This window comes from Hyperoodon ampullatus (genome assembly GCF_949752795.1).
Source record: "Hyperoodon ampullatus genome assembly, chromosome: 2".
In the NCBI taxonomy this organism is placed as follows: Eukaryota; Metazoa; Chordata; class Mammalia; order Artiodactyla; family Ziphiidae; genus Hyperoodon; species Hyperoodon ampullatus.
This window is the reverse complement of record NC_136915.1, coordinates 97,380,806-97,523,485: the sequence shown is the minus strand read 5'-3', so window position 1 is coordinate 97,523,485 and position 142,680 is coordinate 97,380,806. Positions and strand designations below refer to the sequence as shown.

Genomic DNA, 142,680 nt, shown 5'->3' with positions numbered 1-142,680 from the left:
GTTAGTGATTTAAAAGTTATGGATCATTTAAAAGTATAAACTCAATCTCCTTTAAAATAGCCCTCGCCATTTAAATGAGAGTGAAAATATTCTTTGAGGAATGGCGGGGAAGGGGGGTGGTTGGCTAAGAAGATGTACTTTGTGTTGAAAAGTTGACGTTGTTGCATATGATCCACCGTAAATCGGTCCCTAATTTTCAAGATGTGTTCCGCAGGAGCCTGAATGAGTAATGATGAATATTACACATTCGGTTTACCAGAGTGTAAATGTAAGTAGTGAAAGGTTAAGTGATTTGCCCAAGGTCACTGAGTGAGCCAGTGGGAGGTAGCCAAAGAACCTGCCTTCACCTCCTAAGAATTGACTTGTAAATGTGTATCCATCGCCTGGAAATCATTCCTGGAGGCCCCTTCTGGTACTTCAGAATGATTGTTTTTTGAACATTTAGCTATTATTAATACAATTCGTTCCCCCACTAAATAAGTGCCTTCCAAGGTTGGGGTGGGGGGAGTGACTGGGGTCAAGTCACCTGGGCTTGAAGGGACCTTCTCCAGTGGACTTCCATGCAAATCTAGGCTAAACAAGGAACTACTGAGTCCCCAGTCCACTTCAGATTCCTTTTTTATGGAATAGGGATAATAATTTCTGTCCCTATTTCATAAAGTGATCATGAGGCTTAAGTGGTGTGAGGTATGTAAATGCTCACACTACACAAATATGAAATAATCTACTCATTACCGATGTCGACAACAATATGCATACAGAATACAACACAAGCAGAAAAGAATCAGAATAACACAGCAAAATCCACACATCCACCAACCAGCCTTGTTAAATTTTAATTCTTCCTTATTTGTCTCAAATCTATTCCTTAAAAACAAAATTAAAATGGCATATAAAATTGAGGCCCTGTGTGTGTAGTATTCCATCCTATTACAAAATATGATCCATCACAGTTTATTCACCTGCCAAAATACATTTGGGTTATTTCCATTTTATTTTTTTACTACTATGAGTAGAGCTGTTAAAAAAAACATTTTTTGTACAGGTTTTTGAGTGAAGTAAGTCTTTATTTCTAGGATAAATACCAAGAAGTAGGATTTCTAGATTATATGTCTAACTTTATGTGAAACTACCAAACTGTTTTCCAGAGTGGGCTTATCGTTTTGTTTTCTCACCAACAATGTATTCCAGGTGCTTTGCATCTTCTCCAGAACTTGGTATTGTCAGAGTTTTTTTAGCCATTCTAAAAGGTACGTGGTGGTACCTTATTGCCATTTTAATTTGCATCACCAATAGCTAATGATGTTGAACATTGTGTATGTGCTTATTTGCCATCTGTGTATCTTCTTTGGTGAAGTGGCTGTTCAAATACTTTGCCCATTTTTTAGTTGGGTTGTTTCTTACAACTGAGTTCTGAGAATTCTTTGTATATTCTGAATGCAAGTCCTTTGTTAGATATGTGATTTGCTAATATTTTCTCCAGTCTGTAGTTTGTCTTTTCGTTCTTTTAAGTGTCTTTTGCAGAGCAAAATTTTACATTTTTGTGAAGTCTAATTCATCTTTTTTTAAAAACAGATCATGATTTTGGCATCATGTCTGAGAACTCTTTGCCTTACCCTAGGTCACATGTATTTTCTCCTATGTTCTATCTTAAATGTTTATAGTTTATGCTTTCCATTTATATATTTTTGAGTTATTTTTTGTATAAGGTATGAAATTTAGGTCAAGGTTCTTTTTTTCTTCCTTCCTTCCTCCCTCCCTCCTTCTCCTCTCTCTCTTTCTTGGCATGTAGACGTCCAAATGTTCTAACAACATTTTTTGAAAAGACTATTCATTCTCCATTTAATTGCTTTTGCACTTTTGTAAAAAAAATCAGTTGGCCATATTTGTGTGAGTCTATTTCTGGACTGTCTGTCTAATCTATGTATCTATGCCTTTGCCAATACCACACTGTGTTGGAAACTGTAGCTTTAAAGTAAATCTTAAAATAGGTTGATATAATTCCTCCAACTTTAGTCATCTTCTTCAAAATTGTTTTAGCTATTCTAGTTCCTTTGCCTTTCAAAATAAATTTTAAGATCAGGTTGTCCATATCTTCAAAAAATTCTTCTGGGATTTTGATTAGAATTGCATTAAATCTACAGATCAATTTAGGCAAAACTGACATCATTTCCATGTTGCATTTTCCAATCCATAAACATGGCATGCCTCTCCATTAATTTAGGTATTTGATTTCTTTCATCAGCGTTTGAAGTTTTAAGCATACAGATCATGTACATGTTTTGGTAGATTTATTCCTGAGAATTTAATTGGCAGGGGGAGCCATTATAAATTATATAATTTTAAATTTAAGTTTCCTTTTGACAATTGTTAGTATGTAGAAATATGATTTTTTCTGTTGACCTTGTATCCTGTGACCTTTCTAAACTCACATTTTAGTTCCATGAGTTTTTTGTAGGTTCCTTAGGATTCTCCATGTAGACAATTACATTGTCTGCAAATAGGGAAGGTTTTACTTCTACCTTTATAACCTGTATGCCTTTTATTTATTTTCCTTGCCTTATTGCACTGGCTAGGACTTTCAGTATGATGTTGAATAGAAGTGGTGACAGTGGACATCATTGCATTGTTCCTGATCTTAGGGGAAAGTATTCAGCTTTTCACCATTTCGTATGATATTAGCTCTAGGTTTATTATAGATGCCCTTTATCAGCTTGTGGAAGTTCCTTTCTTCTTTTCTTTTTTAAAATTAATTAATTTATTCATTTATTTTTGGCTGTGTTGGGTCTTCGTTGCTGCACGCGGGCTTTCTCTAGTTGCAGTGAGCAGGGGCTACTCTTCGTTGTGGTGCGTGGGCTTCTAATTGTGGTTGCTTCTCTTGTTGTGGAGCACGGGCTCTAGGCACATGGGATTCAGTAGTTGTGGCACGTGGGCTCAGTAGTTGTGGCTTGCGGGCTCTAGAGTGCAGGCTCAGTAGTTGTGGCACACGGGCTTAGTTGCTCCATAGCGTGTGGGATCTTCCTGGACCAGGGATTGAACCCATGTCCCCTGCGTTGGCAGGCGGATTCTTAACCACTGTGCCACGAGGGAAGTCCGAAGTTCCTTTCTATTTCTAGTTTGCTGAGAGGTTTGTTTGTTTTTTTTTTTTTTTTGGTACGCGGGCCTCTCACTGTTGTGGCCTCTCCCGTTGCGGAGCACAGGCCCCGGACGCACAGGCTCAGCGGCCATGGCTCACGGGCCCAGCCGCTCTGCGGCACGCGGGATCCTCCCAGACCGGGGCACGAACCCGTGTCCCCTGCATCGGCAGGAGGACTCTCAACCACTGCGCCACCAGGGAAGCCCTGCTGAGAATTTTTAATCATGGATGGATGTTGAATTTTGTCAAATGCTTTTTCTGCATCAATTGATAATGATAATGTATTTTTTCTTCTTTGGACAATTATGACAAGTATGGTAGATTACACTGATATATTTTTTAGAATATTAAAAGGATATATAAATACATATATAAAAAATATATAATTTTAAAATAAAGTGTATGTATACACACATACGTACATATATATATATATATACACACACATACATACATACATACATACATTTATTTTTAGAGCAGTTTTAGGTTCACAGTAAAATTGAGCAGAAACTGCAGAGAATTCCCGCCTCCCTATCCCCTCCCTGCACGCAGCCTCTCCCATCATCAACATCCCAAATCAGTATGGTACATTTATTTGTAACAATCAATAAGTCAACACTGACATATCATTATCAACCAAAGTCCATAGTTTACATTAGGGTTTACTCTTTGTATTATATAGTCTATGGATTTTGACAAATGTATAATGACATGTATTCACTCTTATAGTATCATGCAGAATAATTTCACTACCCTAAAGATATCCTGTTTTACCTGTTTATCCCTCCCCTCCCACAACCAATCACTGATCTTCCTGCCTCCCTATTTTTGCTTTATCCAGAATATCATACAGTTGGAATCATTCATTATGTAGCCTTTTCAGATTGGCTTCTCTCACTTAGTAATATAAGTGAAATATATATAATAATACATAAGTTTCCTCTATGTCTTTTCATGACTTGATAGCTCATTTCTTTTTAGCGCTGAATAATAAGTCCATTGTCACAGTTTGTGTATCCATTCACCTACTGAAGAATATCTTGATTGCTTCCAAGTTTTGGCAGCTATGAATCAAGCTACGATAAATGTCCACGTGCAGGTTTTTGTGTGGATGTAAGTTTTCAACTCCTTTGGGCAAATACAGTTCAATTGCTGTATAGTATGTTTGCTTTTATAAGAAACTGCCAAACTATCTTCCAAAGTGGTTGTACCATTTTGCAGTCCCATCAACAATGAATGAGAGCTCCTGTTGCTCCACATCGTTGCCAGCATTTGGTGTTGTCAGTGTTTTGGATTTTAGCCATTCTAATAGGTGTATAGTGGTATCCCATTGTTGTTTTAATTTGCAATTTCCTAATGACATGTTATGTTGAGCCTCTATTCATATGCTTACTTGCCATCTGTATATCTTCTTTGGTGAAGTGTCTATTCAGATCTTTTCCCTATTTTTAAATCAGGTTGTTCATTTTCTTATTGTTGGCTTTTAAGTGTTCCTTGTATATTTTGGATAACAATACTTTATCAGATATGTCTTTTGCAAATTTTTTCTCCCAGTGTTTGGTTTGTCTTCTCATCCTCTTGACAGTGTTTTTTGCACAGCTTTTAAAAAGTTTTAAACTTTTTTTAAAGTTTTAAATTTTAATGAATTCTGACATCAATTTTTCCTTTCATGAGTCATGCCTTCGGTGTTGCATCTAAAATGACCTCACTAAACCCAAAGTCATCTAGGTTTTCTGCTATGTTATCTTCTAAATCTCATAGTTTTGCATTTTACATTTAGGTCTATAATCTCGAGTTAATTTTTGTGCAGAGTATAAAGTCTGTGTCTAGATTCATTTTTTTTGCACGTGGATGTCCAGTTGTTCCAGCACCATTTGTTGAACAGCCTATTTTTTCTCCATTGAATTGCCTTTGCTTCTTTGTCAAAGATCAAATGACTATATTTTTGTGGGTCTTGACTGATTTTTGAATACTGAATCAGTCAGCCTTGAATTTTTGGTCATGATGTGTTATTCTTTACATATATATATTCTATAATATATATGTGTATATTATATATTGTTGAATTCAATTTTTAAATTCTGTTGAGAATTTTTTTTTCTTTTTTGGCCATGCCAGTGCACGGCATGCAAGATCTTAGTTCCCTGACTAGGGATCGAACCTGGCTCCATGCAGCGGAAGCACCGAGTCCTAACCACTGGACCACCAGGGAATTCCCCTGTTGAGGATTTTTTTCATCTATGTTCATGAGGGCTATTGGTTTGTAGTTTTCTTTTTTGGACTCTCTTTGGTTTTGTTATCAAGGTAATGGTAGCCTCCTAAAATGAGTTGGAAAATGTTCCCTTCTCTTTTTGTTTTCTGGAGAGCTACTGCTTTTTAAAAAGCTGAAGCTGTATTGTGGCCAAATCGACTGTACATTCAAGGTAACATCACTCAGCATTTTAATCCATGAAATTTATTCCACAGCGGGTTTTTTTTTGTTTTTTGGGGAAAATTATGCCTGTTAGGAGTAGAGGCACCCTACAAAAGGAGACTGACCACTTGCCAAATTTCTGTCCTGAATAGTTTTTTGTTTCTGTGTTTATTTTAGATAATGTTGGGAGACCCTGAAGACTTTTTGGACTTCTGGTAAAATGACTTCTACTATTTGTAATCCTAATTCTGTTGGATTTAGATTTATAAACAATTTGTAAAGGCCTAATACATTTCCAAACCACTTAATCTTTGTACATACTTCAGAAGAAAATAGTTTATTTTAAGGGAAGAAATATATATATGTGTGTATATATGTATATATGTAAAAATCAATGGCTGTTATTGTAATGGAAAATACCAATGACAATTATTGTGTGAAACAGTGATTTAAATATTTCTATTTTTTTCTGGAACCAGTGACACAGAGAAAACATTCCTCCATAAACAAAGACATGAAAGTGAGTATTGCTGAGGGATATTGGTGATCAGCAAATACTTCTATTTGCCCTGAAAATCAGATGTATGAAGGGCCATAGTAGAAAATAAAATTGGAATGGCAGTTGGGGGTAAGGGCCTTAAGTGATAAGCCCTTAGACTTTATTGACTACTCACTCAGATTTTGAGCAGAAGAGGTGATAAAGAATAGAGGTTAAGGACCCAAGTGGAGTGAGACAGATCTGAGTTCCAAACCCAGTTCTGCCACTTAGTAGCTATGTTTCCTTTTCAAGAGACTTAATTTTCCTAAGCTTCTATTTTCTTATCTACAGAATGGGGTTAATGACAGTATCTACTATGAAGGGCTGTTATGAAGGTTAAATAAGGTAATATAAAGAGAGCCTGGTGCTGCCACATACCAAATATTCAATAAATATTCATTGCTATGTGATAGAACTGTGTTTCAGAACTATTAATCTGGCAGCAGTGTGTATAAGTGATATAAGTACAAGGCTTTCCTTTTTTTTTTTTTTTTTTTGGTACGCGGGCCTCTCACTGTTGTGGCCTCTCCCGTTGCGGAGCACAGGCCCTGGACGCGCAGGCTCAGCGGCCATGGCTCACGGGCCCAGCCGTTCCGCAGCATGTGGGATCTTCCCGGACCAGGGCACGAACCCATGTCCCTTGCATTGGCAGGCGGACTCTCAACCACTGCGCCACCAGGGAAGCCCAGCTTTCCTTCTTAAAACAGAACCAGAGCCTTCCAAGGTTTGTGCCAAGAATACTTCAGGAAGTTGAATCTCTAGGTGGAATGGCATGTCTCTGAAATTGAATTAGCAAGATTTAGAGGCTACGCTGACTGAAAGTCAGGGAAGAGGGAATCATGACTGCATTACTGTTTTCTATATTCCAGTGTACCCGTACACTGTGCTATTTTTAAGCACTGAAATTAAGGTATTTTTATTGGTGTAATACCATTATTTTAGACCTCGGTCAGCAGCTTTATTTACTCTTCTTAGGTCTTCTTCAAACCCTCCTTCCTTTTCCTGCTCTAACCTCCTCCTCATCACTAACCATAAACCATTACCATTTATCACCATAAACCCTCCAATCCCCTCCTTACCACCCAGTTCCAGTAACTCCCTACCTCTTCCAAACTTCTTCATCCTCCACTACGCTCTCTCAGCAAAAATGCTGATCGAGGACTAAAACGGAGGTGCCTTTGAAGTAGGAAAGCTCCCCATAGGGGATGGAGAAGAGTCAGACCCTCCTAGGGCCATCTCTTTTGGGCTCACAGGAGAGAAATCATTTTCAATCAGAGGAAGTAGTCCTGAAAACCCTATGGGTTGCTAAACTGGGCAGGAAAGTCTAGAAGCTCTTCCTAACCAGCTACATCATAGATGATGTGTATGGATATGTGTTGGGTAGGAGCAGTGAAGTTGCAGAAAGCAGCAGAGCCAGTAGTGGCCAGAGGATATTTTGTAGTTTGTTTACAATTTTTGTTTTTAAATGTGTTAAATAATATTTAGTTACATTAATATTTTTAAAGCTTTATAAATTCTAAACATGTAAAAAAATCCAGTATTTTGGCTTTGCAGGAAATTAAAGCAGAAAGATTAAAAATATAATTTTGCTCCAGTATTGTAACTACTCACTAAGAGAGGAATCAAAGATGGTTTTAAGTGTGAAAGACCATTGATGACAGGTATAAAAATAGGGAATGTCACATCAGGACTATCAAACATTGTCCTGTACTGTAAGATATGATGTCATGATCTGGATCCCAAACTGATTTCTTTCTTTTTCTTTCTTTCTTTTCTTTTCTTTCTTTCTTTCTTTCTTTTCTTTTCTTTCTTTCTTTCTTTCTTTCTCTAATTAGAGAGATTTTGTAGTTTTCCTTTGCTTTCCTTTGGTATCAGCACCAAGTACCAAAATATTGGATTTTATTTCATTACGTGTGCAGAATTCATAACATTTTTTAAAAATTAGTGAAACTGCTGCTAATTCACATGCCTCCAAGCAAAAACCCTCCTCTGTTGTTGCTTCCAATTTGCTTGTTGCAGAAAACCAGATGAATTAGTTAAAATTACTTTAGTGCAGACACCTGACTCAAACAGGCTTAAGCAGAAAAGGAAATTTGTTGCCTCCTGTAACTGAAACATCCAAGAGTTTTAGTCATGACTCATTCCAGGGGCCCAAATGATAACATCAGAACTGGATTCTTTCTCTGCCTCTGTCTCTGTCTATCTCTCCTCTGCTTTCCTCTCTATGTTGGTTTCATTTTCCAGCTGGATTCTCCCCCTTGATAGCCCAACAACATGTCTCGTCTTAACATCGTGACAACCTAGCAACCCCATAAGAGTTGCAGGCGAAGTTCTGGGTCGGGCTCTCAATAGCCCAGGTTGGCCCACATTCCCATTTCAAAATCAGTCACGGTGTGGCCAAGGGACTGGCCAGATCCTTGTATTCATTCTTGGACCTTGTGGGTAGTATCAGTCCTATCAAAACCACAAAACTGAAAGTTAGAGAGAACTAGGTTCCCCAAAGGAAAATCAGGGTGCTTTTGCCTAAATAAGAAAGAATAGTGAACAAGCAAAAACAAAGATGATCATTATATCAGATAACAAACCTGTTAGAACTGCACCTAGAATCATGGCAAATTGGCTCTAAGAGAAGATAGAAGAAGGTTTCCCATAAATAAAGTCCATGAACTCTGGTATGTAAACTTTGTGACATCTCTTTCAGTAGTTTCAAGTGATTTTTCAGAGCTGAGGGCATGGAGATGTTCTTCTGCAGAATCATCTTCTGTCAGCTCTTTAAGTGTGGGCACCTCTTAGGGTTTTATTCTCTGAATAATTAAGTTGTCACATAAATGATCTCTGGAGAAGATGAACTGTACCATAATCTGACAAGCTGTATTTCTCTCATTTGGGATTGTACCAGCAAATCATTAGGTTGTAAAGAGAAACTCACAGGGTATCTAAGCCACCTGGAGTACAGACAGAACAACCCTTAAGTGTAGAATTTAAGAACTAAAGGAATCTGGGATTGTTTTCCAGAATGCAGCTAATTTTCAAAATGAGATGTCAATTAAATAAATATCAACTGAACACTGTTCCATTACTGATTGCTTCCACAGTATTTATTTCCCCGTTTTTCCAACAGTAGTACCCAGATTTTGTATAAGGCAAGCCATTTATGGCCAAATGGTTTAAGTAAGATAAATCCCACCTCTGGTTTTAGAAGTAGGTTCTGATTGACTTATGGCACCATTTCTGGTCATAATAATTCATTCAAGGATGGGAATATGACCCAATTTAGGCCAGTTATACTCAATTCTTGAACATCTCTTTGAATGAATAAAAATCTCTCTCTTAATTGGATGTAAATCCACATGCACATAGCTTCAGGAACTATTGGCAGCCAACCTGCACCAGGAGGGGAGAGTTTGCTGAGGATGAAGCCAGTCTCAGGAAAAACTAGGAGAGAAAAACCAGGTCCTGGTCACATTATTTGAGTTGCTCGGTCAAGCCATGCTTGAAGCCATGTTACTTGTGGACTTTTTTGGTAATGTGCACCAATAAATTCCCTTCACTTTTTAAAGTAAGTTTGAGTAGAATTCTCTGTTTGTTACCTGTTATTCTAACACAAACCCCAACTGAATACAATTCTGATGCTAACCACCTGGAGGTAGTGTAAGACTACGCAGGTTTAAGGGCACGGGCCTCAGCAAGACTGCCCTTACTTCAGATGCCATCCACACTTTGAGAGTCCCCAGGTCACCCACACTTCTGACCAACTGGCAGAAATTCAGGGGTTCCCATTATCCCATCAGGTTCAATAATTCACAAGAATAAATCACAGAACCGAATGACTCAGGAAAGCACTGCACTTAACAATTACAGTTTTATTTAAAGGATACAACCAGGGCCAGCCAAATGAAGGGACACATAGGGTGAGGTCTGGGAGGGTCTTCAACATGGACCTCCCATATCTTCTCCCTGGGGAGCCAGGACGTGTCACCTTCCCAGCACACCCGTGTTCACCAACCAGGAACTCCTCTGAACCTCAGCATCAAGACATTTTATTGGGATTTCACTGGGAAGACATGACTGATTGGATCATTGGTCACATGATTGAACTCAGTCTCCAGCTATGTTAGAGATGTTTCCTCAAGCTCTCCCTCCCTGTTGTCCCCTCTGCCTCTGCATTAATTCAATCTCTCATCCGCTCTCACCTGAACTCTTAGTACAGCTTTTTAGTTACCATTCTTATTCCATGCCATTTTCCCACAGGTTTGGCTTCCTTACTCTGGCAGCTTCTCTGCCTTGATTAAGCCCCAGGGGAACAATAGGGGTGGGATTTCTTTGAGCCTATTTAACCTGCCAAGTTCGAAGACATTCTTGAAGATCCTCATTATCTGAAACAGAGAATATAATTAAGGGGAAATTTAGGTTGTTTCTCCTCACTATTCCCTCTCCCTCTTGCAAAATCTGCCTTTTTAAGGTTCATGTCATCTATCCATTCATCTTTTCTCCCTTCTGAATGCAATGATCTTCCAAACTCTTGGCCACTTTTCTCATTCTCTGAAGACCTGCAAGCACCTGGCTCATGGCCTTCCTGTCCCCTCAACTTCTGCCACTCTCCTGGGCAATTATAAAGTCCATGTGGCCTCTGAGCTTCCTATCCTCATTATCTCCAATCCAATGAATTTCTTCTCAACTCTGCATCATCCATAATCCTCTTCTGTTTTCATGCTACCATGTCTCCTTGGCTCTCGTATCAGCTCTTATGGCTTTAGACACAGTCTGTGTGCTCATGACTCCTAGCTATTCTTCCAGCTCAGACCTCTCTCTGAAATTCATACCTCCATATTCAGCTGCCTTTTCAGCATATCCCTTTATATGTCTCATACGCGGGCATCTCAAACTCAACTTCTCAAAACTTAGCTATTGCTCCTTTGAACTTCCTAGGACAAATCTACTGCATTTCAGCAAATGATACCATCAGCCATTCAGTTGTGCAATCTATCTTCCTCACCCCCTTTTATCCTATCAAGTCCTGTTCATTTTACCTCCAAGATATATCTTGAATCTGTTTACTTTTCACTATCCCCACTGCTGCCAACCCAGGCCAATGCATCATCCCTTTTCGCCTGGACGACTGCACTAGTGTCCATCAGGTCTCTCTCTGTTTGTTCTTGTACTCATTCAATCCATTCTTTACATAGCAAGCTTCATGAGGGTTTTTTTTTTAATTGCAATTTTTACCTTTATTCTCCTTAAAATCTTTTAGAGGCTTCATAGGATGATGTTCAAGATCTTTTGCATGTTCAACAAGGGCCTTGCGTGATCTGGTTCCCAAAGTCTTTCTAGCTTGCCTCCTGCCGCTCTCCCTTTTATTCACTGGGTCAGTCACACAGCCTTTCTCTCTTTTCTGAAGACGCCAAGCCCCCTCATGCCTCAGAGTATTTATACACACAGTCCCTTCTACTTTGAACGTTCTCCATGCCCTACTCCAATCTTCATCTACCCCTTATTGTGTGACAGACGCTGTGGCCTGAATAAAACACAACTCTCTTCCCTTAAGAGCTCATAGTTTAATAAGAGACCTACATGTAAGCAAAAAAAGAAAAAAATTCCACCACATTATAATAAATGCAATAGAAGTATGGTCAAAGGAAGAAATATTTATCTATCTCTGAGAGTTAGGAAAGGACATTTAAGTAGAAGAACCAGTATGTCCCAAGGACACAGGTAAGGACATGAGGAGATATAAGCTGTTTGGTGCTGCTGGTAAAGGTGAGGAGGTTGCAGGAGATGACGTGGATGCTGTGTTGAGGGGCTTGAATTTTATCCAGTACGCAAAGAGGGTGTCCCCTAGAAAGGATTCTACGTAGGAGAGACATGAATACATATCAACTACAGTGCTACCAAACTGGTAAGTAATGGGAGAGAAAGACATCAAAAGAAGGTGAAGGCAGAAAGTCAAGTAGGAGAATACTGTAATAGTCCTAGCCAGTGGTGATGGCAATTGGATTAAGGCGAAGGTAGTGATAATGGAGAAGAAGATGGAATGAAGATATTTCTAAGGGGTAGAATTGATAGGACTTGGTGACTGAACAAAACATGAATCCTTGCCCTTATGGAGCTTGCATTCTAGTGTGGAAGGCAGATAATACATCCAATAAACAAATGCAAAGCAACTGACAAAGGATTAATCTCCAAAATTTACAAGCAGCTCAATATCAAAAAACAAAAAACCTAATCCAAAAATGGGCAGAAGACCTAAATAGACATTTCTCCAAAGAAGGTATACAGATTGCCAACAAACACATGAAAGAATGCTCAACATCATTAATCATTAGAGAAATGTAAATCAAAACTACAATGAGATATCATCTCACACCAGTCAGAATGGCCATCATCAAAAAATCTACAAACAATAAATGCTGGAGAGGGTGTGGAGAAAAGGGAACCCTCTTGTACTGTTGGTGGGAATGTAAATTGATATAGCCACTATGGAGAACAGTATGGAGGCTCCTTAAGAAACTAAAAATAGAACTACCATACGACCCAGCAATCCCACTACTGGGCATATACCCTGAGAAAACCATAATTCAAAATGAGTCATGTACCACAATGTTCACTGCAGCTCTATTTACAATAGCCAGGACATGGAAGCAACCTAAGTATCCATCGACAGATGAATGGATAAAGAAGATGTGGCACATATATACAATGGAATATTACTCAGCCATAAAAAGAAACGAAACTGAGCTATTTGTAATGAGGTGGATAGACCTAGAGTCTCTCATACAGAGTGAAGTAAGTCAGAAAGAGAAAGACAAATACCGTATGCTAACACATATATATGGAATTTAAAAAAAAATGTCATGAAGAACCTAGGGGTAAAATGGGAATAAAGACACAGACCTACTTGAGAATGGACTTGAGGATATGGGGAGGGGGAAGGGTAAGCTGTGACAAAGCGAGAGAGTGGCATGGACATATATACACTACCAAACGTAAGGTAGATAGATAGTGGGAAGCAGCCGCAGAGCACAGGGAGATCAGCTCGGTGCTTTGTGACTGCCTGGAGGGGTGGGATGGGGAGGGTGGGAGGGAGGGAGATGCATGAGGGAAGGGATGTGGGAACAGATGTATATGTATGACTGATTCACTTTGTTATAAAGCAGAAACTAATAAAAATAATAATAATTAAAAAAAAAAAAACAAAGAAAACTTCAATAAATTCTGAAGATGGGCAAAAAAAAAAAAAAAAGAAGATGTGGCACATATATACAATGGAATATTACTCAGCCATAAAAAGAAACAAAATTGAGTTATTTGTAATGAGGTGGATGGACCTAGAATCTGTCATACAGAGTGAAGTAAGTCAGAAAGAGAAAAACAAATACCGTATTTTAACACATATATATGGAATCTAAGAAAAAAAAAGGGGGGGGTCATGAAGAACCTAGGGGCAGGATGGGAATAAAGACGTAGACTTACTAGAGAATGGACTTGAGGACACGGGGAGGGGGAAGGGTAAGCTGTGACAAAGTGAGAGAGTGGCATGGATATATATACACTACCAAATGTAAAATAGCTAGCTAGTGGGAAGCAGCCTCATAGCACAGGGAGACCAGCTTGGCACTTTGTGACCACCTAGAGGGGTGGGATAGGGCGGGTGGGAGGGAGACACAAGAGGGAGGGGATATGGGGACATATGTATATGTATAGCTGTTTCACTTTGTTATAAAGCAGAAACTAACACACCATTGTAAAGCAATTATACTCCAGTGAAGATGTTAAAAAATAAATAATTAAAAAAAACCCAAATGCATACATGATATCATCCCTTTAATGTTACAAGCTATGAAAGAAAATAGAGCAGAGTAAAATCCCAGCATATGAAGGAGTTATTTTAGATGAAGTAGTCCCTGTGAGGGGGTGACATTTGAACAGAGAAATGAGCCATGTGAATATCTGGAGAAAGAGTATTTTAAGCAGAGTGAACAGCAAGTGCAAATGTCCAGAGATGGGAATGTGCTTGTCATATGTTTGAGGAATAACAATGAGACTAGTGTGACTGAAGCACAAAAAAATGAAGGGGAGAATGGGAGAAGATAATGTCAAAATATAGCAAGAGACCTCGTAGATCATGGAAAAAACCTTGGGTTTTATTTTAAGTGTGATGTGAATCGTTGGAGGGTTTTTGAATAGGGGAATACCATATCCTAACTTATCCTGTAAAAGGATCACTCCCAAAAGACTATAGTGGGGGAAGTGTGGAAGCTGGGTAGCCAGTTACAAGGAAGGGATCTGTGTGAGAGATGATGGCAGTTTGGACTAGAGTAGTAGTGATCAAGTTAGTGAGAACTGATCAGATTTGGGATATATATATATATATACATTTTTAAACTTATTTATTTATTTATGGCTGTGTTGGGTCTTCATTGCTGCATGTGGGCTTTCTCTAGTTGCGGTGAGCAGGTGCTACACTTGATTGAGGCACACAGGCTCCTCACTGCAGTGGCTTCTTTTGTTGTGGAGCACAGCCTCTAGGCATGACAGCTTCAGTAGTTGTGGCACACGGACTTAGTTTCTCCACAGCATGTGGGATCTTCCCGGACCAGGGTTTGAACCCATGTCCCCTGCACTGGCAGGCAGATTCTTAACCATTGCGCCACCAGGGAAGCTCTGGGATATACTCTGAAGGCAGAGCTGATGCAATGTGATGATGGATTGAATGAGAGTAGTAGAAAAAGAGAGGAGTCAACAATAACCCCAATATTTCTGGCCTGAGCAACAGGCTGAATCACAGAGCCATTTACTGAGATGGAGAAGACTGAAGGGAATTAGGTTTGATAAACAGGGACTCAAGAGTTTGATTTCAGACATGTTTAGTTTGGAATACTGTTAGACTTCTAAGTAGTTATTGGAGATATGAGTCTGGAGTTCAGGGGAGAGGTTAAATCTATAGATATACATTTTTGGATTTATTGGCTTATAGGTGACATTTAAGATGATGGAATTGGTTAAGATTTTCTAAGATGAGTGTAAGCTAAAACTAAGTAGAAGTCCAAGGATGGAACACTAGAATACTCTAATACTTAAGGGTTGAGAAGAGAAAGAAGATCCAAGAAAGAGACTGAGAAGTGTCCAGTGAAGTGAAAAGAAAATCAGTAGAGGGTAGAAGCCAGGTAAAGATAGCCTTTCAGGAAAGAGGAAATGATCAACTGCTTAAATGCTGCTGTTAGGTCAAGTAAGTTGAGAATTGGATTTGGCAACACGAAGGTTATTGGTGACCTTGATAAGTCTAGGTGAGAGATGATGGTGGTTTAGACTAGAGTAGTAGTGATCAAGAGGGTAGAAGCCAGGTAAAGGTAGTCTCAGAAGAGTAGCGGGGATAAAAGACTCATAAAAGTTTTTAAGTATCGGGCTTCCCTGGTGGCACAGTGGTTGAGAGTCTGCCTGCCAATGCAGTGGACAGGGGTTCAATCCCTGGTCCGGGAGGATCCCACATGCCGTGGAGCAGCTAAGCCCATGTGCCACAACTGCTGAGCCTGTGCTCTGGAGCCCGTGAGCCACAACTACTGAGCCCACGTGCTGCAACTACTGAAGCCCACGTGCCTGTAGCCCATGCTCCACAGTGAGAGAAGCCACTGCAGTGAGAGGCCCGCGCACTGCAATGAGGAGTGGCCCCTGCTCGCTGCAACTAGAGAAAGCCCATGCGCAGCAACGAAGACCCAACACAGCCAAAAATAAATAAATAAAAATAATAAATAAATTTATAAAAAAAGTTTTTAAGTATCATAAAAGGTTAAGATGCAGTAGAAAGAAAGTGAGAAGATTCTCTATATAAAGGGGAGCAGAAAAGTAGTGTAGTAGCTGAAGAGACATATGCCATCAAGGGAGGGTTTCTTCAAGAAGGGAGGGAGGACTGGTGATGCAGGAGAGAGAGGAGAATAAGTGTGGAAGCAAAATTTTTGAGTAGGTGAGTTCTCTGGATATTTGAATATTTAGGCCTGGAGCTCAAGAGAGGGTAGAGGCTAGAGATACAAGTTTTGGAATGATTAAATTATATATGAAAGGGACAAATATGAGGGTGGATGAAATTAGGAAGAATGAAAAGCAGAAGCCAAGGTATAGTCCCAGGGTATCAAAAATTAGAGGGAATAAGGGGAGAACATCCAGTAAGGAATTCTGAGAAAGAATGTCCCCTATTTTCCAGTTATTTTTATGACCACAGCACATGGCATATTGTTTCACTTCTCATGCCTGTTAAAGCCTTTCCTTCCCTGGATTCACACCCATCTCTCACAGTGCTTTACAAAAATCTTCATTAGCAATTATTTCATTGCATTTACATTATATATCTGCTTCTTCCACCAACCTGAAGGCTCCCTCTGCCAAAAACTTTATCCATCTTCTCTTCTACAACTCTTAACATAATGTATAGTAGGTGCTAAATGAATGAGACATGGAGCAGGGGGAAGTTAATCCACAAATAGACTGTGTGATATATAAGCATCAGGAAGTGTGAATATGCCTTTTATGCCTTTCTGAAAGAAATATACATGTTGGAAGGAATTCATCAGTGAAGCTATCTGGAGTTTTCTTTGTAGAGAGGTTTTAAATGATTAATTCAATTCCTTTAAAATATAAAATATAGAATTTCCTGTTTGTTATTGTTTCAGTTTTGATAAGCTTTATTTTTCAATAAAATTTTCCACTTCATCTGAATTGCCAAATTTATTGGTATAAAGTTGTACCCTCTTATATTTTTAATGTCTATAGGACTTGTGGTGATGCCTTTTTTTTTTTTTTTTTTTGTGGTACGCGGGCCTCTCACTGTTGTGGCCTCTCCCATTGTGGAGCACAGGCTCTGGACACGCAGGCTCAGTGGCCATGGCTCACGGGTCTAGCCGCTCGGCGGCATGTGGGATCTTCCCAGACCGGGGCACAAACCCGCGTCCCCTGTTTCGGCAGACGGACTCTCAACCACTGCACCACCAGGGAAGCCCTATGCTCTTTTATTGCTGATATTAGTAATGTGTCCTCTTAAACTTTTCCTTGATTAGTCTTGCTAGGAGGTGATTAATTTTTTGTCTTTTTGGAGATTAATAAGTTTTGCCCTTGTTGATTTTCTCTCTTGTTTTTTTTTGCTTTCTATTTTATCAATTTCTGATTTATCTTTTTAAAATTAATTTATTAAGTTATTTATTTTTGGCTGTGTTGGGTCTTTGTTGCTACATGCGGGCTTTCTCTAGTTGCGGTGAGCGGGGGCTACTCTTCGTTGCAGTGCGTGGGCTTCTCATTGCAGTGGCTTCTCTTGTTGTGGAGAACGGGCTCTAGGCGCACGGGCTTCAGTAGTTGTGGCTCATGGGCTCAGTAGTTGTGGCTCACGGGCTCTAGAGCGCAGGCTCAGCAGTTGTGGCACACAGGCTTAGTTGCTCTGCAGCATGTGGGATCTTCCCGGACCAGGGCTTGAACCCATGTCCCCTGCATTGGCAGGCAGATTCTTAACCACTGCACCACCAGGGAAGTCCCTTTATTTTCTTTTTAAACTGTGTTTGCAAAAATTTCCTTTCTCTCAATTTCCCTCTGAGCTCTGAATCCTAACAGTAGTTCTCAAGCCAAAGTGTCCCGTTAGAGGAGTCCCAAGTCTGGAAGGAATGAGCCTGCATTATTACTCCACCATGCTCAGTGGTTAGGTAGGAGTAGGCTGTGGGAAATGTGGCCTCAGTTGTGAACACACTGGTGGATCCAGATCAGTATCTGGGTTCATCAGTTAACTATGCTATGCACAACAGGAAATCCAGTGGTACATTTTCAGAAACACCACAGTCCACTCCTTTGCCCCACTGATCTATACACTTCTTCTTGTTGGTTTGGGGAGAAGCTCCTCCATGGTTTCCATGGGCCTCTCTTCCTGACGAGAAACTTGCAAGAGGAAGGTTAGTGGAATGAACTATAGAAATTGGTCTGGAGGCCACAGTTGATACTCCTTCTCTCCCTTTTCCACTATCTACTCTAAATTCCCCTCACTCTCAGTTATCATCTTAGCAGGTCTTGGTGGCTTATGTGGTGGTGTAATCCAAACCTTTATTCCTGAGGGGACTGAGCTCCTAGTAACCATACCCTTCTTAGTCCAGAGTTGCTGCATGTGTTCACAGTTACAGTGGGACAAGGGAATATCAGGAGATGCCCAAGTGGATCACATGGATTCTGTAAAAAGCCGGGATACCTTCTCCTACTGATCAGGGTCAGTTATCCTTGTCATGATGGTGACTTCTCTTTTCACCTACTGGTCCCTGGAATAATGAGTCCAAAGTGCCCCAGCAGCAGTCATAGCTTACAGTTCAATAGGACCTTTGCTGTGTCCCTTAACAGGAGTGCAATCCCGTTGGGGACCAGTACCTCTAGCCCTATATATCCCAGATTTGTGGGTATGGGAAGCACAAAATCCTCTAGTGGGTCATGGTAGTAAAGGTAAATGGAGCTATTCCTGCATCCACTCCTTGGTTAGTGGACCCATGTATTTTTCCTACTGGGTTCATAAAGGCCTGGGATTTAATGTGTATAACATATCCTGAATGATAGCATTTTGTTTTTTCAGAGTTGCCTCTGAATGGCATTTCACTTGAGGCTTTAGAAAGCCATTCCAGCTCCTTATCAGGTCAGCTTTTTCTGGCTGGTGCGGTACTAGGTCATGGGTCCACTCTCGCACTTCTTTTACCATGAAGCAGTTGCCCTGGTTGGATGCTACGTTATGCAGGAGTCTGTGCCTGTGGATCAGACATTCCACAAACCCCAATTCAGTAACGTTGGCTAAGGATCTGTTGTTGGAAAGGAAAACCCATATCCAGAATAGCTATCTATCACTGTGAGAATGAAGCACTGGCCCCCCCAGAATGGAAGGGACTCAAAGTAGTCAACTTGTCACCAAGTAGCCAACTGTCTCCATGAGTAATAGTTCCATATTGGGGGCTCAGCATTGGTCTCTATTGCTGACATGTTGGACATTTAGGCATTAGTAGCTAGATCAGCCTTAAAAAGTTGGAGTCCATACTTTCTGGGCCCATATATAGCTTCTATCTCTACCACTGAAGCCACACCATTTATGTGCCTGTATTAGTTTCTTAGGGCTGCGTTAACAAAGTACCACAATTTGGTGATTTAAACAACAGAAATTTATTGTCTCACAATTCTGGAAGCTAGAAGTCTGAGACCAAGGTGTCAGTAGGCTTGGTTCCTTCTGAGGGCTGTGAGGGAAAATCTCTTCCATGCTTCTCCCCTAGCTTCTGGTGGTTTGCTGGCAATCTTTGGTGTTCCTTGGCTTCTCCTGCATCACCCTAATCTCTGTTTTTATCCTCACATGGCATTCCCTCTGCACATTTCTGTCTTCATATGGCCTTCTGTTTATAAGGATACCAGTCACATTGAATTAGGGGCCCATCCTACTCCAGTATGATGTCATTTTAACTAATTAAAACAGCAAGAACCCTATTTCCAAATGTCATATTTTGAGGTATTGGGGATTAGAACTTTAACGTATGAATTTGGGGGGGATACAATATAACCCACAATAGTGCCCATCAGGCTGGTTCCAAGGTAGCCAATGATTAAGGCTGGTAATGACAATTGCATGAGTTACTTTCTCTACTTCATTGTTTAGTACCTCTTCCTTAGTGGGTGCAAAATATGATACAAAAATCTTCACACTTCATGCCCACTCATGTATATTCACCCACAAGACTCTACCCTAGACCTTCTTGTCTTTGGTCTTCCAGTCTTTTTTCTTCTCGGCCCCTTACCAGTGGGCCAGGCCATTGACACATGCCCAAGAATCTATATATATTCTTACTTCAGTCTGCTTCTCCTTACACACAAACCAGATGACCAGGGACAATGCTTCTAACTCTACCCATTAGGAAGATTTTTCCTCTCCACTATTTTTCAAAGCTTCTCAAGTATGTGACTATAATGTAGCCACTATCTAACTTTGGCTTACACCCACATCTTAAGCTGACTCACCCATAAACCAAACTCAGGCTTTACCCCTCCTTCAGCTGGTCACGGTATTGGTGCAGTTGTGGTGGATGACATGGGGGTCTGGACTACCTGGTCATGCAGCTTACAAGTACCTCAGTTGTGCTTGAGCTCCATCTCAGATGCACCATTTCCATCTTACAATAAATGCTGCTGGGTCCATCTGAACACCAAAAGAACCCAGGCCGTAACAGGCAGTTTTCGGCACATGGCTACTTGGAGTCCCACAGTTAAGTGTTCGGTTTCTACCAAGGCCTAGTATCACATTAGTAGCTGTTTCTTAAAATGTATATAATTCTCTGCTGCAGATGGCATGGCCTTGCTCAAGTTCCAGGGACTGCATTGTGATTTTTCCACTGAGGCTTACCATAAGTTCTGTCTTAAGTCAGTTTGGGCTGTTATAACGAAATACCATAGACTTGGTGGCTTAAACAACAGACATTCATTTTTTCACAGTTCTAGAGGCTGGAAGTCTGAGATCAGGGTGCCAGCATGTTCAGGCTCTGGCAATCCCTCTTCCTGATTTGGAGACAGCCACCTTCTCATTCTCACTCTGTCCTCGAGGGGTGGGTGGAAAGTGCTCTCTGGTATCTCTTCTTCACCATCACATTGGGGGTTAAGGCTTCAACATAAGAATTGGGCAGGAGGGGCTTCCCTGGTGGCACAGTGGTTGAGAGTCCGCCGGCCGATGCAGGGGACATGGGTTCGTGCCCCGGTCCAGGAGGATCCCACATGCCACGGAGTGGCTGGGCCCGTGAGCCATGGCCGCTGAGCCTGTGCATCCAGAGCCTGTGCTCCGCAATGGGAGAGGCCACAACAGCGAGAGGCCCGCGTACCGCAAAAAAAAACAAAAAGAATTGGGCAGGAGGACAAATTCAGTCCATAACATTCCACCCCTGGCCCCCTAAAATTCATGTCATTCTTAAATGCAAAACGCATTCATTCCATCCCAATAGCCCCCAAAGTCTTAACTCACTCCAGTATCAACTTTAAAGTCTCATCTAAATATCATCTGAATCAGATATAGTGAGACTCAAGGTATGATTCATCCTGAGGCAAAATTCCTCTCCAGCTGTGAATCTGTAAAATCAGACAAGTTATGTGCTTCCAAAATACAATGGTGGGAGAGGCACAGGATAGACATTCCCATTCTAAAAGGGAGAAACAGGAAAGAAGGAAGGGGGGATGCGTCCTAAGCAAGTTCAAAATTTAGAAGAAAATTCCATTAGATCTTAAGGTTTGAGAATAATCCTCTGGCTCAATGCTCAGCCGTCCAGGTCCAGTGGGGTGGCAGCATCACCCCCAAGGCTTTGCTGGGTAGTCCCACTCCCAAGGCTTCAGGCGGAAGCCACCTGCCTGTCAAAACTGAGGCAGTGGCCCTGGTGATCATCTATCACTCTGTCCTGTCCAATTCAATAAATCTAACAGCCATCCTTCATTTTGCCCCATCTCTGTCCCCTTCAGTTCAAACTGGCAGTGCTTCTCCTCATGTAATCCCGTAAACTCCTTATCAAGTGATAATCTCATCACACCATTGGTATTTGAACATGCTTTCTCATTTTTTGCAATATGGATAGGCTGAGAATCTTCTAAATCAAGTTCTGGTTCCTCTTTGCTTAACAATTATTTCTTTAATTCATCTCTCTCCTTTCACATTTTACTGCTAGCAATCAGGTGAAACCAAGCCCCTCCTTCAATACTTTGCTTAGAAATCTCCTCAGCTAAATATCCAATTTTATCACTCAAATTCTACCTTCCACAAAACACTAGGACACAGTTCAGCCAAGTTCTTTACCATTTTATAACAGGGATCGCCTTTCCTCCAGTTTCCAATAACATATTCCTCATTTCCGTTTGAGATTTCACTAGATTTGCCCGTAATGTCCATATTTCTAGCATGTAACTTAAAATTATTCCAGCCTCTACCCATTACCCGGTTCCAAAGCTGCTTCCACATTTTTAGTTATTTGTTACAGCTGCACTCCACTGATAGTATCTCTATTAGTCAGGGTTCTCCAGAGAAACAGAACCAATACGAGTTAGATATAGATACAGATGTAGATTTATTATAAGGAATTGGCTCACATGATTAGAGAGGCTGAGAAGTCCCAAGAGCTGCAGTCAGCAAGCTGATGACTTAGGAGAACCAATGTTTAGTTCCAGTCTGAGTTCAAAGGCCTGAGAACCAGGACACCGATGGTATAAGTTCCAGTCTAGAAGTTGGCAGGCTCAAGATCCAAGAAGAGCTGATGTTTCGGTCCAAGTCTGAAGGCTAGAAAAGACCAACGTCCTAGCTATGCAGTCAGGCAGGAGGAATTCCCTTTTACTCAGCTTTTTTGTTCTACTCAGGTCTTCAATTGATTGAATGAGGCCCACCCACATTAGGGAGGGCAATCTGCTTTACTCATTCTACCAGTCCAACGTTAATCTCATCCAGAAACACCCCCCACTCCAACACACCCAGATAATGTTTGACCAAATTATTTGGGTACTCCATGTCCCAGTCAAGTTGACATAAAATTAACTATCACAAGTTCCAAAATGCATCTTTTCCCACTCTTGACACCTCTAATACAAAAGGGTCTACTGGAATATATGGCCAAATGGCAGAGATGCTTGTACAGGAGCCTGGACCTTCTGAAGAGCCCTTCTCCTGTTCTGGGCCACAAAGCTGGAAATCTTCAATACTACCTGGTATATGGGCTGGAGCAGTATTCCCAGGTATGGAATGTATTGCTCCAGAACATAAAGAGAACTACCAAGCCCTGTGAATTCTTCTTTGTGGTAGGGGATGCAAGATGCAACAATCTGTTTTTTACTTGGAAGGATATACTGGCACACCTCTAACCAGTGGACCCTTAAAAATTCACCAAAGTGGCAAGTCCTTGAATCTTTGTAGCATTTTCCTACTCTCTGGAGCACTGGCCTTATCAATACCTACAGCATACTAGCCAGCTCTTGCTTGTGCTTGTCTGACCAGCATATTATTATTTATGTAATGGGTCAACTACTGAAGCCTGCAGTAGTCTACAGTCATTCTCCAGGATCCATCTAGTTTCTGCAGGGGCCAGACTGGCTAATTAAGTGGAGACATGATAGGGACCATCCTCCCTCCACCCATGTTCTTTAGGTCTTTAATGGTGGCACTAATTCCCATTATGCCCCTGGTATGTGATATTTGTTTTTTTAATTCACTATGTTGGCCAGGGGTGGGTGTTTCCACTTGGCCTTCCCCACTATGATAGCTCTTACTTCACACAGGTCAAGGATTTAATGTAGGTATCACTCCAGCCGCCAAATATATCAATTCCAATTACACACACAGGAACTGGAGAAATGACCATCGGGTGGGTGCATAGCCACAATGGACCCACTGTAAGCTGGACTTTAGCCAGGACCCCATTTACTACAAGGCCCCCATAAGCCCCCACTCTAACAGAGGCCACGACAATGCTTTGGGTCTCAGGGTACTGATGTCAACTCAGACCCTGAGTAAATTTTCTGGTTATCCCTCTTCCCCAGTGTGTACAGTCACCAAAGTAAATGGCCACAGGTCTCTTTGGGGAAGGACTGAGGAATCATTACATGTATACTTGCTGCCACCTCTTAAGTCAATGGGTTTCAGATCTGAAGAGTGGCTCAAATCCAGACACTGAACAAGGGATAATGACCTTTGGTGTGGTTGGGGGGAACCATACTCAGGCTCTTGCTTCTCCATTTTGGCCTTTTTTTGGTTGTAGATGTTAACTTTGCCCCTAGAGATGCCAAGTTCTATATCCATCTCCACAATTTGCTGTGGGTCAGGCCCCCTTGGTTGCCACTCTTGTCAGATGTTGTTGGTCTTTGTCATAATTATAGCCTCCTGGCTTCTGGTGACTAAGTGCCACCATCTGGTCTCTCTTACTTGGGGGAAGGGGAATATCATTCCCATAGTTATTAATGAGCCCCAGCTCTGTGACTGTTTCTACTGTCAGCCCAGGCAGCAGAGAACTTCTTGGTGATGCTCTTGCCCCTCACCAGATTTCTGATGGCCTCAGTGAATGGTGTGTTTTCTGGGCCTTCCTGTTGAACATAATCTTCTGATGGGTCTTCTGGCTTCACACACCTATTCCTGCATGCCCACTTTCCTGTCTTTTTATTCATTCTTGTACCATATGCCAGGGCAACTGGGGCATTTCTACTTTACTCAGCATTGGCCATCACTTTCTCTAAGTTTCTAAAAGCCTCCCGGCAGTGAGTTTGTTTCATCCCCAAGAGCTCTTGCCAGGGTGTTAAATCCTGTGCCTCAAGAAAGTGCTCCCAATTCAATGAATTCCTGATTGTCTAGTCTTATATTCCAGCCACTTTGATCAAGCAACTTCAAAATTCAATTGCAGGGTACTCCCCCTGGCTTCTGTCTATATATGCAAGCTAATTCTTACAGCTCTTTGTATTTAATCTCTTTCCTCCGTTATCAGGCCCAGTATGTTCTCAGCTGGGTTTTTTTTTTTTTAATATAAATTTATTTATTTTTGGCTACGTTAGGTCTTTGCTGCTGCGTACAGGCTTTCTCTAGTTGCGGCGAGCAGGGGCTACTCATCCTTGCAGTGCACAGGTTTCTCATAGCGGTGGCTTCTCTTGTTGTGGAGCACGGGCTCTAGGCGCACTGGCCTCAGTAGTTGTGGCACATAGGCTCAGTAGTTGTGGCTCGTGGGCTCTAGAGTGCAGGCTCAGTAGTTGTGGTGCACGGACTTAGTTGCTCCGTGGCATGTGGGATCTTTCCGGACCAGGGCTCAAACCCACGTCCCCTGCATTGGCAGGCAGGTTCTTTTTTTTTTTTTTTTTGCGGTACGCAGGCCTCTCACTGTTGTGGCCTCTCCCGCTGCGGAGCACAGGCTCTGGATGCGCAGGCTCAGCGGCCATGGCTCACGGGCCTAGCCACTCTGCGGCATGTGGGATCTTCCCGGACCAGGGCACGAACCCATGTCCCCTGCATCGGCCGGCGGACTCTCAACCACTGTGCCACCAGGGAAGCCCAGCAGGTGGATTCTTAACCACTGCACCACCAGGGAAGTCCCTCAGCTGGGTTTTATTAGGATTTAACTCTAGTTACTGGCCTGGCAGCCAGGACAGGAAGTAGGGGCAACTTCTATGTTGCCTCGTGGGGCAGTGGCTCTGCAGTGTCTTTCAGCATGCAGAGAATAATATGAAGAGGTGAACCACCTCTGCAAACTTTGAAAGTTCGTGTGGGTTTGCAAAACTAACATCCTTACAGATGTCCATCCAGAAGTCCTATCCCTTGTTTCAGGGTTTCAGGTTTTTGCAACCAGGGCCCTGACCTGCTTTGGTTGCACATTTAAATGTCTCTGGAACTCTGTTGCCTCTATCACGACCTGAGTCTGTGGCTTAACTGTGTCAGCTCTTCCACTATAGGACATAAAAGCCTCTTTGTAAGCTACTAAAGAGGTTTTCTGTCTCTCACACTTAGCCATTAACCCAGGGAGAACCCTTGCTTTCTTCTTATTCCTTTTCAGAGTGTCAATACAACTTAGCAGTAACCAGCCAACTCCACTGGCCTTGTAGGCATGTTCCCACTCATATATTTCACATGCCTGAAATTCTATCCGCAAGGGCTTTCTCCTCCACTGGGATGTTTTCCCAGGTCACTACTGATTAAATCTTTAGCAACTGGGTCACCACCTTGTGCTAGGAACTACACATGCCCCTATACTACTCAGGATAGCATCGTCTTTGCTTATGAGGTAATGAGTGTGCCAGTCCCGAAACTACAACTTATTATGTTTTCTTGGACCTCTCCCGGCACCACTTGTGCTAGTTTGGGCCCTCTGAGAGGCAGTTGCCAAGGTGGGATTTGACATATGTATTAGCCAGGGCTGCCATAACAAAATACCACAGACTGGGTGGCTTAGACAATAGAAATTTATTTCTCACAGTTCTGGAGGCTAGAGGTCCAAGATCAAGGTGTCAACAGGCTTGGTTTCTTCTGAGGCCTCTGTCCTTGGCTTGCAGATGGCCACCTTCTCACAGTGTCCTCACATGGCCCTTCCTCTGCAAACATGCCCCTGGTGTCTCCTTACGTGTCCAAATTTCCTCTTCTTATAAGCAATCAGCCGAACTGGGTTAGGGTTCACCCTACCTAACACCTTCATTTTAACTTAATCACATCTTTAAAGGACTCTTCTCCAAACACAGTCACATTCTGAGGTATTGTGGGTTTAGGGCTTCAACATATGGATTTTGGGAAGGACACAACTCATGCAAGATATTTTTAGGGGAACTATCTGTGAAAGATAAAAGGGAAGGGAGCAAGGGAAGGTGGGAGAGTCTGCAAACTGTGACTCAGGCCTGACACCTATGAAGGAGAGGGAAAAGAAAGGATTGAGAGTAGGCAGGGTCTCAGACCACAGCACAGTTTGAAGAAAGTTCAAGCTAGGCTGATGGGCTCTCCAGCCAAAACTGCCCATCAGAGACCCAAACATTACAGCAATGAAGCACATTAGCCATGTGCAGTCATTTATAAGTTAAACAGTTACAGGAACATAAAGAATTCAGCTTTGGGATCAGTTCTTACTGGTTTCTCCAGTAGTGTCTCCAGTCCACCCTGACCATTCTGCCACACTTTATTTTGCTCCAGGAGCCATGTGCCTAGCTCTCCGAGATGTTTATACACCTTTCTCAGTTTCTGAATCTAGCTCATTCTCTCATGCTTTACTCCATTCCTTTCCTTTCTGTCTTCTGTGGCTCATTTTTTCAGAGGGACACCTGGTTCAACTTTTAATGAAGCATTTATTGAATGGAATTGATTATAGGCAAGAAACTATACTAGGTGCTGGATTTAAATTTTTTTTTAATTTATTTTTTTTCTGCGTTGGGTCTTTGTTGCTGCGCGCAGGCTTTCTCTACTTGTGGCAAGCGGGGGCTACTCTTCGTTGCAGTTCATGGGCTTCTCATTGTGATGGCTTCTCTTGTTGTGGAGCACAGGCTCCAGGCACGCAGCCTTCAGTAGTTGCAGCACGCAGGCTCAGTAGTTGCAGTGCAAGGGCTCTAAGGCATGCGGGCTTCAGTAGTTGTGGCGCGCGGGCTCACTAGTTATGGCTTGCGGGCTCTAGAGCTCAGGCTCAGTAGTTGTGGAGCACGGGCTTAGTTGCTCCACGGCATCTTCTGGGATCTTCCCGGACCAGGGATCGAACCCGTATCCCCTGCATTGGCAGCCGGATTCTTAACCACTGCGCCACCAGGGAAGTCCGTAGGTGTTGGATTTTTATTCCATAATGGTCCACTTTCTTGGGAGAAACCAAGATTTCCCTTCTTATCCACAATCAGAGCTACCTGTGGCTCCCTTTCACTTATGATATATAGGGCACAAACACATTTACCCAGAGGAGTCTACATTCAAATAATCTTGTGAGACATTCACCACCACATCTGATATGAGTAAGGGCTGCAGAGCACCTTGCATCCCTGGGTGTTCAGGAAATACTATTATGCTCAAGTACCTATATAGGTACATAGGTAATATTTATGTAGGTATATAGGTAGTTACTATATATTAATTTCAAGAGAACTTCAAAAGAGAGAGCATACTGAAATTAACTAAAATTTTTAAATAGAAAGGCCACATTAAGCTGACCAGAAACCTAAAGGATACCATTCTTTTCTCAGAAATCTAAAAGGTCCCTGAGGATTGCCACTTGGAATTTCTCCTCAGTTTTACTGGTGCCAAACTTATTGGCTAGGGACCACAAAATGAAATTCCTGTTGAATTCACGAGGGAAAGAAATAAATGATGGGAGAAACAGATGTCAATACCCAAAAGGCTTATTTCTACATTTCCCCTACCACTGAATTGCCTTGGTCATTTACAAACCTAATCTAAGGCCAAGTTATGAACTTAACTTGAGAGAGACAGGCCTGGAGAGGTTAAGGCCTTGACCAGTGGTATATATCTTTAACCGGAATCGGAACCCTGGTGTTTCCCTTTCAGTCATACACTGCCCACTAAATGACTTCCTAACTGGCTATCTTTCTTGAACACATAATTCATTTACAGTCTTTCTAGGAAGCTGTGAAGTTGCTCTCCTACGCTTAGGGAATGGAAGCATGAAGCACAAAAAAGACGGCACCGTCAGCTAATCCATGAATAAAAGAAAAACAGTGAACAATTTGAATCCCACATCCAGAGCTATGGGTCACCAGGTCGAAAGCCTGTACTGGGGGCAGCGGGGAGGAATGGAAGGAAATGCTAGTAAAATTACCTTGACCGTGCGGAAACTTGAAGACTTTCCTACCGACTAGAACTCACCAACTTTTCTCAACAAACGAGCCATGGGAGGGGTGTGCTGAAGCGACTGGACTCGCCCCCGGCGCCCGCTCAGACGCACCGGAGCGCACCTCATCACCTCCCAAGTCGAGTCCTGGAGGCCGTCACACAGCACCTGGAGGAAGTCCGCGCCGGAGCCGGAAAAGCGGGGAGTCCCGCCAAAGGCCGGGCAGGTGGAGAGCGAGGAGAGACTGGGACCAACGTGCTCTGGCGGGGATTGTGGGAGTCGGCGAGGGACCTATCAAACCAGGGTTCAGACAGACCGACTCTCCATACAAGTTCCCCAGTTGCCAATCTTGGGATGGCTTCACAACGTCTCTAAAACGTGAACTCTCACCACACACCTTCCGTTCCGAGAGCCCCTAGCAACCAGCAGCGATTAAAAGCGGAAGAACGACCTTTGTCCCGCCCTCTCTGGAACTACCGAGGCCGGGCGGGGGAAGCGCGTTGGCCCAGTCACCTCGGCGGGAACTCCGACCAACCAATAGAAGGCAGGTACGGGAGGGCGGGCTGAAGGGGTTGCGAGCGCACGCGCAGTTGGTAACGGAGACTTGGCTGTGTGGCGGTGTGGGTGAGTTGGGTGCAGGTGGACTCGTCTTGGCCCTCAGAATCCCCGAGTGGCCGCTGCCGCTTTCTCCTGCCCTTACCATGTTTCTCACCCGGTCTGAGTACGACAGGTCTGTGTGGCTGGGGGAAATGGGGTGGAAGTTACGGGTCGGCGGGCCCGGGGCCCGGTCTGGGCCTGGGTTCTGCCGTGTCATGGGGGCGCCCCAGGATCCCGAGTCTGGCCCGGCCCGGGGATCTCTCGCCTTCCCCAGCCGCCCGCTGTGATTCCCCAGGCTAGAGTTGCGCCTGTCGGCCGCACTTGTCCTACCGCTGAGTCACTGCTGTGTCCGAAGTCGGTGCGGAAGCGTGAAGCTCCGCTTTGTGCTTGGGGAAAGAAGGCTGGTGCGCCGCGACTCCGACCTTTAACCTGGGAAAGGCCAGGAGTCACCCCTTCTCCCCTTCATCTTTTTGTGCTGAGTGTGACTGCCTTTTTAAAAATGTAAACGTGTGCCTGGAAGAAAAAGCAATTAGAGATCACTTAATGGGTTTGATCATATCAGCTCCCTTTTCCTTCTAGGAGGACAACCTCGTTTTCCGTTTCTTAGCTGTGGGAATAGAGCAGCCATTCCTTTGATTGCGGTGTAATGGGGCGTGATGTGATGTATAGTTTCTGCAGAAGCGCGAAGGAAGTCTCAGCTTTGCCCAGATATAGTGTATGGAGTCTGATTTTATGGGAACTGGAGTTTAGAGTGTTCTCAAGAGTTTTGTCATCATGCTGATTCAACTAGACCCAGGCTTTTCTGACTTTTTGAACAGTTTAAAGCAAGTTACTTTAAATGTGTGTTGAAGCCAGATCTGTTTTTGAAATCAAAGCTGTGAGATTGTTGTATTTGTATAAAACAAAAAATCTTTCAGAGCTTGGAAAAGTTAAGTAATATTAAATTGTACATACTTAGCTGTAGACATTTTTACTTTCAGTTTCTCTTTTGATCAGTTACGTTTCACATAGCTATTGTTTTTTTTAAATTTTAAAACCAGGAAAGGCAGATGTTTTCTTTGTACTAGATGGCTTGAGAAGCTGCATTTCTTGTCAAGTATATGTTGAACCTGTCAAAAGTTTTATCAGTTAGAACTACCACTTTAAGAAAAAAATCCTTTTACTGACTCATAGAAAATGTATGTGAGGTTTTAAGACTGACTCCTTAAAAAAAAAAACAAAACGGACTCCTTTTCCTACTGTCCTATAAAATGACTTTGTTAGTCAATATTTAGCTTCCAGAGCATTGAAGAGAATCATCTGTGGGTGATATAATTTTGAGTAAGGGGTGTGTATGATGGAAATTGTTATTCTTATCAGAAAGCCTTTATTAAGGTTTTTGTGATCATTTACTTAACATCTTTATTAACTGCTTTGTGTTACTCGTTTTTGTATCTTCCTAAAGAATGCCTAAAACAGTCCTTTTTTATTCACTTAGCTAAGGTACTTGAATGCTTGTCATATGGCAGTGAACAATATCATGATCCTTTTTCTCATATGGGAGACTGTCTTTTAAAGAACTATTTACTAAACTAACTATAGTATAATTCAGAAATGTGTTCATGTCATTAGAGAAGCTCAGATCAACACTATGGGAGTTTGATGAGAGAGATTGCATTCAATATTAGGGTATTATGGAAAACTTCAAAAGGAGCTGATATTTAAACTGAGCCTTAGGGGCTTCCCTGGTGTTTCAGTGGCTAAGACTCCGTGCTCCCAATGCAGGGGGCCCGGGTTCGATTCCTGATCAGGGAACTAGATCCCACATGCATGCCACAACCAAGAGCCCACATTCGGCAATGAAGATCCCACTTGGTGCAAATAAGACCAAGCACAGCCTAAATAAATAAATAAATTAAAAAAAACATAAATAAACTGAGTCTTAGATGTAAGGTTTTAATAAATATGGAGAGTGAGAGTGAATAGTTTTATTTATTTATTTATTTATTTGCGTTACGCGGGCCTCTCACTGTTGTGGCCTCTCCCGTTGTGGAGCACAGGCTCCGGACACGCAGGCTCAGCGGCCATGGCTCACGGGCCTAGCCACTCCACAGCATGTGGGATCTTCCCGGACTGGGGCACGAACCTGTGTCCCCTGCATCGGCAGGCGGACTCTCAACCACTGCGCCACCAGGGAAGCCCGAGAGTGAATAGTTTTGAGGCAGAGAATATAGGATGAACATAGGAGGGGCAGTGAGAAAGCATACATAGTTGGTGTTTGTGAAAATTCTAGTCTGCTGGCACATATGATACACATATGGGAATGGGGGGAGATCTGGGAAAACACTATGGTGCTAGATACTGGATGGTTTTTAATAGGTTGAGAAGTTTGGGTCTTATTTTGTAGGCATCTGTGTGGCATAAATTATCATTTTAAGAAGTTACATAATCATAATTGTGTTGTATAGAGATTAATTGACTGGATTAGAGGAAAGAGAATCAATACCAGTTAGGAGGCTATTAAAATACTTAGGTGAAAGGTAATGAGGGCATTGAGAATGGAAGGGAGTGTTGAGTTACTGTGGGGGGGAGGCATGGGGGGGGACTGATTTGAATTGATATGACTTGGCATATGGTTAATTATGGGAAAAGGGGAGGAGTGAGTCAGATCATTCAGAACTTTATAGTTTGGGGAACTGGGAGATGTGAGGTGTTTTAAAATAAAAATGAAGTAGGAATGGCAGGAGATGTAGCTGATTTTGCAAGGGTGACTGGATATTTCAGACTGGAAAATGTCAAGTGTTTGGTACTAATGGGATATCCAAATGGAAATGCTCAGGAGGCTTTCAGATTAATCAGGAAAGAGGTCAAACTGGTAATAGAGATTTCGAAGTAGTTAGTGCTTGACATAAATGAAATAACCCGGAGAAAGTTTGAAAACAGGGCCAAGAGCAGAGCCCACATTAGGGAAGACTTAGTAATACCTCAACAGGATGAAGTTCCTGAATTAGGGTGAAAATACTGTATTCGTATTCACATAGTACTTTACACTTTACAAAGTGCTTTCATAATCTGTGCAATTCAATACCAATTGTATTATGACAGAGGCAGGATAGATTTTTTTTTCATTTGAGCGAATTAAAGTTAGTAAGTGGCAGAACTAGAATTTAATCCCAGGTCTTCTGCCCTCGGACTTTCCTCTCAGTGATTTTTAAAAGCTGTTTCTTAGAGTCCTAAATTTCCTTTTAAATGACATTAGTGATAGTACCTCTGGGGAAAGTAGGAGGCTGGAATGGTGAGATTCTCTTTTGACTCCTGATGGTTGAAAGCTTGGTCTTAGATTGCCTAAATTCTCATTCCAGTTCTGCCTCTTATATGCTGAGTGACTTTGGGCAAATTACTCAACCTCTTTGTGTCTCAACTTCCTCATCTCTAAAATAGTATCGCTTTAGAATACTATTTCATGGGATCGTTTTGAGAATTAAGTGTGTTGTCATTTAAAGGTTTGTAACAGTGCCAGGCATATAGTACATATTCAGTAAATGTCAACTTGTATTATTATCTGTTTTATATTTGGGATATATATATATATAATATTTCTTTTTAAAAAAAGAGGTTTTGGGGCTTCCCAGGTGGCGCAGTGGTTGGGAGTCCGCCTGCCGATGCAGGGGACATGGGTTCGTGCCCCGGTCCGGGAGGATCCCACATGCCGCGGAGCGGCTGGGCCCGTGAGCCATGGCCGCTGAGGCTGCGTGTCCGGAGCCTGTGCTCCGCGGCAGGAGAGGCCACTACAGTGAGAGGCCCGCGTACCGCAAAAACAAAAAAACAAACAAACAAAAAAGAGGTTTTGATAAAACAAATTTGAAAACACTGCTCTATATCATCTTACACGTTATAAACTCCAGACTCCATAAACCAAGGAGCACAACTATTTTCATTCATTTGTTCAAATATTCTTAAAGTGTCCACTGTGTGCGGAAAGCTTTTATAGCTAAGACCGTGTTGCCTCTTCTCCAAAGGGATTTCTAACAGATGAGCAAGGAAAGGTTGGGAATTGTTTAAGGGAGAAGAGCAGTCTGGCCTGTATAATGTATTGAGTGAATTAACTAGGTTAGGCTTTAGGAACTACAGCAGATCTCAGTCTGTTGTTCAGATAACAATACTAATTCATACAAATAAATAGAGAAATGTCCCTGTGGCTGACTTTTACTAAAAAGTAAGATATTAACATCAAATTCACGTAATGGGAAGAGGATAAGGATAAATGCACATTTTCTTAGGAATTGCCTGATAGTTTGGGGGCATGAATTTACCAGAGGGATTCCAAATTGATTCAGGATTGAGGCAGAAAGTCACCTGGTTTCATTTGATCAGTTTGAAGATATTATGGGAGTGGGGCAGAGGTGTTCTATGTATAGGTTCCATTCTCTTGAAAAACTGTTAATGTACCAAAAAATAGCTACAGATTGTTGTGGGTAAAGGAGCATAAAGACAGTGTGCACATCTTGTAGCCATCTGAGCTAGATGTCAAGGAACTTGACTTTAGTGTCTCTACACTTATTTTTTGACAATTTTAATACCTTTTTCTTTTTTTTAATTATAGGGGTGTGAATACTTTTTCTCCTGAGGGAAGATTATTTCAAGTGGAATATGCCATTGAGGCTATCAAGGTATAGTATCAAGTGGGGTAGTTTTTGAAGTTTCATGGCAACTTAGTACTTTGCTGGCAGAACATTTGGAGTAAATGTGTTTTAGCTGTTCCTTTAGAAAATGTTCTTTATCTCCCTTTAATCAACCACAGTTAACCTTCTTTTTAATTTTATTTTTTTATTGAAGTATAGTTGATTTACACTGTTGGGCACAATTAACCATTTGTATAACAATTTCAATCCCATTCCTAACAACTACTTTGGAACTTTTTAAACAAATAACTGCTTCATAGTTATGTAAGTAGCTTTTTCTTAATGGGGTTGGAAGGACATGTTTGTGTTTATAATCTTCTTGGCTATAAAGAAAGGGGTCTAGAATTCCTGAGTTAGCACCTGGGAGATATTTTATCATCTTGAACAAATCATTTAACTGATCACCTGTATTCTTGTTGGTAAATTTGTCAATTTGTACTAGACATTTTTGGGTCTGAATAAGAGATGTGTCCTGTAATCTAACAACAAAATCGAATAGTTCAAACCAGTATTCAAAAAATTAGTTAGAAAATAAGCTATTTATACTAAAGTTAGTTATGTGGGATCTTCTATTTGTTGGATTATGGATAATCTAAATTCTGCTTTAGATCTAAATTAGGTCGTTTAGGATAAGGTCCAGGCATCAGTATTTTTAAGGACTACCTCAGTGATTCTTAGTGTCTAGCAAGGGTTGAGAATCACTGATCTAGTCCAACTCTTCACTCTGTTTCAATCACCTCTACATCCCCAAACAGCTTCTGTTTTTATAGATCTAGTGACAGAATATTTTCTCACTAGATAGCTCATTCTATTTGGAAATAGTTCATAATGGTTTAGAAATTTATCCTTATATTGAATTGAAAGTCTAGCTTCCTGAAGTTTCCTTCAGTTGGCCCTAGTTTTGCCCTTGAACCATACAGGATGTTTAAACCTCTTCCATAAGGCAATTCCTCACATATTTGAAGAGAACTATTGTGTTTCCCTCTAAGTTACCTCTTCTAGAAAGAGTGTATTGGGGGAAATCGTTGTGTGAGAATCTGGAAAGGGCAAAGAAGATTCTTAGTTGAAGACATAGGAGTGAAGGTGGAAGCATTGTTGTAGATAGTCGGCAGAAAACAATGGGCCAGCTACAAAAAGTGCCTGTTTTCTATTTCTCATCATGTGTGCCCTATATTTAAACCATATGTTACTATGAAGTCTGAGATTATCACAATTCCAAGCTGTAGCATTTATTTTGAGGCTCAGCTAAGATAATAGTTCTATCCAGATGTGCAAGCGAAGAGTAATTCTCAGTTTTTTGGGTTCTCCTTAAGCCCCTTAGTGCTAGTAATTTCCATGTTGCTTAGAGATAACGAGATGGTATCTGATCTCTGTAGCCCTAGTTTGAGCTAGGATGGAGTAGTGCCATTAATGTATGCTGCTTAACCTGTGTAAAAATTCATACTCTTGGGTGTTGAAACAACCTTCTTGTTGTCTTGGCAACTTAGCCAATGTGAAAGCAATTTGATAACTATAAGGATTTAGTAGTATGAAAGGAGCTGGAGAAATTTCTAAAAATGACTGACAAATAGAAATTATCATGTAGAGGAGCTGTATGGATGGCATGGGTGAGATATAGCCAGCTGAGGTGGGGGCAGAATGCCTTTTAGAGTAGGTTTGGGGGAAGAAATGGAAATCTGTGACAGTGTCAAAATTATTGTATTATTCTGAGCATCTGGATATTGGTTACTATGCTAGGGAATTATATTAAATAAATAATACATAGTCAGTTCAGATGTTCCCTTTCTTCCCTTCTTCGTCTCCCCGGTCCCAACCCAGGGTGGGGGTGGAGTTTAGTCAGAATCATAATATTGAAATGTCTGGGGATAAATGTAATGTACAAGAGAAAATTATCTTGATTTTGATATATTTTGTAAAATAGCCTGTCTCAAAATATTGACACTTTTTTGGAGTAGAAGCATAGAAATCTATTTTTTAATTAATTGATTGATTGATTGATTTTTGACTGCATTGGGTCTTCGTTGCTGCGCGCGGGCTTTCTCTAGTTGCGGTGAGCGGGGGCTACTCTTCGTTGTGGTGCTCAGTCTCTAGGTGCACGGGTTTCAGTAGTTGTGGCATGTAGGCTCAGTAGTTGTGGCATGTGGGCTCAGTAGTTGTGGCTTGCGGGCTCTAGAGCGCAGGCTCAGTGTGGCGCACGGGCTTAGTTGCTCCGCGGCATGTGGGATCTTCCCGGACCAGGGCTCGAACCCGTGTCCCCTGCACTGACAGGCGGATTCTTAACTACTGCGCCTCCAGGGAAGTCCTAGAAAGCTATTTAAGTTGGAGGCCAAATTGAACAAGCTGAAAATTTTTTCTTATGCTATGAGAACTTCCTCCACAAAATAATTACAGGGACTATTGACATTTTAGAATGGATAATTCTTTGTTGTGGGGGACAGACCTGTGCATTGCAGGCTGTTGAGCAGCATCCCTGGCCTCTACCCATTAGATGCCAGTAGCACTCACTGCTCCAGTTGTGACAGCCAGAAATGTCTCCAGACTTTGTCAGTTGTCCCCTAGGGGGTAAAATGGCCCCCGGTTGAGAATAACTCTGCTAGATAAAATTTTAAGGTAGGTATGGGGACTTCCCTGGTGGTGCAGTGGTTAAGAATCCGCCTGCCAATGCAGGAGACTTGGGTTCGAGCCCTGGTCCGGGAAGATCCCACATGCCGCAGAGCAACTAAGCCCGTGAGCCACAACTACTGAGCCTGTGCTCTAGAACCTGTGAGTCACAAGTATTGAAGCCCATGTGCCACAACTACTGAAGCCCATGAACCTAGAGCCCATGATCCACAGCAAGAGAAGCCACTGCAATGAGAAGCCCACACACTGCAACGAGGAGTAGCCCCTGTTCGCCGCAACTAGAGAAAGCCCGCGCGCAACAACGAAGACCCAATGCAGCAATAAATAAATAAGCAAATAAATAAATAAATAAATTTTAAAAGTAGGTATGAATTCTGTTCTTCTCTGTTCAGTTGGAGATTCAAGATCAATACACTATACATAAAACAATTAGAGGACAACTAAGTGCCAAATTAAATTCTCTGACAATGGTTTCTGACTTTTTTATTTTACAATTGACCCTTGAACAGGGCAAGGGTTAAGGACACCGATCCTCCAAGCAGTCTAAAATTGCCCTATAATATATTGATATAGTTGGCCCTCCATATCTGTGGTTCCTCATTCACCCATTCAACCAACCACAGATCAGTACTGTTGTATTACTATTGAAAAAAAAAATCCACATGTAAGTGGACCTGCACAGTTCAAACTTGTATTGTTCAAGGGTCAACTGTATTTTTAAGGCATAAGTGCATGTAGTTTTAGTCAGAAGGTAAAATAGTTTTATAAACCTTGTAACGAAAGCAGAAATCCCTGAGCCTGCCCCTCTTTATCTTCAGCTTCTCAGATGCAACATTTTAAAGTCTTTTAGCTAATTTTCTTGGCATTTACTTCCATATCTCTAAGATGGGAACACAGACTTACATTTTTTTCACCTAGGTATTATCCACAGACTTTTCATTATGAAGGATGACGATTTCTGCCCCCAGTGACACACAGATACAGTTTCCTACTGGGGTAGAGATAGGGCAACCCTCTCAATGTATATCATATCTATCATAATCTTGTTAGATCATTAGTCAACATTTCTATTGGTAAGACTACGTAAATGCTTTTCATACCTGAGCCATTTTTCTGTTTCTGCACAATAGTGTTTTCCTGGGAGTTTATAATTCTCTTTAAAAAATTTGCCTAATTTAGTATGTAAATATCAATAATTCATCCCCAGGGTCTCTCCAAGTTATGTATATCCTCTCAAAACACTCAGGCACATTAAGTATCCTGTAAAAGATTATTAAAGAAATCTTTGAGCCTTTGACCAGCTCTAATCTGGACTGGTTCTCTGGGCCTGCTGCACAGCTGTATACTTAGGCTCTTCTATCATCATCATCCTAGGAACTCTCTTTAACTCCCTCTTGCGTTAGATCGCAAGTCATTTTCTTTTTTGATGTATTCCTTCAATTTGGTAGAACCCATTCTCCAATGATTTCATAAGAAAGTATTTTCAATTTCCAAGCTTTTTTGTTTTTTTCCTTTTTCTTATTAGTGTCCTGCTCTTGTTTTATGGATGAAAATACCTTTCTCAAGGACTAAAAAAAAATTTTTTCTTTAAATTTCTTTTTCCCCTTGAACAAGCTAGTTTCTTTAGAGATATATATTTTTAAACTACAGATCTTGACCCATTAGTGGGCACTGAATCAATTTAGTAGGTCATGGGAGCATTTCTTTTTGATGTAGACTGGAGCAGTAGATCTCAGAATGCCTTGCTCATAGTATTGGTGAGTGTTTTCTTTTCTTCATGAAACTTTGTTTCTATTACATTTATTTCTTTGTATCTGTTTGTGTATTTTGGTCATGATATAAAGTATATTTCTTTTTTTTTTTTTTGCGGTACGCGGGCCTCTCACTGTTGTGGCCTCTCCCGTTGCGGAGCACAGGCTCCGGACTCACGGGCCCAGCGGCCATGGCTCACGGGCCCAGCCGCTCCGCGGCATGTGGGATCCTCCCGGACCGGGGCACAAACCTGTGTCCCCTGCATCGGCAGGTGGACTCTCAACCACTACGCCACCAGGGAAGCCCTAAAGGATATTTCTTAATGTAGATTTGGGTCAGAAAATTTGAAAACTACTGCTCTAGAGAAAACTGTCTCTTCTCATTTCATGCCTGGAAGGTGCTTCTGCCTGCTCGCTTCTGAGAGCTGAGCAGGGAAAGAAGGCTGGGGTTCTTAACATTAAACTTGTCAATTTCTACTTAATTCCCCTGTTTTCCTGTAGTACTCTGCCTTCGATGGTGGCATCCCCCAATCTAGAGACCCTCTGTTTTACTCTCTCCAGAGTCTTCTACAGGAGTGGGAGTGGGGGCCATCATCTAGCTTTACAACATAGGGGAAGAGATCTGGAAATCTGTCTCTTAAGCAAACGTTGAACAATTTTATAATTTTTAGCTGTTCTGTTTCTATTTCCAGAGGTCCTTGTTGCCACCATTCCCTTTTTGGGGGCGTCCTATGATAGAAGTCAGGTTGTTTCTTGACTTTCTTTACTACTGGCTTAGGATTTGGATTTCTCAGGTTTGCTAAGTGAGTAATCACTAACCCATCTTCTTTCTTTAAAATTTTGTGTCTGTGTCTTTGTCCATTCTCTTTGTCCTAGTGGATTTATCCAGTCCCCGCTTAAGCCTTTTAATCTCCTGTTCTCAGGCTTGGAGAAGGAGTAGAGCTAATGTATGCATTCAGTCTACACCTGTACTTAGAAGTAAGAGCACTCATTGTTTACATAAAATTCTTTGACACTTTAGCTCCTGTAGTTATGCATGTACCATTAAGAAAATATACAGTGAAAAGCAGGTATATATATTTAATAACATTTCTAAATAAAGTCACAACTTTACACATTTGAAAAATAATATGTATATGTATGAGACATGATCATTCAGTCTGCATGCGTTTTAAGCATGTTATGCACAGTGATTTATGAAATTCTTTGGAATACTTTGCCATAACAGACTCCAGGAATATGATGGTCACACTGATAGTCATTGCTTTGTAGAACTAAGTAAGTATAGTGATTTACTGTAAGTAAATATAGTGATTATTTAGAGAAGAGAGCACATATAGTCATGGAAGGCTTTATGAATGATGGGTGGAGTTTGGATAGGCAAAGGGAGGAGCGTATTCTAGGTGTGACGGCATGGGCAGAACGAGGGTAGCGGATAATATGGCATGAGAAAATGGATTTGGCTCTACCTGAGGGATTTTGCTGGAGAGTGATAAATAATAAAGTTGGAAGAGTAAAGTAGGATTAGGTTTTGAGGACTCTGGGAGCTTACTTGGATTTTATGTTACAGGCAGTATAGAGAGGTATTAGTTCTTTAGAGAAGGAGAAGTATAATGAAAATAGCATTTTATTGTATCAGTCAGGCCATAACATGAAAGATACATTGGGAGAGAGAGATTAAAGATGGGGAGACTAAGTAGGAGGCTATTGAAGTAATCTTGGCATATAAAAAAATAGCTAACATTTGTTGCTCATTTATTATGTGCAAGTTACCATTTTAAGCATTTCATGTATGTGTGTTTACCCCTCTTGATGTGTAGGTATTGTTATTACTATCCCGCTTTTGTAGATAAGGAAACTGAGACAAAGAGGGGTGGGTGACGAGGATGGTGACATGGAGATGGAGAGATGAAATCAAGCTATATTGTAGACTGCTAGTGACCTTGAAAGATATTTTTATGTTGGTGGTGGTGTTTCTTTTTCTTTTCTCTTTTCTTTCTTTGTTTTTGTTTTTTTTTTTAAGTAAATTACTTTTCTGGAGTTCACATAGATTTGAGGGATATCACCTTTTGGGATAGATCAAGGTAGCAGAGGTAAAAAGATACCAAGTCCAGAAAAAAACATTAGAGTTGTATTACTTCTTGCCCACTATGTTTAGAACTTTAGAATCTGCCCCTCTCCAAAAAACTGGCATTAGAGTTGATCATTTTCCAGACATTTTCAAGACCTTTATTGAACTTCCCCTTTAGAAGCACAAAATTCTGTAAATCAGTGCTCTTGCCATTGACAGGAATAGTACATTATTAGGGTACTCCTTATTTTCTCTGTGTACTAGATATGGCTGATTGAAGCTTCTATCATGTGAAGATATACAGAGAGATCCCTGGTGAGTATGTGAGACTGTTCTTTGACTTCTATATGATAACCATAACCTGTTTCTCTTTAGCTTGGTTCTACAGCCATTGGGATCCAGACATCAGAGGGTGTGTGCCTAGCTGTGGAGAAGAGAATTACCTCTCCACTCATGGAGCCCAGCAGCATTGAGAAAATTGTAGAGATTGATGCTCACATAGGTAAGGAGTAGGAGAAGGCTGTTCTGTAGGATCTTGCCTGGGTTAATTAGTCTTCTTTGATGTTTCAAGGGAGGTTCATTGGGTGAACATCTTATCCCTTGTTAGTTATCATTTTCCGGGTAGTAGGCCACTGTGCATAATATAGGCAATAGGAAGCAGTTATAGGATTCACCTACTCCCAGACGTTCCTTTCTCCCTCACATTTATACTTAGCAAATGTGATGGTTATTGAAATATGTGAAGGTTGAATCATAGGCCAGCTCCCTTTGATGGCTGGGTCTTCATCGATGCATAACATTAGGGGGCTACCTGGAGCAGAGGATTGTGTGGGAAGGTAGGGGTGTCCACTAAGGAAAGAGAAGTTCTTAAAGATCTTCAGAGTAACTAAGGTGCAGAGAGTATAAGGATGATAGACTTTGACCCAGATCGGTACTCTTCCTCTGTTTTCAGATTTTTCATTTCAATCTATCTCCCCTCACCTTCCCTTCCTCCCTTTTTTTGGGGTCCCTGTTAAATTCCCCTGCCGTGGCTTCTGGCATCGTTGTAGCATGATGAGTAGTTCTACCTATTTATAGCATGGCATTTTAGTTGACTGCCCACATTTACTTAACCTATCTAGTCATCTAATTACTGAAACATTGGTAAAATAATTGCTTGAGGGCATCAGAATCAAATGCCATAGTGACTCAGGGAACTTGATATTATCTCTTTCATAGATACAGAAACTGAGATTTAGTCTTTTAAGATTAGAACATTGTATCTACTTTATCTGAAGCCATCTACCTTTTGGAGGTAGGTCAGTGTCACTTCGTTCAACAAATTGAGAACCTATTATGTGCCAGACTTTGTGCTAGACACCAGGGGCACAGAAAGGAATGAGACATAGTCCCCTTGTGTTCCAGGAGCATACAGTTTAATAACAGAGGTAGATATGTAAATAAGTCAATGCAATTAAGTGAAGTGGGTATTAAGAAAGGCTGTAGTATATGCTTAGTAGGGGTACAACGGAGGAAACAATTAGTTTTCCCTGGGGCCAGTGGTAGTGAGGTTTTCAGAAAAGGATTCCATAAAGGTGATGCTTGAGCTGAACTGAATTCTAAAAGATAAGGAAGTGTTTACCAAGTGAATAAGTGCCTGGGTGTAGCAGAGGAGAGCTTTCTGGTCAGAGGGAATAGAAAAGAGCAAAGCTGTGGTGGTGTAAAATATAAAATACCCTGGCGCACGCAGTTTGGCATGACTGGCAGGTGGAATGTGGCAAGAAATGAGTCTGGGATCAAACAGTGGAAGTCCTTTTTACCAAACTAAAGAGCTTGAACTTGATCCTTTTGCATTGCCAAGGTTTTAAGCACTGAGGAAATATGATCAGATTAGGATTTGAGAAAGACCATTCTGATAGTAGTGTTGAAGGTACAGTGAAGGGGGCTGAGACTGGAGGCAGGGAGACCAGGTCAGAAATTTTTTTAATAGTCCAAATAAAGAGATGATGAAGGCTTAACCAAGGTGGTGGCCAGAAAACGGAGAGGTAAGGACTAATGCCAGACAGGCTAATCAGACAGCGATTGATAGAATTTGGGATTCAGTTGGTTGTGAGGACCAGGGAAAAAGATGGAGCCTAGAAGGGAAATGAGTTGAGTCTGTGTTCTATCCAAGTAGATATATTAAGGGAGTCATTTGGCTTTATAGGTCTGAAATGTGGGAGTGAGACCCAGGCTGGAAATTTAGATTTGAGTCATGACGTGTAAAGTCACAGCCATAATCTTGGCATCTTGGGCCATCTCTCATATAACTAGTTTGTGTTTGGTCAGAAAGTGAAAAGACTTGATTTTCTTCTAGGGTCTTCCATTGTAGCTCATAGTGAGATAGTTATTTTTTTTCCCTTGTTTCTCCTGTTGGACTGTTAGTGCTTGCTTAGTTTGAAAGTGCATCACGGGCTACCAAAGAGTGCTGAAGGAATGCTTGAGGATGTAAAGTGTGGAAATTCATGTTTGATTAGCTGCTCTTCTCTGTCTCCTACCTTAATAGCTGGACTTCTGTGTCATTATGAATGGTTTTTATTTGTTAGTGATATAATTATACTTGTGTTCAGTGCAGATAATTTCCCATCTAATCTCTTAGGTATATTGCTATGGGATTGCTGAATGGCTGCCATGGTTTCACTCCAGAATTTCAGTATTTCCTGAGTGGATGAAAGAGTTCTACAAGGATTTGGCTACCGGGTCACTGTTGCTTTTACATTGCAGGTTGTGCCATGAGTGGGCTAATTGCTGATGCTAAGACTTTAATTGATAAAGCCAGAGTGGAGACACAGGTAAAATTAGCATCATCTCTCCTTTTTACCATGATGCTTGTGTTCTTTGTTTAGTGATGATATAACTGCCTGGGCTGTACTGCAGGTATCTGTGTTAATATCAGATGTAGCTCTTGGGAGTGATTTTGGGTAGAATCCCTAGTTACAACTTTCTGAGGCTTGGAGTCTAGCCATCCAACCATTGCAGCTTTGAGGAAGCCCTGGTAAATAGTGCTGACAGTCTCTTGCTTCTTTTTGACTTGCCTTATATAAAGCAAGCATTGCACTGCATTCTGTTCCCTAATTGACTTTCTGTGGGAGCACCATAGCAAGAGGTAGAAATAGCTAAAGGAATTCTCACCCCAACTGCCTTTGCAGCTAGGCTTGCAAATGACAGCTCTCCTGTAGTGAGTAATGATATGTACCAGGTGATAAATGCTGGTTAGGAATACTGATTTTTTTTTTTTTTTAAACTGAGCTCCTGCTGCCTGCAGAGTAGTAGACTGGTAAGAAAAAAATATCTGATTGGTAAAAAAAATTTTTGTGCTTATTTGCAGGTTTGCTGTCAGTACTTATGTAAGAATAAGTCATTTAATTTAAACTCCAGCAGAGTGATAAGATAGGGCCTTTGAGGGAAAGCAGCACTCAGCTATTAGCCTTCACTTTGTGAAAAGACTAGATTTGGTGCTCTGAAGGGTTAACTCTGTTTTTCAAGGGAGCAATCCTCTCCCTTGAAAAGTCGTCATTGCTTAGAGTCCTTTTGGTATAACTTTATTTCCAGAGCTATTTCTCTTCCTCTCATGCAGTCCCGAGCATTTGAGTTTAGTGTTAAGGAAAACACACCAGAGCTTGAGCATTCAGTTTCTAACCACAGTTCAAAGGGATGTGTGTGGTGAGATGGTGGGCTAGTTTTAATGCCATTCTTACGAAAGGTAGACCATGCTTTGCTCTTCTTTTAGAACCACTGGTTCACCTACAATGAGACCATGACAGTGGAGAGTGTGACTCAGGCTGTGTCAAATCTGGCTCTACAGTTTGGAGAAGAAGATGCAGATCCAGGTGCCATGGTGAGTTTGATGCTTGTGCCAAGCTTTCTTGCTGTCCTGTGGAACTGATGACATTTGTCCTCGGAACATGTCTTTCCTGTCTCTTCTCGCCCCCCTACTTCGTAGCTATTTACCTTAATACCTCCTGCTTTTTGGTTCTAGTCTCGTCCCTTTGGAGTAGCACTGTTATTTGGAGGAGTTGATGAAAAAGGACCCCAGCTGTAAGTACCATTTGGCCATTTTTTTCCTGCTTCCTTTTTGGGAGAATTATTTTCATTTGGGATGGGACTGGTTGTTTAAATCAAGTGAGAAGATTATTGTAGAGTTGTAAAAATGAAGGGCTTCTAATTCTATAAAGTTCATTGATTCTGTGCTGCTTACACAAAACAAATTTGGGGATTTTATGAAGAACTCCTCTATTGGAATCAGTGCTATTTCTGGAAAGAAATTAGAAGTAACTTTGTTGCTGTAGTCAAAATGTGTTTTAGAGCCTTGCTTTGGAATATTGATTTGATCCCTATCCTCAAATAGTATTTAGATAGGCATACATAAGTGTCATATTTATATATACTCTATATATAAAGTATTCTTATATATACTTCCCTTCTAAATCCCTGAAGAAATTATTATTAGTTTTCTTAAACACTTTTTAAAAGATCTGGTTTCTCCAGCCATAGAACATCTTTTGGATCTGTGCCTCGGTATTTCCTGGCTGCAGGGCCAAGCATTTATATTTTTTAGTGAGACGTTTGTTACATAAAATGCCACCGTTCTTAAGCATTTTAATCCTCTTCTTTTTGGTGGTTTTGCAGGTTTCATATGGACCCATCTGGAACCTTTGTACAGTGTGATGCTCGAGCAATTGGCTCTGCTTCAGAGGGTGCCCAGAGCTCCTTGCAAGAAGTTTACCACAAGGTAATTAAGCATTCTCACTACTTCTATTATCTTTTTTTAAAATCAGGGTATAATTTACATACAATAAAGTGCACAGACCTAAGAGTTCAGTTCTATGAGTTTTGACAATTGTATACACCCTTGTAACCAGCACTTAAAACAAAATATAGGGACTTACCTGGTGGTCCAGCAGTTAAGACTCCATGGTCCCAATGCAGGGGGCCCCGGTTCGAGCTGTGGTCAGGGAACTAGATCCCACAGGCCACAGCTAAAAGATCCTGCATGCCACAACTAAGACCCGACGTGGCCAAATAAATAAATAATTTAAAATAGATACATATATATATAGCAAACTTCCATCACCCTGCCCCAAAATGCTTGCCTCCTCTCCAGTCAGTCTCTTCCCCCCTTTCAGGCACATTTACCATTGTAGATTAGTTTTGTCTGGTCTTTCTATGAATAGAATCATACAGTTTGTATTTTCATGTCTGCCTTTTTTTGTTCAACGTACTGTTTTTGAGATATGTTCGTATTTTTGCACATTTCAATAGTTTCTTTTTATTGATGAGTGGTATACCATGGTATAGATGTACCACAATTTGTTTATCCTTTATCTTCACAGCTTTACTTAGCAGTTTATATTTCCTAGTCTGGCTCTCCAAGCAAGTGGGCATTTGGTACTTTTTATCTTTGTGGGATGGGAAGACTTGGTTTGGGGTAACTCATTGTAGTGGCTGAAGGCTGCCCTACTTGTCATTCAGGTGGTTCACACAGGGATGCCTGCTTACATCTACCTCTCCTAGTATTGCTTTTACGTGTGCAGAAAATTAGGTACAAAATGGGGTAAGCAAAGAGCAGATTTTCTAAACCATTGGGCTACCTTCTAGATCATTTGGGAATTATTCACAGGATATCATCAATATTATCTTGCTTCTAAATCAAAAGACAATAACTAGAGAAGTCTAACTCTTTCCCCTTCTTCAAAGATCACTTACCATATTAAAGTTGGTAACTTTGTTCTGGTTCAAAATAAGACTTTTTTTTTCTCTGAATAAAGGTACTCTACTTATTTATCATTTACCTGAATTCTGGAGATACTTGTAATGCACTGTACTTATTGAGATGTTTGATTTATTAATATTTGCTAAATCATTTCTTCAGGGAGATATAGGGGGAATCTTTGAAGGAAGGAGGCATTATGTACAATTAATGGCTACTCTTCTTACCCTCTTTGTTTCAAGTCTATGACACTGAAAGAAGCCATCAAATCTTCACTCATAATCCTCAAACAAGTAATGGAGGAGAAGCTGAATGCAACTAACATAGAGGTATTTTTCTGTTTTATTCAGATATAGCTCTCATTGCTGAAGATCAAGATAGTAACATTTTTGTATGCTCAGTTCTTAAGAAGTTATTATCCTGTGAATAAGCAAATTTAGTAATGTGGTAATGGCAGAAGCCAGAATTTGGTGAGTTAAAGAATAAAAGGGAGTGATGAAGTGGACAAAACAAGAATATGCTGCCTTCTCAAGAAGTAATTAATGTCAGCAGCAGGCAGCATTAAAGAAAAGGATTTTTGTCTTTTTAAGGATGGGGAAAGACTTGAAAATACTTTTATAGTCTGAGAAGCAAGTAGTGGATAGAAAAATGTTAAAAGAATTAAAAGTGGAAGTTAGATAATAATGGAAAAGTTCTAGAAGAGAGAAGGCATGGTACAAATGAAGGAGTTGGTTTTGAAAAGTAGAATTGATTCAGCATTATATTGAATACCCATTACATGCCAGGTACTATGTAGATGCCAGGGATACAGACACAGAAAATCCAGTTCCCATTAAGTAGTATAGAGGACATACAGATAATAACAGCTTAGGTTGATACTTCTGTAATAGCAATATGAATGGATTGACACAGGAACATATAACTTATACTGGGGCGTTAGGAAAGCTTACTGGAAGAGGTGAAGTTTGGAGAAGGGAAGAGAATGGTATTCCAGGAAGAGGGAACAGGACATGTAAAATAACATTGTGCGTAAAAGGGAACTCTGAGGGATTTATCTGAATGCTGGAGTGTGAGATGTATGTAAGATAGGGAGATGACACTGGAGAGACGTGGACCAGATTCTGAATGCCCTTATTTAGGATCCTAAGAGTAGACAGGAGGATGGGAGGTAATGATGAGTAAAGTTAAGGCAGGTTTGGAGGTGAATTGGGAGAGAGGTGTTATATTTCCCTGGTGATTGTTAGATCATCTGCTGAGGGTGGGTGAATGCAACAGTGAAATTAAGAAGAATGGGAAATATTTGGAAAAGTCATTATGGATAGGGAAAAGGGAAGACAGGGATGAGTAAAAGGATTTCTGGGTCACATTAAAATACGCTAGCTGAAGCTGAAATCACAAAACAAGTTGTAAAAAGTCAGGATACTGGTTACCCTTGGAGGCATGGTATGTATGTATATTATATTTTAATTAAAAAATTTTTAAAGGCCAACTGAGGCTGGAATCACAAATGAGTAGTTAAACCAATCAGCACTTACCAGGATACTTTTCAGCTATGCTCAGCATAGACTGAGAAAATGTATATTTGGATAAATCTCTGGCAGAGGATTGACTGTTTATGGGCAGAAGAATGGAGAGAGTACTGGAGAGTATTGTTTGTCAATCTGTCACCAATAGAGCCCGGTTCCATAGGCTGCAGTGAAATGGGCAAAACTGGGCGCCAGAACAAGGGGCTGGCCTAATGGTGGGAAGGTCTGAGAAGAGTTGGAGAGAGGTTGGGGCTGCGGGAGGGGTGTTTGTCTTGCTTCTTTAGCAGTCATGGGGAGAGGGGGTTATGGAATGGAAATGGAAAACTTACTTCATAAATAGTTGTTTTTTCACCTTCTCAGCAAAGATTTGAAAATGCTTCCCCTTCATGCCAGTCTCTGAGATGATGAGGCACAAAAAATGCAACGATAGCCCATATTGACCCTTAGGAGGGATTTTGTCAGTTCCTTTTGTGCTTTGTTTTCTATGGTACTGAATGAGATAGGGTCTTGGCATTTCCACTAAGACTATCTCCTTGCTACCTCAGAGTAATTCACATGTAGCTCTTTTGATTTCACAGTGAAGGTTCTAAGGCCTGCTTGGTTCAACTAAAACTTCAAAGGTATTTTTTAGCTCATTCAGTTTCAGTGCAACTACAGTGTTGCTTTGAAGAGAGCATCAGGTGTGTGTCTCATCCACACTGTATCATTAATCCCTGACTAGAGTTTTCTTCCCTTTAAAACAGGGGCACTTCCACTTTTCCAAGCTCTAACTCATGGTTTCCAAACCTGGCTGTCCATCAGTCTTTGGCTGTCCATCAGAAATCTCTATTTTTGAAATCTCCTTGGGTGACTCTGATGGTCAGTCTAAGAAGGTCAGGCATTTGGGAGCCACTGCTCTAGAGCCCATCCTCCTCTGTCTCTTTGAGGTCCCTGCTCCGCCAGTTGTCCCTTGCGTCACCAGCCTCTCCTCAACAGCCACTTCCCCTCAAAAAGGGAAAATCTCCAAGTTGCATCTTTCTTTAGAGAAACAAAAAAACAAAACCCACCTTTGTCAACCCCTCTCTATACCCAGTATCCTTTTTTTTAAAGATCAACTTCATTGAGGCATAATGTACATACTGTAGTGTGCGCCTGTTTTAAGTTTACAGTTCAGTGAATTTTGACAAAGGTATAACCCTTGTATCCGCAACCACAAGATACAGAACGTTTCTGTTGTCCCCAAAAGTTCCCTCATGCCCCTTTTTTTTTTTTTTTTTTTTGCGGTACGCGGGCCTCTCACTGTTGTGGCCTCTCCCGCTGTGGAGCACAGGCTCCAAACGCACAGGCTCAGCGGCCATGGCTCACGGGCCCAGCCGCATGGTGGCATGTGGGATCTTCCCGGACCGGGGCACGAACCCGTGTCCCCTGCATCGGCAGGCGGACTCTCAACCACTGCACCACCAGGGAAGCCCCCCTCATGCCCCTTTTTAGTCACTTCCTTCCACCGATCTGCTTTTTGTCACTATAGATTTGTTTTGCATGTTCTAGAATTTCTTATAAATGGATCTTACAGTGTGTATTCTTTTTGTGTCTCACTTCTTTCACTTAATAATTTTGAAATTCAGAAGTTTGTTACATTTTATTGCTATTCCATTTATCGTCTCTTTTAACCTTTAATTGCTAGATGATGAATCTGTATTCATTGTCTTCACTGCCTCGCCTCTCATTTATTTCTCAATCACTGCCATTGGTTTCTGTTATTATTTCCCTGAGACTGCCCCTTGCAAAGATAACTCCTCTTTATCAGATTTCATGGTCATTTTTAAGACTTCTTTTTTTTTCTTTTGCGGTACGCGGGCCTCTCACTGTTGTGGCCTCTCCCGTTGCGGAGCACAGGCTCCGGACGCACAGGCTCAGCGGCCATGGCTCACGGGCCCAGCCGCTCCGCGGCACGCGGGACCTTCCCGGACCGGGGCACGAACCCGCGTCCCCTGCATCGGCAGGCGGACTCTCAACCACTGCGCCACCAGGGAAGCCCAAGACTTCTTACATGACCTTTTCTGAAGCAGACACCACAAATTTTTGACAGTTGTAAAACTAAACTCATCATTTTTCCTGAAAACCATTTCCTCTTCCCTTATTTCTAATTCTGGTTGATGACACCTTCAGTGAACCTGTCATTCACAGCAGAAACCTGGAAGACTCTGACCTCCCTTTGCCTTCACCGATTTGTGTCTTTGCCTCCTTAAATAACTCATATCAGTGCCTCTTCTTCATGCCTATTCCCAGGGCCTTCTCTTGTTCAGGCCCTCATTTTTCTCCTGCCTTGTATGTTTTCAGATATCCTAGCTAGTCTTCCTGCCTCTAGCCTTGCCCTCCTCCTTTTCATTCCATTTCCCCTTCCATTGTGCTACTGAAGTGGATTTTCTAAATTGCATATCTAATCTCAATTGTCCTCCATTTGTAAAAAGTCTTCTGACTCTTAACTGTCTGCAAGATAAATTCCAAACTTCTTTTCATGTCACAGTAATTCACTACTTCTTAAGGCATATGTTTAACCCGTTAGGTACCTTGCTAATTTTACATGTAATTATCTTTTAATCCTCACAATAGCCTTATGAGATAGGTATTCCTACTTCCATTTTACAGAGGAGGAAACTGAGGCTTTGAGAAGGCAAGACCTTGCCCAAAGTAACAGCATTGGTAAATGGTGGAGTCACAGTTTGAAACTAGGTCTGATTTGGGGTCCTGTACTTTTTACCACTTTAATACACTATCTCTCTCTGAGCTCTGAACTCCTGCTACCTCTCCATTTCATCTCATCACATATGCAACCTCTGCTCTAGTCATTCGGAATTACTTTCAGTTTTGCAAATACATCATCTTGTTTTGTGCATTTATGCATTTGCATATTCAGTCTGCCCTCTGCTCCTTGACTGACCCATTCTTGTAGTGCTTTAAGACACAACTCAAAGATTGCTTCTCCTTGAAGCCTTCCTGGACTCCCCCTAGATTACTCTTTTGTGCCTTTATGTATGCTTGGCTCTGTTGTAACACTTACCTGACATTAAAAGCATTTGGTGTCTAGCGCTCTTAGTAAATAAGACAGACTTTCTTCATCTTTGGATCTTTAGTGCCTCGTACAACTGTAACTAGTACACAGGTGCTTAGCAATTAATTATTGATCAAATCAATAAAAGAAAATATCTGTTTTACCTGCCTCACAGAGGTTTTTTGAAAGTAAAGTGAGGACTTCCCTGGTGTCGCAGTGGTTAAGAATCCGCCTGCTAATGCAGGGGACACAGGTTAGATCCCTGGTCCAGGAAGATCCTGTATGCCACGGAGCAACTAAGCCCGTGCGCCACAACTACTGGTCCTGTGCTCTAGAGCCCGCAAGCCACAACTACTGAGCCTGAGTGCCACAACTACTGAAGCCCGCTCGCCTAGAGCCCATGCTCCGCAGCAAGAGAAGCCACCGCAATGAGAAGCCCGCGCACCGCAATGAAGAGTAGCCCCCGCTCACCGCAACTAGAGAAAGCCCGCGCGCAGCAAGGAAGACCCAACACAGCCAAAAATAATAATAATAAATAAATAAATGTATATTTAAAAAAAGAAAGTAAAATGAGATAAATGGAAAAGTAGCTTTCATATTCATTATGTAAGTAAATGGCAAGGGGTTATTTTTACTCATCTAGTGATGGGTACCTTCCTGAAGTCAGTATTTGGTTTAAGTCCTATTAGTATTGATTTGCAGCCTGGTTCTATAGGACTGTTCTAATTCAGAGTTGCCCAGTTTCTGGTTTTTAGCCCCTGTAGTGGTTTGGGAGGACTAGCCTGTGAGCCATGGGTGACTTGACAAAAAACTCTATAGGCTCTCACTCTTCTCTGGTTTATTGACTTTGTATCTCTCTGTCCTCATGTCCTTAAGAAAAGCATTTATATATTTTAATTTCCTTGGAATAGAACTCATGGTCTATATGGACATCACTAAATTATTTTACATATATTTTACAAATATGTTTGGGACTCTTCTGATATTTCGTGTAATTGGATAGATCTTTTAGGAGAATCTAATGGAGACTTCAGGCTTTGAGAGAACATTTTTTTTAGTCTGTCCCCAGACCAGATCTTCAGGTGTTTTAAGATGTGCAGTAGTAGTCTTCTTCTAAATTTTACCTGTAGTTGAGGCAGAGAATAATAAACATCATGTAACTGGGCTATGCTAATTTTGGCAGTTTTCAAATTATACTAAATATCAGTGGTGAATATTACTCAAAAAATGCCCTACTATGTTTAATTTTAAAGTTAAAAAAAGATAATATAAGGAAATGACATTTCAAACAAATTAAACACAAAAGCTAAAGGGAAAAGTGAAGTGGCACCTATTCCTCAGTATTACCCTAAAACATGGGACTATGTTGTCAGCAGAGATGATGGAAAACCTGGTGGTTTGGTTAAATTTGAAACTAACCATCTTCTGACCCTAGTCTTTTATTGCTTAAATACATTATAATCTGGACTGCTGGTTATTACTAATATCTTTACTCGCAACTGATTTCCTATGGTCAGTGTTAATGAGATCTTTTCATCGCCAGTCCTTTTAAAAAAACAAAACAAGTGTTTTTCTTATTAAGTTACCATATGGGCAGTTTTAGAGAAAATAATACCCAGCAATAATAGTTAATTATGTGGTGCTTATTACAATGTTCTAGACACTGTTCTAAGCACTTTACATGGATTGACACATTTAATCCTCACAACTACCCTATGAGTTAGGTGCTTTTATCCCCATTTTACTGATGGAAATTGAGGCACAGAGTGGGCAAGTATACCAAGGTCACATACACAAGCTCAACTTGCAAGTGTGTGAATATGCTTTTAATATATTTCTAAAGGAATCTTTAACAGAAAAAACTACTGACCCCAATTTGCTGCTGCTTTTGTGATCCTTGTTGAAGTAACCTCAAGAAGGGACAGTGATGCCAGGCATTTGGTTAACTATTATGTGTGGGTTAACCTCAAAATAGAAAATTTGGTCAAGAAGATTTTTATTTTGGAGTCAGACAGCTATTTTAGGACCTGCTGCTGGAAAGGATATCCCTGCGACAGCAGATCCCTTAGTTCCTAATGAACAGCTGCGTCACCAACAACTTCTCCTGACCGTGCTGGGGCTATAAGCAGGGTGATCGAGCCGAGCTTATTAACCCTTCTCTGTTTTCTTTCCAGCTAGCCACAGTGCAGCCTGGCCAGAATTTCCACATGTTCACAAAGGAAGAACTTGAAGAGGTTATCAAGGACATTTAAGGAAGCGTGATCCTCAGAATTTCTTGGGGACAGTTTCAGTTCTCCTAGTTGCCCTTAACTTTTATTTCCAGCTCCAGTTCCTTGGAAAATCTCCAGTGTATGTGCATTTTTTTATGATGTCTGTACATAAAGGCAGTTCTGAAATAAAGAAAAATTTTGAATATTTGTTAATAGACTATTCTCTTCTAATGCAGTCTTGTGTATAAAATACTTGTGTTGGGGGCAAAAAGGATAGTGGTATTAATATCCCTATCCTATCAGTATCCTAAAATTGTTTTAGTGGCTCTGTACAACAGAATCAACTATATTATGGATTCCTTGGTGTTGACAGATGAACTCCCAACTAGTCCAACTCCTCCTCATGTGTTATAGGTACTAATACCACTGTAAACTTCAGTTCTGTAGTTTTTCTTGAGTAAATAGTTATTTTTGCTGCTTATACGAAGGAGATGCTACTAATTGACCATCAAAAGAACATGTTTTGAGGCCCTCCCCAAAACTGATGGGTTGGAATAAGCCAGCTACAATGTTGTACTATTTCTTGTGCCTTAAGAGACAATTTGGAATAAGATTTTCTTTTTTTTATGAAGTCAAGGACTATAAAAGAATCAAATTCATGATCTTGGCCTCACTGGCAATCAATTACAAATCAGTAAGAGAGAACTGGGTAATTCAGAAGTAGTTTACATTAGACTTTGGAGTATACTATGAACTTCCCCGTTAGAGCTGCCAGCATATGACTGGTTGAGATGATTTAAAGAATCAATCTATTGGAGCCTCAAAAATGGCCATATGGACCCAAGAATCCCACTACTGGGCATATACCCTGAGAAAACCATAATTCAGAAATAGACGTACCACAATGTTCACTGCAGCACTATTTACAATAGCCAGGACACAGAACCAACCTAAATGTCCATCGACAGATGAATGGATAAAGAAGAAGTGGCACATATACACAATGGAATATTACTCAGCCATAAAAAGAAACGAAATTGAGTTATTTGTAGTGAGGTGGGTGGACCTAGAGTCCATCATACAGAGTGAAGTAAGAAAGAGAAAAATACCGTATGCTAACACGTATATATGGAATCTAAAAATAATGGCACTGATGAACCTAGTTGCAGGGCAGGAATAAAGAGGCATAGAGAATGGACTTGACGTGGGGTGGGAGGGTGAAGCTGGGGCAAAGTGAGAGTAGCATCGACGTATATACACTACCGAATGTAAAATAGTTGGCTGGTGGGAAGCAGCAGCATAGCACAGGGAGATGGGCTCGGTGCTTTGCGATGACCTAGAGGGGTGGGGTAGGGAGGGTGGGAGGGTGGCTCAAGAGGGATGGGATATGGGAACATGTGTATGCATATGGCTGATTTGTTGTGCAACAGCAACTAACACAGTATTGTGAAGCAATTATACTCCAATAAATATCTATTAAAAGGAATGGCCATATGAAGTAGATATTGTTACTTATCATATTCTTAACAGATGAAGAATGTAAGGCTGTGTGACCATGGACTCAGAAAATTAAGCTGTTGAGACTTGAACTCAGGTTTTTCTGGTTTTAAATCATCAACTCTTGGTTTTACAATGCCAGGCATGAGAAGCCTAGATACCTACTGAGTAATAGGGAAATCTCATTGAGATTTGAAATGTACTATCCACAACATGGCTAATCCACGTGTGAATAATGCAGAATTGATTGTGTATTGTCTTCATTAACATTTGTAGGAAGTTGTACTCTATGATTTCAAATTCTGATTATTTGAATAGGCTGAATTCATATTAAATTTATACCAAATTTCCAGCAAAATACGTGCTTATATACATTTGGAAAGTGCAATGATGGGAAACATTTGGGAAAACAGAATTTTGCTCTAGACACACACACACATGAGGTAGGGAACTAAAGTTATATTGTCACCAATGTTCTGGAGACTGTCCTAGTGATTTTAACCCTGTTATTAAATATAACGTGATCATGAGATTAGTTTCCCTCGTGTTCACCTCTTATCAAATCCTAATAGAAAATGCCATTGAAAAATCCTATCTCAACTAATATTTGTTCAGATTTAACAAATTTGAGTACCTATGTACTATATGCCAAGTAATGTATTAGGCATTGGGGATAGAGCTGTGGTCTAGGTATGGTCTGTGCTCTCATGAAGCTTCTAGTGGGGGAGAACTAGACAATAAATACCCCATTTAACTCAATGTAGATTAATGCAGAAATGGACTAAACATGCTGCTTTAGGGCAAGGTGAAGTTGTGTCTCTGAATCGTGTATTATGCAGGGAAAAAACATACACCAAGGAATAAAGTAGTACACTGTACTGGTGAAACAAAAAATTTCATACCTTCTATAATTCCAATTATAGAATTCTTGAAAGAGATGGACTTTGGTTTTCTGTAGAGTTTTAAAATTTCCTACGAAGTTTCTTTTTGTGTCCGTTTAAATAGAATCAGAAATAATCTTATTAGCAAAAGCAATGGTTTTGTGATATGTAACGGCTTTCAATTCATCTTTCTGTCACAGAATTTATCTTGGAGAAATGTATCGTTTTTAGTAATAAGATAAATTTACATATTTTAGTTCTGCAAGTAAGGTAAGGTCTTAGGTGTGGTATTTCACAAAGGATATCAGTGCAACTTTTGTATTTGGTGCCAGTGTCATTGACAAAAGTGAAATACTAAAATAATTCATTCACTCAAACATTTTCTCAGTTCCATATGCAAGGTACCGTATCCCCAGAAGCTAATACAGTTTGAAGAAGGAAACATATTCTGTAAACATACAATGATAACTAAAAGCAATATATTAAAAAATGAATGTACAGGTAATTCCAACAATTTTAAGAGTTTAAAAGTGTATTTAGTAATTTCTCCAGGAGATGGCACTGTTGAGTTGGCTTTTTACTTTTCGGACAGTAAGACAATAGACCATTCATCTTTGTGTCACCCAAACAAAGAAATATTCCTGTATAGCCCCTCTTCTCTCCCCGGCTAATCACATGCTACTGGAACTGACTGTCTTGTGATCTACTCCACAGTTGGCACAGATTAAAAAATAATCTCTTAAAAAAATTATCTGACACATTGTAGTTAATGGAAAGGAACAAATTGTTCACCAGTTTTCATGGAGCTTTATCTCGTCAGTTCAGTAGCTGAGAACTTGGAATACTATTTTAGTGATTTTACCATCCTGCTCAGATGCCATTCAAAAATATTTTTCACTTGTCATGTCTTACTATGGTTGTTCTGGCAGAATGTAAATTTGTAAATTTTTGTCTGCAAATTAATGTGACTAGAGGATTTTAATGTAAACCTTGGGTTCGGTGCACTGCACCATTCATTTTCCTCTCCAATAAATATATTCTCATTCGGGTTTACCTGCAGTTAATAGTTAAAAGTAATTTTTAGCTGCTTTCTTTATTTGGGTATAACGTGTTGTATACTTTGTGTCTTTCTATTTGTTCCCTTTTCTTCTGAACAACTGGCATTCTGAAGAGATGGAGTCAATAAAGAGAACATCCAGAACTGGTTTTACCTGCACTGCATGTTCCAGAATAAAGTTATGGGTGTAGTTTCTGCGATAAAGGGAACAGCGTAGGGGTTTTGTTTTATTTATTGGAGGCGGGATGTTAATTTAGGGGATATTATATATTGAAAACCAAACTTGTGCAGTGTGCTCACTGCAGGGTTAAGGCACCCTGATAAATATGCATCTATGCAATGATCATGTCTAAAGTCGGCACTGAGCCGACTTTATAAAACGGGGCAATTCTCTTGCCCCCTTTTACCTGCCCCTAATGCCTAAGCTACTTTCTAACTCCAGGAAAATCAATAAGCAACTCCTTCTTTGGCTTAACCCCTTGCATAAGAGGAAGGTGAGTGAGGAGAGACTTTTCTCCAGGCTTGCGTGAGTCATGGATGTTCTGATGTCTGCCTCCATGAGACTTAGCCCACACAGTTCTCCTTCACCTTGTGTCAGCAAGGCGGCTGCTTCAGCAGACAATGGGCGCTGCAGCGTGCGGGGGGTTAAAAACCAGAAGCACCGGTTCATGACGGAGCCCCCTTTTCCAGCTGAGCAAACTCAGGGATCCCCCGAGGAGATTTTCCAGGCGCTGCCACAACCCAAGGAATTTTAGGGGTGTCTCTGGGGGAGAAGAGGGGACCAACCCAGCCCCAACTTGAGGGTGCCAGAGGGAGCAACGACGGGTCGGGGCGCCACGAAGCGGGGGCGTTCTTTTGAAGGAGGGAAGCTCCTGCGCTAACTCTAGAAGCCCGGCCTCGGATACGCCGGCGAGGTGGGGATGACCTCAGCCGTCTCTGCCACGTTCCAGCCAATCAGTCCCGCAACTTGGCATCCTAATCCAGGACCCCCGAAGCCGGAGGCGACGCGAGCCAATGAGCAGTGGGCCGGGGAAGAAGGACAGGCGGCCAGCCTATGGGGGCGGAGAGGCCCGGCTGCGCATATCCAAGGAGCGCCGGGCTCGGGATCGGGGGTGTGGCGCGGCGCCGGCGGGGGTGGGCGGGCGCGCCGGGCGGCAGGTGTCGGCAGCGTAGGCATTCGGCGGCGATGGAGCGGCCCCGGGGAGCTGCTGGCGACCTCTCGCGCTGGCCCCACGGTCTCAGCCTCCTCCTCCTCCTCCTCCTCCAGCTGCTGCCGCCGGCGACCCTCGGCCAGGACCGGCTGGACGCGCCGCCACCGCCTGCTGCGCCGCTGTCGCGCTGGTCCGGCCCCGTCGGGGTGAGCTGGGGGCTGCGCGCGGCCGCGCCCGGGGGCCCGGCTCCCCGCGGCGGCCGTTGGCGCCGCAGCGCGCTCGACGAGGATGAGGACTGCGGCGGGGTCCGGGACTTCGTCGTCAGGCTAGCGAACAACACGCACCAGGTGAGCGGGCGCCGGGCCCGGGCACCGCCCGGACTACGAGGTGCCACCCGCGGGCCTCTGGCGGCCGGCCCGCGCACCCGGCTCCTCTTTCTCTGTCCGCGCGCCTCGCGTCCCAGCGGAGGAGACCCCGGCCGCTCGCCCGCCGCGCGGCGCCCGCGCCACCTGGGCCGCGGCCCCGAAACTACGGCGGTCGGGCGGGCCGAGTCGGGCCCGGAGAGCGGCCCCCGGACGCCGCAGCCCGGGCAGCTGTGTTTCGTCACAGGGGAAGCCGGCTTAGACTTTCACGACATTCTTTTTTTAAGTTGTCAGCATCTCTCGAGCGTTGTTGTTTTCCGTCTGTATAAATAATTTGGATCCAACAACGCTATACCCCAACAGGAAGCTGGAGGAGTAATTACCTCTTAAGTGGTTGGAGAAGTTGGGGCTAAGCAGAAACAAACGTGTGTCCTCGCGGGGTCAGTACTTTCAGGGTGGGTAGGCGGGTGTTCAGAAATCCCAAAGCAATGATTAGGTTCCTGTGTGTGTTTTAATAGTTAAAGGAACAAGCTTGGCAATGGGGTGACAGCGTATGTGTGCTCTCTCTTACGCCTTCAACTTGACCTTCTATCATGGCATTGGACTCTGACCAGGATGTCTAGATCCTGTTGTAACAAGGTTTACAGTGGTTAAGAAACACATTGCAGATACTCTGCTTTGAGCTAGGTCCTAGTCGGACACTTTAAAAATTGTGGCAGTTCTGTTTCTGGGGACAAGCAACCCAACCTCTGCACACTACTGTGTTGACAAAGCCAGTTGTTGGCAACATCCTGGCTACTTACTTGCTCTAGATCAGCTCGGGCATCTTCCTCGTGTTTTTTCTAGAACTACCGGTTTAATTGTTGCATAATGTATTTTCAGTTTAACGCATTTTCTCTCTTATATCTCTTCTTCATTCAAAGAGAGTTGCACATGGGGACAGAGGTGAGTGGCTAACTGCACTTGTCTTCGTTATACCACATTCTGTATCAGCCGAATCTCAATCTCCCCTTGATCTTTCTCCCTCTGCCTGGACTTGTTACCTGTGCAGAATTCTCTCATCTGGGGACCCAGGGCAATTGCAGTCAAAGCATAAGCAGTCAGGGAGAACTCTTGCTAAACGCAGTCCAAGCAGCAGCTGCATAAAAGTGGCCAAGCTAGCGCTGACGTGTGGGATGGGTTGGGTGCAGATAGGGCAGAATGAGAACTGGGAAGTCTTCCCGTTTGATGAGGGGGAAAAAATGTGTAGACTTCCATCTCACGGTGGAGAGTTGAGAAAGGCTTTACAACACCAGTGCCTAATTTATAACGGGAGCACTTCCTTCCTTGAGCCAGCCAGACACAGCATTCTTACTCCATATTTGGATTATTCTCTTGCTGACTGACCTACCTTTAGGACCTGGGGCTACTCCTGGATTTATTCCTTTAGTCAGAATCTTCCCTGGTTGGTTTGAATTTATATGTCATTTGCAATATATTGATTTCTAAAGCAAGAGGTTGAAAAAACTGGCTCAGGGGGTTCTTAGGCCAGATCTACTCAAGAGCAGATCTGAAACCTCATTCTTTGAAGTCCACATGTTGATAAAAAAATCTTCCCTCTTTTTCTTTCATTTTATTTAGTTATTGTTTCCAGTGATTTTTTAAACTTATTTTTTTGTCTTCTTTCATTGACCTCATTGAAACGAACTGTTTTTTGCATTTCTTAATCATCCATGGTTTCTTCAGAGATCCCATCCTTTTTGTAGCATGTGTATGTGGTAAACGTGGAACCACTGTTAATAATCTTCACCTTAGAAATGGTTGAATAAAGCAGTTCTTAGTGGTGCACCCCCTTAACCAAGAACTGTTATCTAGTGGTCTGTTCTGCTTTTCAATTCTATATTTTTAGAAGTCATAATAAGTCATCCTGAACTCTGCTGAAGAGATCTGGTGTTGGGGGAGCCTTTATAAACAGTGTGAAATAAAAGTATAAGCATAACAGAACAACTTTTTATTAGAAATATTGTATACTTTTGTACAGCTGGGAAAGTGCCATTTAGAGTAGTTTTTCATAAGATGACAGGATTTAATTCCCAAGAAAAATGAAAAGTTCGTTGTTCTCTTATTTGTTATAACTTGCTGTTCATGTCAAGCCACATTGCTTCATGTAGTCAGTGTACATGAATGTCCTCCAAAAGTCCAAGATGTGCTAGATACTGGGGGTGCCAAGATACAACGAAGAGATGATTCAGACTGGAGAACGAAAAGCCTCAGAAAGTTTTAGCAAATCTCCTAGACCTGTTTCTATGGCTTATTTGGCTTTGTGGGAATATGTTGGTGTTTAACTGATCTTCTTAAGAAAGCGAAGTAGAACTAAAGCATGATAGTGCTTTTATAGTCTTCTGGTTTTAGGAGACCTGTGCCCTAATGACCTATATAACTCAGTCTCTTCACTCATGAAATCCAGCAAGTATGTGTGTGTGCGTATTTATAAATGATTTTTTCTTAGACTAAAGAATAACCTTCCTTTTGCCTTTAACCCCAAACTCTTCATGCCACACTGTTAACTGATTCTTTCCTTTAAGTGCTTGGAATGTTCATGACATGTATAACCTTTGTGCATGAGAGAAGTTGAGCAAGCCTAGATTTTATTAATGTTGGTTGCTAAGTTGGATTGCTTCCAAACATTCCTCCTATAAGCACCCCTTTGAGGTTGGGCATGAAGCTCTGTCTTAAAGAAACAGATGAAATGCCTTGGTCAGAGTTATGGTGGTGGCTGACATAATTTCCTTACTTCTCATTCCTGAGCTCAGACTATTTGACAATTTCCTTAAAGCTTTTAAAATTTAGGATTAGAAAGCCAGGAATGTTGTTCATTCTCTGTCCTCCTTCTGTTCCTGTCATTAACTACTTCTTTACACATAACTTCCCAACTTCTACCCCAACATCAAAGCATCTGGTTTCTTATATAAACAGGCCCTGTAGTGAGGTTGTGTTGTATGGGGTGTCAGCTCTGAGAAGAATGCATGTATTTGTTTGCTGGTGCTGGCAGGGCTGAGTCCAGGCTGACAGGACTGAATGTGCCTGTTGGAGGCTTCAGGGAGCTGCCGCTCTTAGCCAGTTGTGGATCTTTGTCACACCCGGAAATCTGAAGGTCAGTGCATTTAACTGCCCCGGAACTTTCTAACTGCCTCATTTATCCCAGTACCCAGCCTCTCTTCATACTGCCTTCCCCGCCACTCCCACCGTCACCCTCTAGTTAATCTTTCTTGAGTCCTGTTTCATCCATTAGTGTTGGGGTCAAGGAATAGGAATTCCATATGATCTCCTTCCTGGTCCTGGTTGAGCAGAATGAGCAAAGTCCTCATGAGGACTCTGTGCCCATACAGTATACTCATCAAACTTTTAATCCCTACAGGATGTTAAAATGAATTCTGTATTGGGGATTTCAGTTAGAAGTATCAGCAAAGTTGATGAAGTATATTTATCTGGGGAAATGTTAGTTTTCATCTGAGGTTTGGTTGAGGTGAGGGTAGAGAGCTAGCCAGGTAGGACAAGTGGCTCAAAGGGAATGCAGGGTAACAATTAGGTAAGTTCTCTGCTGACTCAAATTTTTGGTTCTGCGCATAGTGATTTTTAATTAGAAAATTAAAAATCACTATGATGAGTCTCCTGTTCTGGTCAATTTCTAATGACTATTTTCTTTCTGTAATGATAATAATAATAGGCTCCTCATCCTGCTGTTTTGATCTGATATTTTGTGTTAGGTTCACATAGGCTATTAACAGCTTCTTTTGCACTGTGCCAATTTCAAATCAACTCTTGCCAATAAACGTTGGGTTCTCAGTGGGTGACTGAAGAAACCATGCCCCCCAGCTTTGTCCTAGTTGGCCTGTTACTCATGTGATCCTCACAGAAAGGGCAGTGCTTGAGGGCAGTGGTCAGATCAGGAGTCACATTTCCTCTTCTTCCTCCCTTTCTACCCCTCAAGCTGTCTTTGCAGAAAGTGAACTGTGCTTTGAGACTGGAGAAATGAAGTGCAGATGTTTTATATGATGAGAAGCTAATGTTAAGGTAGACCAGATACCAAATTTGACGTGTAATTAAAAATACAGCTTTTCTAGCAGAGGGCTGTGTGGCAATGGCTCCAAAAAAAGATACTGCATTTGTAAATTTCTAAAAAAAAAAAAAATAAAATAAAAAAAATTTTTTTCAGTTACTTTTCGGTACGCAGGCCTCTCACTGTTGTGGCCTCTCCCATTGAGGAGCACAGGCTCCGGACGGGCAGGCTCAGCGGCCATGGCTCACGAGCCTAGCCACTCCACGGCACGTGGGATCCTCCTGGACCGGGGCACGAACGCGTGTCCCCTGCATCAGCAGGCAGACTCTCAACCACTGCGCCACCAGGGAAGCCCTCAGTTACCTTTTTATCTTTTTCTAACCAGTGTTTCTGCTGCATCTTGTACTCTTCTATTTAAATGCTTGGTGAAAACTTGTTCTTCCCACTGTCTACGTGGCCTCACTGATCTGTATGTAGGTGGTTTTGAGGAGTAATGGGGCTCGGAACAAACTGGTCAATTTCAGTCTGTTCTAGGCAGGGTTTTTTTTACTGACACTGTAATGGTGACTGCAGTCAAAATTGGGTTAGTAATATGTGGCTTTGAGCTAGCTGAGTTGAAAGAATCTTCATGATAGACGCTTCATACCTTTAGAGGTTGTTAGGTGAATGCTGGACATGTGGTTTTTTTTGTTTGGTTTGGTTTTGTTTTTTAAGATTGGGGCTATTTTTTCCTTCTCTGTCCTCAACCCCAGTCTCAGGAAACCACAACAAAAACAAAATCTTCCATTCAGAGCCTGTGGTGTTTTCCTGAGAAAGTTTTCTGTGAATGTAATTTATTTTCTGTTTTGCATTTCAGTATCTGGCCCTCAACTCCTCATCTACAGCATGAGAAGTTTTGGACTAGATTTAAAATGTCTAAAAAACTCTGTGATTAATATGGAAGAAGAGGAGGCCAAAGGTTGTGATCACAAATGTTTACTGGTTGTTTCCAAGTTTAGAAGCAAATTGTGGCTGTTCCATTTCCCAGTTGAACTTGAACATAGCCTGGATTTCACATCTGGGGGTAATTTGTTACCACCTCCAGAGCTTGCTTCAGTGAAATATGAGTGTTCTTAAAGATAACAGGAGTATTTCTTTTTTTCATATAATTGTGAAAGACATTTGACTTTTATTTTTTGGGAAATACTTTATTGTTCCTTGTTGGCTGAAAAAAATCTAATGCAAATCAAAGCTACTAGCTTGGATATTCCAAAAGCAAACCAAATAGATATCTAGCAGTAAATTTGTTTTTTCTTTTCCTTCCCTACAGTACTCTGCCAAAACTGGGGCTTTTATTTTTTCTTTTTGTCTTGGCTGCCTGTGTGCTTGAAAATAGATGGTCAGCTTCCCATTAATATACTCAGCCCTATGCAAGTTAGAAACTTACATGTGATTAATTGGCTTGACTTATTTTCATTAGAAGAAAATGTATGGTTTTTTCCTTCTAGGGCTTATGAGTAGTATCTCTCTTACGTTTGATTTTGTTAAGAGTTTTGCTCTTTTTTTTCCTGTATGTTCTAAAAAACTAAGTTCTAATATTGTAGTTGAGCCTGTTTGCAAATCTGATTCAACGGTAAGATCACCCTGAAGTACCAAGAGAAATTGAACTGGGAAGGAAATTTTTAACTGACGTTAGTACTTCCCAGACAGGATAGTTCAGATCAATGTTTATCTGGTACCTGCCCTTTGTCAAAGAGATTCACATCATAAATATGCTATATGCAAAATTCAGAAAAGACTTCTTAATACTCAGATTTGAATCCTGGCTCTGCTGCTTCATAGTTGTATGGTGTGATCATAGACAATCACTTAACTTCTCTGACCTTTATTTATTTATTTATTTTAAACTGGAGAATCAGTTTTAGGATTATTTGGAGGGTCAAATGAGAAGTTTTATCAAAATGTTTTGTTAAATGTATTGTGTAGATATCTTTCACTCACACACTTCTGGAGTTCTGGCCTGTACGTAAGAAAAGTTAAACATTAAAAACATCCACATTGATGTCATCTTAAGGATTTAGCTGTTCAGAGACGGCTTGCTGAGAGTTTGGAAGAAATTTTGAAGAAGGCATGACCACTGCAGTGCAGCAGTCTGGGAAGGCCTCATGGATGAAGAGAGAATCAAGGTGTGGAGGGAATTCTTAGGGAGACCTGTAAAGGCATGGAGGTAGGGAAGTCCAAGACATGCTCAGGGGATGATCAGTGGGGACTTTCTGTTGGGGAGAAGTAGTTGATGAGGAGTATGAAAGACTAAGGTTTCCAGGAAAACATACAGAGAAGTAAAAAAAGATAGCTCTTCCTGCCGATGCAGGAGACACGGGTTCGTGCCCTGGTCCGGGAGGATCCCACATGCCGTGGAGCAGCTGGGCCCATGAGCCATGGCCGCTGAGCCTGCGTGGCTGGAGCCTGTGCTCCACAACGGGAGAGGCCTCAGCAGTGGGAGGCCCGCATACCGCAAAAAAAAAAAAAGATAGCTCTTTGTGGGGGATGGAAAAAGAGGGGAGGTATGGGGAGGGAGTCTGCCATTAGGACTTACTGGGGAAAGTGTTTTAACAGGTAGTGGTTGACATGAGGCTAGAGCTGGATAAACCAGAGGTGGAAATGGGGAGGCAAGAAGAGTTATCCTTTTGGAGGTTGACCGTTACTGTGCTCTTGGAAGAGTATGTCCAACAGGAGAGCAGAATAGAGGGCAGGGCCTACCATCTTTTATACTTGAAGTGCTCAAGGTTCCAAGAAACAATCCAGGACTCCTGGACCTTATTTAAGGAGGTTGTGAGCCCAGGCATGAGGAACCCAGGAGCTATAAGACAGTGAAGCCCGTGAACAGATTTTTCTGAACATTTGTGAACAAGGGTAAGATTGAACTCTTGCTGATAATGTGCTTAACAGTTTGCATCATAGATTGTTAAGCTGATTAACTGGTCAGATCTCTTACCAAGAAGGCTAAATGACTTGCTTACAGGCCAAGAGCTGGGCATAGAACACTTATGTCCCAACATGGTGCTGCATTTGGAAGTGTTTCATAGAGATATTTTAAGTCAATGCATTTGCTTTAGGGATAAGGCAAGGTTATAGACCCCAGTTGTAAGTCATGTAGTTGTGAATTCCTCTCTGCTCCTTGAGGTCATAGTTCCCTCAACAGAGCTCAATTAGCCCTTCTAAGCCTCAGCTCCCCATCATGTAAAATGAAGTGTTATCATAAGGCTTCAAAGAGAGAATGTTTTGAAAACCTTGAATCCTACCACATATGTAGGATTTATGTCATTTCTTTTTTTTTTTAATTTATTTTATTTATTTTTGGCTGCACTGGGACTTCGTTGCTGTGCGTGGGCTTTCTCTAGTTGCGGCGAGCGGGGGCTACTCTTTGCTGTGGTGCGTGGGCTTCTCATTGCAGTGGCATCTCTTGTTGCAGAGCACGGGCTCTAGGTGTGCGGGCTTCAGTAGTTGTGGCACATGGGCTCAGTAGTTGTGGCTCTCAGGCTCTAGAGCACAGGCTCAGTAGTTGTGGCGCACAGCTTAGTTGCTCCGCGGCATGTGGGATCTTCCCGGAACAGGGCTCGAACCCGTGTCCTCTGCATTGGCAGGCGGATTCGTAACCACTGCGCCACCAAGGAAGCCCTATGTCATTTCTTAATAAGCTTGTTGATATATTACTGTGTCCATAGAGTCCAATTGTCAGCCAAATGATCCTGATAAATACCAACTCCAGAGGAAACATGTGCATAAAAGGAGACAGATGAGGCATAAATGTATTTGGTTTTATCACTTGGCAGGGTTGGGTGACAGGCTTGGGCGGAGGTGGCAAGAATGAGAGTGAGTCAAGATTGGCAGAAATGTAAGAAGCATATGTGTTCTTTTCTTTTTTTTTTAACCTTCATGATTACATCAAAATTTTAACTGGTTAATATGAGTGATACTAACAAGTGGTATTAATTGGAGTTCTTTGAGGCCGTGGTTAGGAAGGAATGTGATCACAGGTTAGACCTGGATTCAAACTTCAGTGGTTACCAGGGACAGATGACTCTTAGTGAACCTTAGTTTTTTCATCTATAAAATGGATATACTAATACGTACCTTTTAGGGTCCTTGTGAGGATTAAATGAGACAGTGTAGAATTTGGTGTGTATTCATCCTTTATTGGATGTTTTTTATAATGATTATCTACACAAAGCTTCTAATGCATTACCAGTTAGATGCTCAGATATTTGTGTATGCACTTAAATTTTTTTTTCCACAGCTGAAATATTCCAGGAAAATTAGTATGGGTACTCACAGGAACCAAACCTGTGTTAAGAATTATGTACTAGTTATGTCCTTGGACTTGGAGCGAAAAAAAAATTGGGTATGGTGAAGGAGAGACCATCTATTCAAAGTGTCTTTCTTGAAGCTATGGGAGATGGAGGAGAAAATAACCCCACCATCATCAGATACCTGGTCATCTGGTTATAATATTTTCAAGTATATATAGTTATTTACTTATAGTGTTAAAGAGCTTACAATTAAAAAAAATAAGGCTACTTATAATTCAATAACTATTTCTCTTCTCATTCATTAAGCTTTAAATATGTGGTTTTAAGTTGACAGCTCTAAAATAGCACTTTGCTTGTTTCACCTTGATTCATTAACTGAGCAATCACTATTAGCTTTGTACTCTATTGACCTCTGTAACGTTTTAAGAAATATTAGTGAGATGTGATAGGTACTCCTCAAGAACTTAGCTTGAGAGCGTGGCAGACCAGAATGTTAATGGAATTATTTTTTATAATGCACGTATATCTTTAAGGTAGTATCTCACCACTTCCTGGCCTACGTTAACTCTGCTCTAGTTGAAGTTCCCTTCTCACCAGTCCCTTTAGCTTGCCATGTGCTCTGTTGCTTCTCCATTTTTGTTTTCATGGCATTCCTCCTGTCTGAATGCCTTTCTTGCTCTGCTTGTTTTTTTTTCTGTTCTAGCCTACAACATTTAACAATGCCATGTAATCCAGCACTTTACTATAGTATTCTATTTTGTATTCACTTTCATTTATTCAATTGGTATTCTCCAGATTATAAACACCTTAAAGGTAGTACAAGCATGGCCCCTTAACTTCACCCTTTTGCCTCACATAGTGCTGGAGAAAGCGTAGTCGTTAAATGTGTAGTCTGGAGTCAGACAGACAGAAGCTTGAATCCTTGCTCTACCACTTACCAGCTGTGTAACTTTGGGAGAATTACTTAGCCTCTCTGACCCTCCTTCTTCATCTGTAAAGTAGCAGTGGTGCTTTATATATCATGAGTGCTCAGTAAAGGTCAATATTATTATTATTCAGCAACCTTTTATTGAGCACCTACTATGTGTTGGGCCTTGTACTGGGTACTGGGAACTGATTTGGAACACAACAGACAAGATCCCTGCCTTTATGGACCAGTAGAGAAAATAGACATTAAACACATATGTAATTACAAATACAATAAGTACCAAGAAGGAAAAAAGCAACTACAGGAGAATAATTGACAGAGGTCCTTTTAGCCTGGGGCACTAGGAAGCACTTGCTGAGAAATTACTTAAACTGGTACTGGAAGATGAATAGAATTTTTCCTGTAGGAGTGTGCCAGACAGAGAGAAAAGCATGTTCACAGGCCTGGGGCTAGAAAGAGCATGGTGCACCCAGAGGTCTGGAAGAAGGCCAGTGTGGCTGCAGCAGAGGGAGGCCGGGCTGGTCCCCACACCCAGTGGGGACCGGTGAGCTTTTATGGTCCAGTCAGCTGGCCACTGGCGCATATCCTTTCATCACTTTCTTTTCTTTGAAATAAGATTAAGATGTAAAAATTAAATGCTAACAGTTTGAAATTTAACTCATTTATTAGGCATTATTAGAAATGAATTATCCCATGAAGATGAGTTTTTCGAAAACGAAGCCTAGGGTAGGCATTTAAGCCTACCCTTTTGAATGCCAAAGTTTGTTGTTTTTGTTGTTTTTAATGGACATCTTTCTAAAATATGTCTCTGCCTTCTTTGTCAGCAGTATGACCTTGGATCATTAAGGAGTTTAAATTATGCTGTACCACAACTCACATTATTTTAAAGTGGTATGGCATTAATGCCCTCAAGGTCTGTTGAGATTTGTGGGGCTATTTTCTCCCATTTTGAATGGCCCAGATTTATAAGCTTAGTGCCATTGTCTGCCTGTTGAAGTTTACTCTTTTTTTCCTGCAGAAATGATAGCCCCCTTGCAATATCCTGTTCCTTCTTGCTGCTGTCCCTGTCTCTAGATACAGTGTCCCCCAAATTTAACTTCTGTAAGCTAAGAAATTTTACTTAGCTTAATTTTACTTCTGTAAGATGCTTCTGTAAGAAAAAGATTTCTAATTTTAGGCAGTCTAACAGGTTTAGCAGATTGATTTAGAGTGACGGTCTGCAGGTTTCTCTTGTGGTCAGGTGCGTAGGGTTTTATTGCATGGACAGTGTCATCAGAGGTCTCTCTCCCTTGCTTCCTTTCAGTGAGTGTCCAGGTTGTTGAGGTTTCTAGATAATGGAGTTGCTGTTGCCCTTTCCTGTTGACACTAGAGTATTGTGGAGCAACGGGCTGATTTTTTTTGTTGTTGTTTTTCCCAAATGAAGGCAGAGCAGTGGAAAAGCAAACTGAGTTGTGAAATTATTGATGAGTCATAGAATTTTAAAGCTTATAGGGACTGGAAATGTCATTCCAGCTTCCTCGCCTTGGTGGTGAAGTTAAGGTTTACTGCCCAAGTTCACAGAGCTGTTGGCAGAGCCGGAAATGAAATTCACATTGACCAGGTATTAGCCCAGTGCTCTCCTCTGTATCATCCTGCCTCACAGAAAACTCTGAATAATTGAATAGGTTTGCAAACTTGTATACTGTTTTATGTTTAGCCTTTTTATTTCTAAGGGTAGTCTCTGGGAGGACTGAAACATTTGTGATTTTATTTTTGGCTCATGTTTTATGATCCTAGCAGTGCCTTATTTAACAGAACTGTATTCTGTTAAGATTTTATTTCTGCCCGCAAGAGCTTTGCCCAGGTTTTGTCCCAAACCTCTCTTACACCATCACTATGTCCTGTCTGTCCCTGTGTTCCCTGTTTGGGGTTTGGAAGCCTAAATCTTAAATTCCCAGCCTCTATGGGATCACCAGTGCCTTGTTATTTCATTTGATTCTTATTGTTCCATGAGTGAAGGAGCATAATTCAGTTTTACTCCTGAGGAAGTAGATTCCCAAGAGAGAAAATGATTTGTGCCCACTTTCCCAACCGGTTAGTTACTAGACCAGGCTTTAACACCCTTCTGCAGTTTTATTTTCACAATGACAGGTTGTCTTCTGTAGGTTGAATATCTAGCATGTTTAGTCTTCATTCTTAGACTTCTGTTAAGAAGTGTGTTCATAGAGTATAAGCTCCCTGAGCACAGTGTATGTGTTATCACTGCTGTGTCCGCAGTGCCCCAAAGAGGGTCCGGCACATGGTAGGCAAGCAGATGTATCTGTTGAAAGAAGGAACATGTGTGAAGGATGGCATCATTGAATTCACTCTCCGTTTACTTGCCAGAGAGGTTGCTCCTGATGGCCAGACTGTCGGGTCATCTGCAAGTGGCTTTTAAACTGGGGCGCACCATGTGAAACTGATCCAGGCTCAGTTGTGCTGGTGTTAATTCTTTCAGTGTTTTACTTTTGATCAGGTGTGTAACTAAAGATAGGCAGAGGTTTCTCATTAGCAAAATTTTTTTCCAAGCTACGGTGACTCTCGGATCCAACTTTAAGTTCTCCCAGCTATAGTAACAGTAACTTAATTAGACTTCTTGTTTGATTAGATGTGAAGACAAAGTTATTTCCGTAAAGAATGTTGTGTTTTATGGCCTTTCTCTTTTCCAGATGGAACTAGGGATTAGCCAAATGACCACAGAAATGGACATTTTTGTTAATTCATCATCTCTAAAATGTGTGGACCTCAGGCTTTAAATGGTGGGCATTAAATGTGTGGATGAGTCTTGCATTATCCTCTGTCAAGATGGTTGTATTTCAGAGAAGGTAGTACAAGCTGTCACCTACTTTCTAACGTAATGGGTCCCTGAAAACCAATTTGGTTATAAATGCCAGTCAGTGACTCCCTGCTGCCCAGAGCTCCCCTACCAGAGGTAAGTATATGGCTATCAGTGCCACCTGGGACACTAGAAATCACTATTCAACAGATGATGGGGTGGGGAGTAATTCGGTCACCATGGAAAAACTATAAAGAAGAAACACCACCATAAATTCTGCCACTTAGTGATAGTTGCTGTTAGTATTTGGAAGACTTATGTTTTTAACCATAAACGCGCACACACACGATTTTACATGCTATTCTGTAAACCTGCTTTTTACTCAACATGTTATGAATATCTTTCAATGTCAGTAAATACCTGAAACATTTTCATTAGCACCTGGTATATTGTTTCATTGCATAACATAATGCATTTAACAAAGCTTCAGTTCTTGTCTAGAATATACAGATATAGTAATATGGGGTTGTTATGTGGATTAAATGATAATGTGTGTAAGATGTTTAACACAGTAGATGGCCTGCAGGATGCAATAAACCTTCAGGTGTATAACATATTTTGTAAAGATGTGTAATTATCCCCTGATAATAAATTCCTGAGTGGGATTGCTTGGGTCATGTGGTGTGGACATTTTCAGTTCTGATTCACATCACCAAATAGCTCTCCAGAAAAGTTACAGCAGTTTATATACTCCCACCCACAGTGCACACAGGTGCTCTGGTCTCCACCCCTCACTGGATACATTTTGTCAAGCGCGTCCAACAGGTGGAAAATGTTAACACATTATTTTTCTTTGATTTTCTTTTGATTACTAGTGAGATTGAATAGCTTTTCAAACATTATTGGTCATTTCTGTGTCCTTTTGTGAATTACTTGTTTGTGTCCTTTGCCTATTTTCTTTTCTTTTAAATTTTATTTATTTTTGGTTGCATTGGGTCTTAGTTGCTGCACACAGGAGCCTATGCTTCGTTGCAGTGCGCAGTCTTCTCATCGCGGTGGCTTCTCATGTTGCGAGCATGGGCTCTAGGTGCTGGCTTCAGTAGTTGCAGCACACAGGCTCAGTAGTTGCAGCACACGGGCCCTAGAGCACGTAGTTGTGACACATGGGCTCAGTAGTTGTGGCTCTTGGGCTCTAGAGCGCAGGCTCAGTAGTTGTGGCGCACGGGCTTAGTTGCTCTGCGGAATGTGGGATCTTCCCGGACGAGGGCTCGGACCCATGTCCCCTGCATTGGCAGGCGGATTCTTAACCACTGCGCCACCAGGAAAGTCCCTGCCTATTTTCTTTTGAGATCTTTATCTTTTTCTTATTGATTTGAAAACTCTGTATTAACCCTTTATTGTGTTACAAATAATTTTTTCCAGTTTTTTTAAACTTTATGTTCAGTATTTTGCCATTAATTTTTTTTAATAGTCAAAGTAATTGTTCTGGGTTTTGTATCATTTTTTGTAATGTTTTTCTCATTTCTAAGATTATAAAAATATTCACTCATACTTCTGGGATTTTTATGGTTTAACTTTCTGTATTTAAATCTTTGTCATATGTGGAATTTAATGTGGAGTCGAGGTCGGGGGGGGGCGGTAAGAAGGGAATTAGGAATCCAGCTTTTTATTTTTCCCAAATAGCTGGTTTTTCCAAAACTCTTTTACCACTGATTTGAAGTGCTTGCTTTATCGTACCCTAAAAGAAACTTTGTCCAGTCTTGGACTTTGTTTTGTTCCATTGATCTGTCTTATCTATTCCTGTGCCAGTGACTGTGCTAGGGGATTAATAAACCTCTCACTAGATGGGGCAAGTTTTATGCTCATGTGCTCCTGATAGAATCAAGCTGACATTTGACATAGCTAATCTTAAAGTTCTTGGTTTCTGAGCTTTCTGCAATAGGGTATGATTATGTAATCTGAATTACTGTATTTACTCTGTGGCCCCTCTAGATGCTGGTTTTGGATTGCTAATCACACAAACAGTATATTTACGTGGTTTCCCTTAATTTTGACCTGCTTCTAGATCCTGCATTTGACTGACTGCTTACCAATATGTAGTGGCCAGATCGTGTTCTCTTTGTGCTAAATAATCTACCTCTTAAGCATACTACATTGGAGCAACACAACTATTGTTTACCAGAAATAAAACAGGCTTCAGCTCTCTGCCACCTTCTCCATTTCATTTGTCATGCATACAGCTAATACATAACATCTTTTTTGTAACAATGCTTGAAGTAGACACTTTACCTTCTATTGGCTGGACTCCTCAACTCCTAAATGTTTTTATATGTTTAGTATTTTAATATTCTAGGATATTCATTGGAAATATTGTGTTGGAGGTTTGGGGTTTTCTCTTCCTAAAGGGCTTATTCTGCCTTTCAGTTCTTTCTATCCACAGAGCTTTGTCCTCTGCTCTTATTTCTTTTATTCATCTAACTTTGCCTTGATTAGAGCAGTTGAACCATAACTTATTAGTTGATTATATTCAGCTGTATGTACCATTGGAAACCTTCCTCATTTTTTTTTCTTTTTACGATTTGTTTTTATTTGTATCACACAGTACAACTGTTCAAAAAACTTTATGTCATTCTGGAAAAGAAAAGGCTACCTTAAATAGAAGGACCAAAGTGATAATGGGGAGAATAAAATAGGTTAATGCAGGAAAATGCGGTTTTGGATTCTTTATCTAATAATAGTATGATAGGCAGAAAGAGTTCCAAGTTTTACTTCCAAAGGACCAAAACAAATGAAATCCGAGAAAAGAATATGGAGGCAGCCAACTAGACAATTGACCATTACATAGGTAGAACATAACCCCCCTTCCATTCATCCCATCGCCAAGGAGTATCATTTGCTTTTGCTTAGGACCAGGAATGTGTACATTGTGATGCTCAGAAAGGCAGCAGAGAAGCACCATATATTTTCAATCCAGAATGAACACAACATACTGTGGAGTCTTTTGGGTTTAGTTTCTTCCAAGAATAGATCTACTCTTGTGGGGTAAAAGAAAGTAAGAACCAGGCTGCCCTGGGAAACCTTCCTTGTTTGAGTGAGTGATCCTGTGGCCTCGTCTCGGTTTTCTTTGGATATTTCAAGAAGTACTTTTTCTTTTCACACACATTTCCTTTTCTCTATTTTTATTTTCCTTTTATTCCCACTGTAACTGTGTTTATCCTGATCTTGAAATTCTTATTTAAGAAGTACTTAGTACCATCTACTGTATACGCAGCACTTTACTAGTTGGTGAAATTAATATATTTTATTTGTGTTACCCTTTGAAATTTTTCAAAATACTTGCCTATATCTTCGCGTTTGTTCTGCCTGCACAACTCCCTTCTACCATACCTTGCTATTGCTCCCAACTGCTCCCACCTCTGTGAGCCCCACTTAAATCTTAGTGGACAGACTTTTATTTCTTCATACTCAAATATTTGAATTTCTCTTCTGTATAGTCTACTCCTGGCCATTGCCTCTAAACACTTTGATTTGTTTATCAATTTTTGACTATATGGAATTGATGGTAACTACAGTGAAGGAGAGGAGTAAGGTCACTATTGTATGTGTGAATACCCAAGAACACATACTAGTGTTTAATAATGTTGTGGCTGGCAGTAAGGGCATAGGAAGAAACCCTACTTAGCTAGTATTTACTGAAATGGTGGTAATCATGGTAGAGGGGAGATTACACACAGATCAATTTTGGTAGCAGGGGTTTGGGAATACACTTTTACAGAGATGTTCATGGAGAACTTACTATCTATAAGACCTTGTGCTAGGCCTGACAGGAAATACCAGATCATACTGTTTGCCATCTAAGAATTCCTAACATGATTTGCGAGGTAGCCAAATATGTAAATAGTTATACTACAAGCAACATCAATAAGTGCTGTGAGAATAATACATAAGAAGAGGTTATTCAAGCTCCGATAATTAGGAACTAGAGTGGTTGGTTTTACATGGAAAAATGGGATTTCAGCTGTCTTTCAGATCTTTTGCATTGGTGTAGTCCCTCTGTTGTGGCTATCAAAAAGAAACACCCACAATGTGGTAATGTAAATTGGTGCAGCCACTATGGAAAACAGTATGGAGATTCCTCAGAAAACTAAAAATAGACTTTGCCATGTGGTCCAGCAATCCCACTCCTGGACATATACACAGACAAAACTATAATTCTAAAAGATACATGCACTCCTATGTTCATGACAGCACTATTTACAATAGCCAAGACATAGAAACAACCTAAATGTCCATCGACAGGTGAATAGATAAAGAAGATGTATGTACACAGTGGAATATTACTCAGCCATAAAAATAATGAAATACTGTAATGCCATTTGCAATGACATGGATGGACCTAGAGATTATCATACTGAGAGAAGTAAGTCAGAAAGAGAAAGAAATATCATACGATATTACTTATATGTGGAATCTAAAATAGGACACAAATGAACATAAGTACAAAACAAAAACAGACTCAGGTACAGAGAACAGACTTGTGATTCCCAGTGGTGGGGTGTATGTGTGTGAGAGAAGGATTGGGATTTTGGGATTAGCAGATGCAAACTATTCTATATAGAATGGATAAACAACAAGGTTCTACTGTATAGCACAGGGAATTATGTTCAACATTCTGTGATAAACCATAATGGAAAAGAATATGTATATTGGGTTAGCCAAAAAGTTCATTTGGGTTTTTTCCATATGATGTTAAGGAAAGGGCTTCCCTGGTGGCGCAGTGGTTGAGAGTCTGCTTGCCGATGCAGGGGACACGGGTTCGTGCCCCGGTCCGGGAAGATCCCACATGCTGCAGAGTGGCTGGGCCCCTGAGCCATGGCCGCTGAGCCTGCGTGTCCGGAGCCTGTGCTTCACAATGGGAGAGGCCACAACAGTGAGAGGCCCACGTACCGGAAAAAAAAAAAAACAGATGTTAAGGAAAAACCTAAACTAACTTTTTGACCAACCCAATATGTATAACTGAGTCACTTTGCTGTACAACAGAAATTAAACACAACATTGTAAATCAACTATACTTCAATAAAATTTAAAAAAGAAAAGAAAAACCCACCATATAATGCTGAGGAGTGATGGACAGGTTGAGAACAGAACCTTTCTTCTTAAAACCTGCATTTTTCTTAATGTGTAAAATTTATTGATTTTTCATACATTCAGAGAGTTATGCAATTGTCAACTACAATCATTTTTTATTTTTATTTTTTTAACATCTTTATTAGAGTATAATTGCTTTACAATGGTGTGTCAGTTTCTGCTTTATAACAAAGTGAATCAGTTATACATATACATATGTCCCCATATCTCTTCCCTCTTGCATCTCCCTCCCTCCCACCCTCCCTATCCCACCCCTCTAGGTGATCACAAAGCACCGAGCTGATCTCCCTGTGCTATGCAGCTGCTTCCCACTAGGTATCTATTTTACGTGTGGTAGTGTATATATGTCCATGCCACTCTCTCACTTTGTCCCAGCTTACCCTTCCCCCTCCCCATATCCTCAAGTCCATTCTCTAGTAGGTCTGCATCTTTATTCCCGTCTTGCCCCTAGGTTCTTCTGACCATTTTTTTTTTTTTTTAGATTCCATATATATGTGTTAGCATACGGTATTTGTTTTTCTCTTCCTGACTTACTTCACTCTGAATAACAGTCTCTAGGTCCATCCACCTCACTACAAATAACTCAGTTTCATTCCTTTTTATGGCTGAGTAATATTCCATTGTGTATATATGCCACATCTTCTTTATCCATTCATCTGTTGTTGGACACTTAGGTTGCTTCCATGTCCTGGCTATTGTAAACAGAGCTGCAATTAACATTTAAATTATGGTTTTCTCAGGGTATATGCCCAGTAGTGGGATTGCTGGGTCATATGGTAGTTCAATTTTTAGTTTTTTAAGGAACCTCCATACTGTTCTCCATAGTGGCTCTATCAATTTACATTCCCACCAGCAGTGCAAGAGGGTTCCCTTGTCTCCACACCCTCTCCAGCATTTATTGTTTGTAGATTTTTTTGATGATGGCCATTCTGACTGGTGTGAGATGATATCTCATTGTAGTTTTGATTTGCATTTCTCTAATGATTAATGATGTTGAGCATTCATTCATGTGTTTGTTGGCAATCTTTATATCTTCTTTGGAGAAATGTCTATTTAGGTCTTCTGCCCATTTTTGGATTGGGTTGTTTGTTTTTTTGATATTGAGCTGCATGAGTTGCTTGTATGTTTTGGAGATTAATCCTTTGTCAGTTGCTTCATTTGCAAATATTTTCTCCTATTCTGAGGTTTGTCTTTTCATCTTGTTTATGGTTTCCTTTGCTGTGCAAAAGCTTTTAAGTTTCATTAGGTCCCATTTGTTTATTTTTGTTTTTATTTCCATTTCTCTAAGAGGAGGATCAAAAAGGATCTTCCTGTGATTTATGTCATAGAGTGTTCTGCCTATGTTTTCCTCTAAGAGTTTGATGGTGTCTGGACTTACATTTAGGTCTTTAATATATTTTGAGTTTATTTTTGTGTATGGTGTTAGGGAGTGTTCTAATTTCATTCTTTTACATGTAGCTGTCCAGTTTTCCCAGCACCACTTATTGAAGAGGCTGTCTTTTCTCCACTGTATATTCTTGCCTCCTTTATCAAAGATAACGTGACCATATGTGCGTGGGTTTATCTCCGGGCTTTCTATCCTGTTCCATTGATCTATATTTCTGTTATTATGCCAGTACCATACTGTCTTGATTACAGTAGCTTTGTAGTATAGTCTGAAGTCAGGGAGCCTGATTCCTCCAGCTCCGTTTTTCTTTCTCAAGATTGCTTTGGCTATTTGGGGTCTTTTGTGTTTCCATACAAATTGTGAAATTTTTTGTTCTAGTTCTGTGAAAAATGCCATTGGTAGTTTGATAGGGATTGCATTGAATCTGTAAATTGCTTTGGGTAGTAGTCATTTTCACAATGTTGATCCTTCCAATCCATAGAACATGGTATATCTCTCCATCTATTTGTATCATCTTTAATTTCTTTCATCAGTGTCTTATAAGTTTCTGCATACATGTCTTTTGTCTCCTTAGGTAGGTTTATTCCTAGATATTTTATTCTTTTTGTTGCAATGGTAAATGGGAGTGTTTTCTTAATTTCACTTTCAGATTTTGCATCATTAGTGTATAGGAATGCGAGAGATTTCTGTGCATTAATTTTGTATCTTGCTAGTTTACCAAATTAATTGATTAGCTCTAGTAGTTTTCTGGTAGCATCTTTAGGATTCTCTACATATAGTATCATGTCATCTGCAAACAGTGACAGCTTTACTTCTTCTTTTCCAGTTTGGATTCCTTTTATTTCTTTTTCTTCTCCGATTGCCATGGCTAGGACTTCCAAAACTATGTTGAATAATAGTGGTGAGAGTGGGCAACCTTGTCTTGTTCCTGATCTTAGTGGAAATGGTTTCAGTTTTTCACCATTGAGGACGATGTTGGCTGTGGATTTGTCATATATGGCCTTTATTATGTTGAGGAAAGTTCCCTCTATGCCTACTTTCTGGAGGGTTTTTTATCATAAATGGGTGTTGAATTTTGTCGAAAGCTTTCTCTGCATCTATTGAGAGATGATCATATGGTTTTTCTCCTTCAATTTGTTAATATGGTGTATCACGTTGATTGATTTGCGTATATTGAAGAATCCTTTCATTCCTGGGGTAAACCCCACTTTATCATAGTGTATGATCCTTTTAATGTACTGTTGGATTCTGTTTGCTAGTATTTTGTTGAGGATCTTTGCATCTGTGTTCATCAGTGATGTTGGCCTGTAGTTTTCTTTCTTTGTGACATCTTTGTCTGGTTTTGGTATCAGAGCGATGGTGGCCTCGTAGAATGAGTTTGGGAGTGTTCCTCCCTCTGCTATATTTTGGAAGAGTTTGAGAAGGATAGGTGTTAGCTCTTCTCTAAATGTTTGATAGAATTCGCCTGTGAAGCCATCTGGTCCTGGGCTTTTGTTTCTTGGAGGATTTTTAATCACATTTTCAATTTCAGTGCTTGTGATTGGTCTGTTCATATTTTCTATTTCTTCCTGATTGAGTCTTTGCAGGTTGTCCATTTCTAAGAATTTGTCCATTTCTTCCAGGTTGTCCATTTTATTGGCATAGAGTTGCTTGTAGTAATCTCTCATGATCCTTTGTATTTCTGCAGTGTCAGTTACTTTTCCTTTTTCATTTCTAATTTTGTTGATTTGAGTCTTCTTCCTCTTTTTCTTGTGAGTCTGGCTAATGGTTTATCGATTTTGTTTATCTTCTCAAAGAACCAGGTTTTAGTTTTATTGATCTTTGCTATCATTTCCTTCATTTCTTTTTCATTTATTTGTGATCTGATCTTTATGATTTCTTTCTTTCTGCTAACTTTGGGATTTTTTTGTTCTTTTTCTAATTGCTTTAGGTGTAAGGTTAGGTTGTTTATTTCAGATGTTTCTTGTTTCTTAAGGTAGGCTTGTATAGCTGTAAACTTCCCTCTTAGAACTGCTTTTGCTGCATCCCATAGGTTTTGGGTCGTCGTGTTTTCATTGTCATTTGTTTCTAGGTATTTTTTGATTTCCTCTTCGATTTCTTCAGTGATCTCTTGGTTATTAAGTAGTGTGGTGTTTAGCCTCCACGTGTTTGTATTTCTTACAGAGTTTTTCCTGTAATTGATATCTATCTAGTCTTATAGCGTTGTGGTTGGAAAAGATACTTGATAGATTTCAGTTTTCTTAAATTTAACCAAGGCTTGACCCGCAAGATATGATCTGTCCTGGAGAATGTTCCATGAGCACTTGAGAAGAATGTGTATTCTGTTGTTTTTGGATGGAATGTCCTATAAATATCAATTAAGTCCATCTTCTTTAATGTATCATTGAAAGCTGTGTTTCCTTATTTATTTTCATTTTGGATGATCTGTCCATTGGTAAAAGTGGGGTGTTAAAGTCCCCTACTATGATTGTGTTACTGTCGATGTCTCCTTTTATGGCTGTTAGTATTTGCCTTACGTATTGAGGTGCTCCTATGTTGGGTGCATAAATATTTACAATTGTTATATCTACTTGGATTGATCCCTTGATCATTATGTAGTGTCCTTCTTTGTCTCTTGTAATAGTCTTTGTTTTAAAGTCTATTTTGTCTGATATGAGAATTGCTACTCCAGCTTTCTTTTGATTTCCATTTGCATGGAATATCTTTTTCCGTCCCCTCACTTTCAGTCTGTATGTGTCCCTGGGGCTGAAGTGGGTCTCTTGTAGACAGCATATATTCGGGTCTTGTTTTTGTATCCATTCAGCCAGTCTATGTCTTTTCGTTGGAGCATTTAATCCATTTACATTTAAGGTAATTATCAATATGTATGTTCCTATTACCATTTTCTTAATTGTTTTGGGTTTATTATTGTAGGTCTTTTCTTTCTCTTGTGTTTCCTGCCTAGAGAAGTTCCTTTAGCATTTGTTGTAAAGCTGGTTTGGTGGTGCTGAATTCTCTTAGCTTTTGCTTGTCTGTAAAGCTTTTAATTTCTCTGTCAAATGTGAATGAGATCCTTGCTGGGTAGAGTAATCTTGGTTGTAGGTTTTTCTCTTTCAACACTTTAAATATGTCCTGCCACTCTCTTCTGGCTTGCAGAGTTTCTGCTGAAAGATCAGCTGTTAACCTTATGTGGATTCCCTTATGAGTTACTTGTTGTTTTTCCCTTGCTGCTTTTAATATTTGTTGTTTGTATGTAATTTTTGATAGTTTGATTAATATGTGTCTTGGCGTGTTTCTCCTTGGATTTATCCTGTATGGGACTCTCTGTGCTTCCTGGACTTAACTATTTCATTTCCCATATTAGGGAAGTTTTCAACTATAATCTCTTCAAATATTTTCTAAGTCCCATTCTTTTTCTCTTCTTCTTCTGGGACCCCTATAATTCTAATGTTGGTGCATTTAATGTTGTCCCAGAGGTCTCTGAGACTGTCCTCAATTCTTTTCATTCTTTTTTCTTTATTCTGCTCTGAAGTAGTTATTTCCACTATTTTATCTTGCAGGTCACTTATCCGTTCTTCTGCCTCAGTTATTCTGCTATTGATCCCTTCTAGAGAATTTTTAATTTCATTTATTGTATTGTTCATCTCTGTTTTTTTGCTCTTTAATTCTTATAGTTCCTTGTTAAACGTTTCTTGTATTTTCTCCATTTTATTTCCAAGATTTTAGATCATCTTTACTATCATTATTCTGAATTCTTTTTCAGGTAAACTGCCTATTTCCTCTTCATTTGTTAGGTCTGGTGGGTTTTTGTATTGCTCCTTCATCTGCTCTGTGTTCCTCTGTCTTCTCATTTGCTTAACTTACTGTATTTGGGGTCTCCTTTTCGCAGGCTGCAGGTTCATAGTTTCCATTGTTTTTGGTGTCTGTCCCCAGTGGCTAAGGTTGGTTCAGTGGGTTGTGTAGGCTTCCTGGTGGAAGGGACTAGTGCCTATGTTCTGGTGGATGAGGCTGGATCTTGTCTTTCTGGTGGGCAGGTCCACGTCTGGTGGTGTGTTCTGGGGTGTCTGTGGCCTTATTGTGATTTTATGCAGCCTCTGTGCTAATGGATGGGGTTGTGTTCCCATCTTGCTAGTTGTTTGGCATAGGGTGTCCAGCACTGGAGCTTGCTGCTCGTTGAGTGGAGCTGGTTCTTGGCGTTGAGATGGAGATCTCTGAGAGATTTTCACCGTCTGATATTATGTGGAGCTGGGAGGTCTCTTGTGGACCACTGTCCTGAAGTTGGCTCTCCCACCTCAGTGGCATAGCCCTGATGCCTGGCTGGAGCACCAAAAGCCTGTCCTCCACACGGCTCAGAATAAAATGGAGAAACAAAAGAAAGAAAGAAGAAGATAAAATAAAATAAAGTTATTAAAATAAAGATAATTATTGGGCTTCCCTGGTGGCTCAGTGGTTGAGAGTCCGCCTGCTGATGCAGGGGACATGGTTTCGTGCCCCGGTCGGGGAAGATCCCACATGCCACGGAGTGGCTGGACCCGTGAGCCATGGCCACTGAGCCTGCGTGTCTGGAGCCTGTGCTCCGCAACGGGAGAGGCCACAACAGTGAGAGGCCCGCGTACCACACACACACAAAAAATAATAATAATTATTATTATTATTAAGAAAAAAATTTTTTTAAGTAATTAAAAAAAAAAACAAAAAAAACCCCGGACTGACAGAACCCTAGGACAAATGGTAAATGCAAAGCTATACAGACAAAAATCATACACAGAAGCATACACATACACACTCACAAAGAGAGAAAAAGGGAAAAATACATATATATCTTTGCTTCCAAAGTCCACCTCCTCAATTTGCGATGATTCGTTGTCTATTCAGGCATTGCACAGATGCAGGGTACATCAGGTTGATTGTGGAGCTTTAATCCACTGCTCCTGAGGCTGCTGGGAGAAATTTTCCTTTCTCTTCTTTATTCGCACAGCTCCCGGAGTTCAGCTTTGGATTTGGACCCGCCTCTGCGTGTAGGTCGCCTGAGGGCATCTGTTCTTTGGTCAGACAGGACGGGGTTAAAGGAGCAGCTGATTCGGAGGCTCTGGCTCACTCAGGCCAGGGGTAGGGAGGGGTACGGATGCAGGGCGAGCCTGCAGCGGCAGAGGCCAGCGTTACGTTGCACCAGCCTGAGGCACGCCGTGCGTTCTCCTGGGGAAGTTGTCCCTGGATCACGGGACCCTAGCATTGGCGGGCTGCACGGCCTCCTGGGAGGGGAGGTATGGGTAGTGACCTATGCTTGCACACAAGCCTCTTGGTGGCAGCAGCAGCAGCAGCCTTAGCATCTCATGCCCGTCTGTGGGGTCCACGCTGATACCCGCGGCTCGCGCCCGTCTCTGGAGCTCCTTTAAGCGGCGCTCTTAATCCCCTCTCCTCTCGCACCAGGAAACAAAGAGGCAAGAAAAGGTCTCTTTTCTCTTTGGCAGCTCCAGACTTTTTCCTGGACTCCCTCCTGGCTAGCTGTGGTGCACTAGGCCCCTTCAGGCTGTGTTCACGCAGCCAACCCCAGTCCTCTCCCTGGGATCTGACCAAAGCCCGAGCCTCAGCTCCCAACCCCTACCCATCCAGGCTGGTGAGCGGAGAAGCCTCTGGGGCTGGTGAGTGCTGGTCAGCACCGATCCTCTGTGTGGGAATCTCTCCGCTTTGCCCTCTGCACCCCTGTTGCTGAGCTCTCCTCCGTGGCTACAAAGCTTCCCCCATCCGCCACCCGCAGTCTCCGCCCACGAAGGGTCTTCCTAGTGTGTGGAAACCTTTCCTCCCTCACAGCTCCCTCCCACTGGTGCAGGTCCCGTCCCAATCCTTTGTCTCTGTTTTTTCTTTTTTCTTTTACCCTACCGAGGTACATGGGGAGTTTCTTACCTTTTGGGAGGTCTGAGGTCTTCTGCCAGCGTTCAGTAGGTGTTCTGTAGGAGTTGTTCCACATGTAGATGTATTTCTGATGTATTTGTTGGGAGGAAGGTGATCTCTGTGTCTTACTCTCCCGCCCTCTTGAAGCTCCTCCAGAACCTGCATTTTCAAAAGGTATTTTCACTGGGTATAGAATTCTATCTTTACAGTTTTCTTCCCTATTCTTTAAAGATGTTGATACACTGGCTTGCATTGTTTCTGGAGAGAAGTCTACTATGATTTTTTGTTCCTCTGTATGTAATAATCATTTTTTCTTCTGGATTCTTCTAAGGTTTTTATCTATCACTGATTTTAAACAATTTGAATATGATGTGCCCTGGTGTAGTTTTCATTGTGTTTCTTGAGCTTGGGGTTTGTGAGCTTCTTGGATCTCTGGGTTTGTATTTTTCATGAAATTCGGGAAAACTGTGGCTATTGTTTCTTCAATTTTTTTTTTTCTATTTCCACCCTCCACATCTTCCAGAGACTCCAGTTACATGTGTGTGTTTGTGTGTGTACATATACATATATATATATGTATATGTGTATAGTTGCTTGAAGTTCTGTAGTTCAGTGATGCTCTCTTAATTTTTTGTGTGTGTCTTTTTTTGTGTGTTTCTGTTTGGATAGTTTCCACTGGGAGTGTCTTCCAGTTTGTTAATCTTCTCTTCTACAATGTCTAATTTCCTGTTAATCCTATCCAGTGTAATTTTCATCTCAGATGTTGTAATTCTCATCTCTAGAAGTCCAATTTGAGTCTTTTTTAAATATCTTCTGTATCCTTATTTAATGCTTATCTTTGCTCAGTCTGTTCTCTAACTTCTTTTCTTTTATATTGGAGTATAATTGCTTTACACTGTTGTGTTAGTTTATTCTCTAACTTCTTGAATGAACATATGGAGTATAATTATAACTTTTAATGTCCTTAATCTTGTTATCTGTATTATTTCCGGGTCAGTTTGATTGATTTTTCTCTTCATTATGGGTCCTGTTTTCTTCTTTGCATGCCTGGTTATTTTTTATTGACTGTTGGACGTGGTGAATTTTATCCTCTTGGGTACTGCATATTTTAATATGCCTGTAAATATTCTTGAACTTTGTTTTGGGACGTAGTTAGGTTACTTGACAATAGTTTGATCCTTTTTGGTCTTATTTTTAAGCTTTCTAGGCAAGGCTGATATAGCATTTAGTCTAGGATTAATTTTTCTTCATTACCAAGGTAAAACTTTTCTGAATATTCTGTCCAAATCCTTGTGAAATATGTGGTTTCCTCCTATGATTTTTGGGAACAGGAATTGTTTCTGGTCCTGTGTGATACACAGATATTGTTTCCTTCAATTTTTTCAGGTATGTTTTTCCCTGGCCTCAGGTAGTTTCCTCACATTCATGTGATGATTAGTACTCAGATGAACACTTGGCAGGGTGGTTAGGGAGCCCCCATATATAGATCTCCACTGTTCTCTTTCTTTGTAGCTCCTTCCTCTTTCATACACTAAACTATGAACTCCAGCCTCTTTGGCCTCCTCAGACTATCAGCTCATCTCTTCAAGTGAGGAAGACCTCTGGGCTCTGCCTGAGCTCCTCTTCTTTGTACTGTGGCCTGAAAATTATCTCCGGACAGTAAACTAGGGCAGATGTAGGCCCTCGTTTGCTTCTTCTCTCTCAGGGATCATTGTCCTTCATTGCCAGAAGTCCAATGTCTTGAAGACTGTTGTTTTATATATTCTGTGCTTTTTTAGTTGTTTCAGGTGGGAAGGTAAATATGATCCATGTTACTCCATCTTGGCCAGAAGCAGAAGTCCTCTCAGAATAAAACTTCTACATTTCATACTCATTTCTGCCTTGGGGAAATTAAGTGGATCTGGCCTTATTTTTTCACTTCATTATCCTCCTTTTCAGAGCTTTGCAAGTAGTTCTTCTAGGAAATGAATTCAATATTTATTGTCTTCCATGTGCTCTTGCTATATATTAGTTGCCAGAATGAATAGGCTTGGTCCCTGCACCAGATAGGGTTCATGTCTAGTGAGGGAGGCAGACAAGATTCTTGTTGCTATAATTAAAAGTAACACACGTTTTGAAATATCTAAGATACTACCATAATGTAGAGTGACGTACATTGTGTTAAACATGATAAATAATCAAGCATTAGAATTAATGGCCATTTGCTGACATTTGTAAATTCTGTCTCCTAACTATGACCAGGTTGTCCACCCTTTTCCTGGACATCTGTAATTCTCCCGTTAAAGGGGTAGGATTGTATCTGGGGTCTTGGTTCCCCATTCTCCTGGATTTGTCTCCTTTCCATATGACCTTTTCTTTCTACCTGAGCTCTGGTCTGTTGTTAGATCTGATTTCATTTTTCTCTTTTACATTCTCTAGTATAAGAGTGGTAAAAACTGAAATATAAAAAATTAATTGCTTTTTTCTCTAGGTGGATGAGTTTTTCAGTGAGTTTGTGTGTTTTCAAAAGTAAAATTTAATTGGTTGTTGGGAAGGGAAGGTTAAGGGTAGCAGAAGACCACAATTGTAATTCATGAATTTCACCTGCATTTTCCCAAAGGAACTCTGGATGATGAATGAGGTCAGCTATCCTTTGATTTGTTTGGGTTAAGTTCAGGGTTGCTAGTGTCATCTAATAATCCTCCTCTTTCTGTGACTGAGCAGTAGGAAGATGTGAGTAATTCCAGTGTCTGCTGATTGGTTCAGGTGTGTAGAGCATTGCCTGAAAAGTGAAAGCTTGATCAAGCTAGCCAGAGCTCCAGGGATGGGATTTTTCTTTTATCCTAGTCAGCTGTTGTGCCCAGAACCTTTCTTGGAAAGGTAGCCTCTGTTTAGATAACTGTTAGCCCATGTGATCTATCTGGTGTTTGTGGAAGCTCTGGATATTCCTGCTCTCCTCAAGGAGCTCATTGATGTAATTTCAGGCACTGTATCCTCACTCAAGAGAACATGCTGTTGGGCTTCCCTAGTGGCGCAGTGGTTGGGAGTCCGCCTGCCGATGCAGGGGACACGGGTTTGTGCCCTGGTCCGGGAAGATCCCACATGCCGCAGAGCGGCTGGGCCCGTGAGCCATGGCCGCTGGGCCTGAGCGTCCGGAGCCTGTGCTCCACAGCGGGAGAGGCCACAACAGTGAGAGGCCCGCGTACCGCAAAAAAAAAAAAAAAAAAAAAAAAAAGAGAACATGCTGTCTTGCCCTGTGTGGCATCTTACAAGACGTGCTGCTGTGTCAGTTTTTAAGCTTCTGGTTCCAGATGTCTCTAGCAGACCTACTTTTTCTCAGATGCTTGGCCAGCTTACATGTATGAATAGCCTTTCTGTCCTGCAGTGGCTGTGAGAAGCTCTGAGCGTTTGAGAGTTAACCAGCACTTACTGAGCAAGCCGTCTGTGTGGCACTGATTATTTACAGAGATTATACAAGAGATTCTGTCGACCTCAAAGGTACTTACAGTACAGGGGGAAATAGTATAGGTGAAGTCAGTGGCCCATTTAGGAGGACCACAAAAGAAAATTAAAGGATAAGCAAAACAGTTAGTGTTTTGAGTTCTGTTTCTTCAGACCTGTCTGTTGGGAATGGTGGCTTGAGTGACCAAGCAGCTGGAATCCCACCAGCTGCTTATGGACATGTTCTATTTTGAGATCAACTGTGTGGTTTGGGAAGGATGTATAATCATTTTCAACAAATGCTCATTGAGCATGCAGAGTATCATGGTAGGCACAGGGCATACCGTGACTATAAAATTATATCCTCACCTCCTAAGGAACTGCTCATATTTGGAAAGGCAGGACATATTTAAGATTTTTAAAATCTTAATAATATATAAGTCTTCATAAAAGAAAAGCATAGTCATCAACATTTAGTAGAAATATATACTAAACTACTAACCCCTCTGGGTGGTGGGGCTGTGGCGGGAAAGAGGAAGGATCTTCACTTCTTACTATATACATTTCTATATATATAGTAAGAAATTTTTACCAAGCACTAATGCTGCCTTTTTGGTGTTATTTCTTTATCGGTTAAAAAAGTGATAGAGACTAGTAGATTATACACATAATGTTAGCCTTGAATATCTCTGTGTGATAGAATTATGAATGATTTATATTTTCTTTATTGTATCTATTATTGTACACATTTTCTATAATGGATGTATATTATTTTAAAAATAGAGAAGAAAGTTGAAAACCAAAACTCAAAAGCACCTACAATAATTATTATAGCTGCATTTCAATATGATTACCATATTTTGGATATAATATACCAGCTTTCCCATTTTTGTCTCCTCACTCACCACATCTCTATTAAGGTTGTTCTATTATTATTAATACTATTATTGTTGTTGTTATTATTAAATAAAAAGGCGAAACAAGGGCATTTACTCTTGCTTCTGTCCCTTGTCATTTTGGGTGAGTTAGCCTAGAAGCAGAAGGAATCCAGCTATTAGCTATTCAGCTGTACTGTGAAGGCTGCTTAGAAAAATTTTAACTGTGCTGATTGGGTTACAGTTATATCTGTCATTGTGGGCTGTGATCTCTTGTTTTAAAATATCCTAAGAATACTTTCTATATCTTTATATTTAGTTCTGTTGGAGAAAGCAAGTAGATTATCCCATCTCCCCATCTGGTGCGGTGAAGAAAACTCATCTGCTTGGCTTACTTTGTATGAGAGAGAATTAAAATTTCCAACTTATTTGTAATTCAGGTTAAGTGGTTAAATACTATCTCGTCCAAATTTTGTTCCAGGAATTCATATCCCCTTATAATTATAAACATAATTACTTTGAAAGTAGTAGTGTTCTGTATTATTTAAAGAAGTCAAAGATTGAAGAGGGGATGTCATTTCTAAATTGAGGTTTTTTTCCCCTTATAGCATGTGTTTGATGATCTCAGTGGCTCAGTATCCTTGTCCTGGGTTGGAGATACCACTGGGGTAAGTAATGTTTTGAGTCTGTTGATTCAACCTAACAAGAAGATGGTGTAGATTTGGGGAGTTTAAGTGCTAAATGTTTTACCTTTTGAAATTGTCTCCAACCTCAATTGTAGAAAATGCATGTTTGCTGGACAGACTTTCAGAAAGCTGTGGTCGATTTTGTTTTGCTTTAGGACTAGGAACATCTTGTGACCACCTTCTTCCATAATAGGAAGATAAACACCTTTTTAGTCCTTGGTGGCTGCTTGGCATCAAGATGAGCAAGAAGAAGAAAGAGGAAAGAGAGTGCTATGTGTGAAAAGGGAGACTTACAGTACTTGAGGAAACTTCTGTGTGGAAGCGGAAAACTGCACATTACACATCTTGGCATTTGTCCTCCGAACTGTATTGTTCCGGTGTCCTTTCCCACAGTTAATGTTGAAGGATTGTAGTGCCCATGGGCTTATCGCTGTTAGCTCCATCTTTTGTCCCTTCCCCTACCACAGAGGAGGTACTGCCAGGATTGGGGGAATGGGAGAGTCAATAAGCTCCCCCTTATCCATCCTACTATGTAGCCCATCTCCTAGTAGGAGGGATGCTGAGGATTCATTGGCCTCAAGTCTTGAATCAGGGCTTGGCATTACCTGTGTCGGTTATTACCCTGCCTGACAACGTCAGGGACCATAGCTCATGCCCCTCTAGTATTCCAGTAATGTGTGTATCAGAGCACAGAGGCACGTGATGGCTGTATCAAGAGCTGAAAGAAATATAATTTTGGCACTGAAGAGTAAGTTATAAATTGATTAATTTTTAATTAATTCCTGGTAGAATTTCTTTAAGCATGTCTCGTTTTCTTCTAAAATTTGAGTTGTTCCCTATTTCCCATGATTTATCCATTTATCTAAGACAGTTGCTGTCTCCAGGATTTGTTATATGGCTATCTGAGACTCCCTAGCCTATTGTTCTAATCTGTCACAATCTTACCTTCGTGCATATTTTTCTCTAGAAAAAATGCTTATTTAAAAAGTTGATTTCATGGAGAACTAACAGCCGGGAGAAGAAGAAAAGAACAGATGTGACATAGTGACTTCTATTAGAGCATCCACCCTGTTCTAGCCTCTGTAAGCAGAGAGATGATTCTTGCTTGAGAATATCTTACAATAATGTGAATACAAAATAGTTAAATCCTTCCTTTACTGTAATGTGGAGTTGATTAGCTCTGTCTCACTGCTTCAAGTGTAGGCGATGAGACCATCTCAACAAAATGAGTTGAGATTTTGAATCATTGTAAGCCCTAATCACTTGGTCCTTCTTGGTTTTCAGATATAGTATTACAATGTAGGCTACTACGAAGCAGGGCTACTGGCAATCGTTCAGATGGTCAGTTGTTGCAAGCATGCAATTGGACTGTGTTTCTTACTGACCACATGCTTTGTCTCTCCAGATCATTCTCGTCTTGACTACATTCCATGTACCACTGGTAATTATGACTTTCGGACAGTCCAAGCTATATCGAAGGTGAGATGCCTAGCATATGATTGGGGCATTTGACTGAGTAATGCATTGTGAATGTAAGTTCTGTGCTTTTCTAGACATGATGGGATCCAACAGTTGATTTAAAAGATCTTCTGGCCATCTTAAATTTTCACCAGACTGTCACAGTCAGCACACTTTTTAATATCTAACTACTTAGCAACCTGAAGAAGTATGAAAAGGGATCTAGTTCCAAGGAAATTAGGTTGACCTGACTGAGTGGCAGAACAGTAAAGGAAGATGAAGGAAGTATCTATAGGGGTGTATGCATATTAATTTAAACGGATATTTGTGGGGAGGTAGCATATCGTTTAACCATCTTTCTATTTATTGTGAGCAAAATTGGTTTTATACTCCTGAAGTTACAATACTTACTGTATCTTCCAAGTGAATTTTTTTTTTTTTTTTTTTGGCCATGCCGCGCAGCTTGCAGAATCTTAGTTCCCCGACCAGGGATCAACCCCAGGCCGCCACAGTGAGAGCGTGGAATCCTAACCATTGGACTTCCAGGGAATTCCCCTAAGTGAATATTTTTTTTTATCTAACATTTTAAGCCCCAAACAGATTGTTTTTAGATCAGGAGGAGGTTCTCAGGTCAGACCTACCAAAGTGCCTGGTAATGATTGTGGTAATGTATGTTCTGGAACCATAGTCTGTACTGTGACATTCACAAAGCTTTAGAGTTATCTTCTCAAAGGTACAGCTTGGGGGCTTCCCTGGTGGTGCAGTGGTTAAGAATCTACCTGCCAGTGCCGGGGACACGGGTTCAAGCCCTGGTCTGGGAAGATCTCACATGCAGCGGAGCAGCTAAGCCTGTACGCCACAACTACTGAGCCTGTGCTCTAGAGCCCATGAGCCACAACTGCTGAGCCTGCATGCTGCAACTACTGAAGCCCGTGCTCCTGGAGTCCGTGCTCCGCAACAAGAGAAGCCACCACAATGAGAAGCCCACGCACTGCAATGAAGAGTAGCCCCTGCTCGCCGCAACTAGAGAAAGGCCACATGCAGCAGTGAAGACCCAACACAGCCAAAAATAAAAAATTAATTAATTAATTAATTTTTTAAAAGTATAGTTTGGTTAAAGAGTAGGGTTCTTTTCCTTACCCATAAGATTCAAAACCAGCTAATATCCAGAAGTTGTTGATTGTCTTCCCAGTCATTTGTTTCTATCCCATTTTTCCCCTAGAAACCTAAAGAAATTTGACATTTCAGCAGATGACATAGAAATTACCCTCAGGGCCAAAGGATCTCCCAGGAGCCATCATACTTTCTCAGGGTTCTTTTTTGATTGTTGGTCTTGGCCAAGGTGGAAGTGAAACTCTGAGATAGATCAGCCCAACCTCCCTTCCCCAATTGGTGACCCATGACTGCTGCTCCTGAGCCTGGAGATGGTGCTCTCTGCCCTTTAACACAGTGACTTTAGCTTAAAAATAGGCCAAGAAGGAATTGCCATCTTGGAATTGTTGTACGCTCCATGAAGGCAGGTTCTTGACTAACTTGGGGTTCTCTAGCAACTAGCCAAATGTCTGACACATAGCAAGCAGGCAGTACATATTAATTGAATGAATGAATGGCTTGCCTTCTCTAATAATTCTTAGACTAATAATATTTTTTATTTGTTTGATAAAGGTTGACAATGTATTATAGAATCCTAGTTCTAGAAGGGCTATAATTTATAGGTGACTTTGTTTATTAAGTTAGAACAGTAGTTGAACTATTTCAGACATATGAAAAGTTTCCTGTTTTAGAAGGGAAAAAATGCATTAAAATTTTTGTAACTTTAATAACTCTTTCCATTTTAAAAAAAAAATTGCTGTTGTAAAACCTTTCTTTATGATACAATTTTTCTTACCAATGCACCTTTCATTAAAAAAAAGCAGGGCTTCCCTGGTGGTGCAGTGGTTGAGAATCCACCTGCCAATGCAGGGGACACGGGTTCCAGCCCTGGTCGGGGAAGATCCCACATGCTGCAGAGCAACTAAGCCCCTCTGCCACAACTACTGAGCCCACGTGCCGCAACTACTGAAGCCCGTGCGCCTAGAGCCCGTGCTCTGCAACAAGAGAAGCCACGGCAACGAGAAGCCTGCACACCGCAATGAAGACCCAACACAGCCAAAAATAAAATAAATAAAATAAATTAATTTTTTTAAAAGCAATATAACCATATTATAAAACATTTGGAAATTTTAAAAGAAAGAAAAAATTCACCCTAAAGTCAAGTAATCTTATTTACAGTTTATTATCTTGATTTTTCCCCTATAATGTTATACCATATGGCTAGATAGTCTTAGGAAGCAACATGGTATAGTGTAAAGTTGCCAAATTTTATTGGCATATAGGCCTGGGATTGGATCTCAGCATTGTCATTTGTGAGCAGAATGAACTTGGGCCAGTCATTTAGCCTCCCTGAGTCTTTTTGGACGTCTGTAAAAGAAAGATGATAATAGCGGCCATCTTAGAGCTGCTGCGAGTTACACTTTGCGGTGCCTGGCACGGAGTAAGAACTTGGTGCTCTTAGCTGGTACCGTGCCAACGGCCAGATATGGCATGTAGCCAGCATGTACTGGCACTGGGGTACAGTTTTTTAAATGAATTGAAAGCCTTCCGAACCAGCTGATAAAAAGTGCCTGACACCAGGTGCCTCCATGGCTTCTACAGATGCACACCGCCCCCCACCCCTGCCAACATGCAGGTGTTAGTAACACTTGGCATTGCAAACTATAACCATTCTGATTGGTCAGTGCTCGTACCATGATACTTGTCATATTTCCTCTGCTAGTAACCCATCATTTTTGTTAGATTGAAAGAATTTATTTAATCATTATTCTCTTGGACAATTAGGTCGTAGCTAATTTTTTCACTATTGTTAATACCGCTGTAATCAATATCACATATGTCACAGAAGATGCCTATTTCCAGTTTATTTTTTGGTAGCAAATGAAAACCTCCTCTCTGATCTCTACATGTTTTGAAGCCTTTACTAAACTCCTTCTCTTGGTTGAACTATCTCCTAAATCTGTTGCTTAAGCCATTTTTTTGCTTGCCTTCTGAATTCACTTTTTAGTCTCTGTAGTGCTCTTTAATCATGTGGCTAGAACTGGACCTGGCAGACCTGCGTCATACCCGTGGGGAGTGAAATGTGTTTTCACGACTTCTTTTCCTATTCTTTTGCTTTTCAGTGTCCTGCTTACTTTGAGACAAACCCAAGCAAAACAAAATGGTATCACTATGTTACTGTTTAAATACCTACCACCATCTGACTCAGCCCTTTTCCATCCTATATTTGTCTAGTCTTGTGAGAAACCACTAACATACAGTTTACCAGAGAGTAATCCTATTTATTTCTGGTATACTATCATGTTACTAAGGTTCTTTTTCTTCATTTTGCACAGCGGGTTGTTTGCTTGGTTGGTCGGTTTTACAAAGGTCATTTTGAATATTAATTACTTCCTCCCTGCTGTGAAGTGAAAACTCTTCCAGAGTTTAGGTGGAAACTGTAAATATGCCTTGTTGCCTCTCCAGTTGGGCTGGCCTGTCCTGGCCTGGTCTGAAGTGACTCATGTTGTTGGACACACCAGCCAAGAGGCACATGTTGCTTCAGAAATGGGAAAGGGAGGGAGCAGTTTGATCGAAATGAGTCCTGAATATGCTGAGCTTGCCTAACTGAGGAATAAAATAAAAGCCTGTTGAAACTACTCTGAAGATTCTTCTGTTTTTCACAGCTTTAATGATTGTATTATTTATTGGATTATCTTTCTCTGCTACATCTTATGTAGTCAAAGGTTCATTTGGGATTCAAGTAGAAGGCAGCTAATCACATGCCACCTGCCGTGAGTAGTACTGCATGGAGGCGCACACAAGGAGAAGGAAGTTGTCTCTGTTACCTGTGCCGAGTTGGAGCATACTTCAATAGTCAGGTTGTGAAAGAGGATTGTTGAAAGATTTGGGAAGTAAAGTCCCTAGGCATTAGTGTTTGGGTAGAATTGAATAATATATTAATATCTTCAATTAAAAGGAATCATTTGAATAGTATAAATTTTGATTCTCTGTTAGGGAATATTAATTCATATAATAGATTATAAAGTACATTTGCCTCTCACGTGCAAATATGAAGTTAAAAAGGAAATAACTAGCTACAGTTAAGATGATAATTTGATTTTTGGCAACTAAAAGATGTTTTGCACCTTTTTGTTTTATGGCGCCTTGAGTCTAACCTTTCATTTTAAGATTAGCTACTTAGTAAAGCACATGTAAGCATTATGTACAGCAAAATTCTGTACCAAATTACCAGAAAACTGCTGGGCTATTGTGATTATTTTGGAAATTAATAAGGGAATCTCTGAGAGATTTCACATTAAAGTTTATTCCATAGTCAATGTAAGTTTTTCAGGATGTTACTTGAGGTTTTAAAAAGAAGGATAACTTGGGCTTCCCTGGTGGCGCAGTGGTTGAGAGTCCGCCTGCCGATGCAGGGGACACGGGTTCGTGCCCTGGTCTGGGAAGATCCCACATGCCGCGGAGCGGCTGGGCCCGTGAGCCGTGGCCGCTGAGCCTGTGCGTCCAGAGCCTGTGCTCCACAACAGTAGAGGCCACAACAGTGAGAGGCCCGCGTACCGCAAAAAAAAAAAAAAAAAAAAAAAAATTGTCTCAGGTTTGGGGCTGAGAGTTAAGAGAACTGGACTGTAGTTTCAATTTTGCCCTTAATTAACTGGCTGACTTTTGATGAATTGCTTCCCCTTGAACCTCCTCATGTGTGAAATGAGGGAGTTGGACAAGGTGTTCTCTTCAGTCCCTTGTATCTCTCATGTTCTGTGGTTCTGTGATTCTTTCTTTGTTGAGGCTGCTGCCAAAATTGTACCATCTTTTAAGTCATATATACTATCAGTGAAGACCACTGTATACTGCATTTATCACTGGGCAGCTAACTTGCAGTACATAGTGGTCATCACTCATGGACATTGAAACTTAATGAATATTAAGATGTAGCATTATATATCGTAACAGAACTGTGTATAGAATTAAACCTGTCAGAATTAAACAGCTACTGACTTTTTTTTCTTTTATTTTTTGAAATCTAAACGGAATTTAATACCTCTCAAAGATATTGTTGGAATGAACTTTTGGGAAAAGCTTTACCAACCCAGGAGTTGAGATTATCTTTGTCTTCCCTAGCTGAGTGCTGCATGCATTAAGAGACTTGTGCTTAGGGATGGTGACTTTGGTGGGGGACTTAACTTACAGCTTTATTGTGAGTACTATGCCTTGGTAGATTAGTTAGAAAGCCTTTGGCTACATTTACCAGAGATCCCAACTCAAACTAGCTTAAATAATAAGGGAATTCATGGCTCATAACTAAATACAGAGGAAGGATGGGTTTCAGGGTCGATTCAATCCAGGGTCATAGGTTCTGCTTCTCTGGAATTCCAGAATTACCTCAGCAGTACTATCCACTTATGTTGGCTTCATCTTCAAGTTGTGTTCTCATTGTATCAGAATGCTTACAGCACTTTTTTGTTTTGCATTCACATATTACAACATGGGGGTTTCTCAACCTTGTGCTGTTGACATTTGGGGCCAGATAATTCTTTGTTTATGGGACTGTCCTGTGCATTGTAGGACACCCTAGCAACACCCCAGGCCTCTACCTCCTAGATGCCAGTAGCACCTCAACCCTGAGTTATGATCATGAAAAATGTCTCCAGACATTACCAAATGTTTACTTGGTGGGGTTGGGGGATGGGGCAAAAATACCCTGGTTAAGAACCACTGATCTAAAGGAAGACAGATCATTTCATTAGGTGGTTGTCTTAAATGTGTTTCCTAATAGACCCCAATTCCCCCCTTTTGCCTTACTGGCTCAGCCTGGATCACCCCCTCATTCCTGACCCCATCACCCATGAGGGGTTGGAACTTCTTTCCACTAATCAGGCCCACCACTGGAGGTACGGGTAGAATCAACTTCCCTGAAGCTGTGACCTCTTGAGGAGGGTGAGTGCTTCAGTAAAGTCGGCGTGAGTGATGGAAGCTGGGTGGGAACCCAACAGTGCCCGTGACCTCTGCATTCTAAATTTGTCTTTTTTTTCTTCCTCTCAGTGAGGACTATGGAAAGAACTTTAAGGATATTACAAATCTCATCAATAATACCTTCATTCGGACTGAATTTGGCATGGCTATTGGTCCTGAGAACTCTGGGAAGGTGAGACTCATTCATACATATACAAAGCTGTGCATGAAACCATATGTAGGACTGTCATATGTTGATATTTGAATGATCCAGTGATATACAGCAATATATTTAGTTTACTATTACTGTGTTTTAAAAATTAAACATGATTTAATACTGATCACAAAAGAATGGAATTTAGCACACAGCTTTTTTTGGACCCTGTCCAAGAGGCACCAAAATTCTTCATAATTATGTGATGGTTATTTAGCATTATAAGGTATACATCTTTAGACAACATTTTAGTCTCTGGGGAAATGGGCTAATCTCAAACTGACCAGGCTCAACTTCATAGATATAATGTACTGGCTCAATTCAGGACAGTATTTTTTGATAAGACTAATATTTGAGGAGTAGAGTGTACCAATTAATCTGTTTTTATAACTCTTCTTACTTTTGGAACTAAAATTTTCTTAACAAATGTCTGGTGAAAATGGTGCAAGAACTTCCTGTACTTTCATAGTATTATACCCTGATGCTGAACTTTCTTCTCCCTAATCAGGTGATTTTAACAGCAGAGGTTTCAGGAGGAAGTCATGGAGGAAGAATCTTCAGATCATCAGATTTTGCAAAGAACTTTGTTCAGACCAATCTCCCTTTTCATCCTCTGACTCAGATGATGTATAGTCCTCAGAATTCTGATTATCTTTTAGCTCTCAGCACTGAAGTAAGTTTAGTTGAAGAGCTTGTCTTGCCTTTTGCATTTTTATAGTCTCAAAATATACTGTCTTAAAACGACCCTGTAGGTAATGCTTTTTATGTTGGACTGTTTTCTAGTGACTTCTTAGGGTATGAAGTATGTATTTTTTGCATTTTTTCCTATATCATAAAGGGCACAATTTTCATGTGCTATCTATTCCAGATAAGTATGATGTCTAGTTGTCATTACAGTTTTTTAAAATTGAACAGATATGTGCTGTTGGAGTAATGAACTAGAAAACAGTTTAATGTAATCCTTCTTGTTCTACAGGGGACAAGCATAAATTGTCAAACTCCTAATGTTGTTATTGTTCCTTTCCTGTGGCCAAACCACATCTTTATAATTTTTTTGTTTAGGTCCTTGGTATAAAAACCTATTGATTTCTGTCTTTGACACCCATGTATTAAATATCCAGAGTCTTAAATCCCTGCACCCTCTACCACGTTCCTATACTCTCCCCAGAAACCAGTGTCCCTCCCTGTCCCTCCTACCTCTCTTCTGAAAGTTCCCTGAGGAGCAGCTCAGCTTTTCCTTTCCTGGAGGATCAGTCTCCTGTATCATGAATGTTAAGGGCCCAGAGTGGCTGAGTTGCTAGACTATGATAGTCATAATTGCACTCTATATTTATGTGGCTGTCTCTCCTCTTACTGCTTAGAGTGTGGTCTAATGACCAGCATCATCAGATAGAAACCCTTGGGAGGCTGGTTTAAGATACAAATTCCTCGGCCCCAATCCAGATATAGTATGTTGGTGACTTCTGGTTGCGAGGTTGGTAGTGTTTTTAACAAGCTCCCCAGCTGAGCCTGCACACTAAAATTTGAGAGCTGTTGCCGTAATGACCATTGTGGGGACAGAAATAGGATTATCGAATATAGACAAGTTGGGCTGAACAAACAGATGGCATGAAGTGGAGGAGAAGGGCACTTGGAAGAGAGGTCTGGGTTCTGGGCCTTTTGTGGGCAGATCTTTGAGTTGAGGTGAGGCTGGAGGACTCAAGGAAGGTCAGAGTTAAGCTTAGTCAAAGGAGGCCAGAGGAAGGAAACTCACCTTCTGGGTAGGCTTTAGATCTTAAAGCAACAATTCCTGGGAATTGGCTTTCAGCAGCTTGAGCTGAAGGCCCTTCAAGGGAACAAAGAGACTCCCATAGGAATGGACAGAACCATTGATCTGCCTTTGCCCACCCCATCTTAGTTATCAAGTATCTTAAGCTTATTAAACCAGGCTGTCCTCAGGAAGAGGCAGGCACAATCTGCCTTTATACCTGAAATTGCTTCCCATTAAGGGTAAGTTTGAAGTACACATAATCAGGGTGGAGAAGATGGGCCAATTTGTACTAAAGTGCAAATAGGTGATACCAGACCCTTTCCTGTTTCTGAGCAGAATTAGGTAGATTAGGAATGCTGGGAGGTGAACATTACTAGAGGAGGAAAAGTTAAAGAAGAATGGTGGGTGAGAGTGGAGGAGCACTGAAGGTAATTCTGCCTAGATCAGCACCATTTAATTTCAGCTGTACCGGGACACCTCCATCCCACCTCCACTGAATCTGGGCCCACTAGGCTCGTGTTGCCAGTGTAACTGAAATTGTCAGTCTCTGCTGCACTTGAAAGTATTGACCAATCCTTCCACTTGCTTGGCTTCTGTGACATCATTCCCTTTGGTTTTTTCCTACCTTCTAATGGTTGCTTCTTAGTCTCTTTTTTAAACTCCTTTCAACCTCCCCTTAAATCCCTGCTCATTTTACTCTGAACAGTCTCTTCCACTCTTACCATTTTACTACCACTGTAATGTGTAAGAGTCTCAAATCCCTGTCTCTGGTCCTGGCTTCTTCCTAGGGCTGCAGATGCCTATCTTGCTGTCCCCTGGGTATCTCTAGCTAGATGTCCCACAGGTCCCTCAAACTCAATCTAAAGCTGACGTCTTCCTTGCTGTGTCTCAGACATGTTGTTCTTCCCTTCATCCTTATGCTGGCTAAAGATTCCACAGTGCTGCTTTCCCCTCACACAGAATCCCAGAGTGTTCATCTTTCTCTCTCTCTCTCTCTCCCTTTCTCTCTCTCTCTCTCTCTCTCTCTCTCTCTCACACACACACACACACACACACACACACACACACACACTCCGCCCTGCCCTACAGGAAAAGCCATCCAGTTCTACGGACTCCAGCATCTAAATTCTTCCTGAGCCTCCTCCTCCCAGCCGTGGTGTCAGGACTCACTAACTCTTAATGAATTAATGTGGCAGTTAGTCGCTGCTTTTCCTGCTTCTAGTTTGAACCCTCTGAAATCCATCTTTCCCACTGTCGTCCAAGTATTCCTCTTAAAAAAGTAAAACTAGTTGTGTCATTCACCTACTTCAAGTACCTCATATAAAAGAAAGACCAGATTCCTCAGCATGGCATAGAAGGAGTGCACCCCCAACCCAGCACTGGCTTCTCCTGTCTTCACCTTGGAATGTGTGCTCCACCTGTGTCTGAAGGCTTTAGCTCCCTGCATACACTGAGATGTTTCATCACCTCTCTGCCTTTGCTTGTGCTAGTCTGTCTTTGTGCAGTGATATCTCATCTCCCATTTGCCTTCTTTTGGCTACACTGCTCATCATTTAAGACTCAGCTATCTTCTTCACAAACCATCTCTGATGCAGTGTCCCTCCTTTCCCTGCTTTTACCCCAGAGACCATATTTCCATAACGCTTACCACATGTATTGAACTTTCTTGTGTGCACCCCTTGTTAAACTGTGAGCTCCTTGAGAACAGGGAGTGTGTTGTATTCATCTTTGTATCCCCAGTGCAACGTCTGGTATGGTGCCTGGCACACAGTAGGCACTTCATAAGCATTTGTTATTCTGAACTTGCAAGACCCCAAAGGGGCCCCCATAAACCGTGTATGTGTCTGTGGAGCTCAGGAAGCTTGGATGGAATTTCAGTGTGTGTTTTTACTGTCCTGAATGATTGGATATGAGTTAGTAGAGGTCATACAAGCAGCTGCACAGGATAAAGCTGGAATTTTGATAAGTCATTTATAATCTTTCAGAATGGCCTGTGGGTGTCCAAGAATTTTGGGGGAAAATGGGAAGAAATCCACAAAGCAGTATGTTTGGCCAAATGGTGAGTAACAGAACATTCCATCTGTGCAGGGCCCTAAACCTTTCCTTACGGTGCTGCCAGAAGTCACAGGAATAAATATTGAGCACTTACTATGTGCCGAGTACTCTTCAGGGTGCCATGAGGGATATGAGAGAGGGGTATGCCACAGACCTTGACCTGGAGGAGCTTCTGATTCTTCTGGGAAAGAAGACTTAGTCTCACTAAGTTTTAGAATGTAAAGTATAAAACAAGGCACATTACTGAGTAGCTGCTGCCTGCAAATGGTTGATTTTATGTAAGTGGTGACATCAGTTGCAAGAGCATAAAGTACAGTGTTGATTTGGGGACTTACAGACTTCTCTGCACACAGAGATCTCCTCTAGAGATCCATTTCAGTTAGGTGGAATGTAGTGAGACATCAGGAAGAAAGCTCAAAGAGCTTCCCGACTGCCAGAGTCACACTGTCCATGCACCAAAATCCATTCACTTCTCTCGGTGCCCCTCCCCAACCCCGGCTTACAGACGATGGAGTGGAGGAGGCTCCTACTTGGGAGTCATGTCACCTTTGTTCTCACCTGGATTGGCTGCTAGTCGAGGCTTAACCTCTCTGGGCTTTAGTTTGTTCCTTCTGTGAAAGGAGAATTGTTTGGGGAATTTGGGGGACTGTTGAGCAAGAATTATGAGTCTTCATACCTCCAGAACTCTGATTAGGCTCAGACCCTTGTTTAGAGCCGCTTTCTTCTTTCTCTTTGACTAATTTCAGCAAGTTTGTTGATCTGGTTTCCCAGTTGATAGCAGGTTGCTGCCAGAGGTGGGGCATGTGAGTGTGAACAGCAGGCACAGGCCAGCCTGAGAGTCCACTGCCTGGGAGCCACATGGAGGCAGGAGAACTCTCAGAGTAGGCAGAGACAGAGAACACAACGGGATGAAAGGATTTAGTGCTGCGTCAAGAGAGCACACAGGTCTCAGTAACTTCCAATAGGAACACTGTGTTACCATTTCATACGGTTGATGTTGATGACGATGGTCCGTAATCCCAAGGAAGAGTTCACTATTTAATGTCCTCTACTTAGGGAGATACGGAAATGTGTAATATAGACATTGCCAAGTATGTCTACCAAAATAAACTATTAAAAATGGTGCTTAAGTAAAGCATCCTTTTTTAGAAAATGCTGGTTAAATTAGGTTTTTACAACACCACTATGGTACACATGCCACATCTGCTTTCATTTTATGTATTTTAATTAATTGTGTTTATATCTTATATGGTCTTATCAGGAAGGAATTTTTAAACTAACTAAGTTAACAAATTATTTCGCTCCTGATAGACCTAAAATATGTAAGGTGTGTTCAAATAAGACTATAATAATTTTGATCATTAAAACTCACCTTTACATCTGTATATCAAATCAGCACAGTGTACGCTTTAAATATCTTACAATTTTATTTGTCAATTATACCTCAGTAAAGCTAAAAGAAATAAATAGAAAACTCATCTTTAAAACTAAAAAGTTATTTTAAAGTGGTATTTTATTTTGTATCCTATACAAGATTTTTTACTTTTGTAACTTGTTTCTCTGCATGATGTCTAAATATAAGATCTGGGCTGCTGGTAACTATTTACTCACCTTTTAGATCTTTGGTTTCTAGGAAGTTACAATCTATAAAGTTCTGAAAGAACATGCTCAGACCCAGCACCCTTTTTTAATTGAGTTACAGTTGATTTACAATATTATATTAGTTTCAGGTGTATACCATAGTGATTCAAAATTTTTATAGATTATATTCCATTTATAGTTTAAAAACATTGGCTGTATTCTCTGTGCTGTACAACATATCCTTGTAGCTTATTTATTTCATACATAGTAGTTTGTGCCTCTTAATCTCCCACCCCTATCTTGCCCCTCCCCTCCTCTCTCTCCCCGTTGGTAACCACTAGTTTGTCCTCTGTGTCTGAGACCCAGCACCTTTTGCTGGTGCTAATCTATAAGTACTATCAAGGTCTGAATCTAGTTCTTTGGAAACTCCCTTTCCAAGTTAGAATTTAAATAATTCAACCTCTGACCTAGTTGTCTATTTGAGGTGAAAGAACTAAATTATTTAGTTCATGCAAAGCATTGAACTAGGTTCTAAGGGGAGACAACAAAGCATAAAACTTAGTACCTGCCCTGAAGAACTCAGTAGTGTAGTAGGAGAGATAAGGCAAACACTATGCAATTAAAATAGCCAAACAGGAGACAAAGGAGTGCCAAGTGGCTGACACAGAGTAGCACAGGGCTCTCGCACAGGGTTTCTCAACCTCAGCACTAATGATGTTTGGACTGGACAGTTCTTTGTTGCAGGGGGAAAAGCCTGAGCATTGCAGGATGTTTAGCAGCATCCCTGGCCTTTCCCCACTAAACAGTTGTAACAATCCCCCTCCCCCAGTTGTGACAACCAAGAATGTCCCTTGGGAGCAAAATCGCCCCTGGTTGAGAACCACTGCTCTAGAAGTTTGCACCAAAGAAGGCTTCCAGTTAGAGTGACAGGGAACGCTTCATGGAAGAGTTAGATTTTAACCTGGAGCCTGAAGATTGTGAGGGTAAATTTGGTCACACGAGAGAAAAGTGTTTTAAGAAGGAAATAATATGAGCAAATGCAAGAGGCAGGTTTGGAGAGTGTAAGGAGACCAGTTTGACCGGCTGGAAGAGTTCACATAAAGAAGTAGTGGCGTGTGGAAAATGCCTGGGGCCAGACTGTGGGAACCTTGATGTGAGGCTGTGAAAGAATCGGTGTACAGCATCCAAGAAGGCTGTTTTGGCTAGTACCCATAGGTGACCCTTATTAGACCTGCTTGGAACTAAGTGACTAAGGTTGATGCAGTCTGTTAGCAGTCTTGAACTGTGTCTTTTCTCTGTCTTTGCCTCATTGTAGGGGATCAGAAAACACCATCTTCTTTACCACCTATGTGAATGGCTCCTGCAGTAAGTATATTTTAGTCCCAGAAAAGAGTGTCCTGGTGTCCATTCATGGTAGAATATTCTGGGTTGTAAGAGGTAGAAGCATCAAAGATGTTTCCATTCTCTTGTTACTTTAATAGCTAAAGATAGCTAGCTGTTAGTGATTTTTAAAATCTTGAAAGTACAAACAACCAAGTACTGTACTCTACCTCGATCAAATAAAAAATGCAGCCTATACACAGAGACAGTATACTTAATTTTAGCAGTGTATTTACATAAAGTAAATATGAGGCTACAAACAATAACAAATTGAAATGCATAGTGATTTCTGCCAAAGAACATGGATTGTGTTTGTGTTGGTGGAAGCCGCTGGCTTTCCAATCAGCGGCACAGTTTCGAAGCTGAAAGCATAATCTTTCATTTATTCATTCAGCAGACTCATTTCATTTATCCATTCATTTGAGCACCTGCAGTAGTATGCTAAACACCATTCTCAGGACGGCGAGAGTGAGACACCCAAGGCCTGCTCTTATGGAGCCTCAGTTCAAGTAGGGATGTTGGATGATCAACAGGAAAACCGAAACTCAAACAAGACAGCTTAAAATACAATAAGATAATTGCAAACTGTGTCATGAAGAAAGTAAAGCAGGATGCTGTGGTGTTTTTATGCAACACTGTATTGGAATTAAGTAAACTCTGTCTTTCTGTCCAATATAAAACCTCACGTGTATAAAGATAAAACCCAACTGTGAACTTCCTATGTCTAATTCTATATCCTTTTATATTGTTAACCTGATTAACATGCATAGGATTAAAAATTCTTTTGCTATAAAACTAAGAACAATTCTAAAACAATTGTTTTGAACTAGAGGCTCACAAGTAAGTGAAATTTTTAATTAATATTTTGTCTTGTTTAAGAAGCTGACCTTGGGGCACTGGAATTACGGAGAACTTCAGACTTGGGAAGAAGCTTCAAAACCATTGGTGTGAAAATCTACTCATTTGGTCTTGGGGGACGTTTCCTTTTTGCCTCTGTGATGGCTGATAAGGTGGGTGTTTGCCTCTTCTCTATGGGTTCTGATATTTCTGTAAATATGCCTCAAATCGATAGCTTTTACTACATGTACTGATGGAGTTTCTTGCCTCTTGCAATATTTAATAAATTATGCCTCAAATAGGTAGCCTTTACTACATGTACTGATGGAGTTACTTGCCCTTTGCATATTTAATATCACTGTAAGATTTGGGGGTGATTCTTTTTATAGAGGCTGATTGACTCTTCTGGGCTCCTCTGTACTTTGGCCTATGTCACCAACAATTCTGGTGTCTGTTTTGGGATATGTAGATCCAGTGTTTGTGCTTTACTCAGACATGGATTCTGAAAAAAGCAATCTACTTGCTTATTATTCAATAAAGATAATGGAAATATGTAACATTAATTGAGTACCTGCTATATACTAGGTATATAGGTTCTGGGAATATAGCAGTGAACAAAACAGATATATGTCCTGCTCTCAGAGTTTCTATTCAAGTAGGGAGATATATACTAAACTGATAAATATGATATAATATCAGGTAACAATTAAAGCTGTGAAGAAACCTAAAGCAGAGTGAATACATAGAAAGAGGCAGGAATTGGAGCAGCGCTGTTTTATTTACTTACTTATTTACTTATTTAGCTACGTGGGATCTACACTGTGGTGCACAGGCTTCTCTCTAGTTGTGGCACGCGGGCTCTAGTGCATGTGGGCTCTGTAGTTTGCAGCACACGGGCTCAGTAGTTGCGGCGCACAGGCTTAGTTGACCCGTGGCCTGTGGGATCTTAGTTCCCTGACCAGGGATCGAACCCGCATCCCCGGCATTGGAAGGTGGATTCTTAACCACTGGACCACCAGGGACGTCTCAGAGCAGCACTGTTTTAGATAGGGTGGTTTGGATGGGCTCTCTGAGACCTGACTGAAGTGAGAGCACAGCCGTGTGGACATCTAGGCTGAGGAAGCAGTGAGTGCAAAGACCCTCAGGCTGGAGTATGCTTGGAATACTGAAGAAAAGTGAGAAGAGCAGCATGGCTGGAGCATAGGGAAGGGTGGTCCAGAGATGGGCAGCCAGTGGCCAGATCGCACAGGGCCTTTGTAGGTTGTGATTAAGACCTTGGCTTCCATTCTTCACGTGTTGCGAAGCTTTGTAAAGGTTGCAAGCAGGGGAATGGTGTAACTGGCCTTCTCTTCTGACAGAATAGGTGTACGTAGAGTAGCCTCATGGGGCAGGAATGGAAGCAGCAGGAGCAGTAGTGAGAGAGATGGTACGTTGGACCAGGCTGTTAACAGTGGATGAGGGGAGACATGGTAAGATTGTGGACATATTTTTAAGTGTATCACCAATAGTGTTTGCTGATGGATTAGATGCGGATTGTGACAGAATAAGATGAACCAAGGATAACTTTAGAGTCTTTGGCTTGAGCAACTGGATGAATGGTGGTGCCATTTACTGAGACGGCAAAAACTGCAGGAGAAGCAAGTTTGTGGGAAGAAAATCAAGAAATCAGCTTTGGATGCGAGATGCCTATTAGATATCTAGGTGGAAATGTCAGGTAAACACTTGGGTATATGAATCTCCCAAAATTATATGGTGTAATCATATGGTATAATCTCATCTGGCCATGTGACTAGATGGTATCTTGTGGAGGAATGAGTCAGTCGAGAAGAGGTGGAAGGGCTGAGCACCTGGTGCCCTGAATCACCCCAGCAGGGAAAGGTTGGAAAGAGACTGTTCAAGTCAGCAAAGAGGACTTCGAGGGAGGGACCAGTGAGGTGGGGGAAGTAAGACATGTGATGTCATGAAAGCCAAGTGAAAGAAATGTTTCAAGGAGGAAGAAGTGGTCAGCTGTGTTACACTCAGCTGAAATGTGTAGTTAGATGAGTTCTGAGAATTATCCACTGGAGTTGGAAAAGTATAGGTTGTTGGTGACCTCGATGAAAGCAGTTTCCTTGGAGTACTGAAGTTAAAAGGCTGATTGGAGTGGGTTCAGAGGGAATTGGAGATGGGGAAGTAGACATAGTAACTACAGATCACGCCCTGGAGCAGTTTTGTAATAACTCTCCCAACAACCCTATAAGTTCATACTGTTATCTCGGTTTTTATCTGAGGAAATTGAGTAACTTGTCTAGGGTCACCCAGAGGTGGAACCCTGGTGGAAACCAGACTGTCTAATTCCAGAGGCAGTCGCCTATACACTATACTGCTACAAAATTAAAATTCTGCTGTGTGCTTTGGAACTCTAGTTTCTACCTATAACAGTGACAGTAAGATTCACAGTAAACATCTAAGATGTAAGTTAGAAAAATAAGTTAAATGTACTTGTCACTGAAGAGTATTTAACATAAGGAGGCTCTGGGACTAATTCTTGTGCCCTGGCTAAACTGTGTCTAGAAGCTATTTTAAACTATTTATCAGACAGTACGTGTTAATTGCCTCCTCAACAGACTCCTTTTAACAGCTAAATACTCCCTGATCAGCTTCATTATATTAATTTCTGACTCTCCTTGGCCTCTTCCCGGCCTGGCATGTTCCCTCCATCATGGCTGTTCTGAGAGCCTTCCTTAAAGAGGAGACATGTCATGTATAGCTGATTCACTTTGTTATACAGCAGAAACGAACACACCATTGTAAAGCAATTATACTCCAATAAAGATGTTAAAAAAAAAAAAAAGAGGAGACATGTCACATTTTGACTTCCCTCATGATCTCTCAAGCCTGCGTTTCATCTCCATTTTCTAGACCCTTAATTATCTAATTCTTTGGATTATGCCAGGACTGTCTCAGAGGGACCAAACTTCTGTGCAGTAGTCATCATTTTAAGAATTATCTGAGGGCTTCCCTGCCGGTGCAGTGGTTAAGAATCCGCCTGCCAATGCAGGGGACACGGGTTCGAGCCCTTGTCCAGGAAGATCCCACATGCCGCGGAGCAACTAAGCCCGTGCGCCACAACTACTGAGCCTGCGCTCTAGAGCCCGCGAGCCACAATTACTGAGCCTGCGTGCCACAGCTACTGAAGTCCACGCGCCTAGAGCCCGTGCTCCACAACAAGAGAAGCCACTGCAATGAGAAGCCTGCGCACCACAACGAAGAGTAGCCCCCGCTCGCCGCAACTAAAGAAAGCCCGCGCACAGCAATGAGGACCCAATGCAGCCAAAAATAAATAAATAAATACATAAATTAATCAATTAAAAAATAAAAAGAATTATCTGAGCAAGCATATGCAAATGGCTATAGAGCCAAACTAATGATGGTCCCGACAAACCCTAATCTCTATTGAAGGAAATTGGTATGTCAGAAGTTGGGAGGTTAATATCTTAGGGGGCCACACCAGAATGAAGAAGCCAAAGAGGAAACCAGGATAACCTTACTTACAATAAGATGGATTGTTCCAGTGCCTGGATCTTGCAAGAGGTTAGAAATAGCTTTGGTAATTGGTACTAGGACCTTTCATTTTTAACAGTTGTACCCAGTGAGGAAATGGATAATGATACATATAATTATTAATAATAATGTACCTATTCGTGTCACTGCACATGGCATCTTGGTAGAAAATTTAACAGATAAATATTGGCATTTGTTCCAGGATACAACAAGAAGGATTCATGTGTCAACAGATCAAGGGGACACATGGAGCATGGCCCAGCTCCCCTCTGTGGGGCAGGAACAATTCTATTCTATTCTAGCAGCTAATGATGACATGGTGTTCATGCATGTAGACGAGCCTGGAGGTAAGAGCTGTGCAGCGGCTCACCCTTGAAGCACAGAGATTTAAGCTCCGAACCCTATTTTAGTAGCTTTCCTTCTTATGTGTCAATTTTTGCTTTTACCCCTAGGAATTTATTAGTGGCCTACTGAATACTCTGTCTTAGAGATGATATGTAGCCTCTGTTAAAAAGGCCACTTGCTTTGACCCTCTAAGGCGGTTTGTATAGTATGTCCAGGTGTTCTAGAGCAGTGCTGCTCAAAGAACGGTCAGAGGACTGGTACTGATTTGCAAATTCTTTATCACCAAATATGTATGGAAAGCAAGAGTGAGCATTTAGAAACTCTTACAGCCCTTTGACAAAGAAATTTTGTATCTGTTGACTCTAATAGTAAAAAAAATTTTAAGGATTATATTTTTTCTTTGTATTTCAATTTTCTAGTGATAAATTTTTGTTATATTTACAAAAGCATCAGTTTGTGACATAATTGAAATTTTAAAATTGATCCTTCACCACAGTTTGAGAAGCATTATTTTAGAGTGTAAAGATTTAAAGATGTGTAAGATATGAAGCTAAATACAGTGCCTCTGCCACCAGAGTATAACTGAGAAGAGCTTTTCTGTAACATCTGATTAATTTATTCAACAAATTCAGCATCTGCTATATTTCAGGCACTAAGCTGGGTACTAGAATTAAAGATGGCCATGAAGATCTTGAGTATCAAACCTTGATTGACTCTCAGGTCTGCGTGTACATCATGAAGAGAGACAGTTGGCTGATGTGTGCAGTCAGTCATGTGTCATGTGTATGACTAGACTATTGTTTTCTCTCGGTTCCCTCCCAAGACTTAGTGTTTTTGTTTGTTTGCCTATTCCAGATACCGGATTTGGCACTATATTTACCTCGGACGATCGAGGCATTGTCTATTCCAAGTCCTTGGACCGACATCTCTACACAACCACAGGTGGCGAGACAGACTTTACCAACGTGACCTCCCTCCGTGGGGTCTACATGACAAGTGTGCTCTCAGAAGGTGGGTCTCGGCACAGCTCTCCTTCAGCTGAACATGTTGGGAGTGGAGGCTTTTGGGGAAACTGAGGATCCTATCCTCCCCTGTAATGTTGCTTACCGAGTCAACAAGGCTATCCATGTAAATTCTGGCTCTCTATTTCAAATAAGTTATGGTAAATAGAACTAAGAAAGAACAAAACAGCAGCAGGCAGAAAGAAATATTTGGGGGGTTCTACGTTGTTTATAAAATAAGTCTTCTGTGTTGGGAGGTTCAGGCCTACAGGAAGGAGTTTAGACCACTTACTGCTTTTCGCCTTGTGGAGGACGGAGTGATAGCCCGCCGAGATTCATCTTGCGTTCTCTTCAGTGGTTCTCAGACCTTACCTTTACTGTGGCCCAGTTGTACAAGTAAACACATTATTTTAAAGTACAAAGATTTGTTTAGGTTTTGTTTATTTATGTATTCACTTTTTGGAAGGAGGTGGGGGATGTTTGTTTTCACTTTGTAAAGACCTTGCAAAGTCCAAGTGATACTGACACTCTAGTTCCTCCCTGACCTCACTTATAGCTCCCTTCTGCTTTACTCACTCTCCTGTAGTCACTCCAGCCCTCTGCCAGTCCTTAAACACACCAGAATCGCACACTCGTGGCTGAGAGATTTGCACTGACTGTTCTCTGTCTTTTCCCAGATATCTGGAAGGCTTACGCTTTCCTCCTCCCAGCCTTTGGTCGTGTTACTTTCTGATGAGACCTGCCCTGACTATCCTATTTTAAATGTCAGTCTGCCTGCCCCTACATACTCACACTCTCAGTCCCCCTCTAGCTGTGCAAGTCTTTTCCATAGCACTTATTTTCTAACATACTATCTAATTTACCTACGTACAATGTCTAGTGTTTGTCTGCCTTACCCTACTAGAATATATATTTCACAAAGTTTTTTTTCCTGATTTGTTCACTGATATATTCCCAAAGCCTTACAGCAATTTTCACATAGTGAACAGGCAATAAAACATCTATTGAATAAATGAAATTTACCTTATTTGCTTTCTTTTTTGGTTTTCCTTGAGAAACTCAAAGCATAATATCTTTGAATTTAAACCTGCAACAGTTTAAATCATTAAGAATAGAGAATGGGGAAGACACATGAAGAAAAAAAAGGAAAAGGTAAAAGAGGGATAGGATATGGAGTGGCAGAGAGACAAAAATTAGGAATTATTAACTGAGACTTACGCAGATACATTCAAATCTTGAGATTCACTAAAACAAGCCCCATACCATGGCCTTGTCTGAGTCACGATTATAATGCCTTCCCACTGTAGATTTTACTTCCAAGGCAAGCAAACAAGGTGGAAGAATAGACATCAGCCTGTTAGTGCTGGTAAGGAGATAAAGGTATCTTTTTACAAGAGTATCAGTGTAGATGATTTCTGGGATCAGTTGGATCCTGTTCAGGTGGGAAGCCTCTTTCAAATATCATACTCACCAGCACTGAGCCATTTCACTGGATGTAACAAGCTTGTGGGACTCCAGGGTTCTAACAGTGTTATATAGTCTCTGTTAGGAGAGAGTTATGCAATGATAAACTGAATTTAATAGGGTGCTTCCAGTGTATCAGGCTTAATATCATCCTTTTCCTATTCAGATAATTCTATCCAGACTATGATCACTTTTGACCAAGGAGGAAGGTGGAAGCACCTGAGGAAGCCTGAGAACAGTGAATGCGATGCTACTGCAAAAAATAAGAATGAGGTTTGTTTTACTCCAACTGTCATATGTATTTGGAGCAAAGCAGCCATTCTGTTCTGCTCTTATTAGTGCCAGGCTTTTGAATAATGAAGTTTTGTACTTGATGAGGGTCTACAGATAAAGGTGGAAAATTTGGAAGTGAGGGGTTGAAATTAACTAGGATGTAGGAAATAGGAACGGTGAAGAAAGACCAAAATATTATGGCTTATTTGTCTTTAAAGAAAAACAAAATTGAAGGCTAACAATTTGTGTTGTACTAAACTGCTGAATGAAAACAGAGTGGACAGATGGGCTGGTGATTAGTTAGGAGTCATGATGGCAGCTATGAAACTTTAGGAATTCTACAGAAAGCCATAGACCAGTCTATTCGTGAGCAGTGCAAAGCTGTACTGGCCAGAAACAAATGAAGGAGAACTTGGCCTCTCTTCCCCTCTGCCAAAGCTCCACGTGGCCGGTGGGTATGGGTGGTGACTCGGTGTGGCATGTGGAAGCAGGAGATGAGCCCTCTGAGGAGAGACCAAGAACTAGAAATACAAACGCATTGCTCCAGGAGATCCCAGGTTTCATGATTGACAGGTCTTGACAGCCAAGAAAAAAAGGAAAAAAAAAAACAAAAAAAAACCAAGCTTTATGTCTGACTTTTACAGAATTTGAGAGGAGCTTAGTGGAACCCTGGGAGTTTTCTTCAAAAGTGACAGTGTTGGTAATTCCAGGCCCTCCTCAGAGTACCTGTGGCTGCTATGCACTCTGCTGTCCCACCTGGGCTTTCTGGTACACCACCCCCGTCACACCCTCTCTCTTCTGTGTATTCATGAGTGCTGTGGAGTGTCTCTCCCTATCCTGCTCCCCTTTTTCCATCCCTCCGCCCTGGCCTTGCCCTGCACCTGCCCTTCTCACCTTAAGCCTGGGCAGGTACAGTGGCCTCTTTACTTACCTTGACACCCTCACGCTGCTGTGTCTCTCCTCCCCAACACTCTTTGTGGTTCCCCTTTGCCTGTGATCTGGCAAATGAAGGTCCCCTCCTCCCCTGTCAGGCTATCTTCTGCCTTTTCATTGTCATTGCCCATTTTATCACTGACACGCCCCTTGTAACTTCTGCTGCTCCCGGAGCACCCTGCACGTAGCTGCCTCTTGCCCACATTATTCCTGGGGAAGTTGTACCTGCCTTCCCTACCCCCAGTTCATTAGGGTTAGTGGAAATCCTAGCCATCCTTAGTGCCCGTCTTCAGTTAGAACTAATCATTGCTCTTCGTTTCATTAGCAGTTTGCTTGAAGCTTTTTTTTATTGCAGTAAAATATACATGGCATAATATTAACATTTTAACCAATTTGAACCTCTTGTAGAGCACTAATTTTCATCCTGCTTTATACCTCAACTAGTTTCTGAGAAATATTTCTTAAAGACAGGACTGGGTCTTATTCAAATCACCACCACATCTTGTACAGCATCTGAAGTATGTCAGGCGTTCATCAAGTTTATTTGTGTGGAATCATACTTTAAATATTGATCAGAGGCTTTGGTGTAGTGCAGGAATAAAGTAAACTAAGACAGATTATACATGCGAAAATAATTGCATAGTTTTTTCCCAAATATACTAATGCATTTCAGAATCAAGAATATCCCACCGAGCCTATAACTCAATAACAAAAAAACAAATAACCCACATTAAAAATGGGCAAAGGACTTGAATAAACATTTCTCTAAAGAAAATATACAAATGGCCAATAAGCACATGAAAAGATGCTCAATATCACCAGTTATTAGGGAAATTATTAGGGAAATGCAAATCAAAATTTTTGATTTGCGAGAAAGCACCTCAGATCCATTAGGATGGCTACTATCCAAAAAATAAAAAATAGTAAGTGTTGACTTGGATGTGGAGAAATTGGAACCCTTGTGCACTGCTGGTGGGAATGAAAATTGTGTAGCTGCTATGGAAAACAATATGAGGGTTCCTCAAAAACTTAAATGTAGAACTACCATATGATCCAGCAACTCCACTTCTGGGTATATATCCCAAAGAATTGAAAGCAGTGTCTCAAGAGATATTTGAACATGCATGTTTATAAGCAGCATTATTCACAGTAGCTGAAAGATGGAAGCAATCTAAGTGTCCATTGACAGATGAATGAATAAGCAAAATGTGGTGTATAAATACAATGGAATAATATTCAGTCTTATAAAGGCAGGGTATTCTGGCACATGCTGCAACATGGGTGGACTGTAAGGACATTATGCCAAGTGAAATAAGCCAGTCACAGAAGGACAAATACCGTATGGTTTCACTTATATGAAGTACCTAGACTAGTCAAATTTATAGAGACAGAAAGTAGAATAATAGTTGCCAGCGTCGGGGGAAGGGGGAGTGGGGAGTTATGTTTAACAGGCACAGAGTTTCAGTTTTGCAGGACACACAAGTTCCAGAGATGGATGGTGGTGATGGCTGCACAACAGTGTGAATGTACTTAACACTGCTGAACTGCACACTTAAAAATGGTTAAGATGATAAACTTTATGGTATGTGATTTTTACCATAATTTTTTAAAAAAAGAGTATCCCACAGAAGTCTGGGTTAATACATTCAAAGCCTTATTAGAAAACTCTGTGAGATGAGAAAAAAAATTGCACCTTTGGTTTTAATCTAAGCTTTGCTTTCTTTCCACAGTGCAGCCTTCATATTCACGCTTCCTACAGCATCTCCCAGAAACTAAACGTTCCAATGGCCCCACTCTCAGAGCCTAATGCTGTTGGCATAGTCATCGCCCACGGTAAGCAGCCCACCCTCACTTCCGCAGGAAGAAGTGGCTGAGCACACTGAAACTCAGTCACAGTGTGGAACCCTGTGAGAAAACCACCATACGTGGCTTTTACCATCCTTTGCAGAATTTCTTGCAAGATAATGATACTGTGGGTTTTTCATAGACTCTCATCAGAGAGCAACATGACTTCTCTCTTTACCAAATTGTCAGTGGCCTTTTTTTCAATTACAAGAGGCATGATGGGAAATAATCAGAATAAACTCATTCAGAATTATTCTCTTGACAGTAAATCCTGTTTCATTGCTGATATGTGCTGATGAGATGGTGGATTGTGTTGTAGGTAGCGTGGGGGATGCCATCTCAGTGATGATCCCAGATGTGTACATCTCAGATGATGGGGGTTACTCCTGGCTGAAGATGCTGGAAGGACCTCACTATTACACCATCCTGGATTCCGGAGGCATCATTGTAGCCATCGAGCACAGCAGCCGTCCTATCAATGTGATTAAGTATGCATGAGCTCAGCTCCACCCACACTATCTGCATAGAGAGCAACTGTGGGATGTTTGTCAGTTTGTTGGGGGGAAGTTACAGTCCCTGATTCAGATTTGTGCATTCTACAGAGCTGTAGGGAAGATGCTTGAAAGGATTGCATTTAGAGCAACTCAAATTAAATGGCTTTGGTTTTTCCTCTGACTCCCTCTAGCTAACACTTTTCGTCACTTTTAAAAAATACTCCTCTCCCTCCCAACAAGAATATTATGGGAGCATTTAAGCACTCTGGAGGGGAAATGACTCCTTAAGTACAAGTTCTTATTATATAATTTCTGTTTGTTGATTTGGAAGCCCATTCTTACATGGGTCACTATCCTTTCTTTCCTTTGGAAGAATTTTTTTTTTTTTTTTTTTTTTTTTTTTGTGGTACACGGGCCTCTCACTGTTGTGGCCTCTCCCGTTGCGGAGCACAGGCTCTGGATGCGCAGGCTCAGCGGCCATGGCTCACGGTCCCAGCCGCTCTGCGGCATATGGGATCTTCCCGGACCAGGGCACGAACCCATGTCCCCCGCATCAGCAGGCGGACTCTCAACCACTGTGCCACCAGGGAAGCCCTGGAAGAATTTTTATAAAGGCATTTTCTTCCATAATATTTGAGTGAATCCCTTTTCCCCGTTAACTATAGGCATTAAAAATTAATATAATAGTCAGTAAGCCATCACCTAAATATGAGTTTTTCTCTGATTTGTTATCAAACAGCCGGTGGTTTCCTGATATTCCCATAAATGTTGATCCTCTCTCATGATCTTTCTCTAATTGTGGTTTCAGGTTCTCCACAGACGAGGGTCAGTGCTGGCAAACCTACATATTTACCAGGGAGCCTATCTACTTTACTGGCCTGGCTTCAGAACCCGGAGCTAGGTCCATGAACATAAGCATCTGGGGTTTCACAGAATCTTTCCTGACTCGCCAGTGGGTCTCCTACACCATCGATTTTAAAGATATCCTTGAAAGGAACTGTGAGTGTCTCCTTTGAACTCTTCTGCTGGAAACTTGTAAGCCCATTTTCCTAAATAACCGATTCAGTTTAATTTCTTCTAGCTGGAATAAGAAAATCATGTGTGTGAAAGAGGACTGAAGGATGTTCCATGTGGGTTAGCAGGCAAAGGGATGGTACCAGAAAAGCACTTCCCTCTTTGGATTAGCACTGTCCAAGAGAAATAAAATGAGAGCCACATACATAATTTAAATTATTCTGTCAGCTAGCTACATTATAAAAGTAAAAGAGGCAAAATTTATTTTAATAATATAGTTATTTCAGTATGTCCAAAATGTTATCATTTTAACATGTAAGCAGTGTTTTTAAATTATTAATGAAATATTTTACATTCTTTTTTTAAGATATTTTAAATTTTTTATTGGAGTATAGTTGATTTACAGTGTTGTGTTAGTTTCTGCTGTACAGCAAAGTGAATCAGTTATACATATACATATGTCCACTCTTTTTTAGATTCTTTTCCCATATAGGTCAATACAGAGTATTGAGTAGAGTTCCCTGTGCTATACCATACGTCCTTATTAGTTATCTATTGTATATATAGTAGTGTGTATATGTCATTCCCAATCTCCCAGTTTATCCCTCTCCCCCCTTTCTGCCCTGGTAACCATAAGTTTGTTTTCTACATCTGTGACTCTATTTCTGTTTTGTAAATAAGTTCATTTGTACCTTTTTTTTAGATTCCACATACAAGCAATATCATATGATATTTGTGTTTCTCTGTCTGACTTACTTCACTTAGTACGATAATCTCTAGGTCCATCCATGTTGCTTCAAATGGCATTATTTCATTCTTTTTATGGCTGAATAATACTCCATTGTATATATGTACCACATCTTCTTTACCCATTCCTCTGTCGATGGACATTTAGGTTGCTTCCATGTCTTGGCTATTGTAAACAGTGCTGCAGTGAACATTGGGGTGCATGTATCCTTTTGGATTATGGTTTTCTCTGGATATATGCCCAGGAGTGGGATTGCTGGGTCATATGGTAGTTCTATTTTTAGTTTTTTAAGGAACCTCCATACTGTTCTCCATAGTGGCTATACCAATTTACATTCCCACCAACAGTAGGAGGGTTCCCTTTTCTCCACACCCTCTCCAGCATTTATTATTTGTAGACTTTTTGGCGATGGCCAGTCTGACTGGTGTGAGGCGATACCTCATTGTAGTTTTGATTTGCATTTCTCTGATAATTTGTGATGTTGAGCATCTTTTCATGTGCTTTTTGGCCATCTGTTACATTCTTTTTCTTCCAACTAGGGCCTCAAAATCCAGTGCATATTCTACACTCACCCTTATTTTACGGTAAATCTCAATTCAGACTAGTCACATGTGGACATCTAGGAGAGTATAGTTTTGTACTTTAGATCTCCGTAGCATTTTCTGAGAGTTTTTTCTGCTTGTAAGGATAATGCATGTTTATGTTTGCCTAAAGTTATTTCATAACACTTCAGGGTTTTTCACACTTGATTACAGCAGAACTGTAGAGGAAACTCTAGAGGAAAGTGTGTTACAAAGAGCATCTAACTGACTGTGTCACTTATCAAAATGTTGAAGTGAGGAAGTTTTCATGCAAAGAGTTTGGCTTGACCATTTCAGAATGCTGTGACTTCAAACTGGAAGGCATATTAAAGGCCCAGAAAATGGCTTCGGAGAAGTTAAAATACTTATTGCAAGGTGTTCCTAAAGAATCACAAGCAAACCCATGCCCCCAGTACCAAAGATGCTGACATTGTACTGAAAACATGGAGGATAAAAAAAAAAAACTGGAGAAAAAGTGACTCCCTGTGACCCGTAGTTGCTTTCTGGCATAATATGATAGAAGACTTAAGTTTCGAGAAGCTCTGGTTAAATTTTGTCCTGACTGTTATTAGGCTGTGTTGGGGGCCCGTTTCCTCAGCATGTTAATTTAGTGAGTCCTGCAGGAAGCAGAAGCACTCAGTTTGGACCTTACTTTTCTACAAGATGTTTCAGTGATTTAAAATCAGAGAGTCATTATAATCTAAATTCACTAAATAGGCTGTAAAGGAGCTGGCTTATGAGTTTTCCCCTCAGCAGGCAGCTCTACATTTATCCCTGAAGTTTAACATCATTAAAAGATTTGTTAAGCCCCTGCTCTTTTTTTAAAAAAATTTATTTATTTATTTTATATTCATTTTTGGCTGTGTTGGGTCTTCGTTTCTGTGCAAGGGCTTTCTCCAGTTGCGGCGAGCGGGGGCCACTCTTCGTCGCGGTGCGTGGGCCTCTCACTGTCACGGCCTCTCCCGTTGCGGAGCACAGGCTCCAGACGCGCAGGCTCAGTAGTTGTGTCTCACGGACCTAGCCGCTCCGCAGCATGTGGGATCTTCCCGGACCGGGGCACGAACCTGTGTCCCCTGCATTGGCAGGCTGATTCTTAACCACTGCGCCACCAGGGAAGCCCCAGCCCCTGCTCTTTAACAGGCCCTGTTCTGGTCTTCACATCCCAAAAGATAAAAACCTAATCCACAGTCTTTAGGCCACAGCCTTTGAGTCATTTTTCCAGGAGTGGATGATATGACACACTAAGCCAGGTTGACTGTCATCAGTCTTCATTTGAAAGCCAGTCAACAAGAGTTAAAAGTCTAGAAAGTATGTTTCCCCTTCTGTTTGAAGCAAACTAACCCATAGTGAAATTAAACCCATGCTTTTGGCTAATTGGTATCTTGTCCTAAAGGCAAGCATCTGGTTGCTTACCTGACAGGTCCTGCTGACCAAGGGCTCAGGTGTGCAAGACTTAAAGACAGAAGCTTCTCAGTCTGGAAGGAACCTTAGAGGTTCTCCATCCAGCTCCCCACTTCAAAAATAAGGTTTTTGCTAGAACTCAAATGGGTCATGAGATGCAAAGACTCCTCCCTTGGCATGAAGAAAAGCCAGTTGCTGATAGGCTCCCACTAATGTTAGCTTTCATTTGCAACTCCAAAGTGAAGCAATAGGTTGAGTCAGACATCCCTACTTTTCCTCTCCTCGTTCTTCCTGTTGCCTGGCAGCTGCCTCACATGGGTGGGTTCTGTCCCATGCAGTTTCCTGAACAGCCTGTCTTTCTTTTAGGTGAAGAGAAGGACTATACGGTATGGCTGGCTCACTCCACAGACCCTGGAGATTATGGAGATGGCTGCATTTTAGGCTATAAAGAACAGTACCTACGACTACGCAAGTCATCCGTCTGTCAGAATGGTCGGGACTATGTTGTGACCAAGCAGCCGTCCGTCTGTCCCTGCTCCCTGGAGGACTTCCTCTGGTATCAGCATCCCTCAGATCCCTATCAGCCATTTCCCATGCTGGAGGAGGCAAAAGACAGTTCAAAAATATTTAAATCCTTTTCTTTCCCTTCTTCCTCAAGAGTGGAGAACTGTTGCTTCTTATTAAGGAAATTGAGGCACAGAGAAAGGGAACCAGAGTTGTTAATAATTGGACAGATAACATCGTATCAGTTACTTATTGGCTGGAACCAGCAACAACCCCTGGACATCCTGACTTGGCAGTGGTGGGAAGGAGAGAGATACATAAGGAGGATGAGAATTAAAAAGGAGAGAGAGAGATGATAGGACAGAAACACCAAGAAAAGTGGTACAGGAGCTAAGAGGAAACCGGACTGACAGCCTGGGTGTAGCAGGTAGGGTAGTAGGTTTGGGGTGGTCTGCAGGACTGAAGGCAGAAAGAGTGTGGATCTGTCCTGAGAGAGGAGGTGACATCAGTATGTATGGTCTGTATGTCCCATCAAGGCTTAGAAGCCATCAAGGTGGACTCCCTAGAGTTCAGGACCATCCAAGCTTAAGGATTAGTTACTTGGCTAGTTGATTAGTTACTTGGGTTAGTTGATTATACAAGGGCGAGGGAGTCCCTGGGTAGCCTAAGCAAGGTAACTTAGGGCAAATAAGAGGAACTGCTTCACATCACAGGTACTAATCTTATGGAACTTGTTACCTGCAAAAGATACTGACAGGAGGTAGAAGTGGATTTGGAAAAGAAGGCAGGCAGATAGCAGTCCTGTCCTCCCACAATGTATTCTCCTCAGGTGACAGAGAATGCAGGACTGAGCAAACTGCAGTCTGACCCAGTGTGTTTCTGCATGGCTCATATCTGTGGAATGGCCAGGGGTCCTCCCTTCTCTATTTCCGCAGGGGAAAATATCACTCAGATCACTTTGATGTTGTAATAAGGCTAGAGCTTATTCATACTGTCAAACTCTGAAGGGCTGTCTCCCATCCTTAAGTGCACACAGGGTGGCTCTCGGTCACCTGAGCTTCTGCTATTTTCCAAACATGTTGTGCTTCTTCAGAGCTCCATGCCACTGTGCATGCTGCTGCTTCTTCCTGGAAGTCTTTCCCTGCTTGTCCCCCAAGCCTGGTGAATTCCTACTTGGCCTTTAATACTTAGCTCAGATACCGCCTTCTTAAAGGCTTCCCCAGATTTTCCTCATCTAGGCTCCTAATACAGCACTTACCGTATTTTAATTATTGTGTATAGATTTGCTTCCACCATTAAACTCCAGACTCTTTGAGCGCATATTGTATTTGATAATCACATAGTCATAATGATAGCAGCTGACGTTTTTTAGCAGTACGTCTGTTTACACTTCCCCTCAGCAGCCCTGTGAGAGAGGTACTCTGGTTATTTCCATTTCACAAAGGGAGAAATGAAGGTACAGAGAGGTTATAACTAATTTGCCATCATGGGACAGAGCTGCAATGTGAACCTGGCTGTTCAGCTCCAGAGCCTGCACACTGTACCCCACGTGCTTGAGAAATGTGTACTTTGTGAGTGGGAAGGGTATGGTCCCTGAAATTTTCAATTGAACACATAAAATTTTTGCCAGAAATTTCTCCTTGCTGTTGGAGGTGTGGTGTCTTCTGTATCTTTTGTTTTCTCTATCCTCTCCCTTAAATATTTGTCAGAAAGCCTTGAAGTACAAGCAACATCTATATATTCACCAAATATTCATTGAATGTTTTCTATGCACAGGGCAGTGCAAAGTGATAACAGGAAGTTTATTATAGACCCTCCTGGTAAGATGCACATAATTATGTTTGAAACAGAAGGTGGGATCCTTGAGGATTTAGAAAAGGGAGAGACTATTCCATCCAGAGCTGAAAGGAGGTAGGTGGGTCAAAGAAGGCTTTGTAGAGGAGGTGGCATTTGGGCTGAGCCCTGACGAGCCGTAGGATTTGACCATGTACGTTTGGGAAGAAGCAGGTCATTAAAGCCCGTGGACTGATGTGGGCTTAGACCACCCCAACAGCGTGATCAGGAAGGGTGTGCTGGAAGATAGGCCATGAGGGGAAGTTACAGTAGTCACGATAAAGTAGTGAGTGGGTACAGATGGGGGTGCTCAGGCTGTTTCCAACTTAGATGGTGGGAAGGAAGGTAGTGTCCTGGACAAACGGAGGAAAGGACCAGAGGGACTGGCACGAAGGAGGAAACGTGATGTATTTTGAATGTTTTGTTTATTTGAGGTTCTGTCAGCAGATTTAGGTGGCAGTGTCCAGCAGGTATTTGGAAATGTAGGATTAGAGCTCAAGAGAGGTAAAACCTAGAAATTTTAGTTGCAACACATAGTTAAGCTCATGAAGGGGGAGTAAGAGAATGAATTGTAGGATCTTGGGAAACATCCGCACTTATGGATTAGGAAGAGAGCAGAGCAAGCAGTGACCAAAGAAACAGACGAGTGCAGCTCTCAGGGCCTCCGTGGGTGGGGCACAGCAGTGTGGCAGGTGCCCCAGAATAGGTGGTCAGAGTGAACGAGACAGAGCCCCCTAGGTTGGATGACTGGTGAGCCCTGGGGGGCCACAGACACTCATTTTCAAGGTTGCAGAGGGGGGTTGAAGCCCAAATGCATAGAATAAAAAGTAAATGGGTAAAACAGAACAAGGAAAAAATATTTTTTAGGAAATCTAGCCAGTAAAGGAGAGGATGGTGAAGGAAGAGGACAGGTTCAGGCTAAGGAGAAGCCTCCAGGTAAGTGGGACTAGTGGTCACTGCTACACTGTCCATGAAGCGAGCCCCCGCCCAGGGGCAGTAGGAAGGATGGGGCCGAGGCCGCTCATGTCATTTCTTTGGGGAAAGCAGAGAAAGAGCAGATGGGTGGCGCTATGGAGAGATGGGATGGAATGGAGGGCAGGAACAGGCATTCACATTGGCGGCAGGGACCATCTAAGAAACTAAGAGGGACACGGAAGTGGGGAAGGCAGGAAAGGTTTAACATACCCGCCATGGGTAGAACATGGGTAAATGAGTTATTTGGAGAGAAAAAAAAGAGTTGCTAAGTGTCCCAGAGTTTAGATCTGTTGCTGATGTACTATTTCCCTGTGTCTTAGTCACGTGAGTCCCCACCCCCTGCAGGCTGCCCTCCTTCCCTTCCCGGAGCCTGAGCTGTCTGTGTGGGACTCCTAGCTACTGAGTTTGAAGTCCACCAGGCCCAGTCCATAAGCTGTTTTCCCTCAGTTCAGCCCTCCACATGTGCTTTTTTTTCCTAAACAGACCTCTTTATATGTCACAGGCTTCCTTAGCTTCTTTCTGGCAACCCAAGACAGGAATATTGACCATCCACTGCCCCATATAAAGCCTTCATTGCTAGTCACTTCCTGTCTTTCAGCAACTTTGAAAGATACCTTATTTGCTGATTCTTACAGTGATTTTGGCTACTTCCGTCCAGAAAATGACTCCAAGTGTGTGGAACAGCCAGAACTGAAGGGCCACGACCTAGAGTTTTGTTTGTACGGGAGAGAAGAGCACCTGACGACCAATGGGTGAGATGGCTGCTTCTCCCGTATCGGGACCGAGTCTCCACTGTGCAGAGTGAAAGCTGCCTCCCTCCGCACAGTTCTGAGCAGTATTTGAGAGCACTCTAGAAAAGTACTGTCTACTAAAACTGTCTGTGATGGGGGAAATGTTCTATAATCTGCTGTGTCTGATGCGGTCGCCACTAGCCCTGTGTGGCTGTTGACACTAGTGTGAGTGAGGAACTGAAGTAATTTTAATTAATTTAAGTGTAAATAGCCACCACAGTAGAGAGTGCTGCTCTAGAGGAGGCTCACTGCCTCCTTCCCTGATAAACACTCCCCTCCCCTGTGGTTTATGTACCGCGTGTTGACGTGCTTTCCCTGGTCACAGTTCTTTGACACAGTCTCTTAAGGCAGAAAGGTGGCATGTCCCTGCAGCAAGGCAAGGGATGTGTGGTCTGTCCAAGGACTGAAACTACACAGAATATCCCCAAAACATCCCTGCAGATCTCCCCCAAGGCCTGAAAGATGGTGTAACGACCAGAAGTTTTTCTGCAACTTTTAAAATCTTGTTTTCAGGAAGTAAGCAAGAATCCAGAAGTACATCCTTGTATTCTGTTAACAAATTTTCTCTGCCTCTCAGGTACCGGAAAATTCCAGGAGACAGATGCCAGGGCGGAGTGAATCCTGTTCGAGAAGTGAAAGACTTGAAAAAGAAGTGCACAAGCAACTTTCTGAGTCCAGAAAAGCAGGTATGTTAAAGTAGATCTGGTTTAGATACAAGTGGGGTTTCAAGTTCTGCCAGGAATAGTCAAAGTTACAGCGTCAAGAACTCTATTACTGAGTACAAGTGGCCAGACTACTTCTGTCAGGCTTCCCTTCGTACAGGAAACTGTCAGGATGAGGGATGGTCACATAACCCAACGCTAAGCTCATCTACTGAAAACGTTTTTGTTGGGGAAAAAAATATGGTATTCAGTAAAGTTTTTCCAAGTCTTAGATGCATACGGTTGAGGAAATTTCTGAGGCTCAGAGTCATTTAGGAAAACGACTCAAGAAGTTCGGCTGTAAAGGGCTGGAGTTTTACGCATGTGGAAGGGAAGGGTACTGGACCATAGGTAGGGTGGATCTCTGTGCCGAGTCATGTCAAGTGTGTTCAGAATGAAAAACTGAACTATGGTAATAAGGGGCTGGTTTTGATTTAGAAGCAAGTTTTAGGGCTGATTACAATTCTGTAGCAGTGAACTATCTGGCTGGAATATGGGGATATGGTAAAGAGGAAACCTCTTGATAAAGAAGCACTGGCCCAGCAGTGAGACTTGGGGCAGTAAACTGTGGGCCCCAGGTTCCTAATCTGGAAATTGAGAGGTGGACAATCTGCAGTTCCCTCCTATCTAACCTTCTAAGGGATGAGGGCCTGACAAGGGGTGGGATTAAGAAGGCAGTGGGAGAAAAATGTGTGGGTGTGTGTACTTGTCGGGGGCAAGTTCCTCCTTCTCTGCATCCCCGCCCTGCACTCCTGGTGGCTGTCCTCAGAGTGTTTGTGTGTGTGATTGCACAGGACTCCCGCCCACAGGGACACAACTTGTCCCAGAATCCAGCTCCGCCTCCTCTTGGATACATTGAAAACACACACTCCCTATCTCCCACCCAAAAGCAGGTAGGTCACACTCAAACAATGATACGGAAAGCTTATTTGTAAAAACATACCACAACTTAAGTAAAAAATAAATCTTGGTGTCATAGGATGGCTTGCCTAACGTAACATTGGCACAGCTCCTTCCCAGGTAATGGCCCTGTTTTAGATTCATTCAGCCCACTTATTATCATAGTCTCCCTTTCCTGCTTCACCCTTAAAAGCTCCAAGACTTATAAACAGTGGTAGTGGGGAACAGTCACAATTACCATTTGATCTAGGTAGTTGCTACGACTTCCAGTGTAACTTTGACATGGAAGCCACTGAGTTTGCACCATTCTGACAGCTTTAAGGCAGTTGAAGTTCTGGTTACCCTCTGCCAGCTGTGATATTCTCCTGGGAGCACTGAGATGGTTCTTCTTGGGGGCGGGGGTTGGGAAAGTATCATCATTAGGTGCCTAGAGACTGCAGATCATTCAACAGAGAAATAGGGGAATGAGCAGCCTCTTTGAATTCAGTCCTAGAATATGCACACCCAAAATTGTTTGTTTGTGTTTTAATTTATCAAGAATTCCAAGTCAAATTCTGTTCCGATTATCCTGGCTACTGTGGGATTGATGCTGGTCACAGTCGTAGCAGGAGTGCTCATTGTGAAGAAATACGTCTGTGGGGGAAGGTAAGGAACGGAAATCAATCAAACCAGAAAGTCCACCGAGGGCAGACGGTTGAGTGTGCCCCTGGCAAAAACTAACTAGTTGAAGTGATGTTCCTGAAACATCAGACCCAAATCTTTCCTTACATTTTCCATATGCCAGCTATGGGCTGTGCTTCCTATATGTGTGACTCATTCTGCAAGTGTGTAAAACTTGGAAAATCCACCGTCCTATAAGAAATGCACCCCTCCTCACCAAGTGAGAGTTGACGGTGGTTTCCACCCACAGGTTCCTGGTGCATCGATACTCTGTGCTCCAGCAACATGCGGAGGCCAATGGTGTGGATGGTGTGGATGCTTTGGACACAACCTCCCACACTCATAAAAGTGGTTATCATGATGACTCAGATGAGGTGAGACTATTTCTTCTTGAGGGGTGGTCCAGAAATTTTTAAAAAGGGTGATCTTTGGGCTTCCCTGGTGGCACAGTGGTTGGGAGTCCGCCTGTCGATGCAGGGGACACGAGTTTGTGCCCCAGTCCGGGAAGATCCCACATGCTGCGGAGCGGCTGAGCCCGTGAGCCATGGCCACTGAGCCTGCGCGTCCGGAGCCTGTGCTCCACAACGGGAGAGGCCACAACAGTGAGAGGCCCGCGTACCGCAAAAAAAAAAAAAAAAGAAAAAGGGTGATCTTTTCTTACTCATGATCAAGATAATGATTGAAGCAAAGGAGGGTATAAGCTAGAAGCAGCAATTTAATGACTGTAAGACTTGGCCAGCCCAGAAACTAGGTAATGGCTTTCAAAATAGGGATTTTTTTGGTCTGTAAATAATATGACCTATGTCTTTCTTTTCAGGACCTCCTGGAATAGCTCCTCAAAGGAGCTGGGACTGAGCACAGATGATGGAACCGCAGTACCTCTTACACTCCCTGTGGCTCCGACTTGGGGAAATAAATTTCCCGTTGCGAGGGACTCTATTTCTGCTGCTTCCATCAAAGCCAAAAGGACCTACACTAAAGAAATGGGGGGTGGGGACCCTAAACACTCTCACAATTGGCCCTGAAAAGAGAGGGAAATTTTTTAATTCTTTAAGTTTTCATTTCAAGTTCTGTCTTTTTGCAAGGTACGGGCCCTTTTCGGTTTTGTTTTGTTTTTTTTAAGGGAAATGAAATGGAATTGAAGGGAACTTTTCACTAACCCCACTGTTGCATGTTTTGCATGGCGCCTGCCCCAGGGCACCTGCTAGCTTCAGCATCAACTCTCACAAAGCACTTGGTGCCATCCCTGGGCTGTGCTGGCAACACGAAGCAGCCGCAGAGATGAGCACAGAGGCTGCGATGACTGGCACAGCCTGGGCAGCCTTTCTCCATCTGGGGACGGCCCCGCTCCAAGAACATTGCACACCAGCTCCTCACACAGATCCCTGCTTTTTGTTGTTGTTGTTTCAGGGACCATAGGCCACAGTGATTTTTCTTTTCCCCTGTTTAATTAGGCAATACCCTCATTAATTGCCCTTTGGCAACTAACTTACATGTGCTTCCAAGACACTGAATCAGGAAAACTTAAAGGGCAATATTTTTAACTTGGGGCAGGAAAAAGGGAGCAGCAGAGAATTGACTAGATTTAGCACCTATTAAAGGAGAAACTCTTGCTTCTTCCGAGATCTGTCAAGCCATGCTTTGTGTGTGTGCCAGTGGACTTGCTCAAGGTCTGGGTTCAGGCTTGCCTGAGCTGTGTGCCCAGGCTGAGCGAGCTCTTCGCTGGAGTGGCTGGTGGCATGGGCCGTGCAGCCCCTGAGGATGGCACGTCACAGTCTTCTGTGTCCCCTCTTGCCTGCTGTGCTGGCTCCTTGGTGAATCATTAGAATGGCTGCTTATTTGCTTCCTCTTAGGTTGCTGCTCTGCATGGAGCCATGACTAGACATGTTTTCAGATTTAGGCTTTTTTTAAAAAATCAGAATTTTATTACCAGACTCTCCTCCTCTGCCCTTTTCCCCAGCTCTGCCAAGTAATTTGTTGGCATGAAACTTTTGGCTGAACCAACTGAAAAACACACTTCTAGTGTAGATGATGTTTCGTGTGATACATAAGTTCGTATTTTAAATTTTTAAAAATTTTCCTTTTGACATTTTAAAAAATGAAATAAATTAGAAAATGTAGCAAGATGGATTTTGGGGTGGCCATATAGTGACGGAAAGCTGCAATCGTTAGTTTTAACACAGCTTGACTATTTGCAATACAGGAATATAGTAGTATGTTTTCAGTCTTAGCATACCTACTGTGCCGGTCACAGTTTCTCCCAATAATTATGATTGGGACATTCTTTGGTAAACTGCCGTTTTGCTGCTAGTTCACTTTATGGCTAGAAAGTCAGGAAGAAGTAAATGTGCCAAATTAACTGTTGTCAGAATGCGTGAGCAGATGGCTGAGTTCTCTCCTCACCAGAATGGATTCACAGCCGCAGGGAAAGTGGGGGAGGGACTGGATGGAGAATTCTAGAGACTTTGAAACTGCAGTAAACTGAAATGAGTCAGGGAGCTCTGAAGTTAGGGCAGTTTTTGTAAAGAGAGTTAATACTTGTTAGAGCCAGAGAACACTAGTCTTTTAGGAAAAGCTCATTCCTTTTACAAGGTTTTTAAATTAAAAGTAATTCCAAAGATATACCAGCTCACAAATGATTAAGTATCGGCTTTTGTCCCGGTCGCCCTCACCTCCTGCCCAAAATGAATTTGATGTCCAGAAAAGACCTACTTACATCATACACCTCTTCTCCCCACATATACCCGCTGGGGTAGGTGTGCCGATATATGGTAATTCTCTGATTAGTTTTAAGATGTAGGAAAGTTAATATTCTTCTCTAACCGTATAAGATTAGGGCTCTTTGCCTATAATGATATTTCTGTAGGACTTGGCAGTTTTCACAGCACTTTTTCTCTTGCATTATGTAATTTGAACCTTACAACATTCTCGTGAGATTAAAAAAAAAAAAAAAAGGCGGGGGTTGTAATCCCCATTAGAGATGGAGCTGAGGTACAAAAATGGAGCAAGTCGCCAGGGTCCCTGTGTGTTACGAGCACCGCCAGTGGTTGTCTTCAGATCTCGTGTACATTTTGATGCGCGCCAGTGCTGAGCACCTGGAGCAGGGCTGCTTTCTTATAGATGACTTGCTATTCTTTAGGACACGGATCAGTGACATTTCTTTCAGAGCAATATTTAGCTCTTTTTTGCCACCTTCGTAAACAGAAGAGTTTATTCTCCTGTTTTTCATGGCTGAAAACGAAAGTAATGGTAATTTTGAATATGTGTTTAGAAACCACCCCTCACCTTGTTGAGGGTCACTGTTCAAGAGCGCAGGAATGGAATCTCCATTGACAAGTCACCCTCTTCATTCTTCTTGTCCTCCCACCCCTGGCTGGCTAGCGAGCTCAGTTGGTTTGAGGACTGCTAACAAGCCTGGCTAGTTAGCCTTCTGTGTCAGCCTGCTCTCACACAAGTGTATGCCCTCAGCCAGAGAGGAAAACGGCCTAAATCCGTGACAGCTTCTAAGAAAAGAAGATTTCCAATTTGTCCTATCGATGTTAGGTTAGGAGAATTATCTTTGAAAGTAAAGTTGTGTAAAGTCTCAGGCTTGATAGCAAAAGATTATTTCAGCAATAGAAGTTAGCACTGTAAGGTAGGTTAGACATATTAGACCATCCAAAGTGATCTGAGCTCTAAAATCCAGGAGGAGAACTCATCATCCTTTGTGCTCTGTGGACAGGTGTCTTGGACGTAAGGGGGCTCTTGGTTTTTAGTGAGACCAGAGACAGGGATGCATACACCTAGGCTGTTCATCGAATGGGAATGCCCCTTAGAAGAATGAAAGTGTTTGGAGGATTGTGGCAGTCCTAGGCTGGGCTTAAGAGATTCAACAGAGTAGCTGTAACTAAAACTTAGAATTTGCCGTCTGCCTCTGAATAGGCCTTCCAGTGTGTGTCTCTCTAATTCTTAGGTTTGCCTCTGGGCCTCTACATGCCCAAGCTGGCCTTTCAACCCTGACAAGATAAGTAATGAGCTGGCCACCGCTGGCTCTCTAAACCATTGCTGGTTCTCCCGTGGCCTGCATCACGGTACAAGGATAGAGGAGTGCAGGGCAGTTCACATCCACCCCAGGTGGCAGGACTGGCCTGACTTGAGCCATTTCTTTATTTTCTACGCAAATGATTCAGGTAGAGAGATTCTCTCTTTCCTTCTCGGAGAGCTTTAAAGAGCCCCGCTCCTGTATACAATGGCTCAGAGCTTGCCCTGCTCATTTTTGGTACCGCCCCCTTGCCTCACATGAAGCCCAGATACTTGGAACTGCTAAAATAGGAAGAGATTCAGCTTTTCAACTTTGCTACTACCTTCCCTCAAGCAGGAAGATTAACATGGACTTACATGTCCTTTGAACAAAAACCAAAGTTTAAGATTTGCCACATGATGGAGTGATAGGGAGGGCCAGACTTTCAACACTGGCACTCAGCAGGTGCCAGACTGTTCCATCTGCCACTGATTCGCCCAGCTCAGGCAGCTCTGGGAGTGCTGTCCTGCCCTAGCAGAGCCCAGGCCTCACCCTCATGGAGGATGATTAAAATAGGAACATGTTGATTTCTTGGCTACTTTGCATTATAACAATAAGAATCAGAACATTAATTAGAAATTGTCTTCAACAACTTAACTGTATGCATTTTTTCACACTGGTACATTTTTAAGCGTCCTTGTTTATATAGGATAACTTAAACTAATCTGTACCTTTCTATATATATGTGTGTGTATGTACATATATACATGTATAAACTGTATAGTGTACATGTTAATGATTTATTGATATGTCCCAAGTCTTTAATGCAGTTCTCATCCTCCGCATGCCCTCAGGTTGTGGTCGGGTGACTTAAATGTTCCTGATGATTCTGCCCACCTCCTGTGTTTGGACGTCTAGGGAGGAGGGGTTTGATGGCACCCTCCTTATCCTCGTGCACAGAAATGCTCAGGGTCCCCGTGTGCCTGTTATCCAACCCTGTCTTGTCTCTGTTCCCTATCAGCATGTGGTCCCTCCTTGCTCTGTAACTTCTCTGCGTACACCCCAAGCTGTCGGTACAAAAGTGTAAAGCAGTATTAAGATCATTACTGCATGTATGCTAAAAACCCAAGTTTTCTGTTCCCTTGGGACAGAAAATTGCATGTGAGGTGGGATAATCAAGTTTCAATGACCAATGTCGGTTACACAAAAAAGCCAGAGCCTAGAATAAAATTCCACAACATGGAAATAAAACTCAAATTTCTTTAGCATTGTGTAAATAAATCTGGGTGTGTTTAACTTTGTACTGGTAATTTTCTGTATATTTGCAATATTTGGGTTAGAAATAAAACAGACTGGACTTTGTTACCTGACCTACTAAAATGACTAAGCTACAGTTTGTTAATATGAAAGCTTTTCCAGTTTTCTAGCTTCAAAAATCAAACTCCAGCAACCAGAGAATAAGTCAGTTAAAGAGCCAGAACTATTCATTTATAGCATGTAAGGTATTAGATAATTTATGGGAAAAGCTACTCACCTTTTTCTGCTTTATGCTCACAAAGATCTACCTCCCATGGGTATTTGTAAAAGCAGCTTTCTTGTTCTTACTCCGCGAAAGTAGCTGAGCCACCCCGTACAGCTTCTCAGTTTCAGCCGCTACACTCTTCCTTCTGCACACAGCAGCATGTCATTACTCTCTTGAATTCCATGTTCTTCTAGCAGGTTGATAAGTAACACCAAGGAGTTTACCTTCTGTGCGCACCTTTCCATCTGCCCCTCTTAACGTTTCTCCTGCTGCTCTTACTCGTAGTCCTTCCTGACCCATTTCATTTAAGGACCTTCAAAGAATTGCAACTTTCCTCTCCTCCAAAATATATCTTTTAGGGGAGGCTCCTGCCCACCCCCACTGAGCCTTTAGCCAAGCCTGACGACTGCTCAGCCTTCCGTCCTGGTGGGTATTTCCATTTAGTGCTTACTCTGGCGTCATGGTCTAAAGACCAGGCAGAGACCTTGCTCTTGAGGAGCCCATGTCTGCTGGAAGAGTCCTCCCCCAGGAGGTTATCCAAGGTGGTTTATTTTTGGGAATTCTATCTAACATAGTGTTCTAAGACTTCCTGCAACAGAATCAGTAGGGTTTTTTTTAATGTATATCCCACCTAGACCTATTAAATTAGCCTTTCCAATGGATAAGACCCTAGGAGTCTGCCTTTTTTATTTGATTCTTCAGTTGCAACAAGGAGCTAAGACCAAAAGCCTGGGCCAGTCTCATCAAAGCATGGATTAAGTGGGGTATAAGGGGGGCGGTGTTTGGAGTCCCTTGGTGTACTGTCTGGACTTGTAAGGGCTTTGGCCGGGTCAGACGAGAGAAATAGGTCAAAGAGGCCTTTACACAAAGCCTGACATGACACGGCGCAGCCTCTCACCACCAGCCCGAGGTCAAGCTCCACAGTCACCCTCTTCAGTCATCCTAGCTCCTGATAAACAGCTTCCTGGGCACCAGCTGTGTCTACAGGTTGTCCTAGCCCTCAGTCCCTATACAGGTTGCAAAGATGAGTTCTGGGGTTCTGTCCCACACCCCAAATAGTAACAGGCTCCCAGGATCCTAATGACTGCCCCCAATTTGAGGGCTAAAGGGGAAAAATGAGTAAGGAGCTCATTCATTCAACCATACTCATTTGTTTCCATAAAAAATAAAGGAGAGGAGGGGAAGGGGGGAATGTGGGAACTCTACTTTCCACTCAACTTTGCTGTGAACCTAAAACTGCTCTTTAAGTCTACTTAAAGAAAAAAAAATATATATATATATATATATATATATATATATATATATATATATTCACAGAGGGGATGCCAGCTTCTGGAGATGAGAAAGTAGAGTATGATAGGAAACCAGATTGATTGGACGGAGTGCATGGAACATATAAATGATGGTCTGGTGAGCCTAGAAATCACATAAGACCTTTGGTATGTAACACCTACTGTGCTCTGGCCACTTTTATATACTTTTACCATTTTATCTTCAACACAATTGTGGCATCATCATCCCTTTTTTCATGGACCAGGGACCTGAGGTTCAGAGTACGTGATTTTCCAGGGTCACCTAGCAAATGAGTGAGTAGTAGAGCCCAGAGCCACACTCAAGTCCTCTAACCTTATGCTCCTGGCTCTCCCCTCCATCCCTGCTGCCTCTCACTTAATTTGTACTTTATCTCATAGGCAAGGGAGCTTTGAAAGGGACAAGTGCTGGCCCAACCTAAAAATAGGTTACATTTATCGAGCACTTAGTCGGCTACACTCTGCTAAGCACTTTACCCAGATTACCCCTTTGAATCCTCACAGCAACCCTATGGCTGTTATCTCCACTTCACAGGTGAGGAAACAGACCTGAGAGAGACTGTGATGTGTGGTTACAAGTCACACGGCCAATTGGTGATGAAGCCAAAGTGAGCCGGGGGGTCTGGCTCCAGGGTGCAGACTCTGCCCTGCACTGCCACGGGGGGAGTGGAGAGGATGGGGCCGCCGCCATAAAGGCCGAGCTGGCGAGACTTTACAACTCAGCGAATTTGGGAGCAGAGAGGGAGAGACCACCTAAAGGTGTGCCTGTGAATCAGCTAAGCCTGGGGCCCCTTCCTTGGACCTGGACACCCTCGGATGAGCTGGAGGTCAGGAGCCGAGATGTCACCCCATCCTCCTGCCAGAAGCCAGAGGCCCCATTTGGATGGTCTGGGTGGGGAGGGGCTGTTTGAAGCTCAGGCGCTCCCCTTCCTCCCTGGTGCTCTCCCAAGATAACAGGACTACCGGGTCCTCCTCCTGCAGCTATTCTGGGCTGCAGTCTGCTCCCCGCTCTTCCCCTAGCCCCTGCTTCAGCCCTCTGGGAGTAGCTGGGTGGGAACAGGCCAGCCCTGTTACATAACCGTGTGGCTGGGACCCTGGGGAGGCCAGGCTGGAGAGCAGGTGCTCAGGCCCTCCCTCACCACCAACAGTGAAAATCTTCCTCTGGAGCCCAGCCTTGGGGTGGCCCAACATGGAGGCAGCCTCAGGATCCACGGCTGAAGGTGAAAGAAGCCAGCCTAGCCGATGCTGATGGAGCCCAGGCTTCACCTCGGCGGGGGGCCATCAGCCCCATTCCCCAGCTCCTGCCCCCCACAGAAGGTGATCCACGGGGATGGGGAGTGAGCGGTGGGAGTTGGGAGGATGCGCTACTGCCCTGACTGCACCTCCGTAGGTTTTGCAGATCTAAATGGTTTCACGGGATTGGTACTTAGGGTGGGGGAGCATCCATTGGAGCCCCACCCCCTTCCTTGATGGATTCTAGCTTGCTGCTCAAATGTCTCTGCTGGGTTTTTGCTTTTTACCTGAAAAGTCAGTGAATGATGTTTGTGGCAATTTACAGTGACTAATAATGATAGGTTTGTATTTTTACCTTTAAAATATGTCTGTCACAGGGACCCGATATACCAACGCCAGTCAGGAAGGGAGTGAGGGGTGAGATGGTGTCCATCTGGATTTGGAGAAGAAAGAAACAAAAAGCTTAGAGCCACCGGGAGGCTAAGTGGTGAACAGTACGTGACGCTCCGCCTCGCCCTCGGTAGAGCCGTGGGTCCTCCAGCTACCCCAACATCTCCACTGGCTCCCAGGGGAAACCCTAGCCTCTCAGAGCCTGAGCTCCAAAGAAGCAGAGACCGTCCAGAAGAAGAATTTGGCTCCCTCTCTGTGGTCTCTGTGAGCCTCTCAGCATAAAGGCATTTTCGAGCTAGGAGGTGGTGGGTGCCCCTTCCAGCCCCAGAGTTCCCTGCCAGCAGCCCTGCTGCCCACCCCCCAGACTGCCCCTGGCTGAGGCCTTTGTAGCTAACAGCTCTGTGACATTTACCCTGGATGGCTCCCACTGCACCTGGCTCAGCCGACGGAAGTGGAAGACGGGAGCCTGGCTCTTCCCCTCTCCTGCGAGGTAATCGGCGGAGGCAACTACGGGGGCTGCACGAAACACTTAAGACAGTTCCCTGCGCAAAGTCCCCACTTCTGGCCCCTTGGAGTCTTGAGTGCAGAGGATGCAAAGACCACAAACGAGACACCATGGAATCCCTGGGTAGGGAGAAGTAGGAAAAGAAGACAGCATCTAGACTCAATTCCCAGGGCCACCTCCAGCAGCTCCGTGACCTTGTCCAAGTCAATGGACTGCTCAGTTTCAATTTCCTCTCTGTAAAATGGTGAGTAATAGTATCTACCTGGTAAGGTAGTCGAAAGGCTTGTTGAGATAATCCAAAGTGCCTTGGAAGAGGCCAAAGATGTGAATAGATAATAAATTATTTCCAAGTCAGGGATAAAGACTGAGTTCTCCCTGCAAATAGGGTTGTGGAGGGAAAGTTTGCTGCCTCTCATCATCCTGATGGAAGATGCTGGGTCTTCAGAAGCTATTTGAATGTCAGGGGCAGAGAGCCGACCGAGTTTGCCCCACTGAAAAACAGGTAAAGAGAGCAGAAGTTATTGGGAACATACTAGGCTAGAATGGTCTTGAGGCAGAAAACCAGTTTCTTCCCCAAAAGGCCCAGGGAATAAGTCACAGGCAGAGGGAGAATGAGAGCCAGGACTGCTGACTCTCTGACCACTGGTCTCCACAAAACCCTGGGGGAGGGTGCTCATCCCTCCCACACTCCTCCCTCCTGACGGCCCCTGGCCACAGCCCCCAAGTGTGGCCTGAAGGGCCCTGATCTTGTGTGTGGCCTCAGGGCCACCAGCACCCAGCGACTCAACCCACCGGCATCCCAGAGGTCACTAGCAGCAAGGACTCCTTGTGACATTGTGCAAAGTGTTTGCATCTGTTATCCGGTTGGGAAAAGAAGGCATGAGTTCAAACCCTAGCTCCGTCCTGTGACCCAAGGCAAGTCAATCCACCCCTCTGGGCTTCTATTTTCTCATCTGTAAATTGAGAGGTTGAACTAAATCAGAGTTCTTAACCCTTTGGTGGATATGGATCCCTAGGAAAATCTGATGAAAGCTGTGGATTCTTGCTCCAAGAAAAACACTCAACAAAGTTCAGGGAGTTCATAGCATCACTGAAGCCTAACCAGAGGTCTTCAGGGGGGTGCTATGGTGCTGGACTAGATGGCCCCCAAGTTCCCTGTGAGCACCAAGGACTTTTCCTTCCTCTTAACGCCTCCTCTTCCTTATGGGGAGCTCTATGGGACATAGAAGGGCACAGCAGCTAGCATTTGAGTGCACATGAAATAGAGCAGGCGTCAAAATATTTGTGACATTAAAATGAACTGCAACTGGCCGACACTGAGCTTTTAGTCAAGAAAGAATGCTCCATGGCTAAATAAGCAGAGGTAGGTGTGGCACTGGGAAACCATCCTCTGTCACTCTCAGCACTACACAGAGGCACCGTGTCCTGGAGGCAACGCTGGGCAGGGGCCAGAGGAGAGCTTTCGAAAGAGTGAGAGCCATGGGACAGACTGCACCCTGACACGGAGAAGAGGGGACCCTGAGACCCAGTAGGAGGGCCTGTCTGCTGATCTCAGCTCGATTGCTTCCAACTGACCCTGTGTCCTCTTTCAATCTAGACTGTTCTGTGTCTTCCAGTCTTGGGAAGCTGAATCCCTAGCCTTGAAGTGACCATCCTTCCTTCCTCCCTCCCGCCCTCCCACTGTCCCTTCCTATCCTCTTTCTTCCTTCTACAAATATTTACTTTGTGTCTACTATGTGCCACGCACTGTTACAAAAATGCACAAAATAGGCAAAAATAACTTCCCTTGTGGAGATTACATTCTATGTAAGGAGGTAGATAATAAATAAGCAAATAAAATATATAAAATATCAGAAAGTGATGACTGCTATGCTGAAAAATAAAGCAGAGAAAGAGGAGGGTATAAAGTGCTGGAGTGGGAAGTGTACTTGCTTTTTCAAGCAGGATATTCAGTGAAAGTCTTGTTAATAAGGTGATCTGAGCAGCAACTTAAAGGAGACCAGAGAACAATGCATGCAGATATTGAGAGTGTAGGTTTTCCACAGAGAGAACAGTAAGTGCAAAGGCCCTGAGGCAGGAGTGTGCGTTATGGATTGGGGCCACTGTGGCTGTAGCAGAGTGAGGGAGAGAATAGCAGGTTTGGGGTCAAAGAGGTAGCAGGACCATTGTGAACACTGGTTCAACCCTGAGACAGATGGGCAGCCAGCGCAGGGTTTTAGGTGAGATCTGGCATGATCAGGTGTAGGTTTTAAGACTTTTCTGGCTGCTGAGTTAAGAATAGGCTATAGGCAGGCTTTAGACACTAGCAAGATTGTCAACTGAGAATAAGGATTCAGGAGAAGGTATGGAAGTTTTAGAAGAGGGTGTACAACAGTCACCCAGGAGAACAGGAGATTGAGTGAATTAGGGAAGTCTGGCAGATCCACCAGGGTCCATTTGGAGGCAATGGCCAACAATTTACAGTCAGCATAGTTTTGTAATATTTTTCCCCAGTCATGTTTGGCTGTGTGGATGCAGACATTGAGGGGGTGTATTTAACTGGGGCTGGATATTGCTAGGAAGTGGAAAAGGATTAGGGCTTTGAGTGGGTGTGCAAGGGAGTGAGTCTAACAATGACCATGGAATCTAATTTGGGTGGGAAAGAAAGTGATAACATGGAGGGGTGATGGAGAGTGAAGGGGTGGGAAGATAATGGATCAGAGGTCTCAGTGGGCTGAAGGATCACTGCTGGTGGAGCTTTAGAGGGAGGGAGCTGAAGGGATAAAGACTGTTCATTAGGTTATGCGAGTTGATGAAACAGGCCTCAGAATTTAAGGCTCAAATACAATAGATGTTTATTCCTTACTAGCAAAACAACTAAAAGCAAGTGTTCCTACTCAGCAGATAGTTCTCCAGCACTAATTCAGGGGCCCGGGCCTCTTCCATCTTGTGGCTCCGCCATGCCTTAGGGCCCCGTGATCATCTGCATGCAGCTAGCAGATGGGAAATAGAGAACTCATTCATTAAAAGCCTCGACTCAGAAGTGATTCTCATCACTTCCACTCACATTTCACTGGCAAGAGCTAGTCTCATTGTCATACAGCAAGTGGGGCAGCTCCTTCTCAGAGATCCCTATACTGTGGAAGAGATAATATGTACAAATTGTTGTGAGCAATTAGCCGTCCCTGTCATGGAGGTGGTGCTGAGAGAGTGGGACGCTTGAAATTCAGATTCTAGAGTGGCTATAGTTATTGGTCTAGACAATGACCAAAGGAACCATGGGCTGAAGCAGAGGAGGACGAACTCATTGGAGGAGTGGCAGGCAAGGCTGGGAGCGGCCCTGCAGGGACTGGAAGTCTGGGTGTTGACATGATCAGGAATCATGACTGGAGAAATGTTGGAGAAAGTGACACTGAGCCAGGGCTACCGTCATCAGCATGAGTGGGAGACTGCCACAAGGGGGGAGGGTGATGGAGTCTTTTCCTCAGAGAAGTATTGCCTAGTTCTATGTCCTTTTATTTTTTCTGATCTTAGTTTCATGGCCTTCAAGGAAGTGACACTCTTGTCCTTCACAAGGTTTTTTTTTTTTTTTTTTTTGAAGTCACCACATTTCTTTCCCACCACACTCCTCCAGACAAGTTTCTGATAAGGTCAAGGCCACACCCTATGCATCTGCTAATGTTTCTGTAAGAAATGCTGGTGTTTTTTGGATCCCTGGAAATCTCTGGGGTTTTCTGGGAGCCATAGCTTGCCTTGTGCATTTGCCCTCTTTTGGTAACCGTTCACTCACACAGGCCTGTGCATGTGTGCACACACGCACACGAACTTGCAGTCTTGCACACTCACACACGTACACACTCCTCCACTCTTTCAATGTGTCTATCTTGTTCCTTCATTCTCTGGGCCATAATTAATACCATCAATCTGAACTACACAGTCCTTAGGGAATTGCTGGAAGAAAGTCTTTAGCCATGTGAAACCAAGTTATGAGAGGATGGGAACAATTATTTCCCATGAGCAGAGAATAAGGAAATGGGCATAAACCTCAACAGGATGAAATTCGGTAGAATTAGGAAGGATTTTCTAATCAAGAGAAGTCGAGATCTCTGGACTTTAAGTAGTTTCCTCTCCATTCCTTTTTAAGACAGTATTCTGTCTGAGAGAAATTCAGTGCTGAGAGCAACACAGCTCAGAAGCCAAGGGCTCTCAAAGGACTTTTCAAAATGTCTTTTACCTAAGACTCTATGAAGGGAGAAAACCTCATAGACAAACTGTGCCTGTCTCAGACCTGGTCTTAGAAAACCGAGGTTCTGCTTTAGGGCTGTAGCCTTTGGTTCACATCCCTCCTGGCATATGAGGAGGAGAAAGACCTTGGGCGTCAGGGAAAGCCATGTTTCTCCAAGGTCAGTACAATTAACACCTCGCTTGACTGTGGACATGTGAAAAGAGATGTCTCAGATGAGCCCTCCTATTAACACTCCTAGCAAGGGGTCAGGTTGCTCTTGTTTGCTGGGCAGATTCAAGGCCTGGGGTGCGCTGGGGAAGAGCTTGCTGCAGCCCAGGCACCTGGAGCTGTCACACACTCTCTGTCACCTCCCATATTTTGTCAGCGGCTTTAGCCTTAAGCCCATCCTCTGCCCTCCCACTGGGGCTGGGAGACTGCTGAGAGCAGAATCCTCGCCTACTAGTCCTCAGACTTGGAACATTCTAAATAGTAACTTAAGTTTGTCCCCTACTGATTCACCATCTTGTCAGGGAATCCCACTTCTAAGCAAGGAACTGGCCCAGGAGCCCTCCAGGGAGGAAGAATCCACCATCCTGGCTGTCAGCCTTTCTCCTCTGTCTCTGACCCCTGCTGGCATCCCCTCTGGATCTCAGGGCCATTCTGCTCATCCTCCTCCTAATTCCCCCATCTTAGCTTACATTCCACATAAACTTATTTCTTTCATTTTTCTCCTTAGTTCAAGTGAAACAATGCTAATCTTTTCCAAGATATTTTTCTAGGAAAGACTAAGTGGGAACAAATACTATATACATCAGCATGCACCTACCTACAGAAGCCCCCTTCCTACCTGAGGTGTAAGCAGAGCAGGGCTCAACTGGCACCTCTTCCAGGCGTGACAGCCTGGGTTCCTTTCCTCACATCAGCCTTTTCAATCTTGAGTGTGGCCCCCTGCCTTCCCTTCTTGGCCTCTTCCCTCCAGGGGCAAGATCACTGCAGGAGCCCTGACTGTGGTACCCAGTCCCAGGTGGACACTGAAGGGCAGGTAAGTGGATATGCTGTCATGCTCAGAGAACAGGTCCTTCAGACATGCATTCCTAGATGGTGCCAGCACGACTTCACAACCGGCCGTGAGGTCAACAGCAAAGCTGTTTCTCTCTCCCAGCCCTTTCCTTCCAGTCTTCTCCTTGCTCTGGGTCCTCACCAAGGTCCTTCCTAACTCAGAGGTTCTGTAGGCAGCGCAAGGGACAGCAGAGCCGGCTTCTCCCCAGCCCTCTCCCCGGCAAGCGTGAAGGGTTAGGTCCCCACTCAGCAATGGGGAACCAAGCCCAACAAGATGAGGTTTTGACCCTCCTTTTCAATTGCCGCCCTCTTTTTGCAGAAAACCCTGGAGTCATATCCGCCTGTTCTCAACTCCTTGGTCGCTTGCCAAGATGGCCACAGGAGAGGAACACATCACACAACACTTCTTCTGTTCTTCACGCCCCGCCTCCACCCAAACTGCCAAAGTCGAACAGAGGGCAGCCGAGCAGGGTCATTCAGCTGCCTGGGCTCCGAGCTGAGTCCTTGCTGAGGCCTCAGGCCCTGGGCCATACGGGCAGGACAGCACTCAGAGCACTGGAGGCCCCGTACCACGCAGTTCCCACTTCTGTCAGGGTAGAGGGGTGAGGCACAGCCTAAGACAGCACAACCCAGGTTAAAACGTAAGCCACACAGTGAAAAAGGAAACTAGGTAAATAAAATGGACGGCATGCACTGAATATTTCTGTCTATATTCATCCACAAAGCCCAAGTAATCTCGAGATGCTAATTGGGGCGGAAGTTCCTGGTCTCTAAACAACGATCTACAAACTGAGGTGTAGGAAGAGCTTTGTAGAGCCTTCGTTTATTTTATTTTCAATTTCACCATTCAAATTCTGCATTATGTAATGTACATTTTAAACAGTTCAATTTGTAAGTAAACATACATACATTGGGGTGAATGTTCAGGGATGTATTTACAGGGAAATGTGTGTTATCAAAAAGTTTGGAATCTGCTATCGAGCTGTTTGCCACAGTTGTGTGCTGGGGTGGAGTTCTTCCAACTGCTAGGAATGAAGGAGCGGGGAGGCTGGGGAGTTGGTGGGAACTGAGACTGTCACACTCCCTGTAAGACTACAGCAGCTTTCTCTGCCTGAGAAAGGAGGAGGCAGTAGCACCAGAAGCCTGGAAAATGGAGTAGCCAGGGCCCGAAAGGAACCCAGGTGGGATGTTTGCACTTCCTCAGCCAAGGCTCCCGGAGGCATCCTGAGAGAAAGTTACACCTGGTCATTCCCCAAACTTACACTCAGCACTTTCCTGAGCATCTCCTGTCTTCATCCTGGAAGCCAATAAACATAATCTAATCTCTCTTCTCACTGGAACACGCCTGGAAGATCAAGGGGGAGTAAGCAGTGGACCTTATCTTTCCCAGATTCTGACTGTACAAAGTGATCCTCCACAGACTGGAAGACACTGTGCAGGCCCCTGAACAGGGCAGCCCTGCAGAGAAGGGACCAGACGCCAGCTCCCTCTGCAGTGACATCAGTGCTGTCCTGGTGGGGCCAGGGTGTTGACTCTGCCTGCAGAATATAAAGCTTTCTCCTCGGGGTCTGGCACCAAACTGGGGAGCGGGGCGGACACTTGGGGGTCAGGATTGACATTGAAAGTGGCCTTGATAAAAGGAGTGTTGTTGAGGACAAATGTAGAAAAGGAGTGGAAAGACAGACCACTCGGACTGGACTGGTCTGTGCACAAACAAAAAAGAAATCTCAGTTGATGAAAAGTTGATGGTGGAGAGTTACCAATTAAAAGAAGTAGGTGTCAGGCTCGCGCTTCAGTGCTCTTTCTGCTGAGGCTAACTCTCTCTACAGGATCCCACAGCTGGTTGCTTATCCCGAAATCCCAGTGAGACAATGGGAGCTATCTTCCCATTCCCCGAGAGAAGGCTTAATTTGCTGAGTGTTGCCTGGGTCACCTGGCCATGGAGCACAGCTAGATGCAGCATCCACTTCTACTTCCTCTAAACTCTCCTCTTCCCCCCAGGGAGGCTCACCACCCCGTTCTCTCTCTTTCCATCACTCAGAGCACCCCAAGATCTGGCTACCTCAGGCCCTGAGGCAGACCTACCTCCGGAAGTTTGGAGACACTCTGAATCTACTAATCCCGTTCCAGGTGATCATGACAGCCCCACGTTGAGTCCATGACTGGAGCCAGGCCAGGGTTTTGATTTGGAAACAAAAAACAAGAGTCCTGCTAGCAGTGGGGCAGTCATCCTAGCCTTGAATGGAAGGGGCATGTCACCAAGTGTGAGGCCAAACAGCCCTTCCATCAGCACTCCTGCGGGGTGTTGGGGTCAGGTCAGGTCGGGGATGCCCAGGTGATGATGTGAGGCTAATCCATGCCCTTCAGTCAGCAGGGGTCTGGGAGCTCTCAGTTTGGAGGGCTCTCAGGAGTTTGGGCAGCTAATTTTAGTCCCAGCTGCCCTGAGTGTCCATGACCTAGAATCTCAGAGGCGGGAGACTCAAAGCCATCCCCCTTTCCCATGATCCTGAGGCTATTGCTGAGAGATGGAAGTCTGCTGGGACAGTCCATCAACCTCTCACTCAAGGAATTTGCAGCTGCGAGTCAAGTCACCACGTGGACCTGGTGGATCTGACCCCTGTTGCAGCCGGGAGGGGCAAGAGGCCTCTCGGGGCAGCTCACAGCTTTCTCCCCATTTCTCAGGGCAAACCCCAACCTCAAGCCATCTGCACGCGTGACGGCTGTGCCTTGGACGCCAGTCATGTGAGCATGCGGAATAGGGAGCAGGACTCCAACCTCTTCATCTGAGAGGCCCAGCATGCTGACTCGGGTCACTACCAGCTCCATGTGCAGCTGGGCGGGCTGGAGGCCACCACCAGGTGATCGGTACAGTGGGGGGAATGGGAGACGACGTGGTCCTTGGGGGCTCCCACCCCAGCCTGAAGAGGAATCAGCACAGAGAGCCGGGGAAGCGGGGCTGTGGGATGCAGTGGTGGGTGAAGGGAGGGGTGGCCGAGCAGAAGCGGAGGGGCCCCTCCTGGAGTGATGTCCTGGCGTGTGAGGCGTGCCATGCCCGCTGCCATGCTTGGCCCTTTCAGAGAGGCCAGGCTCTCCACAGAGTATCAAGTTGGTGGATGTCTGGGGCTCCAGCGCTACCCTGGAGTGGACTGCGCCCCAAGACACGGGAACGCATTCCTGGGATACGCGGTGCAGAAGGCTGACACCAAACCTGGGGTGAGGCCCAGCTGGGATGGAGGGAGGGAGGAACAGCACGTTCTGGAATGGGGCTCTGGTAGTTCCACGCAGTAGGCTGGGGCGGAGTGAGTTGCCAAAACAGGGGTCTCATTCCGGGCATCTTCCAGGGCCCCACAGCTGTGGCTCATGGTGCTGGAGCACTATCACCGCGCCAGCTGCACAGTCTCAGACTTCATCGTCGGCAACTCCTATGCATTTCGAGTCTTTGCTGAGAACCAGTGTGGGCTCAGCCAGACAGCCTCTGTCACTGCCGACCTGGCCCACATCCAGAAAGCAGGTAAAGCACCGAGACTCGGAGCTGGGAAGAGTTAAGGAGAAAGAGTTGAAGACGGATGGGGCTCTCAGGCACTACAGCAAGGCCCTCCTTGGTCCCCTCAGCTACTGTTTACAAGACCGAGGGGTTTGTCCAGTGAGATTTCTCAGAAGCCCCGAAGTTCACCCAGCCTCTGGCAGACTGCACTACAGTCATTGGCTGTGACACCCAGCTCTTCTGCTGCGTCCATGCCTCCCCCAAGGTGAGCAGGGAGGCTGTGCTGCTTCCTCCTTCTGCTCTAACCTTAGCTGTGTCGAAGAACATTCTGACCAAAACATTTGTTCCCGTCACCATTATCTGCCTCTTCCACAGCACATTATGTAGGAACACTCAGGGCACTGGTGTCCAAGACAGGCTGATGTGGATAACGTTTCCAGTTTTGCTTTTAGTGTTTGTTCCTCATATATGAAGATGTCACTTAATGACCTGCTAGCAATTGGGCACGAGATTCAAAGCTGTCTCTCTGGCAGGGGGGCTGGAGTCCTGTTGGTTGCTCCTGACTCACCCCCCTCATCTATATCTTCCAGCCAAAGATCATCTGGCTAAAGAACAAGATGGATATCCAAGGCAACCCCAAGCACAGAGCCCTCACTCACCTGGGAGTCAGCTCCCTAGAAATCCACAAGCCCGGTCCCTTTGAAGGGGGCATCTACACCTGCAAGGCCGTTAACCCCCTGGGGGAGGCGTCAGTAGACTGTCGGGTGGATATGAAAGGTAAGGGCAGAACTCGTACCTTAAGGTGCAATCACCTCCTCTCTCCACAGGTGGGAAAGTCGAGGGCAGAGACACAAGCCTAGACGGAGACGGGCTCTGGTTGCTTCCCCTTCAGGCCTTCTCATCACTGTCATCATCAGGATGTATTTTAGGAGCCATTTTTATCATCCACTCCTCATTTCTCTCCATCATAATTCTGTAATATAGGAAGAATCACTATTTCCACTTTGCAAAGGAGAAATCTGAAGCACAGGGAGGTGATTGATCAGTTTACCTGCGATTTCCAGTGCTGGTTAACTGAGGAGTTGGCACTATGGTGGAAAAGAGGCCAAGTCTGCTGGACCTCACCCAGATCATTTTTCACTAAACTATACAATCTGACTCAATCCAGGAAAGCTTTAGCTTTTTATTGGGCTTTTAAAAAAACCAGAGGACTTTTGTCTCTAGTTGGTTAAAAGGGAATATTGCACATCCTCTCTACTGCTTTTAAAGTATTCATTCATTTATCCATTCCTGTCCCCTTGCTCAGATTGCCATCATTGCATTTAGAATATTGTTTTATAATTATCTATTTACTGATCTGTTTCCCCATAAACTGTGAGCACTGTGAGGGCAGGGACCATCTTATTCGCCTTTGTCCCCCAGTGTCCAGCCCAGTTTCTGGCACACAGTGGGCACTTTCTAAGCATGTGCAGCATGACTCAGGAATGAATGGGCCATTACATGTCCTATTCTTCCCTCCGCATAGACTCCTAATTAGCACCATGGACTCCCCCCAAACCTGGAAGTATATCCCTTCTTGATGCTCTGAAAGGTTTCCCAGAGATTTCTGAGATGTTAAAACGGAGAGATGTCAACACGGAGAGATGTCTGAATTTTGCAGCTCCTAACTGAGGCACCCTAAGCAGACACGGGCAACTCTGAGGAAGGTAAGGAAAGAGGGACAGGGGATCTGAATGGAGTATTTCATGTTTATGGCTAGTGTTGCTGAGTCTGAGACAGATATGTATTCCTGAGCCTTTCAACCATACAGTCACTGGCAACCACTTTTCTTTTAACCACTTTTTTTTCTTGTAAGTGAATACTATCATCCCTGTGGAGGGAATTTACCATAGATGAGGTCTACTTTTGTCACATCCTCTATCTATCTGTACTCCTCAAGTTGATGACAGGAATTAAACCTAGTGGCCCTCTGAAGAAGAGTGATAGCATCTACCTAATTGTAAGGGGGTTTTATGGGATGGAGTGAGCAGGTGCTGTAAGAAAAGGTGTCAAGGAAAACAATCAGGAGTGGAGGATGGCTGAGGTCACCACCACCACCACATGGCAGAAAAAGAGAGAGGAAGGTGTTCCTATCAATTAAGTGTTTCTACCTCAGTATCTTAAGCATGGTGAAAAACAGATGAGTTTGCTTCCTTTTTACTTTGAAGATTTTGGATTCCTTCCCTTCCAAGAGAAGAAAACCACTGTTATCATTATATGTCAACAATAATTGAACATGTAGGGAATGTGGTCCCAAGCAGCACGTTACTGGCAAAGGGCAACTCGGACCATCATTTAGAATTTGATAACTGCTTCAGACTCTAAATCACTCACAGCAGAAATGTTGTGTACAAACTGATGAGCGGGGTGAAAAGGAAGCTCATGAGAGAATTAAAGAGAACTGGTTCCCAACATCTCCTCTGACTTGCAGCTCCTGGCCAATGAAACCCAAGAATGAATTCCATCCCAGAAGCCATTTATTTAAGCCTCTCACTGATCTTTAGCAAATGAAAACCTTGAGGGATGCATTAAAAGTACAAGCTTCTCAGGAGATCTCTCTCTGCCAGCTGGCTTGCACAGCCAGTTCTCTCGCCATCCCTCAATTCCTTCTGTGCATTAAGGTTAAGGTTAAGGTTAATGTCATGTTGTGTTGGTGTTA

The 142,680-nt window shown here is 42.4% G+C and overlaps 3 protein-coding genes across 5 annotated transcripts; all 3 read left to right on the top strand.

Moving 5' to 3' along the window:
* The first annotated feature begins 28,977 nt into the window (after window positions 1-28,977).
* On the top strand, window positions 28,978-52,777 carry PSMA5 (proteasome 20S subunit alpha 5). Of its 2 annotated transcripts, none has more exons than XM_079728514.1 (9): window positions 28,978-28,997; window positions 33,553-33,619; window positions 40,451-40,577; window positions 42,818-42,885; window positions 43,824-43,931; window positions 44,073-44,131; window positions 44,723-44,825; window positions 46,046-46,132; window positions 52,535-52,777. In XM_079728514.1, exons 3-9 carry the CDS (start codon window positions 40,529-40,531, stop codon window positions 52,610-52,612), a joined length of 552 nt encoding a protein of 183 aa, XP_079584640.1. In that variant the 5' UTR covers window positions 28,978-28,997; window positions 33,553-33,619; window positions 40,451-40,528; the 3' UTR covers window positions 52,613-52,777. The 2 variants fall into 2 exon arrangements, with proteins under 2 accessions (XP_079584640.1, XP_079584639.1); XM_079728513.1 differs by lacking the exon at window positions 28,978-28,997 and adding an exon at window positions 29,007-29,103.
* Window positions 52,778-57,176: 4,399 nt separating this feature from the next.
* Window positions 57,177-123,898, top strand: SORT1 (sortilin 1). 2 transcript variants are annotated; one of them, XM_079698178.1, is made up of 21 exons: window positions 57,177-57,503; window positions 86,878-86,937; window positions 88,361-88,434; window positions 94,543-94,645; window positions 95,175-95,339; window positions 98,402-98,475; window positions 101,368-101,417; window positions 102,312-102,442; window positions 106,015-106,159; window positions 107,013-107,168; window positions 108,789-108,895; window positions 111,559-111,661; window positions 111,993-112,161; window positions 112,976-113,166; window positions 116,278-116,467; window positions 119,859-119,975; window positions 120,592-120,700; window positions 121,510-121,608; window positions 122,154-122,260; window positions 122,526-122,649; window positions 123,093-123,898. In XM_079698178.1, exons 1-21 carry the CDS (start codon window positions 57,192-57,194, stop codon window positions 123,105-123,107), a joined length of 2,601 nt encoding a protein of 866 aa, XP_079554304.1. In that variant the 5' UTR covers window positions 57,177-57,191; the 3' UTR covers window positions 123,108-123,898. The 2 variants fall into 2 exon arrangements, with proteins under 2 accessions (XP_079554304.1, XP_079554303.1); XM_079698177.1 differs by having other exon boundaries at window positions 122,526-123,898.
* A 5,720-nt stretch (window positions 123,899-129,618) lies between these two features.
* Window positions 129,619-141,531, top strand: MYBPHL (myosin binding protein H like; the record flags this gene model as incomplete). The annotated part of the gene is given in 17 exon segments (XM_079721520.1): window positions 129,619-129,642; window positions 129,740-129,934; window positions 130,128-130,280; window positions 130,282-130,314; window positions 130,316-130,424; window positions 138,540-138,628; window positions 139,181-139,282; window positions 139,286-139,352; window positions 139,355-139,363; window positions 139,576-139,656; window positions 139,659-139,711; window positions 139,815-139,839; window positions 139,842-140,009; window positions 140,111-140,142; window positions 140,146-140,247; window positions 140,573-140,759; window positions 141,508-141,531. Coding segments are annotated over 17 exon segments (1,437 nt in total). The 3' UTR covers window positions 141,516-141,531.
* Between the last annotated feature and the right edge of the window lie 1,149 nt (window positions 141,532-142,680).

Coding starts and splice junctions, on each gene's coding strand:
- SORT1 (XM_079698177.1), top strand. CDS start 57,192: ATGGAGCGGCCCCGGGGAGCTGCTGGCGACCTCTCGCGCTGGCCCCAC. Junction 113,167..116,277: donor AGATATCCTTGAAAGGAACT/GTGAGTGTCTCC, acceptor TCTTTCTTTTAG/GTGAAGAGAAGGACTATACG. Junction 119,976..120,591: donor GAGCACCTGACGACCAATGG/GTGAGATGGCTG, acceptor TCTGCCTCTCAG/GTACCGGAAAATTCCAGGAG.
- PSMA5 (XM_079728513.1), top strand. CDS start 29,075: ATGTTTCTCACCCGGTCTGAGTACGACAG. Junction 33,620..40,450: donor ATGCCATTGAGGCTATCAAG/GTATAGTATCAA, acceptor GTTTCTCTTTAG/CTTGGTTCTACAGCCATTGG. Junction 42,886..43,823: donor AAGCCAGAGTGGAGACACAG/GTAAAATTAGCA, acceptor CTCTTCTTTTAG/AACCACTGGTTCACCTACAA.